Raw genomic sequence first — 144,179 nt, forward strand, 5'->3', positions numbered from 1 at the left:
TTTCAAGTTGGTGTGTTATAGCAAAACAAGGGTCAGTGAAATTGCAGGAGAAAATGTGTCATGAGTACAGATGCCGTGGTATTCTGCCTGCCATTATTCTCATCTTCTTCTGGTTGAGAGGTTAGCAACTCTGGATGCTCCCCCTTGAGATACAAAAACAGATCAATGCACTCAATTCTTGGTGTCTAAGCAGTGAGCAAGACGGAATGTCTTACAGAATTTGAGCTCCCACGGTCGCATTTTGTGTATGCTTGCAGTCACACAGGTGTTAGGCATGGAATAAGTAAATCCATTGTATTGATTATTCCACAGAGTCAGATGCCAACATTCACTTTTGTTTCCATAATTAGGAATTTGGATTTTCAGGTGAGCCCTTGTCATTGATGGTGTGTTTGATATTTATCGAACATTGGATGAGCTAATTTTCTTTACCGAGCTATCAATAGCTCCCTCCTGAATGAATAGATAAGTGTGCTCCTGGAATTCAGTCGCGTTCTGTTCGAGACTTTGACAACCATGTAACATGTCTTGTTGGGAAATTTGAGACTGTGGATACATATTATCGACGTTATAGCAGTGTTAGTTTTGATGATCCAGTCTGCACAAAAGAAACAATCCCATGGGATGAATGCAGGGCAAATAGAAATATTACTTTTGCTGCTACAACTCGTGGAGGACATCTGGCTTACTTCGAAGGAATTGGTGCTTCTCATATATGTGCATGTTGAAGCCACAGGTTGCAGATCGTCATTGGCTTTATAACCAACATTTTGCTCGTGTGGTCAGTATATCCATCGTTGTGCCTTGTTGCAATAACCAAATGTTATATTCTATGCCATATTCAGGTAGGTAGGGGGCAGTTGCTGAACATCTTTCTGCCCTACATGTTGGTCCATTCATGCATAACAATTTTTTTTCCTCTATTATTGAATTTTTTCATCTCCTTTCAGCAAGCATCATTTTTTTTATATAGAAAATTACCTTGTCCCTGTGCAAAACTCTGGTACTCACTCAGCACATGCTCCTCCTCTGTACCTGTTCATACCTCGCATTAATCAGAGAAGTAAATTGGATAATAGGTGTCACCATTCTCCAGTAAGGTATGTTTTTCAGCTATCATTGAATATTTTCATATTTATGCTAAATATTGCAGTGGCTATTTACTGTATTTTACATCCAAGCTTTGTATTTAAGCATTATTGTTTCCCTTTTAACCAAATTTCGTTATGCTCTTTTGAATTTCATTACTGTATTTTTCTTCTTCTTTTTTTAATATACTATTGAGAATCTTAGAAAATAAGAACTGAGTGTTATTGATCTAACTGAAATTTTCATCACTAATTTCCAGCAAATAGTTACTCTCCAACTAAATATTATTGATTGACTGGAATTTTCATATTCACTTAATGTTAGGTTTTAGCACTCATAATATGTCATTGCATTATCGTGCAATTCAAACCATCCTAAATCGGATTCCAGGTTGTAGTTACCTATGCTTACTATATAATTTTCCCATTTTTAGTTAAGGTCCTGTCACATTTAAATGCTCATAGTGTAATCTCACTGTAAACTGTGAATTTGTCACGATTTTACAGTAAAACTCTACTGTAAATCATTGTTGTATGAAAGTCCGTTGGGTATATATCTAGAATTAGCGGGACTTGGATTATAGATATACTGTGCCTACACCGGTACCAACGTACTGGTGTGCTTCTTTTTTTGGTATCCACAGCAATGGCCCAATGTTGCTGTAACTCTCACAAATCCTCAACAAAATATTGTTGTGACTTTATCTTGGCATCTACAGCAGGTGCCAGCACTGCGGTGGCTGACCATTTTCTCTATATATCACCTATTGTACAACCCTCATTCCATTCTCCATTTGTCTCATACATAATATAGTTCTCCAGCCTTGATGGTCCTTCCTCCTGATGCCCACATGGTGCATCAGCATCCTTATTGTTCACTTGTAATTAGTCTCACATAGGCTTGATTATGTATGTTCTTTGAACACATGTATTAACTCATGTAGGCGTCCTCACGTGCATAACACATGGGTATATATACATAAATCCTCTCATCATTTACATTCACCATGATATTCTGTAAAATTTCCGTCCACAAAACTTCTTTTATATTGTGCTAATTAAATGTTGTTGCGGGAAATATATGGAAAGTGCAATTCTCTTCTTAGCTTAGAAATTCTTTATTTGATTCAATATTGTGATAGTTAGACCATAACGAGAATTCTATATTTCAAGTATTAGAATAGAATGAATGAGCATTGTAAATATCATTGAATTACTTGTTTTTCATGCATTTTCTCTTATTTCTCAAATTCTCACAAATGATAAAACACGAATGGCACGTGCACTATTTCGTAAGAGGTAAATTAATTCTAAGTTGATGATTTACATCAACGGCCATAGTCGGGGTGTAAACAAAACTTAGCATTTTTATCTTTTACAAAATAACACTGGATCCATTTTCAAAATTCATCATATTTTTCTTAAATATTTTCTTCTTTTATCAGAATTTAACTTAAAATTAACTCAAAATATATACCAATGGCCATAGTCAGGGTATATTGAGGATTAATTTCATTTTAAATTCTATAAAAGCACCAAAAAGGTATTTTATCCTTCATTTGAATTTAGATATGACTATTATATAATATATTCAATGACCATAGTCAGGAGTGTATTATATCATTAATCTTATTTAAATTCATTTGAAGAATGAAATATAATTTTCAAATCCAATTTCAACTTATTTAAATTCATTCATCATATAGGATAGAATTGCATCATATTTTTAAAATTTCTTTTTCATAAAATCCAAGTAATTCTTTCCTCCATTTCTCAGGTCAAATCATATTTATAAATTCAAATTCAATTCTATTTCTCAAAAGGATTCAAGAATTCAATTTCAAAGTTCCATTTGACTTTGGAACTTCAGAATCATCTTGTATTTCAAATTCCAAATTCTATCTTAAATTTAAAATCCAATTTAACTTTGAAATTCATTTGTATATTCAAGATTTAATTTCTAAAATTCATTTTCCAAGTTTAAATTAAACTTGGAAGTTCTTGATTCATCTTCTGAATTTAACTCCAAATCCATCTTAGGATCCAGGATTCAACACTCATATTGGATCTCAGACTTTAGATCCAATTCCTCTTTAGGATCCAAACCCCAATTCCACTTTTGGATCTCAGACTTTAGATCCAATTTCCTTATAGGATCCAGAACCAATTTCACTTTGGATCTTAGACTTCAGATCCAATTTTCCATTTTAGGATCCAGGATCCAATTCTACTTTTGGATCTCAGACTTCAGATCCAAAATCCATCTTAGGATCAGGAACCCAATTCTACATTTGGATCTTAGACTTCAGATCCAAATCCATTCTAGGATCCAGAACCCAAGTCCATCTTGGATTCCAAATCTCGGATCCCATTCTGTTTAGGATCCGAAATCCAATTCCAATTCTAGATTTCAATTCCATTTTCGGATCTAATCTGAATCCATTTCTATTCTTAAATACCATTTGATTTTCTCAGTCCATTCCAATTTCAAACTTTAAAATCCAAATTCAATTTCATCTCAAGTATTCATTTCCTTTCCTAAATTCAAATTCAAATTCAAAGTCCATTTTTGACTTTGAAACTTCATTTCCTTTCATTTCAAAGCTTCAAGTCATTCTTTCTCATTTATTCTTCCAAATCCTGATTTACTTCAAAAACTTAGAACTCCTCTGATCTATCTTAAGTTCTAAGTTAGATTAAATCATTTCTTCACTCCTTTACCAAGTTCATCTCAGAATACTTGGAAATTTCTAAATCAATTTTCAAAAGAGCATACATCTTTGCATTGCACAAGTATGATTCTTTGTGCATTTAGACTTAGAATAATTTCTTAGATAATTTCTTAGCAAAGCAAAAGACATAAATTTGACCCTTGGTTCGATTACCCCTGGTAAAGGCGCCAGGAACGGTCGAACCTCGTACCAACGAGCGGATTCCGTCTCCCATTTTTCTCGCAAATATTTCAAAATGGAGGCGAGTTATTTCAAAAAATTTCAAAATTAAGGTCAAGTGAGACCCGCAAAAGAATTCATCTCCTTCTTTTCTCTTCTTCTCTCTTCTCTCTTTCTTTCTGTCTTTTATCTTTCTCCCTTCAAAAAGGAGGGAAATAAGAGGTTAGAAAGGAAAAGAGAAGGAAGAGAGAGAATATTACAGAGAGGAAAATTTTTGCGATGATCACAGACAACCATTCACCACAACACATCTCATTCCATGGGCTATCATAATTAGAGCTTCCTTCATCTTCTTTTCCTCCCACCACCACCATTTTCAAGTCTCTCACTCTCTTTCTTACACACACAAAATTTTCTTATATTTTTCCACTACACCTTTTCTCATGCTACAAAACAAGTGAATTTTTTTCATTTGGAAAAGTTATCATATCAAAACTTCTCATAGAAAAAATTATATTATCCTATGAGAAATTTTCTTGCTTCCAAATGTGCCCATAAAAAAATATTCTTTCACCTAAACCATTTTTTCATTCAAATTTTTTCTCTCATTTGGAATGGTTGAAAACAATCATTTTTCTTAATTACTTGGATTTTTCTTTCCATTTTCTCGCTTCCAAACGTGCCCTAAAGGTATCAAATGGATTGAATTTGATCTGATGAAATCTAAATATGCTTTTGCATTGAATTCTTGAACATATGATTGGACTCTTTTATTTCAATATCGATTCAAATTGGGATCAACATTGTCCTATAGATATGAGTTTAGATCTGAATTAGTTCCAACACATTTGTACAATTTACAGGTAATTTTCTTTTTATGGAGAGAAAACCCTCACTGAATAACTAACTACTTAATGAGCCCATCTTGTGAAGTAAAACCCTTAAACTAGGACAGAACCACCATATTTTACATCACCCATTTATGATAAAGCTGCAGACACACCCATGCGCCAACAAGGTTTGATCCAACAACTTCATCTCAATGCTTCACATACCGGGCTGGCCACAAGGGCAACCCCATTATATTTTACATATAAAATACATGATTCACCACCATTGTGGTTACCCATGTAACGCCCTATAATTTCTAACTTGTGAATTTTAGGAAAATTTTAAAATTTTGTAGTTAAACCTTTTTCAAAGTGAAAATGATAGTTCGACAGAATAGTTGTTTGAAAATGCCAAGTTAGGGAACCGTGGGTAGGTTACAAGCAAATTTTTTAGCAAATAGGTTGTTGGATTTCCAAATATCTTGGATTTGGGCCTGTATTTATATGCAATTATGCAAAACCATGAAGATTTAATCCAAGGATTTATATAGAGATAGTTTTATATAAAAGTCCTTATACAAAATGTCAAAATGTGTTGAATAGCAAACAACAGAGAGAATGGATTTTTGATATTGTCGTCTCATTGCGCCATCGCCTATAGCAACACTTTACTCATCACCTGGATCCTATAAAATAGACTAGGCTCATGAAAGCCTGATAGATATAATGATTTTACACAATTGTACAAGGTTAATGCAAGTATTTGTCATGGTTCAAAACATTGTATCATGTGTAGTTAAACGAACCACAAATTTGCATAGACAAGATATCTCTTCCATTTCAAATAAGAAGTATGTGCATCATATCTTCATTTCGATAATTACCTGCCTATGGGTACTCATAGGATGAAATCATAGAAACAACTGAGACCATTCAGGGGTTTATTATTTTATACAAATTGATAACCTGAATAACTAGCTAAGTCTGATTCAAAGGGAATGGTATAGTAACTGGGACAAAAAATTTTAGAAGCAGGTATAAACGAGGATGCATCCGAACTTCTGCAGAAGTTGTAAGATCTATCACCTAGGCTAAAATTAGTAGCATTGTCCTTAACTCTAATGACTAGGGACACCGAGTCATTGTCACTCGAGGAACATAGTTGTTAACAACATTATTGTCTATAGAGCTTATACCTCATATCTTCTCTCTTGATAGAACGCAAGGTTGAATAAGTTTATCGGGTCTTTTTTTATTATTCAACATGCTCTGATCTTTTAAACTGAATCGAGCATCTTGCTTTTGAAGGTGATCCCACTATTTGCATGCAATTTTCTTTCTGTAATACTGTGCATTCTTGCATAAAGAGGTTTGTCATAAGTTTATATTCATTCATTGGTATATGGGCATTTCTTGCATGTCTGATAGTACCAATGCAAAGATAATCAACTCAGTTTTTAAAATGAAAACCAACCCAAAAATTTAGAAATTCATGATCTCCCAAACCTCTGGATGGGGTATATCTGGGTCATTCTTGGATGCAAAACAGAAAGACTTGATGTAAGTACGACCGAAGTCTCGTGTTCATCTATCTAAATAATAGACTCAGTTGTGAATATATGAATCATGACAGTCATATCTTTTCAAGGTTCAAACCTAGTAGGAATAGTATTTTGAATAACGCTCAAATATTTGGAGGATGTCTGATGCATACGAACATAGGATCTTAATGCATGCGAGCACAGGACTCCTGTTTTGTTTGCAGGATAGGAAGTGCATGTGGATGCCAAGTGTCCCACGCATGTGAATGTAAAACACTTGTTTTATTTTGTGAAACATTGGAGGCATGTAGATTTAAAGTCTCGCATGTGAGCCTTTTGAAATTGAACCAAAGTAGAAGTATGCAAAACTATAAACTTTAAATAAACGATCCTGTAATTTAAAGTAAGCAGGTGTACGCAAAATTGTTTATTCTAAATAAATTCGTGCATAATTTCAATAAAGCATGAGTATCACAGAACATTGTACTCTAAGTAAATCGTATTTATATATGCGTGTATATGTACACATATAACAAAGCAATGTTTTTTAAAAGGCTATCATAAATAAAATAAAAGTACGCAAAATTATGTGCTTTAAATAAATAAATGCGTAATTAAAATAGAGCAGGAGTATGCAAAACTACATACTCTAAATAGTTATATATGTATATATAATTACACATATAACAAAGCATTGTATGCCAAAAGGCCATCATAGCTAAAGCATAAGTATGCAAAACTGTGTACTTGAAATAAATGCATAATTTAAATAAAGCCAAAGTATGCAAAACTGCATACTTTAAGTAAACACGTACGTATATAAATATATACATATAATAATGATACTATAAGTATTTATTTGGTGTAAATATAAATACATATATTAGAAGTGTTTAATTGCCATCATCTCATCAATTTTTTCATACCTCAGATAGTATGAAAGTTTGATGTTTCTAAGCATAGGTTCTAGCTTGCTCGTGCCTTGGTATTCATACCAAAAGTATAAAATCTCATAAGTTGTACCGACTTGAAGCGCCTAAAAGGTTTTTATCAAATTGCGTAAAGAATTAAGGTCAACCCTTATTTCTAGTGAAGGAGATGACTATTGCATTGCCAGGGTCGAACCCGAACCCTGCTCGAGCCATCCAGACTTAGCCAGGCTCATTGAGGCTTAACCCGAGTTGGCTCGGTTGGGCCAGGCTCGATTGAGTTTGAGTCAAGCTAAAAAAATATCCCATAACAGAAAGGGAGGCACTACAAGGATGAGGGTCAATAGCAATGACTTTTCTCATTGTTATTGCCCTATTTATTGTCATTATAGGTCTATAACGGCGACAAAAAATAGCCACAAATTTTTTGCTTTAGTTAAGTAATAATGGCAACATTTAGAAGTTGTTAATGTGTGATCCAACACCCACAAAAAACCTCACCATAATTGGGTACACCAATAGCGGCAACCCACCCTATAGAGGCAACATTTCTATATTGTTATCATAGCCTGTAATGGGGATAATTAACTCATTGTTATAGTCTATAATGATGAGAAGTAAGTCATCGGTATAGTCTATTAAGGTGATAAATAAGTCTTTGTTATAGGTCCTAACGGCGGCGACATAGGAAGGTTCCTATTATAGGCCTTAAACCTGCAAAAACAAATTTTTTATATTAGTTTAATTTTTTTATATTACATTAAACAAATGGATCATACAATTCAAATATATACATCAAACATCCTCCAACATAGCATACATTCAAATATAAACATACACTTCTTCAACCTCCTCAAACATTCATCTTCTCCAACTGCCTCAAACATTTAACTTCAAACATACATTAAAATATAAACTTACACTTCAAAAAACAAACATATATCCTCTCCAACCCCCTCTTCAAACCTACTACAAACATACATCCTCTCCAACCCCCTCTCCTACATCCTCTACAAACCTTCAACAAACACACTTCAAAAAGCAAACATACATCTTCTCCAACCCCTCTTTCCTATATATTTTCCAAACCTACAACAAACACACTTTAAAAACAAACATACATCATCTTCAACTCCCTCCCCTATATCCTCTTCAAACCTGCAACAAACACACATCAAGAATGAGTACAATCTCACAATTTAAAAAAAGTGTAAAAAAAACAATTATGACAATGCTAATGATGATAATAATAGTATGAGAATTCAGTTTGATAACTTGCAAATATTTTAATCACATTACGATCAAAGACTCGATAATGCTTTCAACATTTCCTACATTTCCATGAGAATATCAAAAAGCATAAAGATAACATTAACAAAACATCTTTCATATTTAAGAGGATATCAACTTCAATTCAATAAATATATATATATATATATATATATATAAATATATATCAATTTATATATATTTAAAATCATTATATATATATAATCAGTTTCACCCTAACTACAATATATCATTATAATAAAAATTAATATAGGTCAAACAGAAAAAGAAAATATAAACAGATATGTATCCTTAGAACATAACATGACATAAAAAACTATGACATGTTCATCCAACAAATAGACATCTAGCGATCTTATCTATAAGAAAATAAAAGAGATCTAGGATGGGGGGTTCTGTCTGAGAGAATCTATTAAGGTCTGCATATGCCCTCTAAGCTTCATATTTTGTTCTCTCTTGCTCTAGTTGTTGAAAGAGTCACTTCCATTCTTCTCTCTCTCATTTTTTTCTTTCTTGCTCCCGTTGAACTTGGTCTATCCTTTGTTTTTCTCTTAATTGTTAGAATTTTAACTGCATCACCTCCAACTGAGAAGATAGCTTTGAAACACGATTTTTGCCTTTGGATGGAATGACAAATGCACCCATCCCTCTTACATGTTCAGACCGCTCTCTAAGGACTTTGGCAAAGATGTCTCGCTACGACATCAATGAACCTCCTTATGAAAAATATGTTTCCTCATTTTTAATCTCCATAGAGTATAGCTTATTCTACACGATGGTAATATTTGGTTATCAATAACTAATGATAATATACAAAATAAAATGAATGAATGTGGCTTCTGTTTCGCTTCTACAAAGTGTAAGTTAATTACAAAAGTATCTTCTACTTTGCAGTAGATGAATGATGTGTGATCTGAATGGGTGTGCATCTCTTTGTAGAACACACTCATTGTCGATTCGTGCCCTTCTATTTTAGTCTGTAAATAAAAAATTTAGAATCTATTAAATCAAACATATTTAACACTATACTACTATATATAAAAAGAAAAACTTAGGGAATAAGAAACTTACTCTCGTATGAAACCTTTGGATGTACAAAGATGATTCACTGGTATGTTGTACCGTCTGTTTTGCTCTATTCACAAAATTTTTCTATGATGTCTGTTGTTAACTAAAGGAAGATTAATTAGTTCATGAAAATCTAAAAATTTGAATATTTATTTACTTATGAATATATATCTAATATTTATCGTCCAATAGGCTTCAGTGAAAAAGTAGCAAATCCCTTTCCGTACATCAGAGTCAACTCCCTCGAAAGGATGTTTTGTTGCTTCATCATGGTTTTCAAACCTCTTATAATGTTTATAAAAATCTTCTCGCACCCTTGAGTATGATAGCTGAAGTGACTTATCAATGGTAGCATGATGTTCAACTATACCCTTTTCTAAATCAAACTCATTCTACACCAAATTATCAAAATATAGTTATTTTTATGGATTAATTTATTTATCAAACTATAGTTAGACACTATACTTACATAAAATGCCTCATGTAACACCATTTTCTCATCCTCTAGGACCTATATCCATGACTTGTGAGTGATATTGACTCATTCTCTGGTGATGCATGAAAGCCTCCAAGAGAATACAGAGGCGCCCTCGCGCATGACTCCTTGCATCCTAGGCTTGATAGTTACTGAAGCCTTTAGTTGCTTGATTTGATTCTGATAGGCTATACATTTGTTCTTCTCACGTTTGCGCTGCGAAGATTCTGTAGTTGCTAATTTGTTGTAAGAAATAAATATTAATAGAAATGACAGTAATAAAATTTTAATTGTACTAAAGAAATACAAGATTAATATTTACCTGAGGCCACCATGGATGACTCTGAAGCTGCAGTAGCCTGTGGTGTGTGTGGGTTCTCCTCTTCCTCCCTTGAAGTATCACCCACCTGTGATATAAAGTTGATCCCATCTAGGTGTTCACCTTAGTTGGCGGGTGGTGAACTGATCCACGAGGAGGAAGAATGCCCACCTCCTCGTCGTGAACAATATGTCGTTAATTTCATGCAAATAATATTAGATTAGACTACACTGTACAGAAATGAATCAGACAAGAGTATTCACTATTATATAAGAACAACATTAAATCAAATGAACGACAATAACAAGATCATGGAGTTAAGATAACACTTAATTATGAAATATAAACAAGAACTATATACATTTTTGAACTCGTTTTGAAGAGAAAAAAAGAACACAGAGGCTCTTACATTACACTTTCTTTGTGACCCTCAATTCTTTGTTAACTCTTCAATAGATAGATGTTCAATTGCACTTATATCAATTTCTGGGTCTAGCCATGAGTCTAACCAATTAGGACTTTCTGGCAATATTAGTACGATAAGAATTAAAAAAAAACATAAATAGATTATGATGATTGACATGTCATCAAATATATCTTTTATTGAACACATTCTATAGTCTTATATAAATATAAATATATATATATATATATATATATATATATATATATGGGTCAAGTTGGACCACACATTAGGTTTAGAATGCTCAGATAGATCCAAACAATTATAGGTCACATCACCATGTTATAAGAAGATCTATATATTACATGCATTGCTGTTGTTAAATCACAAATGTTAAAGTTTGTTTGGATGCAAATCCAAAAAAAAATTTTTGCTACATTTTTTTGAGATGGTGACAAATTGATGGCTTACTACTCGTGAAGATGAAGATCATTGAAGAATGATCTAAAATATCATACACTTTAGCACATAAAATTGTAAATAAAACATGCTAAACATACTTCAAAAGTTAGTTTTTTGTTTTGGATATTAAATCTACATAAATCAAGTGCATATATTATAAGTTATGATGACTCAGAATTGCAAGTTTATAATAAAAGCACCACTAAAAATATAATCCAAGGCATGATCCTTAGCAATCAAACCATGTTAAATGAATCTATGTAGTCAAATTGAGTTGTTATAACTTGCACACTATTTTTTCACATTATTTTTATTTTTTTGTAATTTTGCAAATCTAACCATATATAGGTGATTTGCATAGTTTTTTTTAGTATAAAAAAGGCATTCAATCATGATTTTGCAACATGTTAGTTGGTTTTCCAAGGGCTTAAAAAATCAATGGCCTACATGTATCAAAACTTCATGATTTGAAAAAACATATTTTCACATCAACGAAAGATGAATCAAAATATGATCACTAGCAAACAAACTCTGATGAACACATCTATGAGGTCACATTGATCTTATACAACATGTACCTATAATTTTCCAGCTAGATTGCACACACAGTGGATACAACTAGATTGCACATACAATGGACATTTTTAGGATGGATCTGGTAGTGTTGTGTGTGCATTGGGCTTATGGTCAGAGTCATCAAGTGCATGCTTAAATGCTTACTGATATGAACCCCCTCTACTCCTTCGATTTTGTGTTTTCAATGTCTAGCTTGCATAGTTTTCTTCCCAACATATTTTAAGGTTATATGATTGAATATAAGGCATGGTAATCTTTTAAGAGAATTTTCACTGCATCTTCTCAATACCTTAACAACTTCCTTTTTCTATCATAGGTTGAACAAGGAAACCTACAAACCCTGTTGCAAGATGAGTGCTCCAGATTTTATTCTTTTGCTAAAGCTTCTACCGTGTGATTGATTATATGATGTTTGTTAAGTTTTTGGCTTGTATGTTTTTACATAACAAATATTCTACTGCTTTACTGAGTTCATTTAAAATATTTTCATTTGGCATTCATTTCCAGAAGGATACTTATTTTGATATGAAATTTTTTATTATTTAATGGTGCTGAATTTTTCTGTGCCATTTTTTTTTTGGATAGACAAGCATATGTGTGAAAAATATTTGCTACAAAAGTTTGTGTACAAATCCCTCTTGATTACCATGCCACAGATTGTTTGATTTAATCAGATCTCATAGATGAATTCAGAATGTCCAAAATAGTAGGGGTTGGCTTTTTAATAATGTTTTTAAACGAAAAAACATGATTTTATGACCTAGGAAACTAATGCACATTGTAGGCAGTTGATTTTTGAAACCATATGAAAACTTGCCTACATGTCATAATCAGGCAATCTAAGAGCTGATTCCTCTTTAGAAAAATATGTACATCACATATGTAAGGTTAGTTTTATGAAAAACAACCAATAAATAAAAAAGACATTTGTTCCTATAAATGACTCGGGCAAATATGGTTCTTATATATATATATATATATATATATATCGAACTACCTGACCGGCTGCAATTTCCTTTTTGAAACATTTATGTCGATAAAAACCTCTCTTTTTCCTCTCATATCGACCGAATGAAGACAGACACCTTATTGTCAACCAAGCAGCCAAAACCCATCTTCATTCTTCTTACACCTCCCTAAACCCCTCTCAACATTGCCAAAACCACTCACCCATTTCGTATTTTCTTAAAAGATAGGCCTTCTTTCTGTTTCTCCAATGAAGAAAAAGAAGAGGAAGGAGAAGAGAGAGAGATACCTTGCAGCCAAAGGAGGAGAGTAGGTGTCGCTGTCCATCGGAGGAGAGGAGGGCTTGGGGGAGGCATGAGGGAAGAGGAGCAGGAGAGGATAGGAGAAAGGGGAGGCATCGGGGTCTGGTGAGGAGGCTTAGAGAGAGAGCGAAAGATTTTTTTTTTAAAAGGGCCTATTGGGCCCTAATTATGGAGTTTATAACGGTGACATAAATGTCATCGTTATAGAGTCTAGTCTATAAGTATACCATGTAACAATGACACGAGAATGTCACCATTATTGATCTATAATAGATGTATCATTAACGGCGATATACAATGTCGTTGTTACAGAGTAAACCCTATAATAATGAGATTATCGATGGTTAAATATTGTCGTTAAAGTGTTTTAATGGTAATATTTAATTGCCAAATAATGTTGCCATTAAAAACATATCTTTAACGATGGTATATTTATGTTGTCGCTAGTACCTAACAAGTAGCGGAGACAAAAAATGTATTGTTATTGCAGCACTCTCTAGTGATGACTTTTATTGTCATAGTTAAAGCATCACTGCTACTGACCCCAATCCTTATAGTGAGGGTATGGCTTGGCTAGGGCTCATCCGAGCTGAGCTCGGTTGAGCTCGAGCCGATCTCCCAAAAGGTGAGAGCAAGGGCTTGGCTCGGCTCAGGCTCAACTGAGCCAGACTCAAGTTAAGAAGTAGATAAATGGGGAAACCACTGAGCTGAGGGCATTGATGGAACCGGTTTGGTTTAACCAAGCCAGACTTGGTTTTGAAACAAAAACCTGAGCCGGGTTCAGTGATGGTGAACCAAGTCAGGCTTGGTTTCAAGGAAATCGAGCTTGACTTGGTTTATGGGGGAAAAAAACCTTCACCGAGCCAGCTCAGTCGGATCCGAAAAGAAAAAGGAGAGGGGGTGGCTTGGCCGAGTCGGGCTTGGTTTTAACACCAAAATGAGACTAAGTTGGGCTCGACCATGGCCGAGCTCATCTTGGTCATGCCATAAGAGAGGCAAGGGGGTGCCACACCAGCGCAGGCACCACCGTGGCTCCTCTGCGGTCCTTTACCTGCTTGAGGTTGCATGATAGGGTGTCGGAATACACAGGGCAAGAGAGGGAAGGGTTGGGCAGCCACAAAAACAGAGAAAGAGGAGGGTGACAATAGCCAGCCCCTCCGACCGGCCACCCTGTTAGCAACAACAATTGTAGCAGCTGCTGCTATTTTTTGAGAAAAGTAGAGAAAGAAGGAGGAGGAGGAGGAGCTCACCTCAGCAGCGGTGGCGACACAACTCCATGGTGGTGGTGCAGGGAGTAGGTGAGAGCAGAGAGAGGGTGAGATAACAATGAGGAAAAGAGAGAGAGAGAGAGATATGAGAATGTAAAGAAACGGTGGAAGGTGGGGTTTAAATAAAAATCGGGTGAAGGGGCGGGGGGAGGTCGAATCCGAGTTAGATTCGATTGGATCCAACCTTGATCCAAACCATTTTAAAAGAGGGGGCTTTGGGTGTTTGGATCTGGGTTGGATCTTAAGGTGAGGGGGAGTCAGTTATGGGGTTGGATCTATTTGGACCCAACTCAATCCAATTATATATATAGTTAGATGTTTTGTTTCAGATTGGGTTGTGTCCATTTGGACCCAACTCAATCATTATTATATATATATATATATATATATATATATATATATATATATATATATAGTGTGTGTGTGTGTGTGTGTGTGTGTGAGAGAGAGAGAGAGAGAGTGGTTTAGATTTGGATAAAAATCTAAATCCATTCCAAAACCTATTTCTATGTTTTATGCATTGGATTGAGATTGGATTGGATCCCATTTGGATCTAATTCCAATTCAATGCAATAGTGTTGTATTTTGGATTTGGTTGGGTCTGAATGGACCCAACCCAAAGTTATCCTATGTGAGACCCATTTTGGGTCTCGCTCGGATCTTGCATCTAACATGACTATATATATATATATATATATATATATATATATATATATATATATATCACATATATATTATATACAATTAGATCTTTGCATGTTTTAAGAATGGGTCCACATCTCTGAATCCAATTCCAGACCGAAAATGCTTATCAATATGGACCTTGCATGGATCCAACCTATTTTGGAGATTTGATCCATCGAATGTGTCAAGTTTTATCACTTTAAAGGTTTTGAGTGATCTAGATCTCTTCCAAAATTTGGCTTTGAATTATTTTTAATCCGGATTGGGTTCTTTGGAACTGAGTCCATGTTATGATGTTTCACAAATTCTGATCATACACTGAATCCAAACCTGTTTAATTAGGAGATTTGATGGATCCTATGTATGTCAAATGTAGGGCTAGAACTGGCTTTCATGGGGGGTTGATCTTCGTAGATCCCCAATTGAGAACCAGATCTATAAGGTATTGTATAAGCTAAATAACCTTTTAAAATATTCAAAAGCATTAATTATCAACAGTCGATGAGTTTCTCATGAAAATACCAAGAATAATCCCTTATTATTTTTGAAAAATCCAAAAAAAAATATGGGCTTTACATCCTACCCCCTCTTAAAAGTTTTTTGTCATCGAAATTACAATGTGTAGAACTATTAAAAAAGGTTAGGGTATTTTTTTATGTTTAATTTTGGTTTTCAAGTACATTCCTTGATCCCATGATGTTGCCATCGAACCTTGATTAGAAGAATGGTTTTTGTCCTCAACACTTGTCATTGTCGGTTCATTATCTTCACCGATCTTTCTTTGATTGTTAGGTCACTCGAACGTTCATGTAGCTGGCGTGATAGCTATTGTTATAAGTGAACTTAGGAAGTATCGCATATGCATTCCAATCGCCTTTCCAAGTCTACCATATATGTTCAAAATATGTCCTCAAGAGTTTGTATTGTTCATTCTGATTGTCCATCAGTTTGGGGATGAAGTCATACTGAATTTTAACTTCGTACTTAGGGTTTATTGCAATTGTCCCCAAAACCGAGAAGTGAAATGAGGGTCACGACTAGAGATGATCAAGACTAGTACTCTACATAACCTAACAATCTCCCTGTTATATAGGTTTGCCAGAATTTCCAGCGATTGATTGATATGAATCAGTATAAAATGTGCATATTTGGTGAGTTTGTCAATGATCACCCAAATTGTCTTGTGTTGCTTCCAAGTTTTTTGGTAAACCTATAATGAAGTCCTTGCTGATGTCTTCCCACTTTCATTTGTTGCATCATTCCATCAAGCCTCTGATGTTCTATCTTGATATGCTGACAAGTTAGGCATTTTGAGACAAAAGTTTTCACTTCTCGTTTCATACTGTTTCACTAGTACTTTTGTTGAAGGCCCTTGAATATCTTCGTGCCTCCAGGATGAATGATGTACTTGGTCATATGAGCTTCTTCAAATAATTCTTCTTTCAACTTAGGGTCATTTGGCACCCAAAGTCGATTCTTCAACCAAATGCTTTTTTCTTCCTTAAGATATAAGGAGGTATCCTCATATTGGATTCATGATTTTAGTTTCTCATATTGTGTATAATCTTTCTGAGTTGTAATAATCTTGCGACTATCTCGGGTTGGGCAATCAGATTTGATGATCGGATAGTACCTTGATCGTTTGCAAAAGGTTTTCATGCGATAAAGTCTTCAACTAGCTTCCATCCTGTACATATGAAGCTGGTCAAAGTGCCTCGAGCCTTGCGGTTGAGGGAGTCTGTTATAACGTTTGCCTTCCTCAAGTGATAGGAGAGGGTGAACTTGTTGTTTTGAGGAACTCCAACCAATGTTGTTGCCTTATATTTAATTCTTTTTGCGAAAACAGGTATTTGAGGATCTTGTGATCGATAAATGCTTCAAATTGTTTTCCATGCAAGTAGTGTCATCAAATCTTTAATGTGAACACTACCACAGCTAATTCCAAGTCACGAGTTAAATAATTCTACTCATGAATTTTTAATTATCGCGAGGCATAAGCGATTCACATCAGTGTTCAACCAAAGTTTGCTCTTGAGGCATCAATGTATATCATATAATCACCCTAACTAGATGGTAAGGCCAAAATAGGGGCAGTCGTGAGTCTTTTCTTCAGAACTTGAAAACTTTCATTGCACTTGTCATTTCATTTGAACTTAACTCCCCTTTTCAAGAGTTTAGCCATAGGCAAAGCGATCATTGAAAAATAAACAACATCATGTATGATAAGCTCGAAACGCACACATGGCTAAAGATGTAGAAAAATATGTCTTATGTATCAAGTCATCGTAAACGCAAACAACATACATGCTAAAAATTTGTAGACATGATTAGAGATGCGAAAACATGGATTTAAGAATAAAAAATATAAAAAATATAAAAAATACATAGAATATATATGCAGAAATTTTCAAACATGTTCATGAATGCGAAAACATGAATTTAAGTATCAAGAACATAAAAAATACATAGAATATGCATGAAAAAAAATTAGACATGTTCATGGATGCAAAAACATGAATCTAAGTATCAAGAATATAAAAAACACATGAAATATGCATGCAGAAATTTTCAGACATGTTCATGGATATGAAAACATATATTTAAGCATTAAGAACATAAAAAATACATACAATATTTAGAATAAGCAGCGAGAGATTGAGGTAGCTGGTGGTGTACCAGAAATGGTGGAGACCCCTCCACCGATCGGGCGGCTCCATCGACAGAATAAGAGGGTTGCAGGCAGCAGTTGCCAAAAATCACGGCAACTGCTACATAAGAAATGATGGAAGAAAGGGGAGTTAAATTTTACACATGCATGTGTGGATATTTATTTCTATATAATGATCAATAATCATCATAAGTCACGCTCCTTATGATTTTTTTACAAATGCATGAAAGGGTATTTTTTATGCTTTAAAAGCTTATCCATGGAATGCAACATAGTGTTATTCATGTTAATGATTATTTCGATCTGATCCAAGATGATTAGGTGGTAGTGTAAAACCCATATTTTTTGATATTTTATGAGAAATAATATTGAATTAAGGGTAAAATATTATTTGAGATTAAGATGAGAATTACTTTATAAATCAAACATTTATCAAGATTTAGAATACATTTTTAGTAGAGAATTTATTCTGACTCAGGGTTTTGATTTTCAATCGGATTTGGATTTAATAAATATGCCTTGAATATTATAACTAGATTTTAGTTCGATTCAAATCAAAATTAAGACTTAAGTGAACATTAATTCAAGCTTGAAATATATAATAATTTGTATTGAAATTGAATTTGGAACCTTCGATTGAATATAGAAATAATACCTATAAATTTTTAGGGTATTTTTAAATAAATAAAATAACAATAATGATGAATTTTATGAGAAAGAAGTGTAAAAATGTAAATTAGTCTAAAATGAGATATAAAAAACATCCAATAAAAAATTAAAGTTGATTTGAGTAAAATTTGCATTCAAAACCAAATTTCTGAAAAGGATAAAATTTAATAAAATAACTAGTAAATTTTACCAAAATAAAGTCGAATATGATTTTAGACAAATTTATGATAAATTAATATGTATGTAATATAGATTTGAATTTAGAGCATGAGTTTCAAATCTAATCTATAAAAATAAATAAAATAAAATACTCAAAATGACAATAAGTCCTGTCGACCTTGATAGAAATTGTTTTTGAAATGTATTTGTGAGAAAATGACATTTTTAAAAACTAGATAAATTGATAATGTTAATATGTACTAAGTATTATGCTATATATTATGAAAGACTTAGAAAAAAAATATGAATGTATGGAATACTCTCCAAGGGTCCTATCAACCCTATTGAGTTTGGATTTTTGAGAAATTATTTTTGAAAAAATTAAAGTAACCTATTAAAGAATATTTTAAATAAATAATTAAAATATATGGGTTTTCAAATTTTAATAGGTGACATGTAATTGAAATAAAGTCTAATTCAGATTCATTTAATGCCATTTCATTTAATTTCATATTTTGAATTTGTAAAGAATTTAATTTAAATTTTAAGTGAATTAATTTAGAATTTATTTAGTGGAATGAAACTTATAATTTAACCAAAATTTATAAAGTTGTAGGAGTCTATAGGTGGGCCATCCCATCCTATGTGGAACTCCATTTTAACTTTTAAAAAGATAAACTAAAAATAGATCTTTAAAATCATGTTTAAATTAAAACTTACCTAATTCTAAGGCAATTTTGAAAAGTCAAAACTTGCTTTATTTAAAATTAAGGCCTTCCATGAGAGGGGGCATCCCCTCCTAGATGATTCTAGGAGGGGGTGGGCTAGACCAAGGTAGGAAAAAAAAAGAAAAGAGAAAAGAAAAAAAAGAAAATAAAATAAAAAATAGAATATTAGCCAACTTGCTTGCCAAGCAAGCAAGTTAGACCTTTTTTTCAAAATTTATAAAGGGGGTCAACCCCATGGGAGGGAGAGGGAGGTCGTCCAACCCTTGTCCTTTTATATATTATATAATACATATTATGATATATAATACATATTATATATCCTAAGCTAACAAAAAGGAAATACAAAACATAAAAAAATAGATAATTAAGAAAAAAAGAAGAAAGGAAGGCATAATGCATTAAGAAAAAGAAAACAAACCTTACTGAATATCAAGGGTTGGGATTTCTCCGGCCCTTGACCTCTCTTAAAATATTATAAATACATGGGAGGGGTTCATGCCCCCTTATTTTCCTCAACATTGGGAATATTATTTCTGGCATAAAATCAAACTTTTATAGCATATATACAGTCTGTAGATTATTCGTAATGGCACACATATTAATGAATAAATTACATAAGTGTTCGAGGATCGGTTCTTAAACCGGTTTCAACTTACGAAAAGTCTAACTGTATCCGACTGTTATAGAGGTTACAAAAAATATTTTAGTCAGTGAACATAGCTAAATTTTTCATAGTTCAAAGGAAATTTTGTCAGCTTTCCAATACCATAAACCGTTCATAAAAATTCACCCGTATGAGAGTTACAAATATTTTACTATAGACCTATACTTTTTTGTTCTGACTGTCATAGAATAGTGCTTAATTCATGAACAATGCCCAAACTTTCACAATAGATGTGAATTTTTGTTAGCTTTCTAACGCAATAAACCACTCATCAAAACTCTTCCAGATGTGGGAGATACAAGCGATTTATCGATCGGGTGTTAGGCCAAAAATACCAGGTATATGCAATTGGGTGGGGCCAAAATGGGTCACCTGAATCCATAATTATGAATTTTTTGTAAGAATTAAATTAGAAAAAATTATAAAATTCACACTACACTAAACTAGAATAATTTACAATGGACAAATCTATTTTTTAGTCGTTTGGCCGGAAAAACAGACCCGTCTCGCATAGGGCTTAATTTCTCATAAATAATTTTGATAAATTTCATAATATAATAAGTAAATCATGCAATTTTTCTAGGAATAAAAATCATAAAATCATATAATAATTTTAGAATATTAACATGCACATACACTATAATTTATAATTATATTTTGGATGAACTTAATTAGGCATATCATGGTTTTTACTAAAATTATTGTTTTTCTGAGAAACTCGATGAAACCAAATACGTAATATCTAAATAATTCGACCATGAAAATTCTTTAAATTTTTATAGAACATCTATACTAACATGATCTACTAAACCAAATCAAGGTTTACAGAAAAATCATTGCATAACCCAAGTATTTTGAAATTTTATGATTTTATTTTCTGAGAAACCAGTTTTTAGGAAAATTACAATTTTTAAAAGGGTTTTCTTTCAAAAACCCATTCTATTCTCATACTTTGATAGGCATAAGTCAAACTCACGTGTGGGAGGCATGGTTTAGCGTCTACACTTATGAAAAATTGATGGAATTCGCGTCCACAAATCTGTTCTACGTGTAGAGCATAAAACCTTCTACCTCTTTTGGCGAAATTCGATCTTACGAGCATAGAGTGCTTTTTTCGCACAAACTAGACGTTTCACACATACAATGGCCTCAAACACGACCTTCTTACGCTCCCTACAAGCATATATAAGTCTCCCTTGATGAGCTAAGGGTGAAAACACCAAGAGTTTGGTGTAGGGGAAAGGAAGAGAGAAGAGGGATTTGGGAGAAGGGAAAAACAAGGTAAAGAAAGTTCCAAAGGAGGCAAATAGGGGGGCATGAGCCTCTCTCATGTATTTATAACATTTTATGAGAGATCAAGGGCTGGAGAAATCCCAACCCTTAATCTTTATCAAGGTTTGTTTCATTTTTCTCAATGCATTCTACCTTCCTTTTTTTTCTTATTTATCTATTTTTTATGTTTTGTATTTTCTTTTTGTTAGCTTAGGATATATAATATGTATTATATGTCATAATATATATTATATGCAGTATATAATATATAGAAGGACAAGGGCTGGACAACCTCCCCCCCCCCCCCCATGGGGTTGACCCCCTTTCCAAATTTTGAAAAAAAGGTCTAACTTGCCACTAAGCAAGATGGCTAATATTCTATTTTTTTCTTTATTTCCTTTTCTTTTTTGTTTCACTTTTTTCTTACCTTGGTCCAGCCCACCCCCTCCTAAAATCATCTAGGAGAGGATGCCCCTCTCATGGAAGGCCTTAATTTGAAATAAAGCAAGTTTTGACCTTTCAAAACTTGCCTTAGAATTAGGTAAGTTTTCATTTAAACTTGATTTTAAAGCTCTATTTTTATTTTATCTTTTTAAAAGTTAAAATGGAGTGCCACATAAAATGGGATGACCCACCTATGGACTCCTACAAGTTTATAAATTTTGGTTAAATTACAAGTTTCATTCTACTAAATAAATTCTAAATTAATTCACATGAAATTCAAATTAAATTCTTTAAAAATTCAAAATGTGAAATTAAATGAAATAGAATTAAATGAGTTTGAATTAGACTTTATTTTAATTACATATAACCTATTAAAATTTGAAAACCCATATATTTTAATTATTTATTTAAAATACTCTTTAAGAGGTTACTTTAATTTTTTCTGAAATAATTTCTCAAAAAATCTAAACTCAATAGGGTCGATGAGACCCTTGGGGCGTATTCCATACATTCATATTTTTTTCTAAGTCTTTCATAATATATAGCATAATACTTAGTACATATTAGCATTATCAATTTATCTAGATTATTTAAATTATTTTCTCAAAAATGCATTTCAAAAACGATTTCTACCAAGGTCAGCAGGACTTATTATCATTTTGAGTATTTTATTATATTTGTTTTTGTAGATTAGATTTCAAACTCATGCACTAAATTCAAATTTATATTACATACATATTAATTTATCATAAATAAGTCTGAAATTCTATTCAACTTTATTTTAGTGAAATTTTCCAGTAATTTTATTAAATTTTATCATTTTCAAAAATTTGATTCTGAATGCGAATTTTGCTTAAATCAACTTGAATCAACTTTAATTTTTTATAAAATGTTTTTTATATCTTATTTTAGGCTAATTTATATTTTTACACTTCTTTCTCATAAAATTTATCATTATTATTATTTTATTTATTAAAAATATCCTAAAAAATCATATGTATTATTTTTAGATTCAATCAAAGGTTCTAAATTCTATTTTAATACAAATTATTATATATTTCAAACTTGAATTAATATTCACTTAAGTCTTAATTTAGATTTTAATCAAACTCAAATCTAGTTATAATATTCAAGACATATTTATTAAATCTGAATTTAAATCGAAATCCTATTGAAAATCGAAACCTTGATTTAGAATAAATTCTCCACTATAAATTTATTCTGAATCCTAATAAATGTTTGATTTATAAATTAATTCTCATCTTAATCTTAAATATTATTTTACCTTTAATTCAATGTTATTTCTCGTAAAATATAAAAAATTTACGAGTTTTACAAGTAGTTAGCCTGATAAAAATTTAAACATGTTACATGTGATGTACAAACACTCCATCTTTTGAAATCACATATCTAAGGAACATAACTTCTTTGAGCTAGAACTCACACTTAGAGAATTTAGCAAAAAGTTGTTGCTTTCTCAAGTTCTCCAAAACAACTCTCAAGTGCTCCCGATGTTGCTTCATACTCTTAAAGTACACCAAGACATCGTCGATGAATACTATCATGAAGGTGTCCAAGTATGACTTGAATACCCTGTTTAATAGATCCATGAAGGTTGCTAGTGCATTGGTCAGTCTGAAAGACATTACTACAAACTCATAATGCTCATATCTTATTCAGAAAGCCGTTTTTGAAATATCATTGTCCTTAATTCTGAGTTGATGATATCGAGATCTAAGGTCAATCTTTGAGATTACCTTAGCTTTCTGCAGTTGATCAAATAAATCTTCGATATAGGGTAGCGGGTATTTTTATTTTTTATGGTAGTTTAGTTGAGCATTCTGTAGTCTATACACAATCCCAATGATTCATCCTTCTTTTTCACGAACAAAACCAACTCTCCCTACAACGATACATATAATAAAACATCATATACCAAAATGCTATTGTAAATAAAGAATAACTATGCAAAACTGTGTACTTGAAATAAATGCATAATTTAAATATAGCCAAAGTTTGCAGATCTGCATACTTGAAGTAAATGCGTATGTATATATGCATATAAATATATACATATAATAATGATACTATATGTATTTATTTGACATAAATATAAATGCATATAATAGAAGTATTCAACTGCCATCATTGCATGAATTTTTTCCTACCTCGGAGATGGTTTAAAAGTTTGACGATTCTGAGCATAGGTGCTAGCTTGCTCGTGCCTCGGTATTCATGTCGGATGTACGAAATCTTGTAAGTTGCGCTCACTCGAAGCTCTCGAAAGGTTTTTATCGAACTACAAAAAGAACGAAGGTTAACCTTTATTTTCAGCGAAGGAGGTGACTATTGCGTTGTCAGGGTCAAACCCGAACCCTGCTCAAACCATCAGAATCGAGCTAGGCCTATCGAGGCTTAACTTGAGTTGGCTCAGTTTAAGCTCACAAGATGATGCAAGGTTTGGATAGGGCTCGATTCAAGCTAAAAAAAATATCCCGGAACATAAAGGGAGGGTATGGCTCGGCTAGGGCTCAATCAAGCCGGGCTCCATTGGGCTCGAGCTAAGATCCCAAGAGGTGAGAGCAAGGGTTTGGGCTCAAGTTGAGCCGCACATCCAAGGGGGAAGCCACTGTGTTGGGAGCATTGTTTGAGCCGGCTCGGTTTAACTGCGCCGAGCTGGGTTTTGAAACAAAAACACGAGCTTGGCTCAGTTTGGAGAAACCGAGCCAAGCTTAGTGATGGCGAACCGAGTTAGGCTTAGTTTCGAGGAAACCGAGTTTGATTCGGTTTATGGGGGAAAAACCCCTGACCGAGCCGAACCTGGAAAGAAAAAGTGGAGGGGGATGGCTTGCCGAACCGGGCTCAGCCATGGCTGAGCTCTGCTCAGTCATGCCATAAGAGAGGCAAGGGGGTGCCACGGTGGCGCAGGTGTTGTCGTGACTCCTCCGCCACGGGCAGAGGGCCCTGTCCGCCTCAGTTGGTGCGGCAGGGTGCCGGGAAACACAGGGCAAGGGCGCCGCCATTCCTCTCGTCCAGGCAATGGTTGCCGTGGGCTGCCACAGAAAATAGAGGAAGCGGAGGGTGACGGTGGAGGGCGTCGATAGCCAGCCCCTCCGACCGACCACCCTGTTAGCAACAACATCAACAACTACTGCTCTTTTCCGAGAAAAGTAGAGGAAAAAGAGGGTGACGATGGAGGACGACAACATCCATCCGCTCCAGTCGGCCACCCTGTTTTCTGAGAAAAGCATAAGAGGAAGGAGGAGGAGGAGCTCACCTCAACGGTGGCTGCGGCTGCGGCGAAACTCCATGGTGGTAGTGCAGGGAGCAGGTGAGAGCAGAGAGAGGGTGAGAGAACTGAGAGAGAGAATAGTGAGGGAAAGGGAACAGTGAGGGAGAGAGATCTGAGAGTATCGAGACAGTTGTGTGTGTGTGTGTGTGTGGTGGGGCGGGGGGGCTTAGTGTATTAGGATCTGGGTTGGATCTGATTGGATCCAGTCCATGTCCAAACCACTTTAAAGGGAGAGGGAGTCGGTTATGTGGTTGGGTCTATTTGGATGCAACTCAATCCAATTATATATATATATATATATATATATATATATATATATATATATATATATATATATATATATATAAGTGCGGTTTGGATATGGATAAAATCTAAATCCATTCCCAAACCTATTTCTAGGTTTTATGCATTGGAATGGATTGAATCCAATTCAATGCAATAGTGTTGTATTTTGGATTTGGTTGGGTCCCTATGTGAGACCCATTTTGGGTCTTGCTCAATCTTGAATCCAACATGATATATCACACATATATATTATATATAATTAGGTCTTTGCATGTTTTGAGAATGGGTCCATATCTCTGAATCCAATTTTAGACCCAAAGTACTTATCAATATGGACCTTGCTTGGATCCAACCTGTTTTAGAGATTGGATCCATCAAATGGATCTGATTTTAAGACTTTAAAGGTTTTGAGTGATCCAGATCTCTTCAAAGATCCGCCTCTAAATTATTTTAAATCCGGACCGGATCCATTGGATTCAAGTTCTTGGTTTCACATATTCAGATCATACATTGAATCCAAACCTGTTTAATTAGAAGATTCATTGGATCCTACTCATGTCAAATGTACTGCTGGAATTGGGTTTCATGGGGATCGATCTTTGTGGATTCTCCATCGAGATTCAGATCCATTAAGTATTGTGTAAGCTAAATAACCTTTTAAAACATTCAAAAGTTCATTGATTATCAACAGTCATGAGTTTCTCATATTATTTTTGAAAAATTCAGAAAATTAGTAGGCTTTACAACCCATGTAGTGAGGAGGGTCTTTGTTAAATTGAAAGTCTATGATTGAATCTCCGCTGATGCATGGGGGGCAGCTGTTGTTTTATGATGGTTAGAACACTTGAGGCTAATGGTTGTTTCCTCAACTTGAGTTTTACTTTGTAAGAAGGTGTGAGGATTTTTCTTCATCGTAAAAAAAAAAGGCCTATTTGTGCTGGATTCAGCAGTATCCTATAAAATTCAGCCTAGATCCAAATTTGGCCCTGTTCTTTTTCTGAACTATATCCCGATTTTGACTTCCCTTAGGGAGTCCCCACGCTTTGGCTTGCCCAAGGGTGATTTCATCCGTTTGCACCCTTAGTCCAGAAGCACCCACTTATCCAGAAAATTGAGATAAACTGAGAACTCCACACACTATGAACAACAACTTATCTCAACTTCCAAGGATAAGAAGATACATCTAAAATCATTTGCTATGTTTGGAAACTAGTAGCTGGGATAGGACCATTTGAGAAAGTGAGAACTGCCAAATCCTAGATTGAGGGGGCTACCTGTGGCTGTGGATTCCATTCTTTAGTGTAAATACAAAAGTGGGAGGACCTCACTTCCCATCCCAAATCATCCTCGGTACCAGTTTCTTCCAAACGACCACCGTAAGGTAGTTTGACCAAGTTTTTGCCAAATACATTAATTCCTATTCCAGATCTAGTTTCCAAATCGGGCCTTATATTCCCCCAACGAGGGAGGGAACATATAACCTGCCCCCGGGAAGGAATGTTATCCGAAAGTTGCGAATATTTTATGAAGGAAGCTGCGCCTGCGCCATTCAAAATCAGATAATCTCTCTCTCTCTCTGGAAGAGCTCTCTCTCTTTCCTCACTTCCTCGACGACGATGAAACTCTAATTTCGAAATTGGAAGAAGAGAAAGAGAGTAAACTCGAGAGCCTGAGAAAGAGAGGGTTTTTTCGTTGATGGCGAAGGCCCTAATCTCGTCGTCCTCCTTCCTGAAGACCCCCGTCCTCCCCTCCCTTCAGCGCCATTCATGCCCCAATTTCCGGCCGCGGAGGGCCGAAACCCGCATCCGATTCAGCCTCCAGGAGTTCTCCCAGTTCGATCTCCAGTATGTCGCTGCCAGAGCAGAATCCATTCTGTACACGCTCTCTGATGCTGCTGTCTCCGCCACCACCACCACCACCACCACTGCTGCCACGGATTCGGCTACCGAAGTCGCGCAGAATAACGGAGGATGGTTCGGGTTCATCTCGGACGCCATGGAGGTCGTCTTGAAGGTAAGGATTGGGGGGCTTTAACTTGTGCTCCTTTATCGTTATTGTAACTTTTGGGAGTTGGGGGCTGAATTTTTCTTTGATTTTTCGATTAATTTTAATTGAGTATTGTCCAATTTAACTAAATTACCGTAAATTAGCAAGTTCGGTTCTCTTAATTTGTGCTTTTAGTTACGATTTTGGTGGTCTCTATTGGAATTATATGAATTTTGGTTTTTTTATGGTATTAATTGGTGAGTTGTTTCTTTAAAAGAGAGGAATTAATAGTGAAAAGATGAGTTTGTTGAGTTTTTGAGATATCTATGGAAGTTGGTAGTTGTTGCTTGGTGGGTATTTATTCGAGCTTGAAGTGGTTGTGGTTCTCTGTTGCTTCGTTGTGCTTGTAGAAATGATGTGAACAGGCACTCGTTTTCTGTTGCTTCGTTTTGCTTTCAGAAATGATGTGAACAAGCACTCTCCTTTTCTATTGCAGGTTTTGAAGGATGGGCTTTCAGCTGTACACGTTCCTTATGCATATGGGTTTGCGATTATACTGCTTACAGTGTTAGTTAAAGTAGCCACCTTACCCTTGACGAAGAAACAGGCGAGTAGTTCTGATGTGCTTGCGGAATGGGTGCTGTTTGTTAGAAATCTTATAAATGTTTACGCGCTTTCATTATTATTATTGTTCTTCATGCAAGATATGTGCGCATGATTTTATGATTGCGGAAAAAATTGACAAAACTAACTACGAAAAATATGTTGCATTCCAAAAGCGAAAAAAGAGAAAGCCCAAAGCTAAAAAACCTAAGAATTGTTCATGTGCACCTATGGAGTATCCAGAACTGTTCACACTTTTTGGTACTGATATGGAATGCCCAAAAGTCTTGGAAGCTTCAAGCTTCATTAACGAAAAAGTATGGTATCCAGAAGTGTCCATTCAGTGTTGTTGTCACCAAGTGTTAGACATCTACTTTGGGTTGTAGGAGTTTCCATCAGGGAGGCCCTATTCTTAGGTTGGGATTTGGTTTGCAATCTCCAATCTCTTTTACTTAGCTATTTATTTATTTACTGAGTATATATGTGGACTTCTAGTTCATAATCATGCAAAGGAATTCAACAAAATTATTAGAAGATGGTGGCAATGAAATTTTAACACATGGAAAATGTAAGGAATCCCCCTTTCCGTTAGGCACATTCCATCAAAAGCAAAACTGAAAAATAAGGATGTAAAAGAACCCTTTCCCTTAAAGTGGACACCATATCCATGGTTGAAAACATACAAATAGGCTCTTGGATCAAACTTTTTTGATGTGTAGGTAAGATTTTATAACATCGAAAATTTCAAAATTATTGATTTTTGGATCCTTGTGAAATCCTATCTACTCATCAGAAAAGTTTGATCTAAGAGTCTATTCATATGTTTTCAATCATGGATATCACATTCATATAGTCAGATTTGCCAAAAAACATATCTAACATACAAATTTTGAAGGGGAGGACGGGGGTAAACCATTTAGTGGGTTGTCCATCCCCCTTCTCATATGTATAGGGTAATGTTTGCTACCTTCATTGGTAAAGAACCTCCTAGTGAAAAAGTAAAACTGTAATATTTTTATTTTTTTAATGTTTTTGCACATCCAACCCTTCAGATATGATCTATATGAAAATGACCCTTCAATCATGTTTTTGTGGCGTGTACGTGGGATTTTCTGGGGGTTGAGAAATCAATGGCCTATAAGGGGTTCACTTCTACTATTTTGACCATGTTGAACACAACTATGGGGTTAGATTTGCTCAAAACAACCTCCTATGAGTTTCAGCTGTGGGTTTCCTTACCCATGAAGGTACCCCACGATGGTACCAAATGCTTTATATATATATATATATATATATATATATATATATATATATATTGTATAGTGGGGAGTAGCTGCTTACCAAAGTTAGGAGCCTACCATGAGCAACAAGGATTTTTGGGATGTTTTTCGCAAATCTCACTCTACAGATGTTTTTGGTATGGTCGATTTGCTAGAAAATGATACTTAGATCGTGTTTTATCGATGAAAAAATGTAAAATTCTCAGCTTGGATATTTATGAAAATTATACGTTGTCGATTTTCAAACCTTATAAAGGCTTATCCATATGTCGGAATCGGTAAATCCAAGAGTCCATTCCTATAAAATCAAGTATGTAGAACACATTTGTATGGCTAGATTTGAGAAAAACATAAAAAAGTCCCTTCAAAACCCTAGTATGCTGGCGGTAGGCATGGATCAGAATAGGCATCTACCCCCCACTCTCTCTCTCTCTCTATATATATATAATGGGTAATGTTTGCTACCTTCGTGGGTAAAGAATCCTCTAGCAAAAACTGTAAATTTTTTATTTTTTAATGTTTTTGCACATCTAACCCTCCAAATATGATCTATATGTTTGGTTTACTAGAAAGTGAGTTTCGATCATATTTTGCGGCATATACGTGAGATTTCCCGGGGTTTGAAAATCAATGGCCTACAATGTACTGAATTTTCAACCCTCAAAAATCATATTTTTACGTCTATGGTTCTCGAACACTCCATTTTGCCCTCCATACCCGTGCTGACACACGTATCCCCATGTTGACATATGGACACACCAATTTTCCCTCTTACATACAAGTTTGTATTCAATTTATAATTTATAATTTATAATTATATTTTCAGTTTATAACTTCATATTTTCAGTATATAATATATATTTTAGATATAACATATATATTTATATTATATTCAATTTATTTTGTATTTATGTGATATATATATATATATATGCTCCGTACCTGTACTAGCACTCGCACCCGCACCCGTACCCAGGTGACATAGTTTTACATAAAAAAATATAGTCTAGGGGTCCACTTCTACTATTTTAACCATGTTGAACACATTATGGGATTAGATTTGCTCAAAACAACTCCTTCTATGAGTTCCAGCTAGGGGGTTCCTTACTCATGAAGTTGCCCCACGAGGGTACCAAATGATATATATATATATATATATATATATATAATGAAGATCTTCCATAAAATTTTACAAAAGCACAAATGCTCACAATAAGTGTCTATTAAAGACACCTTAATCATAACCCACAAAAGGGCACAATTGAGATAACTCAAGAAGAAAATAACAAATTTATTTCATTCACATAAAATGCTTAAAAAGCATTATATCAATGAGACGGGAGTTACCCCCATTTATATACATAAAAGAGAGAGAGAGAGAGAGAGAGAGAGAGAGAGAGAGAGAGAGAGAGAGAGAGAGAGATGCCTTTAAGGGGATCTAAAGGAGTTGTTGGAGCTAGTTCAACGGCTCTATTTGTAGCCATTGGACTAGATCCAACGGCTATTCAAACTAGTCAACATGAAAATATTGACTAGTTTGAGTCTAATTCAAAAAGAACTAGACAACCTAAAAAAGACAAAAAATAAGTAAAGAAAAAGGAACAATATAAATAATATATAAATATACATGTATTATATATAATTATATATACTTATACATTTATGTATATACATTTTTTAACACTCCTCAAACTTACGGTATAATGAGCGAAAGTTTGTTTAAGAGGAAATGAAATCTAGGAGCGTCGAGCGGTTTGGTGAATAAATATGCTAATTGGTATTTTGATGTAACATGAGGCAGATCAATGGTCCCATGTAGATACTCCTCTCTGACATAGTGATAATCCATTTTGATATGTTTGGTGCATTCATGAAATGTTTGGTTGCTGGCAATGCAGATTACACTCTTGTTGTCACTGCACATACATGAGACTTTTGTTACTTCAACTCCTATGTTAGCCAGTAGTTTTCTGAGCCAGACTACCTCCATCATTGTGGTGGTCATGACTTGGTATTAAGCTTCGGTTGACGAAAGAAAAACCTTCTGCTGCTTCTTGCACCGCCACGAAATGAAGGATTCACTTAAGAAAACACAAAAACTAGTGGTTGAGTGCCTATTATTGGGATCACCTCCTCAGTCAACATAAGTATAAGTAATTAAATCTAATGAAGATGAAGCAGACAAGAATAGACCTTGAGAAAGAGAGGACTTAATGTATTTAATAATACACAAAATTGCTCCCATGTAAACATAAGTGAGAGCGTGCTGAAATTGACTGGCTGTGTGTACAACATGTGCTATATGAGGTCTAGTAATTGAGAGATAGGAAAGTGCTCCAATAAGCTGTCTCTAAGGATTGTAATCTTAAAGCGGTTCATCATCAATTCACATTTTGGTGTTGACAACCTCTGGAGTATAAAATCTCTTATCATCTGTGATTCCGGACTTGAAAACAATATCTAAAGCAAAATTAGATTGAGATAATAAATAACCTCGAGGAGAATAAACAACTTTAATTCTTAAAAAATATCTCAATAAACCTAGATCAGTCATTTTAAAATGATTTTTAAGAAGCTTTTTAATGTTTTTAACTCCCTGTTTGTCTCCTCCGGTGATGATTATGTCATCCACGTAAAGAAGAAGAATAATAATCCCTACACCAGAAATCTTAACAAACAAATCAGTGCCCGTCAAACAAGTTTTGAATCCAATATTGAGCACTAAACCTATCATACCAGGCTTTTGGTGCCTGTTTAATACCATAAAGAGCTTTTTCTAAACGAAAAACTTTACCCTTAGGAATATTTATACCAGGTGGTGCCTCCATATATACTTTTTAAACTAGGTTTCTATTGAGAAAAGCATTTTAAACATCTATTTGAAATATAGGCAATTTTTTAACAGAAACTAAGGCTATTAAGGTCCCAACTGTGGTCATCCTGGCAGCTGGAGAAAAAGTTTCTTCATAATGTATGCCATACTCTTGGGAATACCCCTTGGCCATTAATCTGGCCTTATATCTTTCAAAAGTTTCATCACTCTTGGTTTTAATCTTATAAACCCACCTACAACCTATATGTTTTTTTACTTGTGGAATATCTTGAATTGTACAAGTGTTAACTTTTTCTAAAGTTTCTAATTCTGCCCTTACGGTTTCTACCAATTCATTATGTTCTTTGGATTGAGCATAGGATGAAGGTTATATATACGAGTGTATTAATGCAATGAATGCTTTATGTTTGGGAGAAAAAGATTCGTAGGACACAAATTTACTGGGAGGTTTAGAGACTCTAGACGACCTGTTTTGTACTTCTGAATATTTTTCTAATGCACATGGAAGATTGGATTCCCTACGTCTGGAGTATTGCAAACAATTGGTGTCCGTATGGGTTTGCTCTTCATTAATTACATTCTTTTCTGTATCTATTGAAGTTTAATATAATGATCAATTATTTTTCTATTACGCCACCCTTTCTCACCATTTTCTTAACTGGTGATGCTTTTTTGGTTAGCATTCAAGTGTAGTTTTTGACTAACAGAGATCATTGAAAAACCATCCAACACAGGCCGGACTTTATTTTTTTCTTGATTTGTAGCTTTTATTTCATTGCCTTGTTTTTCTTTGATTGTTAGTATCTTAGCTAATATGCAGATGTTTTTGCTATTTTTTTTCTATGCCCATTATATAGTTATCATCCTCATGCATATATGCTGGAATTAGACTGTTCACTGCAGCGAAAGTGATTGTGTCATTTTTTTCTATAGGTTGAGTCAACATTGGCCATGCAAAATCTTCAGCCAAAGATCAAAGCAATTCAACAAAGATATGCTGGAAATCAGGTAAGAAGGACAAAAAAAGGAAGGTGACAAGTTTGGTTTGTGCTAATTGAATTTGCAGAAGTTTATGTTAAACATGCAATTACTTTTGTAGTGGAGAAAATAATACTAGTTTGGAATTTGGATGTAATTAGTAATATTAATATATGTTCTGATAGGACCGTTACTGGGTTGGATATTGTTCAACAATAACTCATTAGATCATCTACTTTGATCCAGTTGTTGGAATGGATACAAATTGAATATTGTTTGGGCACAAGCACATACTGCTGCTGTCAAGATTTGCCATTCTTTTTTGTTTTTTTCTCTTGAGTGGGGAGAGGGGGAATGGGATGGTGGTGGTGGTGAGGACAGGGGAGAGGGGGAATGAAGGGTGTTGAGATAAGGTAATATCATTAAATCTGATAAATCCTATATCCGTTTCCATGCTACACCTGAACCAGGCCACTAGATCGTGGCTCATTCAAAAATGGCCTATCGAGATTTTTGTCTCTATATTTGAATCTCCTATCATGCATTTGGAAAACCTGGTTGATAGCTGCTCTTAATTTGCCAACAAGTGTTTTCTCCCATTTTTTTTAGCTTGAAATATGTGTGATATTTAGTTAGTTGTCTTAAGTCATTTATGTTTTTCATATCTTTAATGCGTGGTATCTGTTTCCATCATTTGCTTTAATGATAAAAGCATTGACTGTGCTTTTCTTAATTGTGTTGTATTACTTTCTCTAATTAGGAAAGGATACAACTTGAGACATCTCGTTTATACAAGCAAGCTGGTGTTAATCCATTGGCAGGTTGGTGCTTTTTTGCTTTTTGCAGCATTCCTGTTTTTATCTACATATTGGTTGCTTTAGATTAATTGTTAGTTTGTTGTATTTTGTTTATGATTCTGATAGGAAAGAGAGAGACTTTTTGTTGTCCAATTGCATGGTGATGCTCAATGAAATGTCATTTACCTTTGGGTTCACAAATTCATGGATTAAATTTTCAAGAGAACCACATTTTTTGAGATATAAACTTTTCTTTTCTTGTTCATAATATTCTAAATGGATTTCTTTCTCTCTTTCCTATGTATCACTAAGATAATTTCTTGTTCGTACATTAAAATTCTTGTTTATGGGGTGGTCTTGCCCTTGGATCTCAATCCATTTTGGTGGACAGTTTTCTTGGGTTATATCTTCTACTAGATGGAAGCACACTTCTAGTCTCCCTAATGGGCATGATTATAATTTCATAATGCTGGATCATGCCCAATATCAAATTATCCACTATTCTCACATTTTTGGGCTTTCACATGCAAAGAAAGCAAACTGCAATAAGTTTCAAAACTAACTGAAGAGTACCACAGTACATAGAAATGGTCTTGCCGATTGGTGGACAACTATGTCACATGGGTGCGGGTGCGGGTGCGACACGGGTGCGGCGCAATTTCAAAAATTTTGGACACGGGGACTCGGCTATATATATATTAAAAATAAATATATATATATATATATATATATATATATATATATATATATATATATATATATATATATAAGACTCGGTCAAAGTTGTGCCCATTAGGGGACAGGTGATGAGTTGTGAAGGCATTCTGTACACTTTCTTCATACAGGAATAATTCACTTTTGGGCACTTTCTTCATACACTGTAATAATTCACTTTCTTCATACAGGAAAAAACCACAAAAACTTGAGTTGTGCCCATTCTGTACTTAAAACTTGAAAGTGTACAGGTTTTTTAGTTGTGATGGGTTTTTTCCTTACAGCTGTAGCCCAGAAAATTTCAAAAAAAAAAAATTCAAAAAAAAAAAAAATTCAAAAAATGGACCAAAATGACCCTGGGTGCGTTGACCACACCCAGGGTCGGGTTGACCGAGTCCGAGCCGCACCCGTGTCGGTGCGTGTCGACGCGGGTGCGGCGACCTTGGAGCCGAGTCCGTGTGACATAGGTGGACAATTATATAAGGAGGATCCAAGACTTGCAGGAGCACATCGTGTATAAGATAAACATAGGAAAGTGTGCTATATTATTTGTCCATGGGGGTAATACATGTTTGTGTTACACAAGATCAAGCAGCAAATCATTTAACCCTATTCCGCTAACAATGTTATTCGTTGGAAACTCCCATCTGCAATATCGTCATTTCTTACATTGGTGATATTTTTCAAACTGGTTGATATTTCTGTAAAATTAGTTTGATCTTGCAGGAGCCCATAATACATAAGCACACAATATGTGACAGAGTCAAGCAGAAAATCATTTAACACTAGCGTGCTAACAATATTATTCATTGGAAACTCTTGTCCACAAGATCACCATCTCTTGCATTGGTGTCTTGGTGATGTTTTCAAACTTGTTGATGTTTCTGTGATATTAGTTTGATAGGATGATCTGGGAGGATATACTTCCCCATATTAGTGACTACTGAGGAGCAACTCTTGGAATGAGCTCATTATACATGCCATTTTGACTTGACCTTTTATATGTTATGTGTAGGTTAGTCCCAAGTATCTTGCTCAAGTATGGTTAGGACTTAAGTTGGTCCTGGTCAAATCCAAGTCAAACCCACTCCTCTGATCTAGGTTCAAGTGCATGTCAGTTCAAATTGGATTCTCTCCAGAACCTCGTGAACTGATCTAACAGGATGGTTGAGGTCAAGCCCATGTAGTGATTGATGATTGGACCCAATCAAGACCACTGCTCAATTCTAGATTAGACCTAAATAGGTGTAACTCATGTGTGGGCATGTTTAGCTGGGTTCTAGTAAAAAACAAAATAGTTGATTTTATAAGGTAAACTGAAGGTTTTAACTCCACTAAATAGGCTTCATTTAAAGTGGCAAAAAATAAGGAAAATGTGTTTTTGGTTGCTTCAGAAAGGGACTTATTGATGACCACTACATTTAATCAGATCCTATGACCATGTGAAAGAGTACCTCTTTCATGAGAACCCCATCATTACTATGTAGTATGTACTGTTTCAGCCTAACTAAGACGAATGCATTGGTATGGCTATCTATATGGAAATATATGTTAAATATGTTGAAAATTCAATGTTATTAAATTATTTTTGATGTGTGCACACACGTGTGTTGTCATGCTTAAGGTTCTTATTTTATGATCTTCCACATCCATAACCTTGTTCCAATATATGACAAACTGTTGGTTTTATTTATGACAGCGATCCTGGAGTTGGAATAATCTTTTAGCATCATCAGAGTGTAATTTCAATATTTCATGCCATATTAGTGAAGTACAGAAGATTTGTCTGGCTTTCTAGTGACATTAGTAGCTCCATGCATAGGTCTGATCTGAAATTTAGATTTCCTTTCAAGTTCATTGTAACTTATGGTATGTAAGGGATGTTATTTGAAATTATGTTCTTTCTTTTTATAAATGCTGATCTGGTTCTCTTCTCTGCACTCCCTATTCAACTCCTAGGAATAGCTTATGGAGGAGCAGTATGAAACTGATGGATGCAAATACTGTTCACATATTTCTTGCACTGTTTTTTGCTTCCATTTGTGTTTTTTCCCTTTACTAATGTAAAAGTTTAGATTGTTCCACATTGTTTTGAGAAAATGTGCTGTATCTCTATTAGTATTTATTTTAGTTTTGTGTTTTTGTAACCACACATTTCAGTTGACCTTTAATGACTTCCATTTCTTTCTTAAGGGTGTTTCCCGACCTTGGCTACAATACCAGTTTGGATTGGCTTGTATCAAGCTCTTTCTAATGTTGCAAATGAGGTAATCTATATTTTGCATTGTCATTTCGTTTGAGAACTTTCACTTTCAAAATACATGACCAGATGAAAGTTATCTATTTTAATTTCATTGCATCATGTATGTCATCTGAAGGGATTGTTGACTGAAGGTTTCTTTTGGATCCCCTCCCTTGGTGGACCTACCACTATCGCTGCTCGACAAAGTGGAGCAGGAATTTCCTGGCTTATCCCTTTTGTGGTAATTTCACTAAATGTTCTTTATTTCTTGTTCATAGTGTCTTGGTGTGTCATGTCAACAAGGGATATGCATGATAAGTGTCTGTGTGACGTAGCTATATGTTGTTGTGAGACTCATTTTTCACAAATCTTAGCATGGTTTGTGCTAACTTGAAACCGTTCACTAAGATCAAATTTCACTAAGGCTTAAAAAATTATTTATGGAGTTTTTTCAAATTCACCCCTCCCTTATGGATGATACCCATATTTTTCCCTCCCTTATTATGACTTTCAAAAACATCCCCTTTTCCTTTAACTCTTTTATATTCGGGTTAACTCCCATCGGACGGCCTGACAGAAACCATTTGCCCTCGGTGAAATGATGATTTTACCCTTCATAAGGACCATCTTGGAGAAATAAATGAGGAAGGGACAAATACAGAAAAAGGTTTATATTGATCGAAAGTTCCATCACAAATTCACATTTCTTGATACTAGTGAATCTCATGGTAATACATCAAGTACCTTAGAAATTTCTTTGACGTTTGCCCCAACACCCATTAGAAGACAATGAAGATCATGCTATGGCAAGCAGTCATTCACCGATTGGCAATAGAAACTCCTTATAGGGCATCTTTATCATATTTTGGGCACAATAAGTATCCATCTTGTCTACAACAAAAAAAGCATTTTAATAATCCCTAGGAATTATGAAATAAAAAATCCTTTTGTATGTCATGCAACTAGAACAATCCTTAGATATTGAAAAAAGTGAAATGAAGGCATTGAGCAGTTCAGATTTGTGCTGTCAGATTAGTGGGAGCAATGAAGATGATTCTATTGTTTCAGCAAGAAAGTAAACCACAAACAACAAGAAATATGAGCTGCATATGAAATTAGAAAGATGTCTGAACACACACACACACACACACACACACATATATATATATATATATATATATATATATATATATATATATATATATATAGAGAGAGAGAGAGAGAGAGAGAGAGAGAGAGAGAGAGAGAGAGAGAGAGAGAGGTTGGTGGATGGGCCTCTACTGCAGTGCAAGCAGACAAGAATAGACTGCTGGAAACGCGGATGCATGTAGGAGCTCCACCAAACATGTTAGGCTTCCTATGAGAAAAGGGTAAAGAAAATGGTGTTTTTGGCCATTTATGTAACCAAACTAACACGGGTTAACATTTTGCTATGGTAATGCAAACAGTCATTAATTAGAAGGATTTATTTGGCCTAACGGTTTAAATTACAGGGTTGTTTCTGGAAATTGTAATGAGGGATGAATATGGACAAAACATCTGTTTGACTTTGTGCCATGTGCTGTAGAGTTGTGTGCAGAGACTCTCCTATGTGAATGATTGCAGACACATTTTGGGGCCTCCCCTAGCAATCATGCTTTGACTCAAATTGAAATGCCATTATGGATTAGCAATTAGATCTATGCATTAAGCTATGGGCCTATAACCACTCATGAGTGTACAAGAACCTTCTTCAAGTAAGAATGAGGAACTTAGAAATGGATATGCACATTGGTTACTTTTGGAACCATAAATGGGACATTTTGAAAATTCTGTTTTATTAGCAAAATAACTATGTTTCATTTTAGATGTGATGCAGACGATTCTTTTTCTTGGATTGTATTACTTCTTTGGGACCTTCTTGCTGAGTTCTGTTGTTTGAAGTCTCGTTGATTGGAATCATCACATACTTTATATAGTTTCTCTCTTCAAAATTTTTGATAATGAGGAGAAACCACCGCTTTGATTTGCATGTCCTATTATGATCTGAGAGGTGCCACGGTTCACTTTGGCCTTGTAGTTTCCTATTGGTTTTGGCCTTTCTGGGAGGGATGTACGCCCTAGGTATTGAACTCTCAGCATCCTTCAACTAGAATGCCTTAGGCCAACCCACCTAGCCAGGTGTATGGAGCCCTTCACTTGTTAGAAAGCAAGAAAGGTACATTATTTCCTGCTTCAGTAGCCGAAAGGCCTAACCTTCCTTTCTGACTTGGGAAAGTGGCCTTTGGTCAAGATGATATTTCTTAAGACTGTTCTGGTTATATTACAGGCTTTAACATCGTCTGTTAAATTTAGAGTAAGTTTCTTCTGTTTTGCACCATTATCCTCAGTGAAGTGCCATAGTTGAAACAATTCAGCCATCACACTGGATCCAGTGTAATCATTATCAAGATTTGGACGCTGCGTTTGGAAGTTCATGTGATGTCATCTACTTGTCTTTAACATCTGTATTTCAATTAGCTGTTTTTAATCATTTCAATTGATAGGAGTTTTTATGCCTTTGCTGCTTTCTCATGTTCACTCTAACCATTTTTACTTAAGGATTGTTGAATTCCATAGTCTAGACATAGTTTCTCAAGTGTGGCAGTCTCACCTCACATGTGTTCTACATTCATCTTATTCATATTATTCCTACTCTGATGATGTCCTCTTCTGGCAGTTCTTTCTTGTTTCTTTTAAATGCTTTCATAATTAATATGTACAGTTAGTTACTTATCAAATACATTCCCTGTTACAGGATGGACATCCTCCGCTGGGCTGGCATGATACAGCAGCCTACCTTGTTCTACCTGTGCTTCTTGTAGTTTCTCAGTATGTATCAATGGAGTTCATGAAGCCACCTCAGGTGAATGACAATTTTCCATGTGTTTTTGAATAATTTCACTTATTCAACCATATTTATTATGATACATGTCATCTATTAATTTATTTTCTCTTTGGCAGACTGACGATCCGTCTCAAAAGAACACTTTGCTAGTTTTGAAGTTCCTTCCTCTCATGATTGGATATTTTTCCTTGTCAGTGCCATCTGGATTATCCATATACTGGTTGGTGCATACTTATCAATTTATGCATTCCTTTAAATTTTTCTACATACTAATTGAAGCATTATATTCCTTGTTTAGCATCTATAGTTTTGACTTTTGAGCTTTTTGGGTTTCAATGTGTTTACTACCTTAGTTCTTATGAGTATCAGGGCATCACCTGACATAGTTTAGGATGCATTTGGATCTGTTTCACATCATTTGTTTATGACAATATGTCCATGCTTATACTCGTTGGTTTAAGGAGTTCACTGATATATTGTGCTTGTCCTAATCCACTAATATGGTTTCTTAAATTGGTAGGAAGAGTCATCTATCCATGTAAAAGTCAGTTTGCTGGGTATTCTGGTGTTCATTTTGTCAATTAGCATTCAATTGTTAGATCTGAATTAAAAAATCCATTTTTATCTAATGTGTTATAGCACATCAACTAAATATTGATCACCTACACAATCTTATCAACTAAATATTGATTATTCCAGGTGATCAACTGCTTCTTTTTTATTCTTGGATAGGACTATAGGAGTACTGATGTGGAACTTGTGCTGTCTTCATGTTTCTTAAGCAGATTCAATAATTTATCTATGGAAGAGTAAAATGAAATACTAGAGTCAATTGGAAAAGTTGAAGGATGTTCCCTTTTCCTGATGGCTACCCTACTTTTAATAATGCTGATACAGATTAATTTTTCTAAAGACTATTTCTCCTATTTGAGCACTATTCATGTGAACTTGTGAAGTTATCACACAAGTGGAACTGTCCAACTGCTGGCATCTTGTTTGGTCTTGTAACAAACAATGTGTTTTGCTTTCGGCTGGAATGTTGATAGGAAATTCAAGTAATGGAAAGAAGATGAGAGAATCTGAAAGTTCATTAACAAGATTTGGCACTTCTAAAAAAGAACTAACAGGGTATTTAGATGCACCTACCCAAGTGGGATAAGGTGAGAAGTTGCATCATGGAGCAGAATGCAATTTCAATGTTTATCTTGTTCTTGTGGATAAGTTGATGCATCCAGTCCCCATAAATATCTTTTTATTGTAAGAATGAATCTTATTGTTGTGCTGTACGTGTGTGCTGTATACATGCAGTACAAGTTTGTCAAAATATTCTTGCCTGTTAATAGATGTAAAACTGTTTGCATTCATGCAGCCTCTTTGTAAATTATAGCCTCTCCATAGAGTTCACATAGGTTACCATATGTGAATGAGTTCCCTAGATTAGGCACCCAAAGATGGTGTTCCATTATCACATGGGCTTTTTTTGGTTATATAATATATTACAATGAAATCCTCCTCTTGAGCTAGGTAATTTCATTCAAGGGCAATATATTAGGCAGCAGTTTTGCTTCCATCCATTGTCTGAACCATTATATCGTAGATTTTCTGGATCATACCTACCTGTATTTGTGAGATGTCACCGTGATCTGCAACCATGGATTCCAAATCTTGGACTTACATAAGCCATTTCACCATATATGCCAAAATCGGGCACTAGACATTGAAAATGTATTTTGTCCATTGATAAATTGATATTTGTGTCATTGTGTTGGTGCATGCATGTGTACATGTGTGCATTCTTGTCCATGTATACAAATGTGAAACTGAATGATTGTACACAAAGAACTCAAGATTTGCTCCAAATAAAATAAACCAACAAAAAAGAAAAACCGTCACCTCTCTAAACCCAATTCTTTCATCGCTGTAGACGCCACTGCATTGTCTTTCCCTTTCATCCAAAGCTCACTTTCATTCCGCTTCAACATCCAACACGGAGGGATCTTGGATGGGTTTCTGAGGTGACTCTCTCCCTTGCTATGCTTTCTCCTATGCAGAAGGGCTTCTCCAATAAACAGACTTTGATATATCAAGTCCCAACGAGCCATCTCCAAGCGACCCCTGGTTTGCTACCTTGCTCACTGAGGGTCACTACTGAATAGATTCCCGTGGCCATCTTTATTATTGAAATGCGAAGCTAGTCTATGAAGCTTCGCCAGAAGGGGGAGGAAGCAAAGTGAGTAAGCAAAGCACTGAGCGAGCGAAGCGAAGCAGCTCCGCGAGACTTTGAAGTGTGGAACGAGAGTCAAGACTATGTATGCTCAGAAAAATTCTTGGATGATGCAACCAAATTTAATTGCCCTGAAAGCTCGAAGCCACTCTTCCAAGCTGTTTTCTGTTATCCATGGGTCAGAGATGCATGGAGGCGCTTTGCATGAATCTATTAATGGCAGTTCATTGAAGCTCATAAGTCTTTTTATTCCTATGGATAAGGCAATAGATGAATATCCTCTTGCATTTTCTGAAGATGGATCATTGTTGAAGAATTCTTTACTGGAGCCATTACAGAATCTATGTGGATGGATGGAAGCTAGGTGAAGTTAAACATTCAACACATTATGTTTGAATGATGGATCAGAATTGTGGCATGGATGTTTAAATCTCATTAGCTCAAATTTTAAAAATCTATTGGAAAAAGAAAAAAAATCACAAGTTCTATCTTTAGGTGATTATGGTTTTATTTCGCATTCTCTCCACATATAAGCCAAAGTTCTAAAGATGAGTATTTTGAAAATGTAATTATGGCAAAGAAGTCCATAAAAATGTAAAACATGCAGTCGGGGTTTTAGCCTCACCATGAAGCCCTCACTATCATCCCCCAGTGAAGTGCATGCATAGGTATGGCTTGGCTGTAGGGCAATAAGCATAAGTTTTCTTCTTGCTCAACTCTAAGACGAGGTAGGAAGTTTCCAATTTGCCTTAACATTTGTGTCTCCGACCGTGAGGGATAGCTTTTTTGCAAATAGGGTTGTAGCTTTGTCATGCAAGATGAGGCAATAGGATCCATGAATATCTTGTTTGTCAGGTGAAAATTAGATTGTCAGCTTATCCATACCACTAAAAAAGGAGACACTAGATATTCTTTTCAGGAAAGAAAAAATGATTCTTATTTTTGAGATTGGGGGTGGAAAATGTGAGGAATAAAACTTGTGCCTTTTGGTGTGTTACTCTATGTCCATCTTCATTCCTTTGTTTTATGGATTTTTTTTTGTTATTGTTTCTAGAGGGCTTGGTTTGCGTCAACCTAAGGTGTACCTACGCGAATGAGGTGCCTGCTTGATTCCTAGGTAAGGATGCTTAGGCACTAATATTAGAGAGTGCTTTGGCCCTAAGAACTTCTGTTTATGCTTGATTTAAGAAAAGGAAAAAGCATCAACACGTGAGGTGAAGAATGATAAGATTGGTATCAGTAATGATGTTTGAGGCTGTTTAGTTTTTTTTGCATGGTTGGAATTTTGAATTCTATCAATGATCAACATTACATACAGACTTATTGAATATATGGATTTATAGATTTATGTTAAATACGTTTGGTTTCTCCTCTTATACGTATGGGTTTTTACCTTCATGGACACATGTCATGATGCCAACTTATGATTTTATCTAGTTGCATGCTTCTCAGTTATATTTATATACATCTTGGAATAGCATAAGATACTGTTGTGGACATTCCAAAATGTCATATTTCATATGATACTATAGTTGCATATAATACAAGGATATTAAATCAAAAATTACAAAATTGTAATAAATTTTTTATTTAAATTATTTGTTTAATCTGCTCAAGAAGTTTTGTAGGAGTTACACCCTGTCTAGGTGCCTGAGAAGCCTAGTGTTGCCTTGCACCTTTTGACTACATGTGTCATCATATGCGTTTCTTTTCTGAAGGGCCAATTTTTGCATGAAAAACACACACCAATCATGGTACTGTGGTCTTGATTCTTGAATCTCCTGGGTATTAGTGGACTCATTACATGCAGGGTTTTGCGGCCAAGGATGGAATCGACTCCACAAGTTTTTATAAAGTGCTCTAGAAAGTCTCTTGACATTATATACACAAATTTAATCCAAAATATTTCTAGAATGAATGCCTTCTTTAATGCATTTCTCTGTATATTTTGTGAGATTGAGTTTTTCATGCATGTTCCCTGAGTTAGATTAGTAGTTTATCAAAACTATTTTTTTAGCAGCACTTTACTTTTATGATCTTCTTTATGCAGATGTTTCCTCACCATCTATTCCATTTTATTTTGTCCGTTGGTGTTAAATAATGTGTTGATGTATATTATATATATATATTCTGTTCTATGTAAATTGAAATACCTGTCAGGGGTGTTTCAATAATTTCACTCATGTAATAGGTGTCAGCCTAGTAGAGGCTGTTATTCCTTTCATGTTAAATTTTTACCAAGTATTTTTTTTAAAACCTTGGTGAAATACTTTTAGCTTTATTAAAAAACATAAAAGACATATAAAGGTTCTTTATAAACCATTTCAATCAAACCAGGATCACTAGTAGGAATGGGTTTGAGCACTTAGTAAAAATTTGTCATATTTTATTCATTCATAAAATATACAAATTTTTACATCACAAACCCAAAATCCCAAAAGGTTCCCCAGAAGGAAGTCCCAGAGTCTATCCATCAAGATTCATGAGCTTCCAGTGTCTGTTGTGTTCTATTCCGCCTTCACCCTAGTCCCTGAAAATTTTAATGACTACGATGAGAAAGGCGTCGCCATACAGTCCCAATTCATATGATCACCAGTGAGTATAAGCCAAACCAAAATTCATTTGTCAAAGATCCTTAATTCTCAAATACGAAGAGTCGACCCCTCCCATAGGAGTTGACCTTCATGTTTACTCAACACAAGAAAACAACTCAATAGAGTCGACTCACCCCAATTGGGGTTGACTCACAGACCAAAGAACACACTCAAAAGGAGTCGACTCTGTAATCCCAAGAGTCTACCCTAAAAAACAAGCCTAATATCAATAGACCCAAAAAGGAGTCTACCCTTTACACTCAGGAGTCGACACTTGAAAATACAGAACATCAATTACACAAAAGGAGTCAACCCTCCAAACACAAGGGTCAACTCTTATAATAGAAAGTCATAACTATATTCAAAAGGAATGGACTCCCCAAACATAGGGGTCAACCCTCAATTGCAACGAAATTTCAATTCAAAACAAATAGGGGTTGACCCTCTTAACTCCAGAGTTGACCCTTAGTGCACCAGACACCAACTCATGGACTCATGTCGTGCTTACCTTTACATGCATGAATATTTCATTAAATCTTTCATTTAATTTCTGTTGCTACATACATGATGCTTAACATATACCTTTTTGTTACGATCCTGCTCTATATCTAAGGAACACCACTCTCTCGGCCACTGTGCCCATCTTCGGCCTGTTCAAGGGTGTTCATTCAACCATTTCCTTATGTCTCTTAACCCTTGGAAAATACCGAGATACTTGCATCGGAGTTTAGGACCCTTCGTCAAGGTGTCCCTCTCCCTGGAACCCATATTACGGTAACCTTATCTCTTTTTGAAGTCAACATAGTGTACTACTAAGCACACACAACTCACCTCATCGGCTAACCCTGACTCAATAACAACAAGGCAAAAAATAGATGATGCATTATATAAAGATAATGATGGATAATCCAAATGCCATAAAATGACAATATATACTTACGAAAATCAATTTTCAAATAAGTGAGTTCATAAAAAAGGAATTGATTTGAAAGGACAGTTTTAAATCAAAATCTAATAAAGAAGATAAAATCTTAGCATAAGAATTAGTGCAATCATATGCACAACAATATGTCAATTGATGCAATTATATGAGATGATGTCTTATGACATTTTTATAAACTTGAATAATAAGTCATGCCCAATATAAGCAATTTTCATAGAGAAGATGAAATTATGAATTTTGAGAATCCTTCAAAGAGATCATAAGTCCACCAATCAAGAAACAAGTGCACTAAAGACATCACATACAAAAGATCAATAAATCCTACTAAAGAGACATGGGCACATGATTTTAAGTTAGAGCTACATCATAAGCTATGCCACATAGGTGCAGGTGCGGTGATACAACACTTTAAAAAACCTTGGGTGCGGGGGTTGTGAAGGGACTTACAAATAATCAAGTTTTCAAATAACTTGATAATATATACATTCATCGAATATGCTAGAACAAAAAAAATAGCATATAAATGCTTCACGACACAAATGTAAAAGAGTGCATAAAAATCATTAAAATCTCAGAGAAAAAACCCTCTACAAAATATATTTTATAATGGGCACAAATGGCCCTTGTTTATAAAGTACATGCTCACTTGAGATAGCTGTTGGGCTACTCCCAACGACTCTAATTAGAGTCATTGGGAACAACCCAACAGCTCAGTCAAAGTCAAATATTGACTGTTGACTGTACATAGCCAGTCAGCCAGACTGTACAGTGACAACCAACTAGTGATGATTAGGAAAAAGACAAAAAAGAAGAGAAATAAAAATAAAAATAAAAATAAATAAAATAAAAATACAGAATAAAATAAAGATTACAAAGATATACATATATACTTTAAATATATATTTATATACATATACATATATATGTTTTTTTCTAACAGTCTCCCTCAAACTTATGGTAAAATCACAGAAAGTTTGTTAAGTAAAAAGTTGAATCTTGGTGAGCACAGTGCCTTGGTGGAGAAATTAGCAAGTTGATATTCTGATGTCACACAGGGAAGATCAATAGTCTTCTTTAAATATTCTTCACGAACAAAATGACAGTCCATCTTTATATGCTTAGTTCTTTCATGAAAAGTATGATTTTGAGCAATATATAGAGCTTTTGTTGTCATAGCACAATCTTGTAGGATTCTGAAGATGAATTCTCATATATGAAATTAATTGCTTGAGCCACACGATTTTCATGGTAGTAGTTGCCATTGCTCTATATTCAGTTTCTGTAGATGATAAAGACATTTTTTGTTGTTTCTTGCACCTCAATGAAATCAAGGATTCACCTATAAACACACAAAAACCAGTTGTTGATTGCCTATTATTTGGATCCCCTCCTCAATCAACATCAGAGTATGCAATAAGATATAAGGAGGAAGAAAAGGATAGAAAACTCTCTTATTTATTGTGCCTCTAATGTATTTGATAATTCTCATGATTGCACTCATATGAGCTGATGTTGGAGCTTGTTGAAATTGATTGGCTATATGTACAACATGAGCTATGTCTGGTCTTGTAATACTTAAATACATAAGAGATCCCACGAGCTGTCTGAAGGGAGTTGGATTGTCCAAAGAAACTCCATCATCGGCTCGCATCTTCATTCCAACAGTCGCTGTAATGTCAACAACTTTATCATCTGATAGTCCTGACCTGTCAATAATATCCGAAGCAAACTTTGTTTGTGACCATATGTACCCTCTATTAGAGTATGATACTTCTATACCAAGAAAGTATGTTAGGAACCCAAAATCTGTCATTTCAAAAGAATTTTTCAAAAACTATTTTACTTTGTTGATTCTTTCTTTGTCACTATCTGTAATCAACACATCATCAACATATAAAGTAAAATTATAATACCTGCAAAAGAATTCTTGATAAATAAGGTTGTATCAGTATGGCATGGTTTAAAACCATATCTTGTAATAACATTGTTAAAAGTATCAAACCAAGCTTTAGGTGCTTGTTTGAGACTATACAATGCCTTTTTTAATTTAAGCACTTTATCTGAAGGAATTATCAATCCAGGTAAAACATCCATGTATACTTATTAGATTCTCATTCAAAAAGGTATTTTTAACATCCATTTGAAATATATTCCAATTTTAATAGCTGAAATAGCTACAAGCATTCGAATAGTGGTCATCCTGACAACAGGAGCAAAAGTTTCTTCGTAATCCACTCCGTATTCTTGAGAATATCCTTTGGCAAGTAGCTTGACTTTATGCCTTTCCAACGATCCATCACCTTTGGTTTTTACTTTAAAAACCCATCTACATCCTATGGTCTTCTTTCCGATGGGTAAATTTAGAATTTCCCAAGTGTTACCTTCTTTAAGAAGGTCTAATTCTATATGCATAGCTTTTATCCATTCGGGTAAATTTTTTGCTTCATTGTAACATGATGATTCAAAATATGAATGAATAGCTATAAGACATGGTCTATGTTTAGGAGAGAATGAGTCATAAGACACAAATTTATTTGAAATTCTTGAGGTTTGTTTAGATCTACGAATAGTAGTTTGTTCTAAAGGAATTTCTAATGCTTCATGGTTACTTTGATTCACACTTTCATTGGGTGCGTTTTGATTTCTTCTAGTGTATACTATTGGTTCAACTGTTTTATTTTCAATAGGGGATTCTACATAAATATTTTCATCATTAGACAACAATTTAAATAAAAAAGAGTAATCAAAATTTATGTCTTGCGACATGTTTCCTTCAAATCCACTCTCATTATCATTTTTTATATCATAACATTTAAATCTTTTTTGTGTTTCAAAATAACCAATGAACGTACAAAGAAAAGCCTTAGAAGATAGTTTATCTCCTTTATCATTTAAAACATAACATTTGCAACCAAAGATTCTCAGTCTTTGATAGTAAGGTTGATATTTGAATAATTTTTCAAAAGGAATTTCATTGGACAAAGTTTTTGAAGGCATCTTATTTATAAGATATACTGAGGTTAACGCAACTTTAGCCCAAAGGTTTTTAGGAACATTCTTAGCAATAAGAAGAGTCTTTATAGTTTCCATAATATGTCTGTTTTCTTTCTGAAATTCTGTTATGTTGTGGGGTTTTAGGGCACGATTTTTGATGTAAAATTCCTTTGTTCTCTAAAAATTGTTTAAACTCATTTGACAAATATTCACCTCCAGAGTTAGTTCTGAGAATTTTGAGCTTACTTTTAAATTGATTTTTAATCATGTTATGGAATATTTTAAAGGTTGCAAATACATTAGATTTAAACTTAAGAAAGTAAATCCAACAATATCTAGTGAAGTCATCGATAAACACAACATAGTAGGAGAATCCTCCTTTAGAGGTTACGGGAGCAGGACCCCACATATCCGAATGAACTAATTTAAAAGGCATCGATGAGTAAAAGGTTCTTTGATCATAAGGCAAGACTCTCATTTTACCAAGTAAACATTCTTTACATTCAAAATTATCTTCACAAAGGTTCTTGGTAATAGGTACAAAAATTAATTTTCTTATATTTGGGTGCCCAAGTCTATGATGCCAAGGACGTATATCTTTTATTTGGGTAGTGTTACAAAATGATTCCTTTGGAATACAAAGAAAATCCATGTAATAGAGATCTCCTTGCCTAGAACCTTCTCCAATCAATTTCCCGGATTGACGATTCTGCACCCAACATTTATTTGGTGAGAAAATGACATCATGTCCATGATTTGAGATTTGAGAAACTGAAAGTAGGTTAAGATGAAGTTTGGGTATAAGTCTTATTTTTGGAATGTAAAATTTGTTGTTTTTGACAAATCATTTTCAAAAGTTTCAACACCTTATATTTCCAATGCAGTGCCATCGGCAGTGGAAACAAAGGATGCATTTGAATTAGGTTGACATTCGGATAAAATAGACCTGTGTGGGGTCATATGAAATGAAGCTATAGAATCAAGAAGCCAAGAGCACGTACTAAGAGTAGAAGAGGATGCAATGGCCGCTCCTGAGGTAGATCCTTTAAGCAATGGTTGCAATGCTTTCGTCAGTTGAAATAATGATTTGGTAAGATCCTTGAGATTCAGAGTATCCTCATCTTGTTTTGATGGTGCAGCGATAACACATTTCTCTTGAGACCTATATTTGTATCTAGGACATTGAGGCCTAATATGACCAGGCTCATTATAGTTATGACAAATGATTTTTGATTCTCCTTTATTCTTACCAAAATGAGGAGGTTTATATGGCTTGATATAATGTCCTTGTTTGGATGCAGTAAGTGCGCAATTCTCTTCTTGTTCATTGCTAAAAGTAGCAATCACACTAATATTCTTACTCATGTTTAGTCTAGTTTCTTCTCCACTAAGTTTATGAGAATCTCATGAATAGGAGGTGGTAACGAGGATGATAGAAAAGAGGCTCTTGTTTGTTCAAACTGGGGTTTCAAACTATAGAGAAAAACAAAGAATCTATCTTCTTTAACTTGAACTCTTCACATTTTTATACACTTCCCTTCCCATTTGGGTTCAAAATGGGCAAGTTGGGTCCAAATGGAGAATAACTCTATAAAATAATCTCTTACATTCTTATCTCCTTGTTTGATATTTCTAACTTTTTCTTAGAGATAATACTTGTGAGACATATCTTTTTTGGTAAACATACCTCTAAGATATTTTCATGCTTCATTAACCTTTTTGTAACATAAAAGGTTTGAGGCAATTTTCGTCTTAACTCTACTTAGCATCCATGAAAGAATTTTGGCATTTTTCATGTCTCATTCATCTAATTTTTTGTAGTATTCTTTCATAGCTTTGTTCCTTTCTTTAAGACTAGTCTACACACCATTTTCACTTAATGTAATTTTGGGAGTAGGTTCAAGAATAATACCTCTTACGAAACCCCACAAATCTTGACCCTTTATGAATGTCTCCAAGTATCCCGCCCAAATGTTATAGTTGCTTCATTCTAGTTTGAATGGCAGAATAAAGTTGGAGTTGCTTGTATTGTGTGGAAAAAATTCACCCATGATGAATTACAAAGAGAGAAGAGAATCACCACCACGAATGAGAGCAAGCACGCTTTACGAGGCAACTCACCAATGCACGGTTGATTATAAACCAAGCTCTGATACCATGTGAAGAGACTTACAAATAATCAAGTTTTCAAATAACTTGATAATACATACATTCACCGAATATGCTAGAACAAAAAACAGCATATAAATGCTTCACGAAACAAATATAAAAGAGTGCATAAAAAGCATTTCAATCTCAATATACATATGAGGAAAAACCCTCTACAAAACATATTTTACAATGGGCACAAATGGCCCTTATTTATAAAGTATCTGCTCACTTGAGATAGCTGTTGGGCTATTCATTAGAGCCTTTGGGAACAGCCCAACAACTCTGTCAACAGTCAAATATTGACTGTTGATTGTATATAGCCAGTTAGCCAGACATTACAGTGATAGTCAACTAGTGACTCTTAAGGAAAAGACAAAAAAGAAGAGAAATAAAAAGAAAAAGAAATAAAAAAAAATAAAAAAAATAAAGATTACAAAGATATACGTATATACTTTAAATATATATTTATATATATACATATACATATATATACTCTTGTATTACGAAGAGTATGTATATATATACATATATATATATATACATACATATATATATATATATATATATATTCAAGTATATGCATATATATTTTATATTTTAATATATATGTAACTTATCCATAAAGCAAGCTCCTAATTAAAAAACCTGTTTTCATCAGAAATAATAAAAAATAGGATCCAAATTCAGATGCAGAAAATTCGTACTGAATCGGGATCCAATTAGTTAATCGGGTATGTAACCTAATCGGGTTACCAGAGGATTCAACTATTCAATAATAAAATAATTGCTTGAAATTAGATCCAACCTCTCCCCATTTAATACAGAAATCCATTCCAATGCAGTTTTTACTTTTTTTATTAATGCATTTATAACAAAGTTCTGTAAAAAGTATAAAAGAATGTACATGCCTAGTAAAAGGATATATGTACAGCTCAGAGCATTTAATGCACAACATTTTGTGCTTACATTGGGACAAAACTTTAAATATTTTTAAAGTGAAGCATCTTTTATGACTCTGTAAAAAGTATATGGCTCAGCTTTTTATGACAAAGCTTTGTAAAAAGTAAAAACAATAAAAAAATGTATGTGGCTCAAAGCATTTAATACACAAAAACTTTGTAAAATACGCGGTTGACATTGGAATAAAATTTTAAATATTTTTAAATAATCCTGGGTGCGGGTTGACCACACCTAGGATCACGTTGACCGCACTGGGTGCCATATCGACACCCACGTCGCGTCGACGCGAGTGCGGTGGCCTCTATGTTGAGTCTTTGTGATAGATCATAAGTCTACTATGAGGCAATTAAAGACAATCATATGGAAATTCCCCAAAAGCTATAAAATCTTGAGACGTGACGCGGGTGCAGCGGCCTCTATGCTACTATGAGGCAATTAAAGACAATCATATGAAAATTCCCAAAGAGCTATAAAATCTTGAGACGCGACGCAAGTGCGGCAGGCCTCTATGCCGAGTCCCTGTGCATGGATCATAAGTCTACTTGTAATGAAATGGTGGTCTTCCTCAAAAGCACGATAAACCTTCAAAAGAGTGTCTATTGGAGACACCTCAATCACAATCCATAAAAGGGTAAAAATGGAAGAACACACTAAAATAATAAAATTTTAATTCTTCACAAAAAATGCTTGAAAACCATTGAGATACAATGAAGGGGGATGACCCATATTTATACAAGAGGGAGAGGAGTGAAGAGCTCTCCTTGAGAGTCGTTGGACTTAGTCAAACGACTCTAAATATAGCTGTTGGACTAGGTCCAACGACTATATTCTAGTCAAGTCCTAGTTGGGACTTGACTAGATTATAATATCTAGTTCTAAATGAACTAGATAATAAATAAAAAGAAAAGAGAAAGAAAATAAAAAATATATTAAAAATATATATAATAATAATATAATATAATAATATTATTATATATATTATATATGATACATTTTACATTTTAACACTACTATGAGGCAATTGAAGGCAATTATATGGAGATTCCCAAAGAGCTATAAAATCTTGAGTGCACTAGTGCACAATGACACAAATAGAAAGCCACTAGTGGCTAAGATACAAAGAGCCAACTAAGGGCTATACCCAATCCTCACAGAGAGGAAGAAGAAACATAAAAACAATATAGATGTTATTAATAAAAAACTCCCAAAGAGCCATAAAGATCCACATATATATGGTCACATCAAACAAGAGTTTTTTCTCACAATGTAACACTCTCCAATAAGTATGATGCAAGATATCAATACGCAAGAGAGAAACCACTAAGATGAACACATTTATTATATGATAACAAATCATGTTTATGCAATTCAATAAAGACTTCTTAAGGCATATACCTAAAGAAGGCCTTAATCAAACACATATCATTTGAAAATAATCTTACTTAATAGAACAATATGGCTCAAATAACATATTCAAGTGGTGATAGGACTTTATTAAAAATAGATCTAAGATAAAATTTATGTTTATATCATAATATATTAAAAAATTCCAAAGATAGTCCATACATACGTTAATAGACATTCAAATATGAATTTTAGTATTTTACAAAATACATAATATTTAAAGAAGCGATTCAAGCGAGTCTTCAATCACGAACTAAGAATCCACCAACTTCAACTTGAGCGGATAACAATAAAAGTGTTCTCCAAGAAGCACACTCACAAATCCCACAAAGGGAATGCACACAATATAAAGAAAATATAATTTTATTCAATGAAATAAGTGTACAAGAGCTTATATATTTTTGCAAAATATAGTTTTTCACTACACATTCATAATCTAAAACATATATTTCATATATCAAAAAACAACAATTTCTACATACTTCAAAAATATTTGTTTAACATAACTCTTTTTTTAAAAGAATACTTACCATACATATGAAAATCAAGAAGCCAAAGATACATATCAGAATGTGAAATCCTTGAATTCATTCCATTCATTTAATACAAATCATTTCCAAGACCATGATGTCTCGCTCTGATACCATGTCATGAAATGGCATGAATCCCAATGCACTCCGGAATACATCCCATGGGCCAAGAATACAATGTAATTAAACACACATTCACAATAGAAATACCCATAAAACACAAGACTTAAAAATAAACAATTTCATTAAGGATGAAATTCAAATAATATAAAAAAAATGAAAAATTACAAAAGAGCCTTACTACAAACACTCAAAACCGAAGAAACTACCCATCACTCTTTCACTTACAAAGTCACCCACCCATATATATATATATATATATATATATATATATATATAGATATATAGATAGATAGATAGAGAGAGAGAGAGAGAGAGAGAGAGAGACCCAACAAGTTGAGAAGAGAGAGGAGTTAAAGGGAAGAAGAAGGCCCTTCTAGCTGTTGGACTAGCCTCCAAGTCAACCTAGGTTGACTAAGCTATATATATATATTTTGTATATATATATAAATATATATATATGCACACATACATACTATATGTAAGAAGATGTATATATATATATACATATATGTATACCGATACATTTATCTTAACATGATATTTGTTATACTTTTGCTATATGTTGATGATATGATTATTATAGGGAGTGACAAAAAGGGAATTGATGAAATTTAAAATATTCTTAAAAAAATATTTTGATATGTCTGACCTTGGTTCTTTAAGATATTTTTTAGGTATTAAAGTAGCTTATTCACGTAGAGGACATATATTATCTTAAATAAAGCTCACTACAGATATTATTGCAAAATCTAGAATTTCTGATGATAAGAAAGTTGACACGCTGAAAGTTGTAGATGCAAAATTAAGACTGGAAGTTGAAACTTTTCTTGAAGATCCAACTCCATACCGACAACTGATTGGATATTTGACTTACTTATCCATCACCAGATCAAACATTTCTCATGCGCTTCTTAGCCATTCAATTTCAGCGTGCACCATCTACGGTGCATATTAGTGTTCTATGAATTGTCAGATATATCAAAAATTATATAACCAAAGGGTTATTTCTATCATCTTCTTCTTTAGATTTAATTGTTTATACTGATGCAAACTGAGGAGGTAATCCTAATGATAGTCTCAACTATTGGTCATTGTGTGTTTTTAATAGACTCTCTTAAATCTTGGAGGTGTAAGAAGTAACATAAGGTCTCTCTATCATCCATCGAAGCTGAAACTGAGTCATGACAATAACTACTATGCAAATTATCTGATTGAGCAGTCTTCTCAAAGATATGGGCTTAGTTATCTCTAGTCCTTTGAAAACATGTTATGACAATGAGTGTTATTTATATTGCAAGCTACCACACCTTCCATGAAAGAACCAAGCATATAATAGAGATGGACTGCCACTATGTCCGAGATGAAAGTTTGCGAGAGACTATATAATTGCCTTATGTGACTTCGGAATGTCAGTTGGCGAATTTTCACTAAGACCTTGCCTTCACCTCATTTTTTATTTCTTCTTGGCAAACTTTCGATGATCACATTGTATGTTTGAGGGGAAGTGTTATATATATATACCCATCAGGGGTATTTCAGTCATTTTACTCCTATAATAGGTGTCAACCTAGTGTTAAAATATATATATATATATATATATATATATATACTTGTATATATACATTCGTATATATACAAGTATATGTATACATATATGTATATATATATATACATATTCTAATTTATTGAAATACCCGATAGGGGTATTATTGTAATTTTGTCATTGTACCTTTCCTTTTCTTTTTTATCTTTTTCCTTTTTTCTTTTTCCTTTTTACTTTTTTGTCTTTTTATTTTTTTAGGATGACCACAAGGGGCCCCACTCTTGTAGTCGTTGGGGCCCCAACGGTCATATTTCTGACCGTTGGAGCTCCCAACGACTACAAGGGAGCCCCCTTGTAGTCTCTTCTTTAGAGCCTCCCTCCTCTATAAATAGAGGAGGTGTTCTTCTTCTCATGTATGGGTTTTATACCCCTCTCTCTTCTCTTCTTCAATAATATCCAACTTATGACTTTAAGTCATTTCCATATTTGAGAGTTTTTGTGTGTGCACATTTGGTATTTGTGTTCTTGGCTTTAGTGGTCACTCTTTAAGAGTGACATTTGCTCTATTGGTGCTTCCGCCTCTTTTCATTACATGGTATCAGAGCTCGGTTGGTGATTGGGCTTCTCTTTTATCATCTTGGAACGCGTGCCTCTCAAAGTTTTTGAAGAAGAGAAGAATATTTGGTGCCGATGGAACGTGACTCTAAAGTGGAGCTCTCTTTTAAGCTAAATGGGTCCAACTACCTCATGTGGGCCTCCGCTATGGAAAATCACCTAAGAGGTAAGAAACTTTGGGGTTTTGTTATGGGAACTACTCCCGAACCCTCTCTTGTTCTCACCAAAATTGAAAATGAGATTGAGAAGGCTTTAGATGGCGATGAGCGCATCAAAGCCATTAATGAACATCAATCCAAAATTGAGGATTGGGAAAGTAACCACGCCAAAATTTTGGCATGGTTTATGAATAATGTAGATCTTAAAAATTGTGCTAATATTGCCAAATTTAGAAGGGCCAATGAGGCTTGTTTTTTCCTTAAGAGTATGTATACCCAAAAGGATCTTGCTCGACAATTTTTTTGTCAAGAGAAAATCCGTTCTACCAAACAAATGGACATGAGTGTCCGGGACTACTTTAGCTCTCTAACCCCCCTTTGGGATGAGCTTGTTCTTCTTGAGCCTAAGTGGGTTGCTCCACAAGATATTGAGCTAAGAAGGGAACAAATTGAAAATGAGCACTTTTTTCAATTCCTTCATGGCCTTCGCCCGGAATTTGAACAAGTAAGGGCATCTCTTTTCCATAGAAGCAAAGCCCTACCTATTGAAGATGCCCTTGCCGAGATATGTCAAGAAGAGACTCGACTTGGTTTGAGCATTAAGGGTGATGATGTTTTGGCCGTTACTAGGCCCGGATCTAATGTTAAAGCATATAGACCTCCCCACTTTAACAAAAATAACTATGGACCTAGAAAGGGGATTATATGCCATTATTGTAATGAACCGGGGCACATAAGACCGGTTTGCCCAAAGCTTAAAGGAAAAGTTGCCGCGGTTGGAGAAGATTCTCCAAAGAAGGAAGAAAGCACCAAAGAAGGAGATATCAAAGAAACTCTAAATCACATCTCCGAAGTTCTCCAACATCTACTCAAGGCTTCTCCTTCAACATCCGGGGCCGCCATTGCCTACTCTTCATCTCCTCCAGGTATGTGGATACTAGACTCCGGTGCTTCTTTTCATATGACATCTCATAAAAATTCTCTTTCAAATGTTTTTTCCGAACCTATATCTTCTTGTGTTTCAACGACCGATGGTACATCATTAAAAATTGAAAGTATTGGATCCCTTAATTTTAAAAACTTTTTTGTTCCTAAAGTAAGAATCGTTCCTAAAATAAATTTAAACCTTTTTTCCGTATCTCAAATTACCGATCATGGACGCCAAGTCTCTTTCTCACCCAAGGATTGCACCGTGCAGGATCTCCAGTCAGGGAAGCTGATTGGGCAAGGCCATAGAAGGGGTGACCTCTATTTTATGGATTTTTTGACTCTTCCATCTAAGCCATCGTGCAATCTTGTAAAGGACAAAAGTATTGGAATATGGCATGAGAGACTTGGCCATCCAAATTTTGTAAAAATGTCTCTTTTTCCGTTTTTGAACAATACTTGTAAAGACAATCACATGACTTGTAAAGATTGCATTTTTGGGAAATCTAAAGCTATTTCATTTCCACAAAGAAGTTACTTTACCACTCGGCCATTTGAACTTATTCATTCCGATGTGTGGGGACCTTCCCCTATTTTGTCTAAAGGTGGTTTTTCGTATTACGTGGTATTTATTGATGATTTTACTCGATTCACATGGATTTACTTCCTAAGTCGTAAATCCAAAGTTTTTTCCTTTTTTAAAGAATTTCATGCAATGGTCAAAAACCAATTTTTGGGAAATCTATCTATTCTTAGATCCGATTCGGGAGGCGAATATATGTCCAATGATTTTCAAACCTATTTGAAAGAAAATGGAATTTTTCACCAACGTTCTTGTCCCAACACTCCGCAACAAAATGGCCTTGCGGAAAGAAAGCATAGGCACATAATAGAGACTACAAGAACGTTATTAATCTCAAGAAACATTCCAAAATCTTTTTGGGCCGAAGCGGTTCTAACCTCTTCATATCTTATCAATAGAACTCCTTCGTCCTCCTTGAAAAATCTTTCTCCATTTGAAAAACTTTACAATATGTCTCCCGATTATAAAAGACTAAGAATTTTTTGATGTAAATGTTTTGTTTTAACCCACAAGAATGATAAACTTTCCCCTAGGGCTATTGAATGCATTTTTTTGGGATATGGCGAAAAACAAAAAGGATATCGATGTTTTGACATACTTAAAAACAAGCCTTATATCTCTAAAGATGTCACATTTCTTGAAGAGGAAAGTGGTTTTTCGCACCAACCAAATGAAAATATTGATTATTCATTCTTATTTGACTTATTGCCTAAAGATGATCATATTGATCCTAATGAATCCCTTAGTGAAGATCTTGTTGAACATCCAAGCGATGATCAAAACTTAGAACAAAATGTTTCAAGACAAATACAAGTCTACTCTAGAAGGAATGAAAGGAATCCTCCTTGTGCCCTTGAAAGATTTTCCCAAAATGACTCCATCGAAGAGACTTCTCAAAGAAGGTCAAATCGGATTTCTAAAATATCAAATAGATTTGTTTCTTATGACTCTTTTTCGCCTAATTTTCGAGCATGTCTACTTGCTCTTCACTCCTTTCATGAACCATCTCATTACAATGATGCTAAGCAATATGCTCATTGGAATGATGCTATGCAACTTGAACTTAATGCCCTTAAAAAGGCACAAACTTGGGAAATCATTGATCCTCCCAATGACAAGAAACCCATTGGATGTAGATGGGTTTTTAAAGTGAAAACTAAGAGTGATGGTTCATTGGAAAGATATAAGGCTAGGTTGGTAGCCAAGGGATATGCCCAAGAGTATGGGGTAGATTATGATGAAACCTTTGCCCCCGTTGCTCGAATGACTAGTGTTCGAGCTCTCATTGCTATAGCCGCAGTTAAAAAATGGCCAATCTTTCAACTAGATGTCAAAAATGCCTTTTTGAATGATAATTTAAATAAAGAAGTATATATGGAACCGCCTCCGGGTATGGATTTAAATAGAAAAATTTTGAAATTAAAAAAGGCCTTATATGGTCTTAAGCAAGCTCCTAAAGCTTGGTATGATAGGTTTAGTAATGTATTAATAAATTTAGGTTTTTCTTCTTGTTATACTGACACTGCTCTTTTTGTTAAAAGGACAGGTGACTCCATTATTATGCTTCTGCTTTATGTTGATGATATGATCATCACTGGGAATGACATAAAGGGAGTAGATAATGTAAAGACCATGTTAAAAGACACTTTTGATATGTCTGACCTTGGTTATTTGAGATATTTTTTAGGGATTGAAGTGGCTTATTCCCCGCGAGGATACATCTTATCTCAGATGAAATTAGCTGCTGAAATTTGTGCCAAATCAGGAATATCTGATGAAAAGAAAGTTGAGACTCCTGAAGTCATTAATGCAAAACTGAGACTTGAAGATGGTGTTCTTCTCGAGGATCCAACCCCCTACCGTCAATTAATCGGATCTCTCACCTATCTATCCATCACACGTCCTGACATTGCTCATGCGGTTCATGCAGTAAGCCAGTTTCAGCATGCACCTACTTCAGTTCATATGGCAGCCGTATTGAGAATTGTCAGATATATCAAAAATACTATATCCAAAGGACTCTTCTTATCCTCTTCCTCCTCTCTTGACTTAACTGCTTTTACTGATGCTGACTGGGGAGGAAATCCCAATGATCGTATCTCAATAACCGGTCTTTGTATTTTTTTAGGTGAATCCCTCATTTCGTGGAGATGCAAGAAACAGCAGAAGGTCTCACTGTCATCCACTGAAGCTGAATATCGGGCCATGGCAATGACAACTATGGAAATCGTATGGCTCAGAAGTCTCCTTGCTGACATGGGCGTCCCCATTTCTACTCCCACCAAGCTCTGCTGTGACAACAAAAGTGCAATTTACATTGCTAGTAATCACACCTTTCATGAGCGGACCAAGCATATTGAAATTGACTGCCATTATGTTCGAGACGAATACCTCAGAGGGACTATCTCATTACCATATGTTACTTCAGAGCATCAACTAGCTGACTTCTTCACCAAGGCGCTCCCAACTCCACGATTCATGTTTCTCCTTAGCAAACTTTCGGTCTTCTCCCCGTAATGTTTGAGGGGGCGTGTTAAAAAATATATATATATATACATATACTTGTATATATACATTCGTATATATACAAGTATATGTATACATATATGTATATATATACATATTCTAATTTATTGAAATACCCGATAGGGGTATTATTGTAATTATGTCATTGTACCTTTCCTTTTCTTTTTTATCTTTTTCCTTTTTTCTTTTTCCTTTTTACTTTTTTGTCTTTTTATTTTTTTAGGATGACCACAAGGGGCCCCACTCTTGTAGTCGTTGGGGCCCCAACGGTCATATTTCTGACCGTTGGAGCTCCCAACGACTACAAGGGAGGCCCCTTGTAGTCTCTTCTTTAGAGCCTCCCTCCTCTATAAATAGAGGAGGTGTTCTCCTTCTCATGTATGGGTTTTATACCCCTCTCTCTTCTCTTCTTCAATAATATCCAACTTATGACTTTAAGTCATTTCCATATTTGAGAGTTTTTGTGTGTGCACATTTGGTATTTGTGTTCTTGGCTTTAGTGGTCACTCTTTAAGAGTGACATTTGCTCTATTGGTGCTTCCGCCTCTTTTCATTACAGTAGAAGCAGTTTTTCCTTTTATTTTATTTTTTCTTTCTTTTTGTTTTACATGTAATATGGCTGTTGTAGTTGGGCTGCCCCCACTCTCTCTTCTTTGTATTATAAATAGGGGTCTTCCCCCTTGTATTTTCTAATGCTTTCTAAATATTTTATTAAGAGAACTTATATTTTTTTGCTATGTGTTGGCCCTTAGTAGCCTTTGTTGTGCTTTTGAGTTTGTTCTCTTTTGGTGATTGTATTATCCCTTGGTGGATTAGTGCTTGTGCACTTCTTTTGTATTCTTGTTAACCCTTATTGGGTTCTCTATTGTATTTCAGCTTGTTTCGTAACTTGGGATTTATACCATCTCGTTCTTCACTTGTATATGTTACCATATTATGGAATTCCTTTAGAGTTCTTCCTAAATCATGAGTTGTCAAAAGCAATCATTTCACTAGATGTGGGAAATGCGAAAAACATATATTTGTTCTCAACGAATCCAATTTTTTCTCAGTTGTGGTTCATTTTACCTTCAGATGTAATGATTGCTTTGATCTGTTAATGTAGGTTCACAAATAATGTCCTGAGTACAGCGCAACAAGTATGGCTGCGGAAACTAGGTGGTGCAAAGCCTGTCATTGATGCAGGTGCAAGTGGCATAATTAGTGCAGGGCAGGCAAAGCGCTCTACTTCACAACCGGCTGGCAACCTTGAGGCCCCTCCTAGAGATAGGTTATTATTTTCTCTCACAATCTTTATGGCTTTACTCATCAAATGAATCATTACTTCATTGTGATATATTTCAATAGGTTTAAACAGTTGAAAGAAGAAGAGAAACGGAAGAAACTGAATAAAGCATTGCAAGCGGATGATGTTCAGATGTTAGCTTCCGATTCTGGTGAAAGCTTTGATGATGAGACGAAAGACAAGGTTAGTTACCATTTGAGGTGTTTAAAGCATTCATGGGTTTGACTTTGACATTCTCCCATGTACTTGGAATTTCTTTCCATATGGTACATGCATTTAGCTTCTTTTCATTCCATTTAAGTGTTTAAATGACATTTCTACTGGATTATATTTACTGAAAAGTTGGAACCCCTCAATAATACCTTTGGAACAGTGAAGGTTGTGGGTTGCAGGTTATGATAAATGTTGTTTATTGACTGCTTTCTGTTGGAAGTTTCTATATTAGCATCTTAATTGGCTTGGAATACTCCCGGCTACGGAGTGATTAAATGGAAAAAAGTGATTATGAACTGATACTAGGGTAAACTGCAGAAAGTTCAACTCAAGGATGACTGTAGATCTGAATAACCAAAATTACAACTTAAGCATCTCACATACCAAAACCATTTGACTGTTTATGGGCAGTAAAAACTCTGAATTTTCATCACATTGATTGCACTTTCCAATTCCACTTAAGAGCAGAGAAATGGGAATAAGTTGTTTTCTGTGACATGGTACTAAAAATTCTTAGCCCCAATTGATGACACTCACCTTATTGTTCTTGTAACTAATTCGTTAGATTCATAAATCTACTTACTTCTTGTGTACTGTTTCTTCTAGGATTTTGATATGATATTATATTACAGTATGTGAGATTTCTGACAAGAATATGAAGCATTAACTTGAAAACAGTCTTAAAACCTGTTGATATAATTAATTCTGTATGCACACGTGCACACTTTTTTTCTTGTTCACTTTTTCTTCTAGGATTTTGTTATGATATTATATTACAATTTGTGAGATTTCTGACAAGAATATGAAGCATCAACTTGAAAACATATTCTTAAAAACTGTTGATATAATTAATTCTGTATGCACACGCATGCACACTTTTTAACTACATAAGAATTGATATTTGTCCAGACTCCCAGTTGGCGCACACAAAAGGATAATTAGACCCATCACTGATGCATACTCAGAAACAAAGTTACAAATGAGCATATATTCACACAGACTAGTTGATAACTCATTCCAGATTGGCTTGAACACCAAAAATTCACACACTTTATGTTTGAGTTTAGGCTCTCATTTTCTTAGATCCAATAAAAAACAAAAAATTGGGAAAAGTTCTTGGTTATCATAGTTGAATTCACAGTAGTACACTTGTTAGTCTGAATAATTTCAAGGCACTAGGCATGAAGTCAATTCTCATTTGATTGTAATCAGAAAAGATTCTTTTATACCATGAATTTACATAGATCAAAGATTATAAACATAAAAGAAAAAAAAATCCCAATGGTGAAAGAAAGGGAAAACGTAATTTGATTTACTGCAGTCTTGCAAACTCTTTCTATTATGAGTGAATTAATCCTGGTCTAATTATACCCGAGATACCACTTTGGTATCTCATTAAGTTGTTCGTGAGTCAAATAGTTTGTATTGCAAAATAATTGGCTAGACTGCTTCTTGTTAAGCCTCATGAGGCGAATTGACACTCAAGAGCAATAAAAATAACTGGATCAATTGCACTTGCAGCATAGGCTTAACTTGTTTAAGTGCTTGTTGAGCTAAGGTGATGAACTACTGAATCAAATCTAAGCCTGGATCTGGTTTTCCAGCTCCAGAAGTGAGTGCAGAAACAACCTCTCTCTCTCTCTATATATATATATAAATTTTCCAAACGAGCCACCCAGGTGAGCTATCAAGGGATAGGAGTCCTGTCTTGGCAATTTAATTCCATGCATCTTGTTCCCATGACATGAAATAGAAGCTTAAGCCGTGCTAAATGGCGAGTTAGGAAGCATGCAAGGGTATCATAATTCTGGGCTCAGCAGCTTATCTGTATCCCTTTTCGAATAAATATTGGCAACTATAAGTAGTGGCGGAATATACGTCTTGTTTCTTTTTTTTCTCTTTTTCGTTATTTCTTCTTTTGGCATCATGAAATTATCATATAAGCTGAGATTCTTAAAAGTCTAAAAGAAACTCAAAAACATGGTTTCTTCCACAATTTATTCTAATCAGAATTTGTCACATTAAAAAGGATGTGGTATCTTCCACAGGATTTGGAGGAGGCATATGTTTCAAGTACTAGTCAACAAGTTGTAGATTATTCTTCACAGAGAAAGGGTAAGAAATCAAAGAGGAGACGATCAACCTGAGCATGCCTGACATGTCCCTTGAGCTTCTCTATGGTGTCTTATGCTTAGATTCTTCCAGTGGATGGCCCGTTTGAAGAGATTAAGCAGTGTATGTATGTTTTGATTATCATCTTTATTCTTCCTTTGAGCATTAGCTGATGGCATCAAGTGTATAAAGTTACATAGGGGTATACAATGCCTTTTTTTCCAGGCATATTTGTTATATGCTTGCTAGTTATTTAGAGAACATGTTAGTATTCTATTTCTTTACCAAGATGTTAAGTTCATATCAAATTTTGTGAAATTCAAGTGAGATGGTCGCATTGACACTATTGAGGACCGTGCTAGCAGGGATATTTATATGTTTTGTTCGTTAAATAACTGTAGTAAAATGTAATTAAAATCATCCATTTAGTGGTTATCTAAAAACAAAAAGAAAATCTGTCTATTTAGTACCAAGTGTTCAAGACATTAAGGATGATGGGGCAATCTCGTGTCTTGACCACTACTTGTTTTCTTCTTGGATAGTCCAGCTTGTTGGATCTAGTATGAGAATTGGATCCAGTGTAGGATTCAGTTCTTCTATAGCCATAGGGTCTCACACATGAATTAAATGGGCCACTTTTGTGGGAAGCAGATCAGGTCATGCTGAAAATGAGCGTTTTTGCTCATGCGGACATCGTGACCGTCTGTTTGCATTTTGGATGAATGCCACGTGGTTTTGTTGACTTTTGAGCTTTTTAAAATGCAAATCGGATGGCCACTATGTCAGCATGAGCAAAAACGCTCATTTTCAGCATGACCTGATCTGCTTCCACTTTTGTGGGCTTAATTAGTGGGGTATGGAATTCCACATTCTTTGGTCTGTTGCAGAATGTGGAGGGCCCATAACTCGGCGTTTGTTATGCCGGGAAGGTAACGGTTACTCCAAAGGAGGCTATAAGAGCCCAGCACCTGCGTACAAGATTGTGTGAAAAAAATCAATGTGCATTATCCCCCTTGATGCAGGTAGTTTACCGAAAACCCTTTCATCCTTTTTGTTGTTTCTCCTCTGCGCATACCACGGTCCTAGTTCCTTCACAGCTGGGGTTTGCCAGACTCTTACTGGTTACACAACGAAGTATATACCCATGGGTATCAAAGTCGAGACGACTCAGCACTTGGTGATGTTCACAAACCTCTCCGACAATATGAACAGACTCGTGGGTGAATCTAGACCAATAATTTGTAACTCTGAACATGCAACTCACTTGATGCAAGTCTATATTGTTGTGCAACTCAGCAAAGTTGGGGATTGTTGTCTTATATGGATAAAACATGACTGGTGAAGCAAACCTATTTTGTTTTGCAACCCAGCAAAGTCAGGTATTGTTGTCTTGTATGGATAAAACATGACTAGCCAAATTTCAAGCTGAGCCTATGCTGATGCCCTCAAGCTGGGCCAGCTTGTAAACACATTAGTTTTTTGCTTGCCCTGTTTCAAGCTTAAAGCCAGAATGGAAGATCGTCTGTTGATATTGTTGTCTACATGGATGCGAGCCACATCAAGAACTGAATTCTGGTGCTTTAAAAACTACAAGAACCATGTGAAGAAGATAAAACAGCAGTGTCTGAATCTGGCTATTACACAACCAAATGCTGCAATTAGTGGAAAATGAAGAAATCTTTATATTGACTTGTTGATCTCAGCAGTTCATCATCTAAGCCAAACACGATTATCATGCCAGAGGATGATACATTTAAGTTTAAGAACAATTTACAAAGGCGCCTAGCTTTTGCTGTATCTACAAAAGCATGACTTACATTTGACAAATTACAACTAACCGCTTCACTTTTACGGCTATATTTCAAAAAGCTGCTTCCACTCACCACTGTTAAGCTAACCTGAGTTCTCTCTCTCTCTCTCTCTCTCTCTCTCTCTCTCTCTCAATCAGGTCATCTTCCCTGCTTGATGGTAGTGAGATTCAGACCTGAAATCTTCCGTCCTGTTCGTGGTTTAAATGTAGATCTACTTCCCCCACCATGACAACCATCCTCCCCGCTATCAATGCCACCATTTAAAGGATTATATCATGACTACTAAGAAACACAAGCAACCTCACTTTGTTATCAGCCTATAAAATAAAATGATTTAAAGCTCTGAGGAACGTGCTACAGCAAGGCGACTCTCTGAAGGCAAGGGGTGCGCTGCCAGTTTACACCATTGGGAAAGCTACCCAGGGCCGGCTGGCTTCATTGAAGTTTGAGGCCACCGCCTAGGGCCTCCTATTTTGGAGGGGCGTCCTATCTGCAATATACGTTGCCAAAGTCACAAATTAGCTTCTCTGATTGTGTAACCATATATCTAAACCAAAAAATAATTGGCCTAAGTTCAAACAAGTGTGCTTATTAATATAAATAACAATAAAAATTTCTGTAATCATTTTGTCTGGAAAAGGATAAAAGTCCCAATTATTCTCATGGTGGTAATAGCATCAAGGATAATGTGGTGATTTTGGTGGGTAACTTGGTACTTGAGTGTTACATGCGAATCCGGTGGTTATTTAATTCTTAAGTAAAATCAAGGTTAAAGATCTACATTTGTGGGACTAGTCCTATTGAAATAGGTTGTACTGCTTCCTCTGTGCACTTTTGACTGTTTCCTTGTGGAACTATCAACTTAGACATTCCTGATGCGAGACTTCCAACATGACTCCATCTTCTGTCAGCTGTACATTTGTTATATCTGATGCACTGAATTATCTTGGCATCATGCTCAAATCTTGTGAACCACTGCTAAAGGTTTCCCATTTGAAATTGAATTTTAAAGCAATAAGAAATGTGGATTTTAGATAATATTTTTTAAACTATTTTAGGTTTTTTTGGTCTCTCTGTGTGTGTATATATATATATATATAAACCCAATTAGAATATTAAAAATCTAAGAAAAAAAGGTGCAACTCCTTTAATAAATAATATAATTTTTATGTACAATGAAAAAAATGATTTTCTTTTTTGGTTCATATCGCCTACCCCAATTGTTTTGGGATGAAGGCGTAGTTGTTATTGTTGTTGTTGTACAATGAAAAAAAATTAGGGTCTCGTTTGGAGGCCTCGCCTAGGGCCTTAAGTTCTCTTGAGCCAACCCCTGAAGCTACCTTAAGTACGTGAAGCATAGCCAGCGTGATTAGGTCCCTGATCCCAATGGTGATATTTCTCGGTTCCTAATGGAAAAAAAAATGATTTAAGCTAACTACCAAACAGGGAAGTAAACCACTATATGATACAACTCAGAGGTGAGAGTGCCCCACCTTTCAGACAAGCACCCATGTGCAGAATGCAGCCCGCTGCGCCTTGTTCAATACCACTAAGTGGATAGCATTTCAGGCGCTTATATTGGCTTGAACAAAAGATTGAAGAAATTCGTCGAATAGATGCATACATTTTATTATAAAAAATTTGAAGGTGTAGAGGTCCACTTGCAGAAGCATATCAGCAGGTAGCAGATTCTAGCATTCCATATAATAATAAATAGTAACAATAATCTCATATCCAACAGTCTTTCAGCAATGTATTGGTTTAGAGAATAAAGGTGCTTCCAGGGATATAGCTAGAATGGAATTAGTTGATGTCCGAAGAAGCAACAAACAATTATTTCAAGCTACATCAAATGATTAACTGTAGAAACTTGGGTTCAGCTGCTATACAATTGTAAGGCACCTGCACAGTTGGGCACCTGTAACTTAGCGACAATCGAATGATTATAAGCCCACTTCTACTCTTCTAGTTAGCAAAATGCAAACATAAGTCAACATGCAGAAGCTGCCTGTGTCCTCAACCGAGTTGTAACAACCTTGCAACCACGTTGGTGCTAGATTAGTGGCTTAACCAGCCACCTTGAGCTTCTCAAGCAGCAGCACGTACAAGCCAATCTTTTGCATAATATATCTAATCAACAGTCATCTTGCCGCGCTCCAAAATTTTAACCTTAAAATTTCAGGAAAAACGTTTTTTTTAAACAATAGAATATACAAATCAAGATTATCACAGTTACCATATCAAACCATATACTTAACTAATTATAGAAATCTGGGTATATCAACATCAATTGAATTGAATTAAAATAAAGTTCATATTATTCATTTGTTTAGTTACAGAACCATTCCTAAAATCCAATGTTCAAACCAACCAAACCCTCAAAAATACAAGAAACCAAAACCACCACATCAATAGGCAGTGAATAAAGTTCGTGGACAGCTGAACAATGTAGTATAACTCGGCCTCCTCCAAACCTAAAAATTATTCAAGTAAAGGGGTCAGAGAACCTGAGTCTGTGTAGGCAATAACATACTTGCATAATGTATGATATTAAAATACATTCAAATATGTCCTCAGATATATGAATCATGTCATACACATCTTAGCAGACTATAACATAAAAATCATACTAACAATTAAAATAACAGATAAGTTATATGCACATTCGCTTATGCTAAGTTTTGCATCAACACAATAAATTATGCATATATATGAATATTTACAAAATACATGAACAAATACAATATGCATGAACTTGCTATTTCAGCCTTGTGAATCCTTCATGCATGAATAACTTCTTATCTTCACTTATTATTTTTTTGCTTAAATGATGCATGCCATGTTTTATTTATATGCAATTCAAAATCTTGTTTCACTTGCCAATATCTGTTTGTGGGTACAACACAGACTCTACCGGATGAAAGTATGACTCGGGTTTGTATTTTCAAACAATTGTGTCTTATTAACCCGCGTGATGCTTCAAATGTGCATACTCTAGAGAGAAAATATAATTTTATAAAGAGAGTTTTCAACTCCTACAATCTTGATATATCAGATTTTTCTCATGAGTCTTATCTACCACACCACGGACAAATCATGACAGTTCTCCCAGTTACTGATCCTGTGGATGGGGGACAAAAGTAACCTTCCATGGTAAGTCAAATATCCCACAGAACCATCAGTATTATGTTTGCTCTCTCAATAAGCTCAAGAGAATTAATTTTATTTTGTTTTTTTTTATAATTAACACTCTTGTTAATAATGCCAATGTAAACATGCAACCATATTCAGGGTTTAAATGCAATAATATTCATGACACTCCATGTATGCTTTTGATTAGTCTCTACCATAAAATCAATACAATAATGTAATTATTATGCATTTACACAGTCAAGGTAGGGCAATCATTGATATTTATGCATGCTCAATACAATCAATAATGAAATACATTCATTTAACATGCATATCAGTTCAATATCCCATTTAAGCATCAACAAACATACTGCAAAAAGTAAAATATAACCTGACATTAACACATGCCATACTGTGCAGTTCAAATCCCTATTAATCTGATTTTAAAAAACCCACAATAAATCATAGGTACCAAATTTAACTCTCAAAATTTTAATGGGATTGTCGTATCATCTCAAAAACATAGTTCAAGAAACAGAATTGCAAAATTCATTGTAATAAAATCAGAAAAATTCTATGACTGAACCCAATTTAGAAAAATATCATACAGATCCTTTTAACTGTAGAAATTTAATCAAGTTTGAGAAATTTCTCAAGATTTTCAGAAAACTCTTTTAACAAAATTCTTTTTACAAATTCTTTTTATACATGTTACCTTTCACCCAGATTTTTCATAATTTATTTTGACTAGTTTTGATTATGGTTTTAGAGCTTTCAAAATATTTGGTTAGAACAGTCCTACTGACAGAGCAGAAAACCTATGCTCTATTCCAATGGATGTTTCAGCCTCGAAACTGATCCAAATGGGATAAAAAAAGATTCTATATTCAAGCTTCGATGTGTAGAATATTCTAGTATTTTTATTTTTATTTATTGATCTTTTTTTATAAAGATATTAAATTTTTTATGAAACTGGTCAGAACAAATAAACGAGGACTGAATAACTAAGATCCAAACACATGCCAAATCTATTAAGCAAGAACAAGAAACATGGTGAAACTCATATAATTACGATTTTTAGATGCTATAAACACATTTACAATATCATATAATACATTCATGATCATATTTAGGTTAATCTTGTTAAAACATTAACAAATATAATCCAAAATTATGAAACCTTCATAGAATATCTCAAATATGATTTCATTTATGCAAGAATCACAAGAGACATAAAAATAACATAGAATCATGGATTATTTATGCAATAATATATTATTAAATCATTTTATACATATCCTAATCTACCATACATGACAGATTAACTTTATTTATCATAAAACATCAAAACTCTAAAATATTTTTGGCATAACCTTTTTCAAAGAGATTTTCACATATTTTTAACCAAGATCTATGCAAGAAACATATTTATAGTATCAAGATTCATAGAGAAACACTCAAAAACATGCTTCTACATTCATTATTCATGGCAAACAATCAAATAAAAGAAGATCTATCTATTCAAATGATTTTTGCTTTTTAGGGATTCAAAACTGGTCTTTTCCAAATCATTTTCTCAAAACCGATCTTCTAAAACACCATTTTGGGTTTTCGAAAATATTTTTCATGTACATCTAATAGCCATAGATGTTTTAGGCATAGATTACATGGTGATCCAAGACCTAGATTAAAAAGAGGATATGTTAATGCATTCTGAAAGCGAATATCATAAAATTATAGATTCTCTACCAAAAACCTGATTTTCGTAATGATACCGTCGCTTTTTCTTCTACTCATACCTCATTCTGGGTTAGATTAGACATTCACCAAGGTGGTTGCAGGTCTCTAATGGAGGTCTAAACTTTTTTAATGGTTTGGAGGAAGAAGGAGATTTGAGGAAGAAGAAGGAAGAGATGCACATCCCTATCATAAGGGCCTCTATTTATAGATGAGCCTAGACAAGAGTCTTATCTCTAATATAAGAAATTAATATCTATTAATTTTCTTTATTAATAAATAAGTAAATAAATTATGGGTTCCAACTTATTAAATTTCAAAATTGATTAAGCTAGAGAAGAAATGTGAGTTCTTCTTACCCTGACTTAGGCTCTAATGACATGGTAACCTTCCGGGAGACCTACAGTCCCAAAGACTTAACAGAATTCGACGTTTAAATAGTTGATTTTATAGCCCTCGAAACACAGATCATTGTGGTGATCTTAGATTTAATCATACTTATACAGACCAACAATAAAATTTAGTCAATGGCAAAAATGTTGATTTTGACCTACAATTAGGCAAAAACTTCGGTCGATGATAAAACACTCAAATCAACACCAATTTAGATATGTAGATAGTCGATTTTGAAGCCCTTAAAATGAAGAACATCAATGTCAACTCCAAATTAATAGGTCAGGCACTGATCAATCAAAATTTATATTGAAACAATAATAACATTGTTGTAAATGTCCCACCCTATGGGTTTAATCCAATGAGATTGGATCCAAATATCCTGAGTTATATCCAACCCAATTCATCACTAATTAGATCCAAATGTCATGAAGTATAGCCAACCTAATTGGGTTAGATCCAAATACCATTAGTTAAATCCACTACCTAATTTAAGGTCCAAATCCATATTAAATTCTTATGTATGATTACATTCTCATTTCACGCCTAATTAAATTCTATATTAAATTTTATTTTAACTATTAACTCAATTTAATTTATAATTTTAATCTCAAATTGAAAATCAGATAAATTCTTGATTTCATTAATAGAATATATAAATAACGATTTAATAATTATTGAAAAATCACAGGTATTATATCCTATCCTCTTTAAAAAAAAATTATCCATGAAATTAACTAGGGTTACTCATCGAACAAGCTAAAATATTTCTCTTTCATAGCTTCTTCCGGTTCCCAAGTGCATTCCTCGATTCTGTGGTGTTGCCAATGCACTTTCACCAAGGGATTAACCTTCATTCGCAATACTTGATCTCGTCGGTCTAGAATCTCTGTCGGGTGCTCGTCAATCATGAGGTCATTCTGCACTTCCAAATCCTCATACTATATAATATATGTAAGGTCTGACACATACTTATTCAACATCGATACATGAAATACATTATGAATATTCGAGAATTGGAGAGGAAGTGCAAATTTGTATGCCACTCCTCCAACCTTCTCTTAAACCATAAATGGTCCCATGTACCTCAGGCTAAGCTTTCCTCTCTTGCTGAAACAAAATACACTCTTGATTGGTGAAACCTTGACGAATATATGATCTCCAACTTTGAAAGTAAGCTCACGTCGCTTTGCATCTGCATAACTCTTCTGACGACTCTGAGCGGTCAAAAGCCTCATGTGAATCATATGTACCTGATTGGTATAATGTTATAGCACTATTGAAGATTCGATAGACCGATCAACAACCTCACTCCAACAAATAGGCGATCTACAAGATCGTCTATACAATGCCTCATATGACGCCATACCTATGCTCGAGTGATAGTTATTGTTATATGCAAATTTTGCTAACTTTAGGTGTTTGCTCCAATCATCTTTCCGGTCTAATGCACAAGCCCAAAACATATCTTCTAGTGTTTGGATCATCCTCTTTGACTGGCCATCCGTCTGAGGATGAAAGCTCATACTAAACTTTAGCTTTGTCCCAAAAACGTTCTGCAATTGTCCCCAGAACTTCAACGTAAACCTCGAATCTTTGTCAGAAATGATCGATACGGGTACCCCATGTAACCTAACAATCTTATCTATATATAGATCTGCGAGGCTCTCTAAGGTCTGACTAGTCCTGACTAAAAAAAATGTGCTGACTTCGTAAAGCAATTTACAACCACCTATATAGCATCATACTGATGTCGGGTCTTGGGTAATCCCACCATAAAGTCCATGGTGATATCCTCCCACTTTCACTGGGGTATCTCTATATCCTGCATTAGTCCTCCAAGTTTTTGATGCTCAATCTTACCTGTTAGCACACTAAGCATCTAACAACATATTTTGCAATCTGTCTTTTCATCCCATTCCACCAAAAATTCATCTAAATATCTTTGAACATTTTGGTGCTGCATAGATGAATGGTATACTTAGATCAACATGCTTCTTTTAAAAGCTCTTTCTTCAATTCTGGATCATCTGGCACCCATAATCTCTATCCATACCATATGTTATCATCTTCTTCTAGGTGCAGATTCGACTCATCTTGTTGATAGGTTGATATCATCTTGCTAAATTATGGATCATCCTTTTGCTTATCAATGATACAGTCTATGTGGCCAGTTCTAACAGCTATACTGGCGATCTTGATCCTGCCCTACTTTGATCTAAAAGGATTCCACTGAATGAAATCTTCTAGAAGCTTTCACTCATTGCTTATGAGACATGATATTCTACTCTCTTTCCTGCTTAGGCTATCTACCACTACATTAACTTTTCTAGGATAATAAGAGATAGAAAAGTCATAGTCCTTCGGAAGTTCCAACCACCTACGTTGCCTCATATTGAGCTCCTTCTACAAGAAGATATACTTAAGGCTCTTGTGGTCCGATAAGACTTCAAATTGCTCCCCATATAGATAATGTCTTCATATTTTCAAAGCAAAAACAACTGCTGCCAACTTCATATCATGAATGAGATAGTTTTGCTCGTGAGTCTTCAACTGACAGGATGCATAAACGATTACCTTTCCATGTTGCATTAAGACACATCCCAGACCCACTCCTGAAGCATCACTATAAACAACAAAGCTTTCATGACCTGAAGGAAGAGTAAGTATTGGGGCCGTAGTAAGCCTTCTCTTAAGCTCCTGAAAACTCTCCTTGCACTGCTGTGTCCACATAAACTTCACACCCTTTCAAAGCAGCTTGGTCAACGGTGTGGCATTCTTAGAAAAATCCTAGATAAACCGCCTATAATATCTAGCAAGTCCTAAGAAACTGTGAATGTCCATGACACTCTTCGGTTGCTTTTAATTCAATACAACCTTCACCTATTAAAATACCAAAATTCATTTATCAACTTTCAATGAAATTTATAATTTCATAACCAAACATTATCATTTTATTGAAAGATTGCTCACCTTAGCTGGATCTACTGAAATCCCATCCTTAGAGATTACATGACCTAAAAACATTATCTGATCCAACCAAAATTCACACTTAGAGAATTTGACAAATAGCTCATGATCTCTAAGGATTTCTAAAATGATTTGAAGATGAAAACTGTGATTGTAAAACCCGTAAAATTTACAAAATTCTAAATAAATAAAAGTGGAGCATTTGTGTGAAATAATGAGATTTTATACTAAGCAATACAATTTTTGATGAATTGAGGTTTCTAGAACGGAATCAGTAGCAAACTCTCAAAAGTGATATTGGATCCAGATCTTGGCAGGATCCGATAATCCGACCCGGTTCATGAGACCCAATGATAAATTTAATGGTTTCGGGATAATAGCGTGAGATCCGAAACACATTTAAGGTAAGAGAGGGCAAGTTTAGAACCAACGGGTGAAAAATCCACCTGAAAATGGAAGAAATCCATCAACAAGGAAAAACGTTTAAATATGACATAAATAAAATTTTCTTGCAAAAGTAAACACCAAGTGATGGTGTGGTGTAGTGGTAGGACGCACGGTTGTGTGAAGCCACAACCCGAGTTCAAAACCCCGAGGCGCTCACGTAGAAGTGAAAATCATTATATTTTTCATGAAATCGGGAACAAAACTGAAAGGGGTAAATACAATTTAATTCATACACATTGCACCGAAAAGCAATGTAGCACAAGTGGTAGGGTTCGTTGCTCTATTGGTGGAAGACCCTGGTTCAAAACCCCCTGTGCACGGATTTTTCTTTTTGCACAAGAAAGTGACGATTTCTATAAAAAAAAGAAAAGAAGAAAACTCTACCTCATAACCACCTCCCACCAAAACCGTGTTGGAGTGGTTTTAGCTCCTCTTTTTTTTCAAGAAACAAGAAAAAAATCCCACCAAATGGGGGAGGGTACCACTAAAAGAAAAAAAAATGAAGTTTGAATAACTTTGCTAATAAGAGGGAGGGGTAGTATTGGAAACTCCAATCACCCACTAAAAAGGTGGGTTGGAGATTAGGTTTTTGAAACAAATTAAAAATTTCCCTAAGTAGGGAAGTAACTTAAATGTGGTGAAAGGAGAAAACGGCTGGATTGTTTTCTCTCTCTCTCTCTCTCTCTACGTTTTGCCTCTTATTCTTCTCTTCCACTGGGAAGGTAAACCTCCATTGTTGGGACTGTGTGAACCTCCATCAACGACGTGGTGTGCCGCTTCAACAAAGAAAAGAAGGTGCATTTGTTGCCATCGTGAGTCTTTAAAGAGGTAAGAGGCGTTGTTATTTGTATGTGGGTTTAATGCCTCATTGCACATCTATGCTGCAACGCCTTCATTTTCTTTCCTCTTTGACGGTGCCATTGTGTTTGCTGGTGGGTGTGTGTGGATGGCATCGTGAGACATTTATATGCGCTGGACCTCTATTCATCCACACGACAATACCAAGAGGATGAGGCCAGCAACCTTAGCCAGTGTTGACGCAAGGACCTTGTGGTACATCTATGAGTATGCACGTGGTCCTGCGCCAAGCTGTGTACAACTGTTAACACAACAATGGCTGAGGGAGGTTGGGTCATTCCGCAACCCTATAATGGTGCCCTTCTGGGTGTTCTGGGATCCAGGGGAATGCTAATGTGATTTTTTTTTTATTCAGTTTGTAGCTTGTATAATAACTATTGAACGATCTCCTCTGACGTGAAATTCTGCATTCATTGTTTTGGTCTCTCACTCTTTGGCTTAATTGATATACAACCTTTGGTGCCGATACCTTGGCCCATTCAAAGAGGTTATTATGGAATAGGGTCTGCGTACTGTATGATTCTTTCTGCCATTGGTCAGTTAGTGTATTCCTTTTGGAATCCATAAATTGGGGTGTTGAGAAGGCTAAACTATTGGTGGTGAAATGTTGTTGTGAAAAAAAAAAATCTCTTCTGTAGTTTTTTTTGTTTGATTGGAATTTCTTCCTATTCAGCCAATTTGTATCATGCACCTTGTGGTTAAGAGATGAATTTAATTTATATTGTTGTTTTTATGCTTGACGTCTTTTATTTCACTTGCAGATCTAGGTTAACTGCCACCCCCATTAGATCCAATTTTCTGTTGATGTACACCTGGGTTACTTATATGCATAATGATTACATAATTGAAGTAATGCAATCTGCTGTATATCAATAACGTATAGTTATACTTCTTCAAGGTGTGATGGAATGTTATACTAGAACCAACATGCATGTTCCTCATTCACGATGGTCACTGATGATGCATGAAATGCACATCATGTAAACAAGTTTTTCATGCGTTTTGTATCAAGTTTAAGGTTTTAAACCCATGTTTAGATGTGTTTTGATAGTAAGGGGCTATGGTTCGAATTTCAGAAAAATCGGAGTTAAAATGAGAGAGTTATGGCTATTTCAGTGTTTGGGCACGGATTTCGAGGTGGATCGGATCCATATCCGACCCAATTAGGTCAATTGGACCTTGGATCAACTCTTAGAAAGCCGAAAACCCAACCCACACACCTATCCATACCCATTTCAAAAAGTTTTTCTAAAAACCCCCCAGAAAGTGGCGCCTAGCAATATTTTATTTTTTAACACTCTTTCTGAAAAATGTCAAAACTATAAATAGTTTTTTTTCAAGAACCCTAGGGGTCTTTTGGCTGTGTTTGGACGCCCCCTACAGTGACTCTACAGCAGCAGCTCCTTCCTCTCCATCTTCCCCAAGTGTTGGCCATTGAAGATCGACCTATGCTTGATTTTCAAGCATATTTTCAAGCTTTCTTTGTATTCTTTTCCTTTCTTTCTTATTCCTTGCTGTCTTTTCACCATTTTTCTGTACTTTTGCAGGTGTAGCAGAGGTGGAGACCATTAACCTTGGGCGGGAGTGCGCAACACACCACCAAGGTGAGCCGGCCCTACCTCCATCCGGCTTTCTACACCCTCCGATCGCGAATCGGCGCACATGCCATCATCGGTGGATCTCCAACGTGTAGCAGCTGCAATAGGTGCCGTTTTTGGTGAAGTACAGCATCCTTGAACTGTAGAAGACGTCTACATCCAGCCACGGTCCGCTCTTCTTCATCCCCCCGGTCGTCGGATCTTCCAAAAGGTAGGTCTTCTTCTTCCTTCTCTTCTAGATAAAACCGATTTGTGTGTGTGGTTTTCGTTTTGTTATTTTCTGTATGTTTCTTGTTTTTCTTTTTATTTCAACCTTAGAATAGCATTCGTGCATAGGCCAGCACGTTAGCTTAGGTTTATTTATTTGATTGATTCATTGGAATCGAGTTTTTATTGATTTTTCATCTTTTTTATAAAGATCGGCTAGATCTTCATCTAGCCGATTCTTCAAGTTTGTCATAAGTGTTCTTGATATTGTTTTACAGAAAATCCAAAAAAAAAAGTGTTCATTTTGATTTACTTTATTCGGTTTTTGTGTGGGTTGTATTTGGTTTTAATTAAAAAAAAAAAAAAAAATCCAAAATCGGCTAGACTTATTCTAGCCGATTCTTGATTTTTACAAAAATATTTTTCTGTTTTGATATTTTTGTTTTGTCCAGCATGTGTATTGTGTTGTTTTGCTGAAAATCCTATTCCAAAAAGTTTATTTTAATTCATTTTGATTGTGGGTGCTGCTTGTCTTGTTTTGATTGTATTTTTGAAAAAGAAAAAAAAAAATTTCGGCTAGAGATATTCTAGCCGATCTTTGTATTTTTGTTAAATGTTTGTGTTGATGTTGGTGAACCGTGCAGTTGCTGTGTGTTTTAGGTGTTAACAGCAGTATATAGTTGTGTTAGTCATTTCATTGTTTTAGGATTGATTTAATTAGTTGTTTTAATCAATTTTTCGTTTTTGTGTTTTGAGTCTATTGTTGAAAATTATAAAAATCAAGTTTTCTTTTTTTTTCATGTTTTTAATTCCAGCATAGTGCTGTTCTTGTTAGCATTAGTGTAATTAGGAGTCCTTTGTATTATTCTCTAATTTAGTTTTATCAAATTAGTGGTTATTTAGTTTTATTGCTTTTTGTTAATTTATAATTTTATTTTTTATTTTCGTGTGGTTCTTCTTCTTCCCCAAGGTGGGGCGGCAGCCATTAGAGCTCCCCTGGAGCTCTTGGTCGATTTTTTAGCAAGTCTTAATTGTCATTAATTGAGTTAGGAAGGTGTCTAGGTTCAATGTATTAGGGTTTTCTTTCCTAGCCGTTTTTAGGGGTTAATTAAGTATGTTTTGGGAATTAGGTTAGCATTAACTCCTAGGAAATCGTTTTCTTTATTTAATTCTTTTTATTCCCTAGGTAGATTTAATTCTTTTAGTTTAGAAAGTAGCCCCTATTAAAGTTGGCGATTTTGGAAAAAGGAGGCTCTTCAAAAGTCGTGTGAAGCATTTAAGGAAAATTTGGAATTTTGAATGGGCATTAAAGAAGGAGTTATTTCTTAACTTTGGAAAGTGTTTTTGGCATTAAACAAAAATTCCAATCTAGGCTCCATGATTTCCATAAAGCATTAAAAGCACTTTAATTCCATCTTGAAAAGCAAAAATCGTGGATTTCTAGATTGGTCTTTTCAGATTTCCAAAAAGGTATTAAAGGCAATTAAGGAGTGTAACTCCCTCTTTAAATGGGGCGATTTTTGAGAATCCAAAGCATTTCAAAGTTTGAATATTGGTAATTATTACATTCCTTTTTCCAACCTCCTCCATTAAAATCGTGAACTTTGGATTAATTGTAGCTTAATTAGGAGGTTACTACTTTAGTCTAGACCTAACCTAGTCAAACCGAGCCTAGGTCGAGTCAACCCCTAGTCTACACCCCCTTTGAGTCTAGTCAAAACCTAGCCTAGCCCAAGTCAAAGCCTAAACCGCACTTAGGTCAAGTCTAAGACCAAAGCCCAACCTTAGTCAAGTTTAGTGGAGTCAACCTTAACCTAAGTTAGGTCAACCTAGTCTACCTAACTTATCTAAGTCAACCCTAGTTGAGTCAAACTTAGTTCAAGCCTACTTAAACCGAGTTCACCCTAGTCTTGCTAAACCTACATCCAAAACCCAACCTTGGTCAAACCTAGTCAAAGACCTAACTCGGGTCAAAACTTAGTCTAAACTTAGTGAGTCAACCTTAGCTCGAACCTATCTCTTTCAACCTAGTCAAACCGAGCCTACCTAATCCCATCCGAGTGCATCCAAACCCAAACTGAACCTACTCAAGTCGAAACCGATACTAGATCGAGTCAACCAAGTGAATCCTAACCTTAGCCTTCGTTCTTTAGTCAAGTAAGTCATTTTTTATTATTTCCTTTGATTTCTATATTAATTAGTTTATTTATCTAATTTAGTTTTAGTGTAGAAGTGTGTGTACGTATAGCGTATTTATTCAGTATGTATGAAATGTGTTTTGTTGTGTTTTGAATGGTAGTTAGATATTAGTTAACTTAGGGGTTAGATTGCATTTTATTATTTAGCATAGTTGCATTTCCATTGTGAGTTAACTTAGTTCTAGTCATAAATTGCTTGTAGGTTTTGTGCGTCGTGCATTTAGTATTTTCCTAATTATCATCTGCGTATACACTGTTATACAGTGTCATTTAGATTGCATTAGGTGTAGATTGCATTTGATAGTGTTTCCATAGGTTCATAAAGTGAATAGTGCACTCAAATAAAAACCAGATTTTTGCCCTGTCGAAACAGAATTATTTTCTGATAAAAAACTCTGTGTTTTCCAAATTTATTTTTTCTATTCACTGTATTGACGTGTTATTTAACTGCAGACCAAAAATCAGCTCATTCGGAGTTGATTTGGTCTGATTTTTAAGCGTTTTGTGAAAACCGCTTTTTCTGGATTTTAAATTACAGGACTGGCGATATCCTGATTTTTCCCAGATTTGAAACGCTTATATCTGGAGTTCCAGATACTGTTTTTTAATTCTGTAAAAACTGTCATTTTGTTTAATCTATCAGTTGCAGAACAGAACAAATTTCGGGAAAATCGGACCTCGTTTGCCCTGTCAAACAGTGGTTTTCCGATAACCTGTCAGATTGCTAGTTTACACTAGTTAGGGGCAGTTTCGTAATTTTCTTAGTTTCGGCATTTTAGACTTGTTTCCAGTAGTTTCTGTATTTTAGAAGTTGCATAATCATCATACAGCATTAGTAGAAGTAATTTGGTTAATTTTAGAATTAATTTAGTATGTTATTTAATTTTTGTTTGATAAATAGCATTTGTTTATTATTTTCGTAGAATTAGACATAGTTTTAATTGTTGTTTGCATCATTAAAATAGAAAAGTAACTTTGTATTTTTCTGCATTTTTTAGGTTGAAAAGCATATTTAGTTTCCAGGGTTAGTATACAAGTGAAAAGATTCTCTAAGTGGCGAAAAGACAGAATTACCCTTGGCGTGGAGCAGAAGACTAAATGCTTGTTTATTGTTCTTTTAGTGCTTAATTGTAGTTGTATTCACTTTATAATTGTAGATTGTCATTTGATATTAATAAATTAAATTTTCTAGAATTATAGTGATTAATTCCTGTTCCCTGAGGATCGACCCGTACTTACCACTTTGTGGAAAGTCGGTTTTTATATTTTTGGTTGACGATTTTCCAAAGTTTTATTGAAAATAACTGTTTTAAAAAGAGCATTCCAAAATATCAACCAAATTTTGGCGCCGTTGCCGGGGAACGGCGAATTAATTACTTTATTTCTTAGAGTTTGATTTATTATTATTTTGTTTTAGTTAGTCAATTAGTTGTTTTCTTTTTAGTTAGTAGGATTAGTAAGTGAATATAGGATTAACATAGTTAGTAAATATAGGATTCACATATTGTTCTTTTTAGGATTCACTTAATTATCATTCTGCAAGGAGCGATTAGACAGGTGGGTTTTAGAAAAACATAGTTTGTGATTTCCTGTATTTATTTGTTTTAGCATTTTAGAATAGTTTACTTTGTATTTAATTATTTAGTATAGAATTCTGACATAGCTATATAGCATATTTGTTTGTTTTTAGTTACTGTTATTTGCTTATTTACATTTTAGTATCTGTGCTAGTTTAATTTTTTAGTTAGGTCGTTTGCTTACATCTGGTCTTAGTACCAGTGTATGCAGGGTCGACGAGGTCTAGGAACCCCATTACACCCATTTGTTGACAACCCAGAGAGAATTTTACATTCTCATCGAAGTTCGGCAACAATGGCTGACATGGATCCTCCACCTCCACCCCCAGTTCTTTCACGCCCTCTGCGGGAATACTTCATTCCCACAGACTATGTTCAGGCATCCTGCATTCGGAGACCCGATGTAGGAGCACCACATTATGAGATTAAGGCCAGCATTATTCAAATGCTTCCATCCTTTTATGGCCTTAGTCATGAGGATCCCTACCGACACTTAGATGAATTCCTCGAAATATGTTCTACTGTTAAGATACAGAATTTCGATGATGATGCATTGAGGTTGACTCTATTCCCTTTTTCATTGAAGGACAAAGCCAAGTATTGGCTAAAGTCCTTAGATTCTGTAGAAATAGAGTCCTGGGATCAGTTGCAACAGGAGTTTCTTCGAAAATACTTTCCCATTGGTCGCACGAACCAATATCGTAGAGCCATCACTAGCTTTTCAGAGTTAGATGGTGAGCGCTTTCATGAGACCTGGGAGAGAATGAAGGATCTCCTCAGGAAATGCCCCCATCATCAGGTGCCGAAATGGCAACTGGTGCAGAGTTTCTATGATGGATTGTCTGACAAGAATCGTCAGATGATCGACTCTTCATGCGGTGGGACATTCATGCTGAAGAGCGAGGACGAAGCATGGAGGCTATTTGATACATTGGCCGAGAATTCACTCCACCATGCTTCGAGCTCTCATTCTGATAGAGCCACACCCAGCATTCAGAAGAAAGCTGGCGTTCTTGAGATTGGTCCATCTACTGCACTGCAGTGTAAAGTAGACATGATTGCTCAGAAGCTGGACCAGCTTCTCTCAGGACCATCCACTACACAGCAGGTGTGTACTCTGTGTGCCAGTCCGACACACGAGATCACTGAGTGCCCTTCGGCAGCTCAGTACCCTGAATTTGTTCAAGAACAAGTTCAGGCAGCTCAGGGTTACGTCAGACCGCCAAATAACCCATTTTCATCGACATATAATCCGGGTTGGCGTAACCATCCCAATTTTTCTTGGAAGAATCCACAGTCTTCTATACAGTTGCCTTCTTCCTCTCAGCCAGTTCGGCAGTCATCTTTTACTCAGCCATTTCAAAGACCGAACTATTCTCAGTCTTCTTCTTCTTCAGTTCCTTCCCCGATTCAGCAGGAGTCTGCCCCGCAGACATCTTTTGAGGAGAGACTTCTCCAGGCATTTCAAGAGGTGAAAACCTCTAATCAGAACGCCTTCGAGAAGTGTAGCCAGATTTTGAGCTCGCATACGCAGTCCATTGCGAAGTTAGAGTCGCAAATGGGACAGTTAGCTGAGGCTATTAGTAGGAGACCCGAGGGTACATTGCCGAGTCAGGCTGTCATGAACCCGAAGGGTAAGGACCAGATGACTGGAGGCCTATTTCATACTGAGACACAGCAGCAGGCTAAATCAGTTATGGCCTTGAGGAGTGGACATGAGTATCACGTTGAGAGTAGAGAGAAGATAGAGGAGCCAGAGACCATTGTTTCACCTACGTCGGCTCAATCATCATCCCCATCCCCATCATCACCTTCATCATCTTTATCCTCAGAGAAGAAGAAGGATAGGAGTGAGCCTTCTCGCAAAGAGGAGGAGCCAGCAGAGTATATTCCCCCACCACCCTATCCCAAAGCATTAGAGTTTCCTGGTTATAGAGGGAAGCAAGGTGCGAAAATCCAGGACATGCTTGATATCTTCAAGCATGTACAGATCAACCTACCTTTGCTCGATGCTATTCAGCAGGTGCCGGCTTATGCCAAATTCCTGAAGGAGCTATGTACGCAAAAGAGGAAATCCAGAGAGCGAGTTCCTAACAGGGTCCATCTGACTGAGCAGGTGAGTTCAGTACTTCAGCATCAGACACCACCAAAGCTCAAGGACCCTGGAGCCCCTATCATTGCTTGTACTATAGGGAACATCCGGATAGAACGCGCATTGCTCGATCTTGGAGCAAGCGTGAACATTCTGCCCGGATATTTCTTTGATTCTTTCGGGTTAGGGGAGATGAGATCGACTCCGATTACACTTCAACTGGCAGATCGTTCCGTCAAGGTACCGAGAGGTGTCTTGGAGGACGTGCTAGTTAAAGTGGATGACTTTTATTTTCCAGTCGATTTCATTATCCTTGATATGGAAGGAGTAGACAGCCAGCACCAGACTCCGATTATTTTAGGCAGACCATTCTTGGCGACTGCCAATGCGTGCATCAATTGTAGAACTGGAGCCATGGATCTCTCATTTGGCAATAGGAAGGTAAAGCTGAATATTTTCAATGCCGCGATGGGACCAGCAGGAGACATGGACTGCTTTCATGTAGACATTGCACAGGAGTTAGTGGAGGAGCAGCCCGAGTTGTACATTACTGAGGATTCTTTAGATTTGTACCATATAGAGAAGAATAGCGGTGTAGATAGTGTAGATGTGTCTAGAGTGTCGTCGGAGAGACCACCTTGGGGAGCAGTCAGGGAACCTCTTCCACCACTTGCGGAGACCCCCGCCAAATCGTCGATCGAGTCACCTCCGAAACTTGAGTTGAAACCCTTACCGGATTCACTCAAGTATGCATACCTCGGAGATGATGAGACTCTGCCTGTGATCATCTCGTCCTTGCTCACTGAGGAGCAGGAACAGAAATTACTGACTATTCTTCGAGAGCACAAGGCAGCGATTGGATGGGGAGTTGCTGATCTAAAGGGGATTGATCCTTCATTCTGCATGCATAGGATCCATTGTAATGAGGAAATCAAGCCATTTAGGGATATGCAGAGAAGGCTAAATCCCAACATGAAGGAAGTGGTGAAGAAAGAGGTGGTGAAGTGGTTGGATGCCGGAATCATTTACCCTATTTCTGATAGTCAGTGGGTCAGTCCGATTCAAGTTGTGCCAAAGAAGTCAGGACTCACTGTGGTTGAGAATGAGAAGGGTGAGAAAATTCCGATGAGGACCACTACAGGATGGCGAGTCTGCATCGATTATAGGAAGTTGAATGTGGCAACTAGGAAAGATCATTTCCCATTGCCATTCATTGATCAGATCTTAGAGCGACTCGCAGGACAGAGCTACTACTGCTTTCTAGACGGATATTCAGGATACAATCAGGTAGCTGTCCATCCTGACGACCAAGAGAAGACCACGTTTACATGTCCTTATGGCACCTTCGCATTTAGACGTATGCCTTTTGGGCTTTGTAATGCCCCGGCTACTTTTCAGAGGTGCATGCTTGCTATCTTCTCGGACATGATTGATGATGTGATGGAAGTTTTTATGGACGACTTTTCTGTGTATGGCTCTTCTTTTGAAGATTGCCTCCAAAAACTTGCTCGAGTATTGAGTAGGTGTGTGGAGACCAATCTCGTCCTGAGTTGGGAAAAGAGCCATTTTATGGTCCAGGAGGGGATTGTACTTGGACACATTGTGTCCAAGCGTGGTATTGAGGTTGACAGAGCGAAGGTGGAATCCATTTCTCGTTTGACTCCACCCACCTCTGTGAGGCAGATTCGATCATTTTTAGGGCATGCGGGATTTTACAGGCGGTTCATAAAAGATTTTAGCAAAATCTCTCGACCGCTTTGCACGTTATTGGAGAAAGACCAGCCCTTTGTTTTCGGTGAGGATTGTATGAAGGCCTTTGAGATTCTCAAAGAGGCCTTGATTACTGCACCTATTTTGAGACCTCCAGATTGGACTCTCCCATTTGAAATTATGTGCGATGCTTCTGATTATGCTATGGGGGCCATTCTAGGACAACGCATTGATAGGAAGCCCTATGTGATCTACTATGCGAGTAGAACTCTGTCTGATGCACAGATGAGTTATACTACGACAGAGAAGGAACTACTTGCGGTAGTTTTCGCATTGGATAAATTTAGGTCCTATTTACTCGGTTCGAAGGTGGTTGTCTATTCTGATCATTCTGCATTGAAATATTTGTTGAATAAGAAAGACACCAAACCGAGATTAATTCGTTGGGTCCTATTACTACAGGAGTTTGATCTCGAGATTCGAGATAAGAAGGGAAGCGAGAATGTAGTAGCAGACCATCTTTCCAGACTGATCGTGGAGACCACGCAGGATCAGAGACCGATCAGTGATTCTTTCCCCGACGAGCAGATCATGTCAGTCAGTACATCGCAGTTACCCTGGTTTGCAGATATTGTGAACTATCTGGTTTCGAGGCAGATACCTGAGCATTGGAACAAGAATGAGCGTGAGAGGTTCCTATCTCAGGTGAGGCACTATTATTGGGATGAACCGGAGTTGTTCAAATACTGTGCAGATCAGATCATTAGGAGATGCGTTCCGGAGGAGGAATACCAGTCCATTTTGAATTTTTCCCATTCGTTAGCCTGTGGAGGGCATTTTAGTAGTAGGAAGACAGCTGCAAAGGTTTTGCAGTCAGGATTTTATTGGCCCACACTCCACAGGGACGCTCATGAGTTCTGTAGGCGATGCCTGCGATGTCAGCAGATTGGAAACATGTCCAAGAGGGACATGATGCCCTTGCTGCCGATTTTGATAGTCGAAATTTTTGATGTTTGGGGCATTGATTTCATGGGACCATTTCCGCCCTCATTCGGAAATTTATATATTCTGGTGGCGGTTGATTATGTGTCCAAGTGGGTCGAGGCTGTGGCAACCAAGACCAATGATCACAGAGTAGTGCTTAAGTTCATTAAGCACAACATTTTCAGTCGTTTTGGAGTGCCACGTGCGATGATTAGCGATGGTGGCAAGCATTTTAGGAATGTTCAGATAGCTTCTCTGCTGAGAAGATATTCTGTCAATCATAGATTCACCACTCCATATCATCCGCAGACTAGTGGACAGGTTGAAGTGTCCAATAGGGAGATTAAGCGAATTTTAGAAAAGACAGTTCGTCCGGACCGCAAGGATTGGTCCCAGCGCTTAGATGATGCACTTTGGGCATATAGAACTGCATTCAAGACTCCCATTGGCATGTCTCCGTATCGCCTTGTATTCGGGAAAGCATGTCATCTTCCTGTCGAGTTAGAACATAGAGCGTACTGGGCTATCAAGAAATTAAATTTTGACCTCACCCAGGCTGGCAAAGAGAGAGCACTGCAGCTCTCAGAATTAGAGGAACTCAGGAATGATGCATATGAGAATGCCAAATTATACAAGGCTCGCACAAAAGCATTTCATGATAAGCATATTGTCAGAAAAGTGTTTGAGCCAGATCAGAAAGTGTGGCTATACAATTCTCGTTTACATTTATTCCCAGGGAAGTTAAGATCGAGATGGACAGGTCCATACATTGTAAAAGAAGTATTTCCCCATGGAGCAGTGACATTATTCGATCCTATGACCCAAGGTACATTCAAAGTAAATGGGCAAAGACTGAAGCCATTCATTTCAGATGCCTTACAGGATGGTGAGTGTGAGATAGTGCATCTCACGAAGGCATGAAGATTCGACCAGAGGGATGTATAATATGTACATTATTTATTTTTCATTTCAGAGTTTTTATTTATTTAGTATTTCATTTCACATGTGCTAATTTGTGTTTTGATGTATGCAGGATGAACTTAACAATTAGTGTATCAATTACCAGGTACAGAGAAGAGTTTTCAAAGAATTCAAGAATCAGAGGAAAATCAACTTCAAAAGCTCAGAGCAAATCAGGTTGTATCTATCCTTTCTCCCATATTTTTGTTAGTGTCTTTTAATGTGCATTTGCATTACATTTTTATTCATTTTGTATACCACTAGAGACAGTGTCATTCAAGCATGGGGGGGTGGTTTAGATGCATGCACACAAAAATACACAATTTTTTTTTTGTATGACTGGTAATCAAAGTAGGCATTTAAGAACAAAGTGTAGCATATATGATTGTTTTTGGCATAATCTAACAGTTTAAAAATTTTTTAAGCCCCATAAATTTTTTTTTCTGAACTGAATCAAATATAGTAGTTGTTTATGAGATAATTCAAAGAAAAGATAGTATTTGATTGTTAGAAAATTTTGAATCACTTTTGTATAAGTATGCACAGTATGTTTTGTGAAAGAAATAAGCAATGGAAAGATGGGTTTGAAAAATGAGTTTAAAAGAATAGAGTTACGTTTAGTTGTTGATGTCTTTGTGAATCCTAGTAGTAGAACTCAGACACGAGATGAAGTGTTGGAGTATCTTAACGAAAAGGATAACGAAGGAGATCATCTCTTGTCTAAGTCGATATCTGTGGCCTTTGTAGTTCGAGTAAGTAGAATCTGAAGGGTGTTTTACATCTGGTGCCCCAAAGCCAGCTGGTTTGGGAGCCACCGGTTCGAAAGCTTGTTACATGGACTGCATAGAAAGCCTAAGAGATAGAGACATTGCACATGACAAGAGGAAGACTATACGTAAACTATTAGAATAAAAGGTCTAGTGACTCGAGCAATTAAGTCTGAGGGATACTCTGTATCTAGTGCCCTAAGGTCGGCCGACTTGGGAGTCACTGACCCAAAGCTCGCTACACGGGTCACGAAAACTGACTATTCGAAATAGTGCTCATATGAGAAGAATGCGCAAGAGATCAAAAGTTGAAAATGAAAGAAAAAGAATGTGCTGAATGAGAAAATTTTCATTGCTTAAGTATATATGTGCATTACTGTGCAGAAAATATACAAGTGAGAATAAATGAGTAAAACATGAGAATACTTGACTTTCGGAGAAAAATCATGAACTAGCTACAATATTAGAAAAGTGAAGGAAAAGAATTTTTACTGTGGAGGCATGAGATTTTTAAACTTGTTTTGAGAATGTCAATTACATGAAATATTTGTTACAACTGCATTCTTAAGAGCCTAATATTTTTGAAAGATCATCCTTGCATTTTATTGATGTTTGTGGGTAGCATCGCTGCAAACCCTCACGAGACCTTACTCGTCCACTAGTGTAAGCTAGGGGTTTAAAGGGCTTGTTGCATACGCTTAATGCAACCGTGATTCCTACGAAAGTGAGGTAGTGTTATGCATTCATGCTTAGCATTTCTTGTCTTCAGTGCATATCATGATTAGGGTTTGTTAAGGGACTAACAAACATTCAAGCATGGGGGTATTTGATGATGCATGAAATGCACATCATGTAAACAAGTTTTTCATGCGTTTTGTATCAAGTTTAAGGTTTTAAACCCATGTTTAGATGTGTTTTGATAGTAAGGGGCTATGGTTCGAATTTCAGAAAAATCGGAGTTAAAATGAGAGAGTTATGGCTATTTCAGTGTTTGGGCACAGATTTCGAGGTGGATCGGATCCATATCCGACCCAATTAGGTCAATTGGACCTTGGATCAACTCTTAGAAAGCCGAAAACCCAACCCACACACCTATCCATACCCATTTCAAAAAGTTTTTCTAAAAACCCCCCAGAAAGTGGCGCCTAGCAATATTTTATTTTTTAACACTCTTTCTGAAAAATGTCAAAACTATAAATAGTTTTTTTTCAAGAACCCTAGGGGTCTTTTGGCTGTGTTTGGACGCCCCCTACAGTGACTCTACAGCAGCAGCTCCTTCCTCTCCATCTTCCCCAAGTGTTGGCCATTGAAGATCGACCTATGCTTGATTTTCAAGCATATTTTCAAGCTTTCTTTGTATTCTTTTCCTTTCTTTCTTATTCCTTGCTGTCTTTTCACCATTTTTCTGTACTTTTGCAGGTGTAGCAGAGGTGGAGACCATTAACCTTGGGCGGGAGTGCGCAACACACCACCAAGGTGAGCCGGCCCTACCTCCATCCGGCTTTCTACACCCTCCGATCGCGAATCGGCGCACATGCCATCATCGGTGGATCTCCAACGTGTAGCAGCTGCAATAGGTTCCGTTTTTGGTGAAGTACAGCATCCTTGAACTGTAGAAGACGTCTACATCCAGCCACGGTTCGCTCTTCTTCATCCCCCCGGTCGTCGGATCTTCCAAAAGGTAGGTCTTCTTCTTCCTTCTCTTCTAGATAAAACCGATTTGTGTGTGTGGTTTTCGTTTTGTTATTTTCTGTATGTTTCTTGTTTTTCTTTTTATTTCAACCTTAGAATAGCATTCGTGCATAGGCCAGCACGTTAGCTTAGGTTTATTTATTTGATTGATTCATTGGAATCGAGTTTTTATTGATTTTTCATCTTTTTTATAAAGATCGGCTAGATCTTCATCTAGCCGATTCTTCAAGTTTGTCATAAGTGTTCTTGATATTGTTTTACAGAAAATCCAAAAAAAAAAGTGTTCATTTTGATTTACTTTATTCGGTTTTTGTGTGGGTTGTATTTGGTTTTAATTAAAAAAAAAAAAAAAAAAATCCAAAATCGGCTAGACTTATTCTAGCCGATTCTTGATTTTTACAAAAATATTTTTCTGTTTTGATATTTTTGTTTTGTCCAGCATGTGTATTGTGTTGTTTTGCTGAAAATCCTATTCCAAAAAGTTTATTTTAATTCATTTTGATTGTGGGTGCTGCTTGTCTTGTTTTGATTGTATTTTTGAAAAAGAAAAAAAAAATTTCGGCTAGAGATATTCTAGCCGATCTTTGTATTTTTGTTAAATGTTTGTGTTGATGTTGGTGAACCGTGCAGTTGCTGTGTGTTTTAGGTGTTAACAGCAGTATATAGTTGTGTTAGTCATTTCATTGTTTTAGGATTGATTTAATTAGTTGTTTTAATCAATTTTTCGTTTTTGTGTTTTGAGTCTATTGTTGAAAATTATAAAAATCAAGTTTTCTTTTTTTTTTCATGTTTTTAATTCCAGCATAGTGCTGTTCTTGTTAGCATTAGTGTAATTAGGAGTCCTTTGTATTATTCTCTAATTTAGTTTTATCAAATTAGTGGTTATTTAGTTTTATTGCTTTTTGTTAATTTATAATTTTATTTTTTATTTTCGTGTGGTTCTTCTTCTTCCCCAAGGTGGGGCGGCAGCCATTAGAGCTCCCCTGGAGCTCTTGGTCGATTTTTTAGCAAGTCTTAATTGTCATTAATTGAGTTAGGAAGGTGTCTAGGTTCAATGTATTAGGGTTTTCTTTCCTAGCCGTTTTTAGGGGTTAATTAAGTATGTTTTGGGAATTAGGTTAGCATTAACTCCTAGGAAATCGTTTTCTTTATTTAATTCTTTTTATTCCCAAGGTAGATTTAATTCTTTTAGTTTAGAAAGTAGCCCCTATTAAAGTTGGCGATTTTGGAAAAAGGAGGCTCTTCAAAAGTCGTGTGAAGCATTTAAGGAAAATTTGGAATTTTGAATGGGCATTAAAGAAGGAGTTATTTCTTAACTTTGGAAAGTGTTTTTGGCATTAAACAAAAATTCCAATCTAGGCTCCATGATTTCCATAAAGCATTAAAAGCACTTTAATTCCATCTTGAAAAGCAAAAATCGTGGATTTCTAGATTGGTCTTTTCAGATTTCCAAAAAGGTATTAAAGGCAATTAAGGAGTGTAACTCCCTCTTTAAATGGGGCGATTTTTGAGAATCCAAAGCATTTCAAAGTTTGAATATTGGTAATTATTACATTCCTTTTTCCAACCTCCTCCATTAAAATCGTGAACTTTGGATTAATTGTAGCTTAATTAGGAGGTTACTACTTTAGTCTAGACCTAACCTAGTCAAACCGAGCCTAGGTCGAGTCAACCCCTAGTCTACACCCCCTTTGAGTCTAGTCAAAACCTAGCCTAGCCCAAGTCAAAGCCTAAACCGCACTTAGGTCAAGTCTAAGACCAAAGCCCAACCTTAGTCAAGTTTAGTGGAGTCAACCTTAACCTAAGTTAGGTCAACCTAGTCTACCTAACTTATCTAAGTCAACCCTAGTTGAGTCAAACTTAGTTCAAGCCTACTTAAACCGAGTTCACCCTAGTCTTGCTAAACCTACATCCAAAACCCAACCTTGGTCAAACCTAGTCAAAGACCTAACTCGGGTCAAAACTTAGTCTAAACTTAGTGAGTCAACCTTAGCTCGAACCTATCTCTTTCAACCTAGTCAAACCGAGCCTACCTAATCCCATCCGAGTGCATCCAAACCCAAACTGAACCTACTCAAGTCGAAACCGATACTAGATCGAGTCAACCAAGTGAATCCTAACCTTAGCCTTCGTTCTTTAGTCAAGTAAGTCATTTTTTATTATTTCCTTTGATTTCTATATTAATTAGTTTATTTATCTAATTTAGTTTTAGTGTAGAAGTGTGTGTACGTATAGCGTATTTATTCAGTATGTATGAAATGTGTTTTGTTGTGTTTTGAATGGTAGTTAGATATTAGTTAACTTAGGGGTTAGATTGCATTTTATTATTTAGCATAGTTGCATTTCCATTGTGAGTTAACTTAGTTCTAGTCATAAATTGCTTGTAGGTTTTGTGCGTCGTGCATTTAGTATTTTCCTAATTATCATCTGCGTATACACTGTTATACAGTGTCATTTAGATTGCATTAGGTGTAGATTGCATTTGATAGTGTTTCCATAGGTTCATAAAGTGAATAGTGCACTCAAATAAAAACCAGATTTTTGCCCTGTCGAAACAGAATTATTTTCTGATAAAAAACTCTGTGTTTTCCAAATTTATTTTTTCTATTCACTGTATTGACGTGTTATTTAACTGCAGACCAAAAATCAGCTCATTCGGAGTTGATTTGGTCTGATTTTTAAGCGTTTTGTGAAAACCGCTTTTTCTGGATTTTAAATTACAGGACTGGCGATATCCTGATTTTTCCCAGATTTGAAACGCTTATATCTGGAGTTCCAGATACTGTTTTTTAATTCTGTAAAAACTGTCATTTTGTTTAATCTATCAGTTGCAGAACAGAACAAATTTCGGGAAAATCGGACCTCGTTTGCCCTGTCAAACAGTGGTTTTCCGATAACCTGTCAGATTGCTAGTTTACACTAGTTAGGGGCAGTTTCGTAATTTTCTTAGTTTCGGCATTTTAGACTTGTTTCCAGTAGTTTCTGTATTTTAGAAGTTGCATAATCATCATACAGCATTAGTAGAAGTAATTTGGTTAATTTTAGAATTAATTTAGTATGTTATTTAATTTTTGTTTGATAAATAGCATTTGTTTATTATTTTCGTAGAATTAGACATAGTTTTAATTGTTGTTTGCATCATTAAAATAGAAAAGTAACTTTGTATTTTTCTGCATTTTTTAGGTTGAAAAGCATATTTAGTTTCCAGGGTTAGTATACAAGTGAAAAGATTCTCTAAGTGGCGAAAAGACAGAATTACCCTTGGCGTGGAGCAGAAGACTAAATGCTTGTTTATTGTTCTTTTAGTGCTTAATTGTAGTTGTATTCACTTTATAATTGTAGATTGTCATTTGATATTAATAAATTAAATTTTCTAGAATTATAGTGATTAATTCCTGTTCCCTGAGGATCGACCCGTACTTACCACTTTGTGGAAAGTCGGTTTTTATATTTTTGGTTGACGATTTTCCAAAGTTTTATTGAAAATAACTGTTTTAAAAAGAGCATTCCAAAATATCAACCAGTCACCTTGAATGTTTTTTTTTGTTTTACACTACAATACTTGTCATCAGTATGTATGATGGTAGTGGCAAAAAAAAAAACATATTGAAAAAAATAAAGTTGCCTACAATATATATATATATATATGTATGTATATGTACTCCTTAGCAGGTGAAACGAAAATGAGGATGGGCAGGGGTCGGCTTGACCCCAACCTCCATCTTGTTACCCTCATGACTATGGACTTAGCCGACCCTGATGGTCGTCCTGTTCCCGACCTGATTTAGGTCGATTCGGTACCCTGAAGAAGAATGGCCAATTTTTTTTTGTAGCCTCCACGGCAAGTGTCGAGGGCGCTGCTGGCCTTGAGTCCGAGCCCAGTGGAAAAAAAAAATCTACACTAAGTGCGGGGATAAAACAATACCAATATTTATAATAATAATAAAGAAAGGACTTGCTACGAGCTCACAAATCTAAGATAAGAACATTTATGAAAAGAACATATGTTTCGTGAGCCATGCCACATGGATGGCATTATTCGTGGGTATGATAAGCACTCCCTTGAAGCCATGTTTCTAAAAGATGCTACCTTTAAGGCACCCTGATTAAATATATATATATATATATATATATATATATATATATATATATATATATATATATATATATATATATATATATATATATATATATATATATATATATATATATTACAATGTGTGTGAACCCCAAGGCGGGTTCGGGATTTTGAGAATCCTCTATGGGGCGATGACTCGCACAGTAAAATAATTGAGGAATCAAATATGAGATTTATGAGGCTCTGGGTATACCTGAAAGAAGGTATATGTTACCGGACCCCTCATAGTGCAATAGCTCGCAGTTGGTTATAAAGAAAATGTAAAATGAAATATAAAACATAAAACCTTTGAGACTCTGGGTATACCTGAAAGACAGTATATGTTACCGGATTCTCCAGGCTCTGGGTATACCTGAAAGATGGTGTATGTTATTGGACCCATGGTCTATCTTGGAGAGGGTAGGTGGTACAAGCTTCGTGGACATTCTTGTTTTCGTGAGAGCTAGGCGTCTCACCGGGTCCCCAGTCCATGAAGTTAGGGGGGGGGGGGGGCAGGACTACCAATGCATCCTAGGTGGTAGATCCAAGTCTTCTGCAGAAGTGTCAAGGGTGCATCCTAATTTTTGTTCTATCCACTGGGGAGTTCTCTCTCGGTCACTGACCGTCCCCTTTGGATATCCGTACGGCTAGTCATACGGGTTATTAAATAATAGACCCCCGTATGGTCTCAGTCCGCTACGAGGTCTATGCCTGTGCGTACCCACAGGGTAAGAGTAAGCTAAACATTAAATAATTTAAGTTGACTGGAATTTATTTCTGAAGAGTTATAAACTGTTGATATGACTTTTATAAAACTTGTGTAATCTACAGCTTGTGCTAATGTGGATAAATGCATCTTTAGTTCAGTCATATTTTGTTCTGTATCATGAATTAAAAAACATAATCATTTTCTTAGAATGATATAAATTTTCATGCTAGTTATATCTACAGTTGTTGCACATATTTGTACACAGGACACTGAACACCACATATGAATATAATGCTTCTTACGCAGACAGGGGAGTCTGACCCTTCTGCTTTTAATATTTTTCAGGAAGCAACTAATCGAAGCATCGGGGTGTCGTTTTGGATAAAGCCAAGAGATCTTATTTATTCAGTATTTTATGTTTGAACTCTGATTAGTAGATTTACATTTTTGTCATAGAATGTAATTAATGACTTTAATGCTTTAATTAATGAATGGTATGCTTTTAGTACTTCTCTGTTTTACCCTGTAATGCACCCAACTTGTGTTTTTCTTACTTCCGCTATTTCAAAAAAAAAAATTCTCTAAAATTTTTACTATAAAAAGTTGGGGCGTTACAGTGATCTTCTCTGCTCTCTTAATAGATTAGAATAGATCAGAATATCATCAATAAAAATGATCACAAAGAGATCCAGATAGAGTCAAGATTATATTCATCAAATCCATGAAAGTCGCCGAAGCATTGGTCAACCCAAAAGGCATAAAAAAACTCATAGTGTCTATATCGAGTCTGAAATGCTGTATTATGGATGTCAGACTCCTTAATCCTCAATTGGTGATAGCCCGATCTGAGATCTACCTTGGAAAATACCTTCAATAAATTGCTAAATTAAGTTAGAAAATCTATTTAACATGAGATTTAAATCTCAAGGTACAAATCTAATCATACCCAAATCAATATTTACCTTGGCCGCTCTCAGTTGGTCGAATAAGTCATTGATACACGACGGGGGGTATTTATTATTGATCGTTGCTTGATTCAACATTTGATAATCAATGCACAAACACATTGACATGTCTTTCTTCTTCACAAAAAGAACAGGCACACCACAAAGAAACACTACACCGAATAAACCCTTTGCCCAACAATTCCTGAAGTTGCTTCTTTAACTCCTCTAACTCTGTTGGTGCCATTTGATATGAAGCTTTAGATATTGAAGTCGTTCTAGTCACCAAGTCTATAGAAAAATCTATCTCTTGCACAGGAGGAATTTCAGGAAGGTCCTCGGGAAACACATATGGGAATCCTTTCACCACTTTGAGGTCCTCCAACGGAGTTACTTCAGGCTTCACTAGGGATACACTAGCTAGAAAGGCTTCACATCCCTTTTTCACAAGTCATTGGCCCTTTAAAGCCGATATCATCCTTTTATCCTTTTCGGATTTTGCGGCTCAATACTCCAGTATAGATTGGTTTGGACGATTAAACTAAATCCGACGTGTATGACACTCCACATAGGCATAGTGCTCAAAGAGCTAGTCCATTCCCAAGATAACATCATACCTGACCATATCGAGCACAATCAGATAGGCAGATAGGTTCTGCCTCAAAATCAAGACCTCTACCTCTAGTAAATAGGTATAAACAATAGTTCTACCTCCTGAAGGTGTCACTATCTCTAGGATGTAATCTAAGGTAATAGGGAATGTTATAATCATTTCAACATAATGAGTAGCCATAAAAGAGTATGCGACTCTAGTATCAAACAACACCTTATCATTATATCTTGTAATAGAAATAGTACCTTCGATAACATCAGCATTCTGCTCTAACTCTGCCACAGTCGTAGCATAGACTAATCCTGTGGCCCTCTTCTGTCTCTACTGTGAACACTGCAGTGCTCTGGGTGCATTGTTCTGTCCATACTGCGCCATCCGTCTGGGACAATCCTTGATAAAGTGTCCAAACTTGCTGCAAGCTAAGCATGCACTAGTATCCATCCTACACTTGGTCTTCCCATGTGATCTCCCGCAACTAGGGCATACTTTTGCTCTCTACTATGGCTGTTGCTATTGCTAGCGTGCACCACCTCCCTATTGGTACCATGGCTTTTTGGCAACTGCTTCCTGGTTCTGACCTCCAGCCACTCTATGAATGTCATTCCTGTCGCCACTCTTCTTCTGGAATCTCAGAGGCTCGCTTTTCTTCGTAGCCTCCTAATCCGCTTATAGCAAATTTGCCATCTCGATTGCTTGGTTCAGACTCTGAGGTCTACTCCCAAGCACTCTACTCCTCAAACTGTCTTTGAATCCTTGTACATACTTTCTATCATGGGCTACATTGATTGTATAAGTATTCAGGCAATACTTCTCAAGATACCTGAATCTCGTGGTGTATTCCACAACTGACGATCCACCCTATTTTAGATCCAAGAACTCCTGCATCTTCTAGTCTTGAGCAAACTGAGGAAAGTAGGTCTCCATAAAGGCCTCGGTAAACTGCTCCCAAGTCAAGGCTTGCAGCTCTTCCGGGGTGTAACAAACCTCTCGAACTGTGTCCCATGAGCTCTTGGCATCGTCCTTCAGTCGATAGGTGCCAAACCTAACTTTTCTAGCCTTTGAAACCTTCAAGATCTCAAAGATCTCGGTCAATTGTCAGATCCAACTCTCAGCAGTGTCTCTATCCTCCTTACCCGTGAATGATGGAGGGTCCATGTCCATGAATCGTTTGAAATTCACCCCCTCACCAGGGTTCCCATTGCCCCCATTATGACCATGTCAGTTGCCATTCCCTCCATTATTGGGGAGGTTCTGACTCGTCAACGTCAGTGTGTGGAGAGCTCTCATCATAAAGTCTCTCTGTGCGGTCCAACCAAGGGTTGACGTTTGACCGTCTATAAAATTAAAATAAAACAATTTTGTTTAGTTTAAAAATTTTCAATTGTCTATTGGACTTTGACTGACTTGTTTGGCTTTACATTGACAAATTTTAAGATGACTCTGATACCAAAACCTTTAATGACCCTGATTTATAACTCAATTTTTCTTGTAATTTTTGTTTTTTAAATAGTAGAATATACAAATCAAGATTATCACAATTACCATATCAAACCATATACTTAACTAATTATAGAAATCAAAGTATATCAACATCAATTGAATTAAATTAAAATAAAGTTCATATTATTCATTTGTCCAATTACAAAACCATTCCTAAAATCCAATGTCCAATCCAACCAAACCCACAAAACACAAGAAACCAAAACCACCACCTCGACAGGCAGTGTGCAAAGTTCATGAATAGTTGAACAACGTAGTATAACTCAACCTCTTCATAACCTAAAAATTATTCAAGGGGTTAGACAACCCGAATTTGAGTAGGCAATAACATACTTGCATAATGTATGATATCAGAACACATTCAAACATAGCCTCAGATATATTAATCATGTCATACACATCTTAGCAGACTATAACTAAAAATCATGCTAACAATTAAAATAACAAATCAATTATATGTGCATTCATTCATGCTAAGTTTTGCATCAACATAATAAATTATGCATATGTATGAATATTTATAAAATGCATGAACAAATACAATATGCATGAACTTACCACTTCAGTGTTGTGAATCCTTCATGCATAAATAACTTCTTATCTTCACTTATTATTTTTTTGCTTAAATGATGCATGCCATGTTTTATTTATATGCAATTCAAAATCTTGTTTCACTTGCCAATATCTGTTTGTGGGTACAACACAGACTCTACCAGATGAAAGTACGAGTCAGGTTTGTATTTTCAAATAATTATGTCTTATTAACCTACGTGATGCCTCAACTGTGCATACTCTGGAGAGAAAATATAATTTTATAGAGAGAGTTTCCAACTCCTGCAATCTCAATATATTAGATGTTTCTCATGAGTCTTACCTACCACACCACAAACAAATCATAGTAGTTCCCCCAGTTACTGGTCCTGTGGATGGAGGACAAAAGTAACCTTCCATGCTAAGTTAAATATCCCACAGAATCATCAGTACCATGTTTACTCTCTCAATAAGCCCAAGAGAATTAATTTTATTTTGATTTTTTTTAATTAACACTCTTGTTAATCGTGCCAATGTAAACATGCAACCACATTTAAGGCTTAAATGCAACACTCTTGTTACTCCATGTATGCTTTTGATTAGTCTTTACCATAAAATCAATACAATAATGCAATCATTATGCATTTACATAGTCAAGGTAGGCTAATCATTGATATTTATGCATGCTCAATTCAATCAATAATAAAATACATTTATTTAACATGTATATCAGTCTAATATCCCATTTAAGCATCAACAAACATGCTGCAAAAAGTAAAATATAACCCGACATTAACATATGTCATACTGTGCAGTTCAGATCCCTGTTAACCCGATTTTAGAAAACCCATAATAAATCACCGATACCAAATTTAACTCTCAAAATTTTAATGGGATTGTCATATCATTTTAGGAACACAGTCCAAAAAACAAAACTGCAAAATCCATTATAATAAAATCAGAAAAATTCTGGGACTGAACCCAGTTTAGAAAAAATATCAGACAGATCCTTTTAACTGTAGAAATTTAATCTGGTTTAAGAAATTTCTCAAGATTGACACAAAACTCTTTTTACAAATTATTTTTATACATGTTACCTTTCACTCAGATTTTTCACAATTTATTTTGACCAGTTTTGATTATGGTTTTAGAGCTTTCAAAATCTTTGGTTAAAATAGTCCTACTGATAGGGTAAAAAACCACTGCTCTGTTTCAATGAATGTTTCCCCCTCCAAACTAAACCAAATGAAATAAAACACGATTCAAAATTCAAGCTTCAATCTGTAGAACATTCTAGTATTTCTATTTTTATTTATTGATCTTTTTTTATAGAGATGTTGAATTTTTTATGAAACTGGTCAGAACAAATAAACGAGGACTGAATAACCAAGATCCAAACTCATGCCAGATCTATTAAGCGAGAACAAGAAACATGGTGAAACTTATACAATTATGATTTTTAGATGCTATAAACACATTTACAATATCATATAATACATCCTTGATCATATTTAGGTTAATCTTGTTAAAACATTAACAAATATAATCCAAAAATTATAAAACCTTCATGGAATATCTCAAATACGATTTCATCTATCCAAGAATCACAAGCGACATAAAAATAACATAGAATCATGGATTATTTATGCAATAATATGTTGTTTAATCATTTTATACATGTCCTAATCTATCATACATGATCAGATTAACTTTCTTTATCATAAAACATCAAAACCCTAAAATATTTTTGGCAAAACCTTTTTCAAAGAGATTTTCATATATTTTAAACCAAGATCTATGCAAGAAACATATTTATAGCATCAAGATCCATAGAGAAACACTCAAAAACATGCTTCTACATTCATTATTCATGCTGAACAATCAAATAAAACAAGATCTATCTATTCACATGATTTTTGCTTTTTAGGGTTTCAAAGCTGGTCTTTTCCAAATCATTTTCTCAAAACCGATCTTTTAAAACACCATTTTGGGTTTTCAAAAATCTTTTTCATGTATATCTAATAGCCATAGATGTTCTAGGTATAGATTACATGGTGATCCAAGGCTTGGATTAAAAAGAGGACTTGTTGATACATTCCGAAACCAAACATCATAAAACTAGAGATTCCTTACCAAAAACATGATTTTTGTAATGATATTGTCACTTTTTCCTCTACTCATACCTCACTCTGGGCTAGATTAGACATTCACCAAGGTGGTTGCAGGTCTCTAATGGAGGTCTGAACTTTTTTAATGGTTTGGAGGAATAAGGAGGTCTGAGGAAAAAGAAGAGAGAGATGCACATCCCTATCATGAGGGCCTCTATTTATAGATGAGCCTAGGCAAGAGTCTCATCTCTAATATAAGAACTTAATATCTATTAATTTTTTTATTAATAAAATAAGTAAATAAATTATGGGTTTCAACTTATTAAATTTCAAAATTGATTAATCTAGAAAAGAAATATAGGGTCTTCTTACCCTCACTTGGGCTATAATGACATGATAACCTTCTGGGAGACCTATAGACCCAAAGACTTAACAAAATTCAACATTTAAATAGTTGATTTTATAGCTCTCAAAACATAGATCATTATGATGGTCTTAGATTTAATCATACTTAGACAGACTGACAATAAAATTTAGTCAATGCCAAAAATGTTGATTTTGACCTACAATTAGGCATGAACTTCGGTTGATAATAAAACACTCAATTCAACACCAATTTGGATATGTAGATAGCCAATTTCAAAGCCCTCAAAATGAGGAACGTCGATGTCGCCAGTCACTGATCAACCAAAATTTATATTGAAACAATAATAACATTGTTGTAAATGTCCCACCCTATGGGTCCAATCCAATGAGATTGGATCCAAATATCTTGAGTTATATCCAACCCAATTCATCCCTAATTAGATCCAAATGTAATGAATTATAGCCAAGCTAATTGGGTTAGATCCAAATACCATTAGTTAAATCCACTACATAATTTGAGGTCCAAATCCATATTAAATTCTTATGTATGATTAAATTCTCGTTTCATGCCTAATTGAATTCTATATTAAATTCTATTCCAACTATTGACTCAGTTTAATTTATAATTTCAATCTCAAATTGAAAATTAGATAAATTTTTAATTTCATCAATATAATATATAAATACTAATTTAATAATTATTGAAAAATCACAGGTATTACATCCTACCCTCCTTAAAAAAAGATTCATCCACAAAATTAACTAGGGTTACTCACCGAACAAGCTGAAATATTTCTCTTTCATAGCTTCTTCCGGTTCCCAAGTGCATTCATCAATTCCGTGGTGTTTCCAATGCACTTCAACCAAGGGATTAACCTTCGTTCGCAATACTTGATCTCTCCGGTCTAGATTCTCTATCGGGTGATTATCAATCATGAGGTCATTCTGTTCTTCCAAATCCTTATACTATATAATATGTGTCAGGTCTGACACATACTTCGTCAACATAGATACATGAAATACATTATGAATATTCGAGAACTAGGGAGGAAGTGTCAATCTGTATGCCGCTCCTCCAACCTTCTCTTGAACCATAAATGGTTCCACGTACCTCAGGCTAAGCTTTCCTTTCTTGCCGAAATGAAATACACTCTTGGTTGGCAAAACCTTGACGAATATATGATCTCCAACTTCAAAAATAAGCACACATCGCTTTACATCCGCATAACTCTTCTGACGACTCTAAGAGGTCAAAAGTCTCTTGTGAATCATCTGTAGTTGATCGGTATAATGTTATAGCACTATCGAAGATTTGACAGATCAATCCATAACCTCTCTCCAATAAATAGGCGATTTGCATGGTCGTCTATACAATTCTTCATATGGAACCATATCTATGCTCGAGTGATAGTTATTATTATATGCAAATTTTGCTAACTTTAGGTGTTTGCTCTAATCACCTTTCCAGTCTAATGCACAAACCCAGAACATATCTTCTAATGTTTGGATCAGCCTCTCTGACTGACCATCCGTCTTAGGATGAAAGGTCATACTAAACTTTAGCTTTATCCCAAAAGCCTTCTGCAACTATCTCCCAGAACTTCGATGTAAACCTCAGATCTCTGTAAAAAATGATCAATACGGGTACCCCATGTAACCCGACAATCTCATCTATATATAGATCCATGAGGCTCTCTAAGGTTTGACTAGTCCTGACTAAAAAAATGTGTGCTGACTTCGTAAAGCAATCTACAATCACCTATATAGCATCGTACTAATGTCGGGTCTTGGGTAGTCCGGATATTGAATGAAAAATACTTTTAAAACCTTTTTTAAACCTATTTCAGATCTGATCCACCACGAATCAGCTCGTAGAATCGGCAAGATGCACGGTTTTTGCATTTGCATCTGATCTATGCTACACATATGATGAATCCTACCTGAAACGTGTTCTCGAATGTACCATCACCTTTGTCTCCCATCTTATCACCTTGGATCAACTTCAATGGCTGTTGAAAAAAGCTCTAAGAAAGAAGGAGGAGATGGAAAAGAAAGAAAATGGAGAATTATGTTGAGAATGAGAGATGGAGAGAAAACTAACCTTGTTAATCCTCCTCATGATGGCCACTATTTATAAATGAGCTTATACAAGGGCCTCATCTCTAATATAAGAAGTTAATATTTATTAATCTCTTTTATTAATAAATTATGGGTCCTAATTCATTAAATTTTGAAATTAGTTAAGCTAGAGAAAAAAATTAAGAACTTTTTTACCCTCACTTGTGCTTTAGTGACACGATAACCTTCTGGGAGACCTAAAGACCCAAAGACTCAATAAAATTTTATATTTAAATAGTTGATTTGTTAGCTCTCAAAATATTGATCATCGTGGTGGTCTTAGATTTAATCATATATATACGTATTGGCAAGAAAATTTAGTTGACATTGAAAAATATTGATTTTCAATGTACAATTTGGCATGAACTTCGTCGATGATAAAACGCTCAAATTGATACTAATTTGGGCATATAGATAGTCAATTTTAATGCCCTTAAAATAAAGAACATAAAATTGACTCTAATCTAATAGGTCAGCCAACGATCAACTGAAATTTCTGTCAAAACAATAATGACGTTGTTCAGAGCGTCCGATCCTATGGGTCCAATCCAATGAGATTAGATCTGAATATCCTGAATTAAATTCAATCAAATTCATCTCTAATTAGATCCAAATGTCATGAATTATATTCAACCTAATTGGGTTTGATCCAAATATCATTAGTTAAATCCACTACCTAATTTAAGATCAAAATTTATATTTAATCGAAATCCAATATCCATACTCTATAAATATACAAATCATTTACTTTCTTATTCAGTCCAAATATTTTAAAATTTATAATTATTCTTGCAATGTTCTTCATAACTCGAGACTTAATTTCATAATAATTTGAAATCAAGAAAATAAAAAAATTTAAAAAATTCAAGAGATTATAGAAATTCAAGAATTTGAAAAAGATTAAAAAATTGCACTCATGTCATAGATATACATAATGTTCATCATTTATTCATTTTAATTGCCAAAGAAAAATATCAGGTTTTACATTCTACCCCTCTTAAAAAGAAATTTATCCGTGAAATTCGATATAAGAATCAAACAAAAGAACAACAAAAAACTAGTTCATAATGCTTTCACTGCGCACTCTAATAAAATATTTACCCTAAAAAAATAATATTTATACACTCTAAAAATCAAATATTTATTTAAATTTCAAGACCTATAGTCTGGTATGTCATGTGAGGTCCATAACATGTTTCTAGGTTCACACATCACACCACAGTTTTCAAGTAACAATAATATCAAATAGTCACAATTAAGCTGCATCATACTTACAATTATGATTGGATGCTCGACGAGCCAAGAGTCACAAATCTAGTAACCTAAGCTCTGATACCAAACCTGTAACACCCAAATTTTTGAAATAATAAATTTTAGGAATTTTTGTATTTTAAATCCCTTTAAATGAATTTTAAGAACATGGCAGAAACTTTTTTTTTATTCGGTTCATACCTTGGGCGGGTTACAGTTACCAACACACACTTGAAAGACTAGAATAATTGAATCAAATCATTAATTGAATTGTAATAAATCAAATACTAGTCTTTCAAATATTAGAGTTTACAGAACTAAAGAAAAAAATAATAAAGTAACTAAAATAATTTAGTCCATCCAACAAGCCTAAAGGAATATGATCCTTTTCACGCCACCGTGAGCCTCTTGTCATCGCCCTTCAGCTTATTCGTAGCCTGAAATATTAAAATATATGGGCATTAGCCACAACCCCAATAGAAAAACACCCTACTCATAGGCATGAAAAGAATATAAGTGCATAAAACATACATCTTTCACAATGCAAATAAATCATAGCATATAAACTCAACACAGTTAAATATCACAACAATAATAATTTAATCATGCAGGATTACATAATAATTCATTCTTAACATCCAATAACATACATGTATCATATCATTAGTAATCAAGAAAATAATCAAACAGATCCATGTATGCCAACATATGCATGAATTAAAAATTATACATGACAGGAATGAAATTTGAAGTCGACAGTCAATGAATTATTTAACCACTTGTGAACCTAATCTAATGCATTGTTTATCTTTCCTTTCCTGAAGGGTACACACTCAGGACTTAATCTAACTTAGCAATCAGATAAGGGTTTATCATGCTATGTATTTTAATTAACCCAACGATTCAAAGAGGTAGACCAAACATCTATTGAACCAGTCTTTAAACTAGAGAGAAATTTAAGAGTAGTCCAGGAAATTGATTCCTACTCCGTAGAGCCCCACTATCTACCTAGGATAAATTGCCAGCCCCAGCCCCCTACACCAATGATTGGGGTCCCAAAATGTGTCAATGCCCTCAAAACATGTGAGTCAGTGAGTGTACCTCCTACCCTCTCTAAAGTAGGTCACTGGAACAAATAAGCTATTAGGTGTTATTTACAATAGGTTCAACTACACATTAGGTGCACTCTACACCAGGCTCAACAACCCTAAGCTTTACACCCCCTACAGTCACGGAGGTGTCCTTAGATAACTCATTTGAACCCAACTCAAGGTATCTAGTCTCTAGTAAGGAGCACCCAAGAGTCCAGTAAAGTGTGTGTATATATATGAGCATGTTTAATAAAAACAAACTATGTACTCCCAAGCACCCCATCGGTTCCACCGAACCAGACTTGCATTTCGATGCCCATGTATGCTTGCCTTACATGACTTACAACATAACACGTGCCACATACCACACCCTATGATGCATGAGACTCATTTCAATTTAGCATGAACTATATATTTCATAGAATAACACATGCATGATTATGCACACCACTTTACCTAATTATCATGCTTAATTTTCATGTTTAACATGCCATCTCATATGCCAATATGCATAACTAATCCACATGCATACATACATTATATTCACGGCAATTCTCATGTCAACATATACATTATTAACATCTCATATCATAATCAAGCACATGATTTTAGAAAAATAAATTCACAAGTCAAGTTATTATCTAAAATCAAGAACTGTATAACATCAGAATTTGCATGTTGTTCATCGGTCTGATAGACCATCAAAACGAACAAATGTAACTTCATAAAAATTCATAGAAATACCAAGGGCTATTAACTTTCAAATTCAAGTGGTAGATCTCAGGAAAATAATTTTGTTTGTTCGTAGAAATTCACAGACTCGAGACTGTTTCTATATTAACAAAACCTACGAGAATCTTGCTTCCTAAAGAAGCAGTCACTAGACCCAATCTGAGAGAGATTTCGTTCTCTCAATTTTTTTGGTAAAAGGTATGCTTGTTAGCTTTCATAATCTTTGCCAAAAAACTTCATTATATATATTTTCTAGATTTTCTGGACCGAGCCTTGTCTAAGACATTTTCAGATCTAGGTTTTTTGCAGAATCCTAAATTTTACACGATTTGTGTGAGTCCTCAAGATTTACAAAAATTGAAACATATTTTTCTCTGATCTATTCATATGACATGCATAATATTTCCAAAAATTAGCCATGAACTCAAAACCATTGATTTGTTAAATTTTCTGCAAAACCGACTATCAAGAATTACTCTGCTCGTAAGATAAAATTTTTGTCTTATGTTGCAACAGTCATAACCCTCAGTTTCTTACCACCATTAAGGCTCAATATTTTTCTTAGATACGTCCTAGATATTTGAAAGGTATCTATAAAAGGTTTTGGCCATTGGTGATCCAATTTAAGAGGTATATTTATTTTACGGTAATGCGTAGGTCAAGAAAATCAAGATAGCATGGAGAATAGAATATAAATTGTGATAAAAACAAGAAAACTCAAGCATAAACACAAAATATCTATTTTTAATCATGCATCAACACATAGAAAGTATCTAAACATCATCTACAATCATAGAAAGACATCATATGATCATAACACATGCTTTGAAATCAAAACTATTAAAATAAATCATGATTTTTGCACAGAATAACTAGTTTAAGATGCTAGCATGCGAAAACACCATAAAGCACATAAAATAAATTTGCAGAAAATAATTCATACTGTAGACACATGCAAGAAAGCAAATATACATCAAATCATGGTGAAAATAAAGATTTAACCATCTAAAATTATGTAAGAATATGAAACTATGTGTTTCGGGTTACCCGATTTCCCAGTTTAGCCGTCCGAGCATAGATTTACCAAAAATGATTTTGTAAATTCATTTTAAAGCATGATATTTAATTAAAAACACTTTTAAAACCATTTTTAAACTCATTCCAGATCTGATCCTCGATGGATCAGCCCGTAGAATCGGCAAGACACATAGTTTATGCATTTACATTTGATCTATGTTACGCGTAGGATGAATCCTACCTCAAACATGTTATCGGATGTACCAACACCTTCGTCTCCCATCTTAGCACCTTGGAGTAGCTTCAATGGCTGCTGAAAAAAGCTCTAAGAAAGAATAAGAAGAAGAAGAAGATGGTAAAAGAAGAAGATTGAAAATTCAAATGAGAATGAGAGAGAGAACTAACATTATTAATCCTCCTCATGAGGACTTTTATTTATAGATGGGCTTAGACAAGAGTCTCATCTCTAATATAAGAAGTTAATATTTATTAATCTTATTTATTAATAAAATAAAATAATAAATTATGGGTCCTAATTCATTAAATTTCAAAATTAATTAAGCTAAAGAAGAATAGTGGAAACTTCTTACCCTGACTTGGGCTCTAGTGATAGGATAACCTTTCGGAAGTTCTATAGACCCAAAGACTCAACAAAATTTGACATTTAAATAATCGATTCGATAGCTCTCAAAATGTAGATCGTTGTGGTGGTCTTAGATTTAATCATATATACAAGAATTGGCAAAAAATTTAGTCGACACTGAAAAACATTGATTTTTAACCTATAATTAGGCATAAACTTCGGTTGATGATAAAATGCTCAAATCGACACCAATTTGGGCATGTAGATAGTCAATTGCGATGCCCTCAAAACAAGAAATATCAAGGTTGACTCTGATCTAATAGGTGAACCATTGATCGGCAAAAATTTATGTCAAAACAATAATGACATTGTTTAGGGCATCCAACATTATGGGTCAAATCCGATGAGATTAGATCCAAATATCTTGAGTTAAATCCAATCTAATTCATCTCTAATTAGATTTAAATGTCATGGATTATATTCAACCTAATTGGGTTTGATCAAAATACCATTAGTTAAATCCAGTACCTAATTTAAGATCCAAATTCATATTTAATCCAAATCCAAAATTCATAATCTAAAAATATTCAAATAATTTACTTTCATGTTCAATCCAAATATTTTAAATTTTATAATTATTCTTGCATTGTTCTTCATAACTTGAGACTTAATTTTATAATAATTTGAAATCAAGAAATTCAAAAATTTGAATAAAACCAAGAAATTGAACTAATGTCGTAGATACACATAAAGTTCATCATTTATTCATTTTAATTGCCAAAGAAAAATCTCAGGTTTTACATTCTACTCCCCTTAAAAAGAATTTTGTCCCCAAAATTTGATATAAACATTAAACAAAAGAACTACAAAAAATTAGTTTATCATGCTTTCACTACGCATTATGATAAAATATTTACCCTAAAAAATTAATACTTATTCCCTTAAAAAACTAATTATTTATTTAAATTTCAAGTCCTATTGTCTGATTTGTCATGTGAGGTCCCTAGCATGCTTCTAGGTTCACACATCACACCACTGTTTTCAAGTAAGAATAATATCAAATAATCATAATTAAGCTAGATCATACTTACAGCGATGTCCGAATCCTCGATGGGCCAAGAGTTATAAATCCTTTAACTTAGGCTTTGATACCAAACCTGTAATGACCTAATTTTTTAAATAAAAAATTTTAGGATTTCTTTTTTAAATTCCTTTACCAACAAATTTTTTTATTCGATTCAAACCTTGGGCGAGTTACAGTTACCAACACACACTTGAAAGACTAGAATAATTGAATCAAAGCATTAATTGAATTGTAATAAATCAAATACTAGTCTTTCAGATATTAGAGTTTACAGAACTAAAGAAAAAAATAATAAAGTAACTAAAATAATTTAGTTCATCCAACAAGCCTAAAGGAATATGATCCTTTTCACGCCACCGTGAGCCTCTTGTCATCGCCCTTCAGCTTATTCGTAGCCTGAAATATTAAAATGTATGAGCATTAGCCACAACCCCAATAGAAAAACACCCTACTCATAGGCATGGAAAGAATATAAGTGCATAAAACATACATCTTTCACAATGTAAATAAATCATAGCATATAAACTCAACACAGTTAAATATCACAACAATAATAATTTAATCATGCAGGATTACATAATAATTCATTCTTACCATCTAGTAACGTACCTACATCATATCCTTAGTAATCAAGATACTAATCAAACAGATCCATGTATGCCAACATATGATTGAACTAAAAATTATACATGACATGCATAGAATTTGAAGCCAACATTCAATGAATTATTTAACTACATGTGAACCTAATCTAATGTATTGTTTCTCTTTTCTATTCTGAAGGGTACACACTCAGGACCTAATCCTAACTCAACAATTAGATGAGGGTTTATTATGTTATATATTTTAATTAACCCATCAATTCAAAGAGCCATGCCAAACATCCACTAAAGCGGTCTTTAACTAAGAGAGAAACTTAATAGTGGTTCAGCAAATTGATTCTTACTTTGTAGAGCCTGACTGTCTACTTAGGACAAATTGACAGCCCCAACCCATACACCGACGATTGGGAGCTAAAGATGTGTCAATTCCTTCAAAACGTGTCAGTCGACGAGTGTACCTCATACTTTCTCCAAAGTAGGTCACTGGAACCAATGAGCTATTAGGTGTTATTTACAATAGGTTCAACTACACATTAGGTGCACTTAGATTTAATCATATATACACGGATTGACAAAAAAAATTAATTGATACTGAAAAATGTTGATTTTTTACCTACAATTAGGCATGAACTTCGATCGATGATAAAATGCTCAAATCAACACCAATTTGGCTATATAGATAATCGATTTCGATGTCCTTAAAATAAAGAACATCAAGACAGATATGGGGAGGGAATGGACCTCCTTTGGATTCCAACCCAAGAACCCTTGAGTTAAAGCAGCTTTACAGGCCCAGCTATAAGTTATCTATTACTTGATACCCGTAATCACATTGGTTAAAGATACCTCACACAATTTTTTTTCACGAAAAAAAACCAATTTGGCTTTCCTTTTTCATGAGTAGATTGAAGGTTCTTGCTCTACCCAAGAAAACCCTTTTTTAAGGAATTAAGCTCTATCCTTCCTAGCTTTTAGTTTTATATCATGTCCCTTATTTTGAACTGAGGGAAAAACAATCACTCATTGGCATAAAACCCTAGGTCCCCTTTACCCACTAAGAAGCTAGTACACCCAGTTTGGGTAACACCTGTTGGATTCAAACATGTGGTCACGTTCACGCGTTAATCCTACAAGTCCCTTATTTTTTTTCTTTAATTTTAAAAGACTTTAAGAGAACAATTAGCTTGTGTCACGTAGGGCTGGACAACTGGCGGGGAAGGCTGGCCCCATCAGATTAGTGGATGAGCTTGACCGGACCGGGTCAAGCCCAACCCATTGACCAATGGGGTCGGGCCAAGCCCGGTTTGGGTCAAGCCTAGGTCTAATACAAAACCCATAGCCTGCCCATTTGGCACATGGTTCTAATTAGGGCCAGGTTACAAGTCATCTTATATTTACAATATTCCACATTCATTTTCTTGAGTGCCTAGGTTTTTAAGATTTTTTTTGAAAAATATAAAAAAATAAGTGAAACTCGAGATGAATCCAATTTTTGAAGTCCACAGGCCAGCTCGTTCCTTGTTGATATTTTGTCAGGTCGAGTTTAAGCACGGACCAAGTCGAGCCTTCTTTCAAAAAGTAAGCCCAGGCCCGACCCATTGGAGTCGGGCCAGGGGCCACCCGCAGGCTATGCAGCCCGCTGTTCAGTCCCAGTGTCACGTATGGGTATTTGTACCTTTTCTAGGATTCGTTTTTAGAATTTCCACTGTTTTTCACACAAAAATCCAGTTTTGTTTCCTTCTTCATGCTTTAGTTTGTAAGATTCTTTTTAAAATAGGGTAATTTTATTTTCCAAATAGTAAAGGTAAGATCATCCATTTTATAAAAGAGTGTGTCAACTAATCTACTTTTAAAAAAATTATTTGTTTATCTCTAAAATCTAAGAATAATGGAAAATAAAGGACTGACAAATCCCCATCTTTTTTGTATTTATTCGATTCCTCCAAAATAAAGTGTTAAAATCCAGCTTGAAAATTAATGCAGTTTGTGGTTTTCTGCTTCCATTTGTACAGTTAATGAATGCCACATTCTATCTTTTTCATGATGTTTGAGAGAAAACTCCAAACATTCGAAGTCATAATATTACTAATGGTTGAAAATGACATTATTACATTCGCACAAACACGAGAGACTTCAAACAACCAAGGAAAAAGAGAGGGTGAATCTTAGGGGGTGGGCATCGGGCCGGGCCGGTCAACAGTCTAGGTTTTGACTCAGTTTTTAATGGGCTCGGGTTTGAAGAGAAGCCCATGTGAAGTGGGACGAGTCCGGTCTGACCCAATCTTAAAATGCATAAATGCTTGACTGAAATTATGGGTTAATGAGAGAATAACAAGTTCTCATCTCACTAATTTCTAATTAGTGCAACTAATTAGGTAAATAGTAATAATTAACTAATAATAGGTTCCCATGAGAGTAATTATGTAAATAATAATAGTTATCCAAATTACTATGTAATAATTAATTTTTAAAAATTTTATATTATAAAAAAATTAATAAATAACTCAGGCTCATCGAGCTGGCCCGGTAGCCCGCGAGCCAGCTCGAGCCTAGCCAACATATATAACGGGCTGGGTTTTCGGGCCCAGACCTAAAATCATGGCCCAAAACCGGCCCATGGAGGTCCAAGTCAGCTTGGTACATCGAGCTGCGGGGCCGGTTGCCCACCCCTAGGTGCAATTACATTGCACACTTTGAGTGTGTCGTGTCTTACTTCCATCTCTGGGTACAGAGTGTTAGTTGGGCAGGTAAACAAACCTAGCAGCTTGTGACTCAACTCAGTTTGGCTCGTTACCAACTCGTTCATGATCAGTTTGTACAGCTGGCGAGCCGAGCCATGAGTGGTGGTTTAGCTTAAACTAGTTGAGCCCGATGTATTCAAATTGGCCTGACTTGAGAGAGCTTGTGTATGTATATATATATATATATATATATATATTGTAACACCCCAAGATTTTCAACTTAAAAATATAAAATGTTAACCCAATTTTTTTTCTTGAAATAGCACAGCAGAAATAGTTTGAGGTTTTGAAAAGTCAGACAATTCTGATCAGTTATAGAAATGAGAAATATATTTGGAACAAAAATCCATTGCATAATCATAAGAAGTAAAAACCATTTCATGCAATTTAAAATAAATCAAAGTTCATACTAGGGGTGGCAATCGGGTCGGGTTGGCGGGTCGACACGACGGGTTGGCAGCATACCTCAACATGAACCTGACTCGTTTATTAAACGGGTCAGCTGTGGCAAACATGAACCTGACCCATTTATTAAACGGGTAACCCGACACAACACGGTTAACCCGTTTAATAAACGGGTTGGGTCGGGTCGGGTAAACGGGTTGGCGGGTTGTCGGGTTGTCGGGTCGGTTTCGGGTAAGCAGGTAAACAGGTTGGCGGGTGGGTCGGGGTCGGGTAAACGGGTTGGCAGGCGGGTTGGCGGGTCGGGTCGGATTCAGGTAAATGGGTAAACGGGTTGACGAGCCACTATCGGGCAGTGCTCCAGTCCCTGCCATTCATCTTCGTCAGGAAAGCCGACCGGCTCTACCAGATCGTCAACATCGTCTTCAAGGCCACAGAGTAGTCGCTGAAGAGGAAGGGGCTCCACTTCCCACCCTGGCGGAAGCCTGAGTAGGCGAGTACATGCGCGCCAAATGGCTCTCCCCCTACGAGCAGACGAAGCCGAGCCAGGGCGAAGAGGAGAAGAAGGCCGCCACCACCATCGCCGTGAAACTCTCCGGCCTCTCTACCACCAGATTTTTCGACGAGTTCGAGTTGCGCTTTAGCGACAATCTCGGCCAGAGAAAGGATGCCACCGGTGGTGGTGGTCAGATGAGGGTGGTGGTGACAGAGTGGACGCCGCCGGCGATCAAGCCGAAGAGTGCCCACAAGGAAGGCAAGATCATCGTCGGATTAGCCTCCGTTCTCCGAGAGAAACCCTAAATCCCTAATCAAGTATTCAAAAGAAAAAAGGACCCAAAGGTAAATGGGTAAAAGGGTTGGCGGGCGGGTTGGCGGGTCGGGTTCGGGTAAACGGGTTGACCCGCCCGCCTAACCCATTTATTAAACGGGTCAGATGGGTTGGCGGGTTGGCATACCCCTAACACGAACCCGACCCGTTTAATAAACGAGTTAGGCGGGTCGACCCGTTTATGACATGTTTTAAGTCGAACCCGAACCCGCCTAAGAAGCGGGTTGGCAGATCGTGTCAAAAATTGCCACCCCTAGTTCATACATCATTAAAGGCTTAATAAAATATCTCATTAAAATGAGACACTTGATAGCTGGTTATAAGATGGGAAACGTAGTTACAGAGGTTTGGATCAGAGCTCCGCCGTACATCAAGCTCTCGCACTGTATCATTCTTCGTTACCTACGCCCCATAACAACAGGGTCAAACTCTTTCGAGTAGGTAAGCAAACTTAAACATCATGCATTGTGATAAGAAATCAACTGCCTATCATATTCTCCGATATGCAATATCACTGTAACTAACATGCTAGTAATATGAAATGACATGTTCATAAGCTTAATAACAACATCAATACTATGATCATAATAATGAAATATCAATAAGAATCATGATCTCAAATATAACAATATTATTTCAAATAAATTGCAACTAACTGTGTTAGTGAGTTAGTAGGGTTAATATTAAGTTTCAATAAGCTTACTTCTTTGGGTACACAGAAAAAAATTGTCATTGTGTCAACTAGAATATACTATGGTGTTCATTATGCAATTTGTATATTTGACGTAGTACCTACTGGCCGAATTCCAACCCAAGCTAACCTCTAAAGGACCAAGAGATGATCGATGCATAGGTACATTCTAATTGCAATCTCTATCGCTGCAACAACTAAGGTCTACCCTTTGTCTGGTGACCTGGACCTCCCTAACTCCGAATGATGGAGGTCTGAGGATGTCGAGCTCATCGTTTTTCAAGTCGGTATGATATGTAGTTTAAATCTACATGCGACAATTATCACTCAAGGTTGTACCATCCACCCTCTCTTAGGTGAACCAATTTATGAATGAGTAACTTGAGCGACTCCATCTTCATTATAGGTAATGTTAGTAGTCATGCCCTCGTGTCAGACGAGGAGTTTAAGGCTCAATAGCCCCATACTCCCTGCAGGGTAGTATGTCATGACAAGGTCTATGCCCAGCCCAAATCACGTGTGCGTTCGAAAAGCATATTGCCAATGATGGCGTATATACAAGATTAAATGTGTGGGAGTTAGTACAAGTAATGAGACTTCCTATCACGATATGGGGTCATGGCCACCCCGCTCTCAACAGAGTACTAATGCCTTTTTGCAATTAGTTCATTCTACACACATAAAAAATGCTCATTATGTATCAACTGATCATAGCATAACAGTTTAGATAGTCATTCAAATGAAACATGAACATTGAAATCACTGGCCCTTATGCATGTATTTGTCGTACGCATCACTTTCTTTTCCTAGCCTTTCATTTTGTAGGCAACATAGCTTCACAAACACAAAAGTGTTTTATATATACATGGCACTCGACCTATGCATAGATATTCATATGTTGACATCAAACATAAGTTCATTATTCTTTGTCAATGTGCCTTTATCACATCAGTGAGCGTACGTGTCATTCTTGTGAGTGTTTGGCGGATATCACATTGTTGCCTAGCTTATGTCATAAGCTTTGTAGAGTTCGGTCATGCTTCTTGCATACATATAGGCATGTGAATTCTTTCAAAATTGTATTGACTAGAGTCTAAGTATAGACATGTCTAGTCTTTTTTAAGGCAACGACATTATGTGCTTCTAGGCATTTTCGCTTTTGAATCATGCCAATAGATTTATTCATCTTAATCGAGTATTGAATACAAACTCCTTTCTTTTCATTCGTAGTTGTTTTACCTTTCGAACACTTTATCCTAAAGTATGTATGAACTTCATATTGATACTATTTCTCAAATCTTGGTTTCTTTTGAAATAAAACTCCCTTTTTTTCCCATGCTATTTGCCAAAAAACAAACAATTTTTTCCTTTTCTTCCCTTTTCTTTTCCTTATTTTTTATTCAACTTGGAATTTGGAATTTGGAATATGAGTAGTAGATTTCTAAACCATCATTTTTAATTTTGAAAATCTATGTTCATCAAATTCATTTGCGCATGCGTAAATCATATTTATTGATATTTCTAACTTTATTTTCTCATTGAGTGAATCATATTTATCTGAATTTCTAAAACTCATTTTTTATTTGAGCAAATCATAATCATCCATATTTTCAAATTTATTTTTGATTGAGTGAATCCTATACACCTGAATTCTTTTCAAATTCACTTGCATTGGTTGAGGCATAGTCATCCGAGTTTTTTTCCAAATTCATTTTCATTGATTGAAGTATAATCATCCAAATTCTTTTTCAAATTCATTTTCATTGATTGAAGTATAATCATCCGAATTCTTTTTCAAATTCATTTTCATTGATTAAAGCATATTCTAAGCATATGATAATTTTAAGAGATCCTTAAAATAACATTCCCTTTTTAAAAATTCTTCCAAACTATGAATTGATCTAGGGATTTGAAGAAACTAAATGTAAATCTAATCACTAACATGAATTACTCAAAATATCGATCTCTATTCTATAAATTCTCTCATGTTGGTACAGATTTTTCCCTAATTGATCTTTCCCAATTGCATCTATACAATTTTGAGAATTTTGAAAGTCCAATTTTTCATATTTACATTAACTAATTTCAAGAATGCATTTCTTATAAACAAACCTCATCATCTTCACACGATTTTTCATGAAATCAAATTTCTTAATTCTCACATTCACATGGATTAAAAAAATTCCCAAATTGGAAAGTTGTATGATTTTCTTAAGTTGGTTTGAATGAATTTAAAAATTTGTGGAATGCCTATATCCATAAAAGGAACATTTCATAAAACTGACTAATCTTCTATGGTTTGATCATGGTTCTTGAAATAAGAAACTATTATTGGAATTGACATTTCTCTTCTTTCAAACATGAATATGGCAAAAATCGTGTAAATAAAAAAAAACTATAAAAGAGGGAAATAATAACTATGTGCATATTCCTTTGCCATATCCACATGTGTTATGAAACACATGTTTATATAGTTGAGGAGAGAGAAGAAATTTGAATAAATATCAAGATGCATAAATAATAAATTTACTTACCTTGACTTGGGAACTTAGACTTGAGCTTCTCCTTCTCTTGGATCTTTCAAATCCCTAAGAGAGTAGATAAGAGTTTCTAAGAACCACCCTTTACTACTCTTAAGTAAAAAAAATACAAAAAAATATAAAAGGGAGAGAAAAACAAGAGAGAGGAAGAGTAGATAAACTCTTGAATGCTTTAACCTCACCAATTGATGGGGTATTTAATGGGGAAAGGTAATGATTACATCCAAGATGAGTGGCTTGAATCAAATAGAAGGAATAAAGGGTTGAGATTAAATCATCTTAATTTTCAAAAATTCTCCCAAGTACCCTTGATCCTCACATCACATGTTGAATTTTCCTAATATGAAAATCTATTTAAGCTAGAGATTTTAGCTCTTTTATTTTATTTGCTCCACCTATGATATATTTGAAGATTCACATGAGATTTAGTGCATCTCACTTGGAATAAAAAAATCCAATATCTAATCATTATGAAAAATTGCCCCCCTCTAGTGTACTTTCATTTGGTTGGATTCAAACTTGTCATTACTACTTAGTTGCCTTTTCTATTTACTTTAACTAATTATTATTTTATTTGGTTAGATTCAAACTAGCATTACTACTTGGTTTGTCCTTTTCTCTTTATTTTAACTAATTATTATTTTATCATTTCATAGATATTCCATTTAACAACTTTAATTAATGCTAATTTCATATTGGATATTATTTTTCTCAAAATTTCATATTGAGTCTTTAATTTTCCAAAATTCTATTTCAAGGTTATATTTTTTCAAAATTCTATTTCAAGGTTATATTTTTTTCAAAATTCTATTTTAAGGTTATATTTTTCCAAAATTCTATTTCAAGGTTATATTCCAAAAGTCTATTTCAAGATTATATTTTTCAAAATTTCATTTCAATGTTATATTTTTTCAAAATTCTATTTCAATGTTATATTTTTTCAAAATTTTATTTCAAGGTTATATTTTTCCAAAATTCCATTTCAACATTATAGTTTTCCAAAATTCTATTTCAAGGCTATATTTTACTAAAATTCTATTTCAAGGTTATATTTTTTCGAAAATTTTATTTTAAGGTTATATTTTTTCAAAATTTTATTTCAAAGCTATATTTTTCCAAAATTTTATTTCAAGGCTATATTTTTTTTTAAATTATAATTCGAAGTTATATTTTTTCAAAATTCTAAAATGATTAATCAAATTTAATTAGTCCAACCAACTTAGCATTCTACACTCTAGATATATAAGAAGCAGGTAGAATCAACATTTTCATATTAAGAATTGTATTAAAAATACCTAAAAAATTGTGGGTTATATATATATATATATATATATATATATATATATATATATATATATATATATATATATGTGTGTGTGTGTGTGTGTGTGTGTGTAGAAGAATGCATAAAATATATTTAGAAAGAGAAGGGTCCATGAAAAATATATACATTAAATAGAAATTATCAAGTATAACATATAAAAAAGTATATTTTTAAGTGCAATATTCAATATATATATATATATATATATATATATTTCATTTAAAATACCATGGAATGTTTTTAAACGAGCAAGCCTGTGTTCAACTAGTTTCGTTCAGGACCAGCCTAGTTTGAGCTCAGTTCGGCTAAAACACAAACACAAGCCGAGTCACGAGCTCAATCCATTGGGAAACAAGCTGAGCCCAAACATGCCCTCTTGGGTTTGTTAGGCTTGTTTATGAGCCCTGGTTGTAGGGCCCAAGCAATGTTGTCAGTATTGGGCTGAATAGCCTGATATGTATCATATCAGCAAAAAATTGATACAAAACATGCCTGAATCGGCTAATTTTCAAATAAAAAAATTAACATACTACTTTTTGAGATTTTTAAATATTTTTTTAATATTTTTGACATGTGTCATACCTAGGTTAAAAGTTATGCAATATAGATCAATTCAACTCCGAATCGATATCACCCGATTCACCAGAATCGTTTGGAAATCGATCTAGGGCCCGAGAAAATAGTGACAACATTGGGACCAACAGAAGATAGAAGGCAGATTCTGCCATCAGAAAAAGGAGAGAATTCTTTCTAAGGCTTTAAAAATATGTATGGCAAATAAATGGGAAATAAAGCCAAGAAGGGCTCCACAAACATGGCTAGGTACCAACTAGGGCTTAGCTTGTCTAGCAGGATCTGTTAATGCACGTCACCTGGGACGTTGCAAGTTCGAATCCCAATGGAATGGTTATATATATAACTGGTAGGAGTCTGCCTAACCCCAGCTTTCTCTGTCAAAAAAAAAAAACTGGCTTGGTGGGTCGGCAGAACGTCGAGAGTTCGATAACTGAGATGAAGCAGCAGGCACTTTGATGGGCGAGGAGGCTGTCTTGGGTTTTGTCATTGGGCATGACTACCATAGTTCAGCAGGGCTTTTGAGTGCAGCAGATATCCCAAACCAACACCAGGCTTTTTTGGTAATAAACAAAAAAAAACATGAATTCAAATTAATGGAAAATTAACTTATTATTCAACTCTTTTTTTTTATAGGCAAGCTGGGGTTAAGCCAACCTCCTACCAGTTATACAATTATACCATTGGGTTTTGAACTGCAACGTCCCAACACAAGGCGATGTGCACTCGCTGCACCTTCCAGACAAGCGGAGCCGCCGCCGCCGGTAACTTGTTATTCAACTCTTGGCTTACTTCACGTTGAAGTGTTAAATGTGAAACTCTTGAATCTACTTCATGTTGAAATTTTTAATTAGGAGGTGAGAGTCAGAAAATTTTCTACAGTAGTACAAGGGCTAGAATGTACACATTTTAAAAAATGCCTCTCTCACTCTGTCATCTCTTGATCTCTCTCACCAATATTATTAGGTTAGGGGGTAAATATTGGCAACTAATGAAGGTAAGGAACTAGTGACTAGAAAACACTATTTCTTAAAAAAAAAAATCCAATTTTTTGTAAAACAAATGTTGTCCTTGTAGTGGGATGTTGCATATTCAAACCCCAATGGTACGTTGAATAATAATTGGTGGGGTCTGCCTAACCTCAGCCTGCCTTTCAAAAGAAAATGTTACACATGTGATCTACATAGTTTGCTTAGTAGGAAAATTGTTTTGAATCATGTAATTATGACAAGTAATTAGGTTTTTAAAAGGGTTAAAAAAATCAATGGCGCTCGTAATGTGCCGAAATTTCATAACTCAAAAGATCACATTTTTACATCAAAAAAGCAGTATTCAAGGCTTGATCCTTATCAAACAAACCATGCTGAACACATCTATGCGGTTAGATTGAGTCGATACAACTTGCACCTATGATTTCTAGCTGATCAGTTTCTTACCTGCATTGGTAGCAAACATTTTCCCATTTCTAAGTAGTCTCTCTCTAGGTTAACACCTATATTTGCAATTTCTATAAACCATTCACACAATAAGATATAAGGAGGCAGGGCACAAATATGACTGTTGGCCCAATTTGAGGAATAACATCTTTGGTGGTCCTCCATTAATAGATTATACATAATCTAAAATATTCAAATATTCTCCACACACCTTGCTCTTCTCACCCACAATAAAGCCCACCGTCCAAAATGCAGACCACTTTTCACAAGAAAGGATGGAAGAAAGAAAACGATTTGCAAAGCCACTCATCTTAAAAGGCATCTGTTTATTTTGATGCACATTCTCTTTTGTGCTTCAAAGCCACTCATCAAGATTCCTGCTACCATCAGGTAAAGAGAGACTTGACAACATTGCCAATGTGGGTCCACTCTATTTGAACCCACATGACTTTTATCCTACGATTAGGCAAGCCCCAGTTGAGTTTTACACCCTTCTAACACCTACCAACCTAGCCAGTTGAGCTCTCGACTGACCTTTTATGACTTTTTTTTTCTCTTGGAAAACCCCCTATTGAGAAGTATGAGCACATTGGTAAACCTCAGGTAAGTAAAACTCTTGAGCTCCCCTGCCCATAGGAAAGTATAGGGGTGGCAATCGGGTCGGGTTGGTGGGTCAGCATACCTCAACCCGAACCCGACCCATTTATTAAACGGGTTGGCTGTGGCAAACACTAACCCGACCCATTTAATAAACGGGTAACCCGACATGACCCGCCAACCCGTTTAATAAATGGGTTGGGTCGGAAAAACGGGTTGGCGGGTTGACCTGCCCGCCTAACCCGTTTATTAAACGGGTCAACCGGGTTGGCGGGTTGGCATACCCCAACCCGAACCCGACATGTTTAATAAACGGGTTAGGCAGGTCAACCCGTTTATTAAACGGGTTGGCTTAAGCCCAACCCGAACCCGCCTAAGAGGCGGGTTGGCGGGTCGTGTCAGGTTTTGCCACCCCTAGGAAAGTATAACCATTCACACATTTGGCATATGTTTCAAACCGTCTTTGTGTCAAACCACATTTTCCCCTAACTTTATATGTGGAGCCCTCGTGCCCCATGAACCTTTTATAGACACTACTAACACCATTTTACCATGACCATGTTCATGAATTCACTTCAAACGGGGGCTCCACTTGTTTGGTCACCTTGTGTTGGGACGGTGCAAGTTCGAATCCCAATGGTATAGTTGTATAACTGGTAGGGGTCTGCCTAACCCCAGTTTTCTGGGGTCGAAAAAAAAGTTCATGACTTCACTTGGATGTCGAAGGTATGCATATGCATTAGATATGAGTGGTATTAGTGATATGTGCTTCCTTGGAAGAAAGAAATTCATGGGGAAACTCACTTCCCATCTGTGGAAAGTATATTACAAGAAACAAGCTTATGAAATCGCTTCCTACTCGCTTTTCCTTCGCTTCTCACTCACTTTTCCCTATTTCTTATGTTTTTATATTATATATATTATTTTTCAGTTCCCACTCGCTTCATACATGTTTTCTTTTTCGCTTCTCACATGCTTCCTAGATGCTTTCAAAACTAATTCCGGATTCTCACCTGCCTGTTTTCCACTTCATTTCATACCCTGGTAACTATGGTATAAACCATTTTAACAAATCCAAGTAACCAACTTTGTTAGGACAAGTTCGACTTAAGGTTCGCTCGGTGCCGCAACTGGACGGGATTTAGAATCAGAATGCCGAGGGCAACCTGTGAGATTTCAGGCTATTAGAATCGCTTTCTTAGGTTCCCATGAGAAAAGGATTCTGAATTAATCAACCGAGCGTCCCCTTAGTGTTTATGCAAGGAAGGCAGCTCAAACTTTTGTGAAAATAGAGAATCTTCTTCTCATCCTAGCTAGATTACAATTTTCCCAGCTAATAAGTTCATTAATCCAATATTTAAAGGAATTAAAGAAAAAATAGTGAAGGAAAATGTTCATCTAATTGCATAAAGCTTCTAAAAGTTCCTAAACTTGGTGAGGTCTAAGCATCATAAAATGGACCACCACAAAGGGTAAATATTTAGTATGAATTAAGGTACAGAAATATTGAGGCCTACATTTGCTACATTTTTTTTTTTTTGACAGAGAAAGCTGGCGTTAGGCAGACCCCTGCCAGTTATACAATCATACCATTTGTGGTTCGAACTTGCAACCTCCCATCACAAGGTGACGTACACTAACTGCTCCTGCCACACAACTGGAAACCCCCATTGATACAGTTATTTGTAGGTAGGAATGCATATTATTATTATTTTTTTTTTAATTTTCTTTTTTGGCTATTTTTTCTTGAAAGTAACATTACATATGTGATAAGGCTACATGTTTTTCTTAGTGTCTTGGATCATCCCATTACAACAGGATAGAGGGCTTTTGATAAGGCTTCAAATATCAATTGCCTTTAATGTGGAATAGTTTTCTGCATCATAAAATCGTGTTTTTTCATCGTAAAACACGATCCGAAAGTTGACCGCCGCTATTTTGGACAAGCCGAAGATATCCATAGGGACGGATTGGATCAAAACAACATGCACCATAGAGAACCAGAGCATTTGTACCAACAAACATTTGTACAAAAAATATTGGGTACAAAACATTTCCCTTTCCATATTTTTTTTGGTGTCTTGTAAATTGGACCCCATAAATGTGTTCTAGATGGTCTGATATGTAAGTAGAATTTTTTAAGAGTTTTAAAAATCAATAATTCACGTTATACCAGTGTGACAAATATCGCGAGATTTATGAAAATCTCGTGATAATATTGTGAGAAATTGCCTGAAAGTTTAAAACGGCAAATTTTCAAGAGATTTACAAAATATCGCGAGATTTATGAAAAACATAAATATTGCAATTTAAACATGATATTTACGTTTTAAAAAGCTATTTATCACAAAAAAAACATGTATTTTTATTTTTAAATAATTTTTATTAATATTTTCTTATAAAAAATATTTTTTATATTTTTTAATTCATGTTTTTATTGCCAAGATTTTGCCGAAAAAATGCGAGATTTATGGATTTTTTTGCAATTTCTCGCAAGTTTTTTAAAAATGAGACATTGCCGATAAAAACTTTTGTCACTATGCGTTATACCAAAACCTCATAACTCAAAAAAATCATGTTCTCGCATTGGAAAAACATGATCCAAGGTTTGATGTTTAGTAAACAAACTATGTTTTACACATCTACATAATAAAATTGAGTGGATAGAACTTGCACTTATGATTTCCGGCTCAATAGTCTCATACCTTTGTTACTACCAAATATTAACTGCAAAAGATAAACATTTATTAGTAATGAAGGTTTGTTGGCAAATATTACAAAAATATTATACCCTTTGTGGTAAACATTTGATACCAACGAAAGCACCACAAAAACAACCGTGCAAACAAGGGGCGTGCCCATTCCCAAAATCTAGGGGTGGCAATGGGGTCGGGTTGGCGGGTCAGCATACCTCAACCAAAACCCGACCCGTTTATTAAACGGGTAGGCTGTGGCAAACATGAACCCGACCCGTTTATTAAACGGGTAACCCGACACGACCCGTCAACCCGCTTAATAAACTAGTTGGGTCGGGTAAACGGGGGGACAGGTTGGCGGGCGGGTTGGCAGGTCGGGTTGGCAAATGGGTTGGCGGGTTGACCCGCCCGCCTAACCCGTTTATTAAACGGGTCAGCCGGGTTGGCGGGTTGGCATACCCCTAACACGAACCCGACCCGTTTAATAAACAGTTTAGGCGGGTCGGCCCATTTATTAAACGAGTTCGTTTTTGCCCAACCCAAACCCGCCTAAGAGGTGGGTTGGCGGGTCGGGTTGGCGGGTCGAGTCAGTTTTTTCCACCCCTACCAAAATCTATCAATACTAATCCTCCTCTTCTTCCATTACTTGAAAACGACTGTCCTTCCCAATGCCCATTTCCAAATTTCCTTTCAATCCTCCTCACACGTGCGAATTTTTCCTCACTTTCTGAGCTCTCTCTCTCTCCAAGTTGCTTATAACTCACGGCTCACAAGAGTAGGGACGAGCATAAGTCTTTTTAAAGCTCGGTTCGTCCGGTTTTAATTGTTGCCCGGGGATGGCCGGACCCATTTACTAACTGGTCAGGTTTTGGCCCGGATTTTAATGAACTCAGATTTGAAGTGTAGACCATGGCCTGACTCATTGGCCTAATAGACAAATGTTTAACTGGTCAGTCACCCAAACCCATTTATAGGTTATTTGTAAACAATGTTCATAAATTAATTCTTAGAGTATAAAAAAATAAATTAAATAAAAAAACCTAAATTTCAGAATTTGACATTTAATAACCTTCAAAGTATCCAAATGAAAAGCTCATAGCAAAATATTTTGTTCATGACATAACATTTGAACAAATAAATCAACATCAATTTTTTCAAAATAACATAAAGCAAGATGTCGAATTCTAATAGTCCTACATCATACAACATGGTTTCTTCAATCCATTGATATGGTTTTAAACCATGCAACATAATCTAAAAAAAAAACAAAGCAAAATATATTTAAAAATGATTGCAGTTATATTAATTAGAATTACAAAATACAATAAATTTATCGTAATGGATATCATCATCAATCCATGTTAATAACAATAGTTAAAAAGTTATTATGGAACTACCTAATTTTTTTTAAAATTTTATATTATTAAAAATTAATTAAATAGGTCAGGGTCGAGCCAAACTGATAACCCGTTGGCCAACCCTAGCTCGGCCCGTGTATATATATATAGGTCCGCTAATTAATGGACCAAGAACTAGAAACAACCCAAACCCGATCCATGATGGGCAAGGTCGGCTTTCCCATCGCGCCGCCCGCCCCGTTGCCCACCCCTACACGAGAGAGAATCAAAGAAACAGAGAAGCAAAGAGGCCGAGAGAGAGAGAGTGAGTTTGGAGAGAGAAAGTATAAAACGAAGATTGCCCCTTTGCCCTCTCTCTCTCTCCAGAGTCCCCAGGCCTCCCCTCTCTCTCTCCAGAGTCACCAGGCCTCCCCTTTAACTCTCTGTTTGCTCTCTCTCTCATGGCTAATCCGCCTACTCAGGCGAGCCTTCTCCTCCAGAAGCAACTCAAAGGTAACGGATCTCACTGCTAATATTTTTTTCCTGGTTCTGAGGTTCTCTCTGGATCGATGGTTGGTAAAAAGATCCTTTTTTTGCCTTGTCTTTCAGATCTCTGCAGAAACCCCGTCGATGGCTTCTCCGCCGGCTTGGTCGACGACTCCAACATCTTCGAGTGGAGCGTCACCATCATCGGCCCTCCCGACACGCTCTAGTGAGTCCCCCTCCCCTCAAAACGCCGTCTTTCGACGATCATCGGCTTCTCCGATCGTCGCCCCTTTCGTTTTTTGGGGTATTCCTAGGGTTTTTGATGGGTGATCTGTGACTATTGATCCCTCTCGAAATTGGTTCTTGAATCTCTGTTTGTGATTGATTCTGTCTATGTTTGTTCCTTTGTTCAACAATCTCTTGGGTGATTTTGTTAGCTTTCCTGTTATGTGGGTTGGTTCGAATATCGCCGTTGGTGTGTGGAATTTTGATTGTTGGAGTGTTTGTTTAGTTGAATTGTTTGCTTCCCTCAATGAGTTTGAAAGTTCTTCATCCACTCTCTCGACAGGGAAGAGTTGTTTCTTGGTTGATTTTTCTTGGGTGGTTGTTTATTTGTTCATGCTCATCAATCTGTCTTGATGGGGGGTTTTGGTTCCAGCGATGGAGGCTATTTCAATGCAATCATGAGCTTCCCACTCAATTATCCTAACAGTCCTCCATCAGTCAGGTTTACATCCGAAATGTGGCATCCAAATGGTTCTTACTCTGCTCTGATTCACTAGTGTGTTTCTTTCTTTGCTCTTGGTGAATTTGTTCGTACCATCTAATACCATCTACAATTGTTATTTGCTTTTGAACGGTCAGTTTATCCTGATGGACGGGTTTGCATATCGATTCTTCATGCTCCTGGCGATGATCCAAATGGTTATGAGCTTGCAAGCGAGCGCTGGTCGCCTGTACACACGGTATAGATAGTAAAATGCTGTTTTGTTGCTTTGATTAGAAGTGGTTGCATGTCTTTGGTCATTGTGGTCGTTGTCTGGTTCTAAGAAGAGGTACTATGAGATTATAACACCAAATGGTATGCGGCAAGATATTTTCACTAATATTCTGATTAACATAAGCTTGCAACTTGGTTTCTGAAGTAACTCGATCCTTTTCATTGGTTTCTATTGTATGCTACATTTAGTGGTGAATTATGAAAATTGGTTCTATTATTTTGTTATTTAACTTGAAGAGCAATTGTTGTTATATTCATGCATGATTTAGCATAACAATTGTTCAGGCAGTTATGATTTGGTGTTGGTATGTCTTGAGGGGTCCACTTGGATTTCCCAATTTGGTGTCTGCTGCTTGAGTTGATTAGGTTTCTTAAACTTGCTAAGCAAGTCAAACTTGATCTATAAGTTAACTTTCCCTAGTTTGAAGAGTCTTTGATGGTAGAAAAGGAAATGAAATCAATTTGAACTATGAGGTTAACTTTTTTCATTGGCCTGAGGCTTTCTAGTCTAATCTAAAATTAAAAAGGGAATAAAGACATAAATAGACAATATAACGAGAGAGAGAGAGAGAGAGAGAGAGAGAGAGAGAGAGAGAGAGAGAGAGAGAGAGAGAGAGAGAGAGAGAGAGAGAGAGAGAGAGATTTTTGTCTTTAAAATTTGGAACAAAATTAGAAGGATGAATCCTCTCTAACTTTTGTTGGGTTTTAGGATTTTTAATCTGTAATAAAAGGAAACAAACACATAAATAGATAAAATAACATATGAGAAGTCCAAAGAGAGAAAGAAGGCTGATTCTTTCTTTTTGTTAAAATTGGGACATAATTAGAAGGGTGAATCCAGATTCTTTCTTTTTGTTAAAATTGGGACAAAATCAGGACGAGTCCTCTCTCTCTCTCTTTATGCATTCCTGAAAGCACATAAATAGCCTTATGTATACTCTTTGTTTCTACCAAAGGAGTTGAACAGTCTATTGGCTTATTGCAGTGACTTTTTGATCCTATGTTGGGGAAGTAATGGGTTCTGTTGGATGTGCTGGATTTCATCAGTATCTCATTTTCAAACTACTACTGATTGGTTGGAAAGAATACAAGTCTCTTCAAATGAAAGTAATCATTGGACACAAATATGAATCTTGTAATCAGTAAAATTGAAGGGTTTGACAATAATAGGTGTACTGCAAGACATGGTGTACTTAGGTAGATGTGTGGATCAACCTGCCTATCTTGTTGCATTATAAGATAAAGTGAAGCAGAGCAGGATGATAGACAGGCAGGCACACATGGATGTCAACTCCCAGGTGTACAGAACTGCTGATTTGTGATGCTAGGATTGAGCATTTATGTCCTAGTGTGTCTGAAAGTGCCCAAATAACTTCATGTGCAGAATTCCTTTGGGCAGATGGGTGTCAGTGAAAATTCTGAAAGTAAGATTATGTTTTTGAACCAGCGAAAAAGAACGTGAATTTGGTGGTTGATTACAATATGGGTTCAGGAATTTGACTTGAATGATGAAAATAAGAACTCATGGTTTTGCAATTTTGAAAGTGGATGCACTGTTATTATGAGCAAAAGAGAATTTGAAATGTCAAGTACAATAGTTGGTTCATGTAGGATTTGGTTCATCATTTGTTAGGGAACTTTATTTTTAAGCCTTTGATGACGTAGCACATCTAATCTATGTAGGGTACCTTGGGAGTTGGGATATAATGTTGTGATTCATCTTCATTAATGTAGTGAAGCTTGTGCTTATGCTTGGTGCACCTTTAGTTTCATTTATAGGGCATAGATTTTGCAACCATTACTGGTGCACGTATATGTATGGGATCTTGAATGATCAAGGAACTCTTCCATGCAACTATGGTCATTGGTTCTGGTAACCAGAAGGTCCGAAACGAATGCATTATGAAATTAGAGATGACTCCCCGTACTAAAGCGTAAATGCTTTTGGGAGAAGAGTGAAATTTAATGCATTTTCAAGCACATTATAATTCATCACCATTGAAAGCTAAAGAAAATGGTTTCCATTATTTGTCTTCAGGTGATTGGATTGATATAACTGGCAGTCATTTGTTTTATGATACACAACATGCTAATTTTAAGGCTTATTTGGTTTTGCTGTCTTCATTTCTTTCTTTTTATGATTAATTGATTGAGCTATGCTGGCCTATTATACCTTTCAAGGAGTTAATTTAGGATTCATTGGTACTGACCAGATTCTTTTTGGTCTATTTTCATGGCTTTTCTTTTCATTTTACCATTTTTTTGGTCGAGTTGTAACTGGCATCACATTTCATGTATTATTGTTCTTGACATTTATTGTTGCATGCTCATATTTCTTGAGCCAATTAATTACGTTATTCATTGATGAGAATAAGTTGAATGTGCAGGTGGAAAGCATAGTTCTAAGCATAATTTCCATGCTTTCAAGTCCTAATGATGAATCTCCTGCAAACATTGAAGCTGCAGTAAGTACAAGTTCTCTCTCCATGATTTCTCGTTTGGATTCTGTTGATGCTTTTACTCTCAGCAATAATTGTTCTTTTCCTGGATTACCATCCATTTTCCTCCCCTGGTGGTTGGTTGACATAAATGATGATTTGAGTTATATATCTGAGTACAAAAATGTGGTTTGCACATAGCGTTATTATTTTGAAGTTTGAGAGAATATAATGATCCAGGATATACATAGGCATTGTATGATTCTAGATGAAGCTCTGTGAAAGATGTTGGCACTGCTTCTTATGTCACTTTAATTGCAGAACTTGTTAATTGAAACTGAAAGAATAGTTTCGTTATCTCCTGAGCATCATCACGCGCACAGGGCCCACACACCTGCATAGACTTGTAAAAGGCACCAACCATTCTGTTACGGTTCTTGGACCTATTCTATTACATGATGCTACTAACTTTTTTTCCAGTGTATTATTGAATTGCACCCCTATAAGAACATCAGTTCTAAAAACAGCTTACAACACCATTTTTTTTCTGTTACCGTTTTAGACCTATTCCACTTCAAGCTATTAACCATTTTTGTTCTAGAGTATCGTTGAAGCATTCACTCTAAGAATAACAGTTCTTAAAAAACAGCTACAACTAATTCCTTTTCCATCATCTATATTGTTCGTTGTGTACAAAATAACTGTAATGATACATTACTTGGAAAAGGAAAGTAAGGAACTATACACTCCGCAGTTATGATCTTTTGTGTCATTTGGTCTATTCTTCTTCCATACAGTGCTTGAGACAAGAAGAGTAGGAGTGCCTGCTCATTCTCTTCTTATTCCAACCATAATGCATTATTTGTTTCCACTTTATGATTGAGATGCCTCAGCATTTCTTAGTCCCTTCGCAAAAAAACACCTTTTACTCTCTATTCTTATAAAATGCTTCATACACCAGCTCCCTTGTTGACTGTTAGGTGAATTCTCATCTGTTTCTGTATCCTGTGTGACTTTTTTTATGATTGTGGGCTCTGCCTAAAGGACATTACGACCCTCAATATTGAATTTCCATCTTGTTACTTTACACTCATCCATCCCTTTTTCTTCTTGACAATGGGCCTCTCTTATTTCTTTCATGTTCTGTCAACTATCTTAAAGTGATTATTAGTACTTTTGACACTTAGGTTTAGTTATTTAAAGGCTTAAAGCAAGTGGATTCAGTAGGATATTTCATCATCATATGCCCTGTACTTCAGAAAAGATCCTGGAAATCTCCCACCTGAATACTTCCATTGCAAGTAAATGCTGTTTTTATCTTCAAGCAACAAAAGCAATAAATAAATAATGCCATTATTTTTCATTCTTTGCCATTGTCCAGTTGCCGTCATGCTTTACAATACTGATGTTACAACAGTCTCTAGGTTCCCTGCTGTAGCAATGTTTGCCCACCCACTTTTTGGTATTCCAAGCATGTTTTAGCCTTTATCTGTTGTTATCCCACAAATATTGTTAGTCATCATTAACCTTAGTAACATAGTCACAAATATCACCAACTTTTTGAAAATAGCATGATGAATGTGTGATATGTTCAAAGGGCGAATATTATACCAAGAAAAATGTGATATTTTCAAAATATCACATTTTTAGCCTGATATTAATGTGATAAAAACACTTTTTGCCTAATTTTTTTATTATTGATATTTTGTTTTATTTATATATAATTTATATATTTATTTAAACCAATATTTTCCCAAGATTCTCCTGAGAAAAGCATGTTTTATCAAAATATCATGAGATTTTCCCTTGCCTATATTTTTTCGAGAACGAGATTTGTGACTGTGCTTAGTACCCTAAATGGATGGTTCCCCTTCCATTGCCTGAAAGTTTTTTCTTAAGACATTCATAGCTGAAAGAAGCAACGCTTCAACATATGAGATCCAGATTTACTGGATAGTACATTCTATGTATGCATTTTCCTTGGAAGTAGACTTCTTTATGCTATTTACCAGATCTGGTTCAACTCTTGGCATCTTATGTGAGTAAGGGTGTTGGTGGAGTCTATCTGCTCTTCTAGATTCCTGATTAAGCTGCCTTTTCTCCATCTGAAAAGCTGTCTAGCTTTATCCTTTTTATTGACTTGCTGCAGAGTTCTGATGTTACGGTCCCCCACCTTAGGTCCGACCCGCAAGCCCAAATCCATCCCCGATCCACCTAGCTGGAGTCCTGCCCAGCTGGGATTTGTGTAGGAGAGAGAGAGAGACCCATTTATCTCAGGACTCTCTCGAGAGTGGGCCGCCTGGAGTCCCATCCAAGGTAGATTCCTAGCTAGCCTAGGATTCTTTCAAGAGTGGGACACCCTCCCTGAGAGTCCTATCTAGGGTGGGATTGTAGATGCGTAGACTTTTTGTTAACTCTTCTAGATTAGCCCTTTTTGTTCTATAAATAGGCATGTACCTTCTATTATTTTCAACGAGATTTATCGAGTTGAACCTCTAAGTTTTATTCTGGTTCTTGTGTGTGAGTGCTTCTTTTGGAAAAGATTCCGTTCTCTCAATCTCTGTCCATCTCCATCCATCCTCGGCTAGTCGGGAACAAATTTCTCCCTTCCAGCCATGCCCTCGCTTTCACCTTGATTCACACACTCACCCGGTGAGTTATTCATCTTCCCCCTACGTTTTCTCCTCATCGATGTGTCCCAACCCTGAGACATGCCCAACCATCCTTGGTCGAGCCCCTGCTCGGACTCGCTCCTCCCTCCACGTTTTCCTCACGTGACCGTGTCCCCTGCCTTGGGACATGACACTCTCTCTCAAGTCGCGTGCCACCTCCAATGCTCGGCTTCCTGCACACACGAGCGTGTTCGCCTGCCTAGCCAAACACGACCTTCGGGTCCCCACCTCTACATTTAAGCATGCTTCTTTTTGCGTGTTAGATCTGATAGAACTGATCCCTGAGGAGTCAGGTTCTATCAATTGGTATTAGAGTCGTTCATTCTGTGAGCCACGTCGACTAGATCATCTCGATCGACACAGCAAGGGCCCACGCCCTTCCCGCTTCCATTCAGGTATGATTCGACGCACATGTTAAATTTTGAGTTATATTTTCAAATATATTGCATCAGATTTTTATCATGTGGAGTGTTGGGTCTGCCCTACGCTGATCTAGCCTGAATTCAGAAGATTCAGTTAAGTTTCTCGTACCAGGAAACACCTTTGGGTTTCCATAAAGCCGGGCAACGGTCCCTCTGGCTTTGTAGTCATGCGGCTGAATTTTTTCTAGCTCGTACTAAGTTGGATACGTATTTTGGTTCAACGTAGAAACTTCTAGGAGGGTCTGACCGACCCAAGTGATCGACCATTGCGTCGTAAATGCATTTATCTTGTGTGTGTGAGCCACACGTCTACTCGGCCGTGTGTGAACTCGGCGCAACTGGTACCGTTCCGTGATTCTAGTTTGTATCCAAATCCAACTCACTAAGGGCTCACACTCTTCTTGATTTCGCAATCTGGAAACCTGCAACATGAGGAGACTCCAAGAGTTTGTTGGGGAACTCCGTATCTTATTTGATGCTTGTCAAGGTGGACGGCCAAATTGCCGACTTGAATCGGAACGTGAACGCTCTTAGAGAGAGTATGATAGCGCTCAACGGGAAAGTCGACGAGCATTACGAGCAGTTCCTCACGATTGTAGCAGATATCCAGGATCAGTTGGGCGAACGACACAAACATCACAGAGAATCCAACTCGGGCGGCTAGTCCTCGGGTTCCTCAAATGGACCCTATCGGGCTCGTAAACATAGGGTGGAGTTTCCTAAGTTTTCCAAAGACGACCCCACGAGTTGGCTATTTCTGGTTGAGCAATACTTCCGGATTGCCAGGATGCCCGACCAGGACCAGGTGGCCTTCGCCTCGATTTACCTAGAGGAAGATGTCATTCGATGGTATCACTGGTTGGTGTCCCAGTTGGGGATACCTACTTGGGAGGGATTTTCCCAAGCCCTAGTGATTCAATTTGGCCCCTCTGCCTATGCCAATGACCATGTCTTGCTGTCCAAGATTCGCCAACAACATCCACTACCAGGCAGAGTTTGAGAAGTTGAGTAACCTCGTCAACGGATGGTCCCAAGAGTCGTGGATTGGAACCTTTATCACGGGCCTTAGACTGGACCTACGGATCGAGGTTCAAACCGTGAGGCCTTACTCCATGATGCAAGCTTTCGAATTACCATGAGTGGCCATGGAGAAACTATCATTGATAAACTTGTGCTGGCCCCGACCAGGTGGGACATCTAGTCAGAGGAACACATCACAAGGGAGCACGACTTCTAGCCGAACCGTGTCTCGCCCTGCACAGGAGACCACAACTCCCAGGTCTTCGGAGAGGGCCCTTGATCGCCCTTCATAGTCTGCATGGGCGTCGGACGTGCACCCCAAGGTTCAGGTTAAGTGGATAGCGAGGCCGAGGAGGAGATCAATGACACCAAATTGACGGATTCGGTAGAAGACGCTTCAAAAATATCATACTACACATTAGTCGGTGTGGAGGTGCCCCAGACGATGAGGGTACCAGGTAGAATCAGTCAGTTGATGATTTCAATATTGATTGATACCGGTTCGACGCACAACTTCGTGTGTGCGCAAACGACTAAAAGAGCCAAGTGTTCAACCACCCCTTAGCAGCCTTTTGAGGTATGGTTGGGAACGGGAGCCGACTCCCATGCACCGTCCTTTGCCCTAGAGTTCAACTGGATTTCTAAGGGACTGTCTTGACCACAGACATGTTCGTACTGCCGATTAAGGGTACAAATATGGTACTAAGGATGCAGTGGCTCCAATACTTGGGTTCTGTCATGTGGAACTTCAAGGACATGATTATGGAGTTTGACTACGGAGGCCACTAGGTTTCAATACAAGCTCCTCCCAGAATACCTTCCTCTCTAACCGAGTCTAAACATCTTTTCAAGGTTGTTCAGGAGAGAGTCTCTCAGATATTCTTGTTGGTGGCGGCAGATGGGGTACCCACGAGTCACGACCCCTACAAAGACACCGACTGACCTGAAGGACTTGCTGCTGGAGCTGAGCACAATGTTTGATGAATATAAGGGCCTACCACCTTGTCGGTCCCATGACCATGCTATTCCCATCAAGCCGCAAGCTAAGCTCGCGAATGTACGACCCTACAGATATGCGCATGCTTAGAAACTGGAGATTGAGCGTATGGTGAGAGAGATGCTCTCAGATGACATCATCAGAGCTAGCAAAAGTTTGTATTCTTCAATGGTTCTGTTGGTGAAGAAGAAAGACAGATCTTAGCGGTTCTGTATAGATTATCGTGCCCTTAATCAGATCACGATTACTGACAAGTACCTGATTCCGGTAATCGATGAGTTGTTGGACGAGTTGCACGTGACACATTACATCTCGAAGCTGGACCTATGTTCAGGCTACCACCAGATCTGCATGGCCCCCAACGATGTGCCTAAGACCACGTTTCAGACTTACGATGGTCACTACGAGTTCCTGGTGATGCCTTTCAGTCTCACCAACGCACCAACTTTCCAGGGCCTGATAAATGATGTATTTCGACCCTATCTGCGACGATTCATACTAGTCTTCTTGACGATATCTTGATCTACAACCCTTCTTGAGAAGACCATATGTGCCACCATGGATTACCTTGGAGGCCCTCGCCGAGCGTCAGCTATATGCTAAGCAGATCAAGTGCAGCTTTGGTTAGACCCATGTCCATTACTTGGGACATGTTTCAGGTGAGGGCTTTATGCTAAGCGCACCAAGTGCAGCTTTCGTCAGACCCGTGTCCATTACTTAGGAGATATTTCGGGTCAAGATGTTGAGATGGTTCTTGAGAAGGTCAAGGCTATACAAAGTTGGTCGGTACCCCAGTTACTCAAAGGACTGCAGGGATTTCTCGACCTTACTGAGTACTACCGGAAGTTCGTTCAAGGGTATGCTCAGATCGCCCACCCCCCGATAATCCTTCTGAAGGACATATTTCACTGGAGCCAGGAGGCTACTATGGCCTTTGAGTCTCTGAATGAGGCTATGACTCAAGCGCCTGATTTGGCCTTACCAGATTTCACGCAAACTTTTGTGGTTGACACTGACGCGTCTAGGCTCGGTATTGGGGCTGTTCTTATGCAGCAGGAATACCCCCTCACTTACTTCAGCAAGGTCATCGTCACTGGGAAGCAAGGCTTATCCACGTATGAGATGGAGTTCACGGTCGTCACCCTATCCGTGGACAAGTGGTGACCATATCTTATTGGTCGACACTTTATAGTCAAATACACCATAGGAGTCTTAAGTATATGCTGGACCAGCGGATGAGCACTCCTACCTAGTAGAAGTGGGTCTCGAAGCTCCTGGGGTACGACTTTGAGATCGAATACTACAAGGGGGTCAACAATCAAGTGATTGATGCCCTCTCGCGATGGGGACACGAGGACGAGTTAACATGTCTCAATATGACCGTCGTCACCTTTCCCTTCCTGGACGACCTCCGACAGGAGTATACAATGCACGACTTTCTCTCTACAGTACAAGCACATATCCAAAGAGGTGAGACTTCCAAACTCGAGATTCAGGGGACTTGGTGATGCACCGTGGTCGGATAGTAGTTCCTTTCGAGTCTGACTTGATTGCTCTTCTTATAGAGCAATACCACGCGACTCCTACAATAGGACATGAGGGAGTCCAACGGACATACCAACGTTTGAGTAGGGAGTTTGCGTGGAGGGGTATGAAAAAACATGTTCGACAGTTTATGGGACAGTGTGATGTATACTAGAGGGTCAATCATGAGACTGCCTCCCTTGTCGGATCAGGTTTGGGAGGACATAGGTATTGAATCAATGCTTGGAGGACTATCTTCGCGCCTTCGTAGGTGACAGACCCAAGGCATGAGTGAAGCTCCTTCCGTGGGCTGAGTGGTCCTACTACAAAGCCTACTACTCCGTTTAGACCACCTTGTTCCAGGCCGTGTACGAACAATTCTCATCGACTATAGTCAACTATGTTGTGGGAGCTACCTGAGCGAACATAGTTGAGTCGGCTTTGCTAAAGAGAGACCACCTCTTATGCTTGCTGCGTAAGAATATGGTTGCCACGCAGGAGAGAATGAAGTTGACATATGATCAGCCTGTTTGCTTGTTTTCTCGCGACAGTTCCAGGTGGATGACCTTGTGCTCTTGAAGTTGCCGCCCCACCGACAAAGGACAGTACGACGAGTACAATAACACAAGTTGACATCTCGCTTCTACGGGCCTTTTCCTATACTGGAGAGAATTGGGACAATGACTTATCGCTTGGACCTCCCCACTGGAGCCCAGGTACATCTGGTGTTTGACATTTCACACTTTAAGCCCTACAGAGGAGAGCTGCCTGATGGGTGCCCGACACTATCCGACTTTGGGGGATACCTCACCCCAACTGATCAGGGTCCTTGGGAAGAGAAGGCGGAGGAAGGACAACCACCTAGTTACAAAAATATTGGTCCAATGGTCAGGAAATGACGTGGACAAGGTGACATGGGAAAAGGAAGACTAGATAGCTACTAAGTATTCAGAGTTCCCACCTCAAGGACAAGACGTGTTTGAGAGGGGTGGATTGTTACAGACCCCCACCTCAGGTACGACCTGCAAGCTCAGATCCATCTCCAATCCACCTAACTGCGATTTGCGCACGAGAGAGAGAGAGAGAGAGAGAGAGAGAGAGAGAGAGAGAGAGAGAGAGAGAGAGAGAGAGAGAGAGAGAGAGAGACCCACTTATCTCAAGACTCTTCCTAGAGTGGAATGTCTCCCTGCAGTTCCATCTAGGATAGACTCCCATCTAACTCAGGATTCTTTCAAGAGTGGGAAGCCCCTTGGAGAGTCACATCCAGGGTGGGATTGTAGATGTGTAGATTAAAACTAACTCTTCTAGATTAACTCTTTTTGTTTTATAAATAGGCATGTACCTTCTCCATTATTTTCAATGAGATACTAAGTTCAACCTCTAAGTTTCATTCTGGTTCTTGTGTGTGAGTGCTCCCTGAGGGAAAGATTCTGCTCCCTCAATCCTGTCCATCTCCATCTATCGCCGGCTAGTCAGGAACCAAATTCTCCCTTCTAGCCACGCCCTCGCTTTTGCCTCGATCCATGTGCCCTCCCGGTGAGTTGTTCATCTTCCCAATACGTTTTCTCCCCTTGAGTGTGTCCTAGCCCTGACACATGTCTAGCTGTCCTTGGCTGAGTCCCTGCTTAGACTCACCCCACCCTCCACGTTTTCCTCACTTGACCGTGTCCCCTGCCCCATGACCCCCTCCCTCAAGCCACGTGCCACCTCCAGCGCTCAGCTTCCCACATGCACCAGTGTCTGCCTGCCTAGCCGGACACGACCTCCGGCTCCCTGCCTCTGCTGTGGTGCTGTTTTTTGTGCGCGCGACCTCACATTTGTGCCTTCTTCGTATTGCATGTCAGATCCGTTAGAACCAATCCCTAAGGGGTCGGCTTATATCACAATATGCTTAGTTTGAATTAAAACACATTGTGAACTTTAAAACTTTCACCGTATCCTTTTATTGTAGGTCACATAATTTTAATTGTCAAATGGACAAAGCTACTTCAACAGGAAAACTTGGCTATGCTTAAATCAAAGTCTTCATTTACTGAGACAGCAAATTTTGGGGTTTGCATACTGTTTTGATTTTTGGGGTTTGCATACTGTTTTGATTTTCCGTGCATCCTGCCCTGCTATTCATTCATGAATGCTTCCGCTACCACATGCTTGCATTAGGGGTTTGATCACTAATGGCTGTGATATTGATGTTTGAGTTTCCTAGTGATCCTATGCTAATGTACTTCTCAACTGAAATGTTATAATGTGCTTTTTAACACAGACTGTCTTTGCATTGCAGAAAGAATGGAGAGAGAGGAGGGACGAGTTCAAGAGGAAAGTAAGCCGCATTGTTAGGAAATCTCAAGAAATGTTATGAATGTTAATGCCATCCAGTCTCTGTGGGTCATCAAGCTTGCTCCTTCTATCAGAACTATATTTATAGTTATGGTTGGTCATCTGGTAAAATGGGGTTAGCGTGTCTAGAATTTCACTTGAAATTCTCATCCCATTTTCTTTTATCTGAGGTTAGTGTCAGTTACGTATAAATTGGAAACGTTTCTTTTTGTACTTGAACTGATTTGGTGACTGCTTGCACAGGATCTGCAAGAACATGTTGAGTTAAATTCTCTGTATGAAATTGAGTTGGGTTTTTTCTTTTCAGACCGATTAACAAGGGAAAAGGAATCATAAAATGTTGGAGCGGATGATAATTTATCTATGCGGTAATTTCTTTGAGCATTCATATAAGAAAAATGATGAGAAAAACTATTAAGCAAATAGTTTGTCATTCTCGAAAGCCAAATGGCAAAGTCGGGAAGCTGATTCTTTTGGTTACCACTTACCAGACATTATGTTCAGTTCATCTGATCTGTCTGCTCTGCTTTCATGCTACACGATGATTAAAGCTTGTTTGCTTCCATTCGTTCAATCATATTTGATGTTAATGTTTATGAGAGTGATAGCATAACATAAACATTAACATCTAGAGGATGTAGACCTAAGGCTCAGTATTTGCTTCAAGAGAAGGATGGGGTTCATAATGTACTGGGATCGGAGTTTTAATATAGGGACAGGCTAAATTAGAATTTGATGGGACATTGTAAGGTCCAGATCTAATTGAGTAATATGAGGATTAGGGCTAAACAAAGGTGATGAATTGTAATTAGAGATCACCAATGAGAACTTAGAAGTTGTTTGGAGGTTGCTTACACCCCATGTGAGAGGTCTCTCTCTCTCTCAGTGAGATTTAGGGATGCATACTTTTTTTTTTGAAAGGCAAGCTGGGGTTAAGCAGAACCCTACCAGATATCTCTTAAGCCCCATGTGGCAGAGGGATTTGAACCTGGGCCTTCAGCTTGGCACAGGACCCTGCTTACCACATGGGATACCACCTCGGTGGTTTAGGGCTGCTTAAAGGTGATAAATTGCAATTAGAAATCATCAATCAGAATTTAGAACTTGTTTGGAGGTTGCTTGCCCTCAAGGTGAAAGTGGGTTTTATATGCATTCATTGTCACCTAGGCTATGATTTCAGATAGCATCCAAAAGGAGTGGTACCGATAAGATCTGTGACTTCTAGCTTTACTGCGAAGGTGCAATCCTTTGCATTTGGTTAAAAAGTATGTGGCCCATGAATTTGTTGGGGCACCCTTCTGCCTATCTTTGTGATGCTAGGTAAGGGCATTCTGGATGCTTTATGTAATCGAACAAGTGTAGGGGGGGGGGGGGGGAGCTAAAAGAGAGTGTTAACTGGGAAGGCTCGCCTACTCTGCCGCTGACTGTCGTATTAGTTACTCCAATTTTACTTATCAGTCTTTTTCATGTACTATTCTTAATGGAAAACCACACAGTAAGTGTCCCAACTTAACCGTGTCTGTATGGTATGTTCACTGGCTTTTGTCTTGCGTTCGTCCTTATGATATGATCACTGGCTTTTGGCTCATGTTCGTTTCCTTAATGTCCTTTTATTCTTTCTGTTGGGAATCTTTAAACACAGGAGCTGTTAGGGATGAATAAGATAGGCTATCTGATCCACATTGGTGAAACATTATGGCGTTATGAGCAGGATGTTGATAAGCCCTTTACACGTTTCTTACACGGGCCTGCAGGAAAGGCATTTAGTGTGCAGTAGTTTCATGCTGTGGTCCTGTTTTTATATGGAATACATAGTTTCCTATGATCTGGGGTTAATGCTAAGTTAGAATTATGGAGACAGACATTGGAAGCAAGAGGTTTTAAGTTGAGTAAGAGTAAGACAAAATATATGGAATGTCGGTTTAGTACGCAACGAAGTAGTGATGAGAGTGTAGTGAAGCTTGGTGAGCAAGAAATACCAGTGGATGACTGTTTCAAATATTTGGGATCTATCATTCAAAAGTATGGAGAAATTGATGGAGATGTAAATCATAGGATAAAGGTTGGGTGGATGAAATGGAAAAGTGCAACTGGAGTGTTGTGTGATCGTAGAATGCCATTACGGTTGAAGGGAAAGTTTTATAGGACGACTATTAGGCCCGCTTTACTATATGGTACGGAATGTTGGGCTGCCAAGAGACTTCATATTCAAAAAATGAGTGTAGCTGAGATGCGTATGTTTAGATGGATGTATGAAAATACAATAAAAGATAAGATTCAGAACGAGGAGATACGTAAGAAGGTAGGCATTGCACCAATTGAAAATAAGATGAGAGAGAATCATTTACGGTGGTTTGGACATATTCGGCGAAGGCCTAATGATGCTCCAGTTAGAAAGATGGAGAAATGGGAAAATATATTAGTTAAAAGAGGTCGGGGTAGGCCTAGGAAGACTTGGATGGAGATGATAGGAAAGGATATGAATGCTTTGAACCTCATCGAGGACATGGCATTGGATATAAATGATTGGAGGAGAAGGATTCATGTGGAAGACACAGAATGATTTTCTTTGTTGGTTCATATCGCCGACCCCAATTGTTTTGGGATGAAGGCGTAGTTGTTGTTGTACATAGTTTCCTATGAAATTGTAGGTTCCACCATTTCTTGCTTGCGGGTGCATTTGTTTCAGCATCAATGAAAATTTGCCTCTTTTTTGTGTTGTGGAGTGAAACAAACGCCCCCTTAGTGTTCATTTGTGTGGCTTGGAGCCCGCGTTTTCTCCCGTACTAGGACTATTGCCATGGTATATGCCTGCCAAGTACTTTTTGCAAGGAAAGCATGGGCTAAAAAATATCCACATTCAGGGTTTAAGTTTAATCAGGTTGGATCCAACTCTGTTATGCTGTACTGGATGGGTATGGGGATAGATGTTAAGGTTGTAATGCTTAATCTAAATATGTATGCTTTTAGATCATGTTACTTGAGCCAACCCATTAGAAGTGAGCAGTAGAGCAGATGAGTGGGCTGATAGACGTGTAGATGAAAATGGGTGATGAGTGGAATTGTCAACTACCTTGTGAGGATGTAGTTGAAATAAGGAGATTGTAATATATAGGTCATTAGTTTAATGTTAGGTTAATCTTTTATTTTTTGATCTGGAGACCTAAGGTGAGCTATTTCACAAATGAGGGATGAAAAATAATTCATTCTTTAATCTAGTATTTGAGGTGGATGAGGGTGATGATGTACATTTTTTCTCTTTATTCTATTCGGGGGTTTCCCTTCTAGAGAGGTCTAACTTTCCTTGGTTAAGATATCAAAATCTTTATGTATCTTGTTTTAGTGGATAGAGATTTTTTTTTATGCCTAGATTTTTAATTAGATCTTTAATTCATATCCAAACTCTATCTTGGGGAAGGTTTCCACATTTCACCTAGCTTTGTGCACTTGAATTTTATCACTTGATGTATGAACTCGAATTAATTAATCTTCGAAAATTGAATAAATGGAACAAATGCAACATCATTGGTTTCTTAAACTGTTTTTCCCAACTGACTCGATCAATTAGCCTCAAATAATTTGACACACATTGAAATTGAAATAATGCAGCATGATGTAAGTTTTTTGCAATTAATTTTGGAAAACCATGAAATTTTTGTTGGTTGTAACGAATAGACTAAGGGGAGAGAAGAAGCGCTCATGAAGCTCCTAATGTATCCCTATTCCCTACTATAGTTTGAAGTTCTTATAACAGTTAAAAAACACACACTATAAATCAGGGGAAGAAACACCTTATTGAAATGGTCTATCTTCATGTGCCAAATAGTGCTGTGACTTATCAGTATAAAGTGGTGACGATGTAAATTGGTTCGCTTGTGATTGCATTTTGGTTTCACCACATTGGATACAAATTGCTTTGTTGAAAATTTCTACCATCTACCACTTGGTTAAAGTTTCTTGTTTTTCAGTTATACACTTTTTTTTTTGACGACGAAGTTCCCTGGCCTCTTTCAGGTATACATAAAAGAGGCCACCAATCAATCTGACTATTCAAAGGCATGAATGATCAATTTAATGGACCAATAACAAATACTTTATATTTTCCCATTTTCGACTAAGTGATTTTTACTTTTTTCTTCATCTTCTATCATGTGGTTTCTTATACAACCACCTTATGAAATGCCATACACACTTGAGATTAACCTCCTTCACCATCCATGTGTTGTGGTGAAGAGGGAGGCAAGGGTTTTCTTTTCCATTTTTCATTCACCATTTCACTCAAGGATCCTTCTGTAACGATCTAGAATCTGATCCAGTGAAAATCCACCTGAACCAATCCAGTTACAGTCCCAATTGCACCCGTTACTTGCATCTAGGGGTGTCAACGGGTTGAGTTTTACCCAGATCCGATCTATACCAAACCCTATAGGGTTTGGGTATGGTGATAAATAAGAAGACCTGATTAAGACCTGGGTCCGGACTTGAAAGTCTGATTAATACATGGATCCGGATCTAATTTGTGAAATTTTATACCAAAACCTGGCCCGACTCGAGTTCCGATTAAGACCCACAAATTTTCAATGTAAAAATGATAAAAAATATTATTTTACCGGGTATAGCCGATGCCTGGTTCATGTAATTCTTATCGGATCTGGGTATGGTTTCTCTTATGGTGGGTCTGATTATTTTTGGGTCTGGATCCGATACCATACCCAAAAATCGGGGCCAAGTCTGGTTTCACCTGGGTATGAACCAAACCTCACCTGTTGACACCCCTACTTGAATCACTTATTGGATCAAGACATGATCTGACCCAACCTCAGGCCCTTGTTCACCAATTTTAAGAATCAGAATCAAACAGACCAAACCCGGGTAAATATCTTTGTAGTGGGAGTTGTAACGCCTACCAGGTGGGCATAACCCCCACCTGGTTTGGTTACGAAGAGGAGACAACATAACCCCTCTTTCTCTCTCCCATTAAATGGGTAATGGGGGGAGAGAAGGGGGCCCTGCCTCATCCAAATACAGTGAATTACCCCTCTCTCTCTCCCATGTATGGGTAGTGGGGAGAGAGAGTGGGAAACACCTCTTAAAGAGGAGTAATGGTGGTGGTGGTGGTGTGTGTGTGTGTGTGTGGGGGGGGGGGGGGGGGGGGTGGGGTGGGGGGAGGGGGGGAGATGTTTCTCCCACCCATGGCTTATAAAAGCCATGGGTCCCCTCTCTTTCTTTGTCAATTTTGGCAAACAGAGAAAGAGTGGGGGGGAGGCACTGAAAGGAGAGAAGAGGAGGGTGCCAGAAGCATCGTCGCTGGCGGACCAGGTAAGTTGGTTCTCCTATTCTTTAAAAAAAAAAACTGCAACCGTGAGGTTGCTGGCGACTGCAGGGACAGGGAGACAATCCTATCTCTGCCACCCCTATTGAGGAGGCATAGAGGGGGTTCCCTTTGTCCTCACAGTCGGCAACTAGCAAGTCGTCGACGACAGAAAAAATAAACAAACCAGCAACCGTGAGGGTTGCCAAATCGATTTAGAAAAAAAATGACAGGGACGGGGTCGAAACCTGCCACCTACCGCTTTCAGTGAGGGAGCCACAGAGGGAATTGTAGTGCAGAAAAAAAAAATTACAGGAACGCCGGGGCAGATAGCCGCCGACAATTATTGATTGCCGGCGGCGCTGCCACATTCGTAGTGGAAGGCAGGGGAGGGGTTTGCCCTGTCTGAGCCATCGACAAACGTGTGGTTGCCATAGGTGATCACAACAGAGAAGAGGGAGAGACAGAGAGTTCGACTCTCTATCTCGAACCCGAGTGGCCGGACCAGACTCAGTCTGCACAGAGTAGCCAAACCGAATAAGAATAAGTGGGCCAGCCGACTCGGTTTGGTAATGGTACAGACCGAGTCAGGCAAAAAAAAAAATCAGACCAACTCGGTCTAGACAGACCGAGTCGAGCCAACTTTTGGACAGACCGACTCAGTCCAGATTGAGTTGGGTCTGCTATTAACAGACCGACTCAGTCTAGACCAGGTAGGCCATGTTTTTAGAAAAAATAAAAATAAAATATGAAATAAAAATAATATATATATATATATGTGTGTGTGTGTGTGTGTGTGTGTGTGTGTGTGTGTGTGCATGCACATAAGAAGATATGTGTATGTATATTGGATGAGGCAAAAATTGAGATGGTGAAGATCTTGATTTTTCAATTCAAGTCGAATCTGGGTTTGGATCAGAATTGTATATTGGAGGGGGGGGGGGGGGGGGGGTTTCTCCCACCCATGGCTTATAAAAGCCATGGGTCCCCTCTCTTTCTTTGTCAATTTTGGCAAAGAGAGAAAGAGTGGGGGTGGGGGGGAAGCACTGAAAGGAGAGAAGAGGAGGGTGCCAAAAGCATCGCCACTGGCGGACCAGGTAAGTTGGTTCTCCTATTCTTTAAAAAAAAAATCGGCAACTGTGAGGTTGCTGGCAACTACTGGGCCATGGAGGAGCAGGGACAGGGAGACAATCCTGTCTCTGCCACCCCTATTGAGGAGGCATAGAGGGGGTTCCCTCTGTCCTCACAGTCGACAACCAGCAAATTGTTGACGACAGAAAAAAATAAAAAAACCAGCAACCGTGAGGGTTGCCGAATCAATTTAGAAAAAAAATGACAGGGACGGGGTCGAAACCTGCCGCCTACCGCTTTTAGTGAGGGAGCCGCAAAGGGGATTGTAGTGCAGAAAAAAATTTACAGGAACGCCGGGGCAGATAGTCGTCGACAATTGTTGATTGTCAGCGACACTGCCATATTCGTAGTGGAAGGCAGGGGAGGGGTTTGCCCTGTCTGAGCCATCGACAATCGTGTGATTGCCAGAGGCGATCACAACAGAGAAGAGGGAGAGACAGAGAGTTCAACTCTCTATCTCAAACCCGAGTGGTCGGACTAGACTCGGTCTGCACAGAGTAGCCAGACTGAATAAGAATAAGTGGGCCAGCTGACTCGGTTTGGTAATGGTACAGATCGAGTCAGGCAAAAAAAAAAAAAATCAGACCAACTCGGTCTAAACAGACCGAGTCGGCCCAACTTTTGGACAAACCGACTTAGTCCAGACTGAGTTGGGTCTGCTTTTAACAGACCGACTCAGTCTAGACCAGGTCGGCCATGTTTTTAGAAAAAATAAGAATAAAATATGAAATAAAAACAATATATATATATATATATATATATATATATATATATATATATATATATATATATATATATATATATATATATATATATATATATATATATATATATATATATGTGTGTGTGTGTGTGTGTGTGTGTGTGTGTGTGTGTGTGTGTGTGTGTGTGTGCACATAAGAGGATATGTGTATGTATATTGGATGGGGCAAAAATTGAGATGGTGAAGATCTCGATTTTTCAATTCAAGTCGGATCTCAGTTTGGATCAGAATTGTATTCAAACTGAGATCGGATCTCATGTACATGAAGTGGATCCAAATCAAATTGAATCTAGTTGGGTTTAGTTCAAACTCAAGTTCTTTTCATCGTTGACACTACACTTGTGCTAAACCTATTACGAAAGAGGTTTGAATCAATCGTACCAGATCTAGGATCTAGTCAAATTTATGTTTGAAAAACTTGAATGATCCGTATTAGAATTATAGTGGATCTGGATCTGAAACTCGATCAACAGATCTAGTTAAACTAAATTTGAACTATAATAAATGTGAATTAGGTGTAGTGTAAAGACAAAACAAATCTGAGAAAAAAACATTACATGAACCTAGGGTTGGTCAAAAACTAACAAGACCATTTTGCCCTTGATATACCCAATTAGTAAATGAGGCATGACTTTTCACCCCGATATCGAATTCAAGTGATTTTTGAATTTTTGGATTCTTCTTTTTCAGTAAGATCCATTAGCAGGGGATATGATGACAAACTTTGAGAAAATAGAGGCAGAGTTTGGCATGAGCACCTAGAGGTATTTTTATAATTTTTTACAAAGAAGAGACTCTAAATGATGATACATGATTTTTTTTCTATTTCAGATCAAAGTTTGCAAGAAGACTAAGGTTATTTCTTAAATTTGGAATTTAAGCGTTTCAGTTAAGTGAGCTTTTACAAATTTCTTCTTAGTTAAACAAAATACATGCTGATTAGTTTAGGCATCTTG

The 144,179-nt window shown here is 36.4% G+C and overlaps 2 protein-coding genes and 1 non-coding gene across 5 annotated transcripts; 2 read left to right on the forward strand and 1 right to left on the reverse strand.

Moving 5' to 3' along the window:
* Nucleotides 1-26,606: 26,606 nt before the first annotated feature.
* LOC149821248 (inner membrane protein PPF-1, chloroplastic-like) lies at nucleotides 26,607-63,803 on the forward strand. The gene is made up of 11 exons (XM_089982122.1): nucleotides 26,607-27,286; nucleotides 27,756-27,866; nucleotides 32,909-32,983; nucleotides 33,714-33,774; nucleotides 36,658-36,731; nucleotides 36,843-36,947; nucleotides 39,483-39,590; nucleotides 39,689-39,792; nucleotides 60,953-61,117; nucleotides 61,195-61,315; nucleotides 63,394-63,803. Exons 1-11 carry the CDS (start codon nucleotides 26,969-26,971, stop codon nucleotides 63,490-63,492), a joined length of 1,341 nt encoding a protein of 446 aa, XP_089838248.1. The 5' UTR covers nucleotides 26,607-26,968; the 3' UTR covers nucleotides 63,493-63,803.
* Nucleotides 63,804-81,083: 17,280 nt separating this feature from the next.
* Nucleotides 81,084-81,186, reverse strand: LOC149821249 (small nucleolar RNA R71). The gene has a single exon (XR_016426924.1). It is a non-coding gene; the product is annotated as a small nucleolar RNA R71 (small nucleolar RNA).
* A 42,230-nt stretch (nucleotides 81,187-123,416) lies between these two features.
* LOC149821250 (ubiquitin-conjugating enzyme E2 7) lies at nucleotides 123,417-136,466 on the forward strand. Of its 3 annotated transcripts, none has more exons than XR_016426402.1 (7): nucleotides 123,417-123,635; nucleotides 123,732-123,834; nucleotides 124,267-124,364; nucleotides 124,473-124,573; nucleotides 126,996-127,073; nucleotides 135,963-136,188; nucleotides 136,326-136,466. XR_016426402.1 is itself a non-coding variant. In XM_089982086.1 (6 exons), the coding sequence occupies exons 1-6, from the start codon at nucleotides 123,584-123,586 to the stop codon at nucleotides 136,038-136,040; spliced, it is 510 nt and encodes a 169-aa protein (XP_089838212.1). In that variant the 5' UTR covers nucleotides 123,417-123,583; the 3' UTR covers nucleotides 136,041-136,324. The 3 variants fall into 3 exon arrangements, 1 of the variants encoding a protein (XP_089838212.1); XR_016426401.1 differs by lacking the exon at nucleotides 136,326-136,466 and adding an exon at nucleotides 136,262-136,324; XM_089982086.1 differs by lacking the exon at nucleotides 136,326-136,466 and having other exon boundaries at nucleotides 135,963-136,324.
* The last annotated feature ends 7,713 nt before the right edge of the window (nucleotides 136,467-144,179 follow it).

The sequence above is a fragment of the Nuphar pumila genome, chromosome 12 (assembly GCF_984573655.1).
Source record: "Nuphar pumila chromosome 12, dmNupPumi1.hap1.1, whole genome shotgun sequence".
Classification (NCBI taxonomy): domain Eukaryota; kingdom Viridiplantae; phylum Streptophyta; class Magnoliopsida; order Nymphaeales; family Nymphaeaceae; genus Nuphar; species Nuphar pumila.

Excerpts from the sequence above, each read along its gene's own strand:
- LOC149821248 (XM_089982122.1), top strand. The coding sequence starts at position 26,969 with ATGGCGAAGGCCCTAATCTCGTCGTCCTCCTTCCTGAAGACCCCCGTC. Across the intron at positions 36,732-36,842 it reads TTTCTAATGTTGCAAATGAG|GGATTGTTGACTGAAGGTTT; the intron begins GTAATCTATATT and ends TGTCATCTGAAG. Across the intron at positions 61,316-63,393 it reads ATGATGAGACGAAAGACAAG|GATTTGGAGGAGGCATATGT; the intron begins GTTAGTTACCAT and ends TATCTTCCACAG.
- LOC149821250 (XM_089982086.1), top strand. The coding sequence starts at position 123,584 with ATGGCTAATCCGCCTACTCAGGCGAGCCTTCTCCTCCAGAAGCAACTC. Across the intron at positions 123,636-123,731 it reads CCTCCAGAAGCAACTCAAAG|ATCTCTGCAGAAACCCCGTC; the intron begins GTAACGGATCTC and ends CTTGTCTTTCAG. Across the intron at positions 124,574-126,995 it reads GCTGGTCGCCTGTACACACG|GTGGAAAGCATAGTTCTAAG; the intron begins GTATAGATAGTA and ends TTGAATGTGCAG.